Below are 144179 nucleotides of genomic sequence, written 5' to 3' on the forward strand. Positions count from 1 at the left end.
GATTAATTGGTAATTGTTCAGGTGCGTGATTAAGTAACAATGTAATTAAAAATGTTTGTGCACCTTGGGCAGAGAAGGCTATAACTGACGGTGGGGAGCAACGGAACTTGGCGGGGATCTGCTTTAGTGGAAGAAAAGAGTTGCATTACTTGGGAGGGGGGCCGGCAGCCCTGGGAGAAGGGGAGGTTGGAGGGGTGGGACCGGGTCTAGGGGACTCCTGGCTGCATCGGTTGGCCTGCTGCCTAGACGTTTTGCAACTCACCAAATGGGGTGGGTGGTAACTGAAATTGGCATTCTATTAATAGCCCTGCACTTCGTAAGATGTACTGGGGATATAACATACGTATATAATATATATTCACTATACAGGCTGAAGTACACACTTGTGTTGCTATGTGTATCTATTTTTCACTGCACGTAAGGGAATATCTGCACTGTCCACACTTGGTAACACATTAAAGGACGTAAAGAATGAACTAAAATGTCCACATGTTTTTAGAGATGTCTGTTAGCCTTGTGAAGTTGTCGGATAAGCACAATAAGTAAAACATAAAACCTGTTAATAGTTTCCCGGGAGACATTTGGCTTTGTGAACTAGCTTTCATGGGTTGGTACAGAGAGGAAACTGTATTCTTCCAGGTCTGAAGTAAATCTTGAGTTCCTTTTATTGAGCTCTGCTTTGATGTAGTGGAGGGGCACCAAGAAATAAAAAGCTGTGGTACTTAGTCTTTTTATATCTTGGAATCAGGGTTCTTGGACTCTTGCTGAAATAGAGAACATGATAGGAGTTCCAAGGCATGTGAACAATCCGGACAGAGTAAAGATACCTTAAATATTCCCTGATAAGGGCAGGGTGGGGGCTGACTGTATATAGTTTAGTTTTCCCACAAATTGTAGTATATTCGTTTGAGCTTTTAGAGAAAAGTCAATATAGAACATTTATCTTACACCCATACGGTTATACAGACAAAATCCACTGCAACTTCAGTTCTGAAGTCCAAAGCTAGTACTAAGAAGATTTATTCATGCCTCTAGGTCAGCCACTGTGGCTTCTTGTTGCCTTGAGTCTCAGTTTTCTCATATAAAACAGGAGGCATAGACTAGATAAAATACTAGAACTTTGCCATCTCTTACAGTTTTAACTGATTCTATTGTAGCAGAATCTGCTATCTGCCCCTCCAAAACCCTTAGTTCCTTCTTTTCCTGGATGAAAAACCTCTTAGATAATTAGCACTGTTATGGACTGAGTTGTGTCCTTCAAATGCCTATGTTGAAGCCTTGATCCCCAATATGACTGTATTTGGAGAGGTGCCTTTAAGGAGGTAATTAAGGTTAAAAGAGGCCATAAGGGTGGGGCCCTAATGCAATAGGACTGGTGTCCTTATAAGAAGAGGAAGAGATGCCAGACAGGCTCAGAGAAAAAAGGCAGTATGAGGACACAGTGAGAAGACATCCATCTAAAAGCCAAGGAGAGAGGTCTCAGCAGAAACCAACCCAGCTGGCACCTTGATCTTGGACTTCTAGCCTCTAGAACTGTGAGAAATAAATTTCTGTTGTTTAAGTCCCCCAGTCTATGGTTTCTATTATGGCAGCCCTAGCAAACTAATAATACAGGGGTAAGGGGAAGGGTGTAGGAGGGGTAGTGGTGGTGGTGGTGGCAGTGTGTCTAGTGGACAACATTTTTCATTGGCCCTTGCAAACAGAGGTAGCCAGTGAGCTATCTGTAGAGCTCTTCGGGTGCGTCTCTTGGTAAAGCTTATTAAAGGTGGCTGACCCAGCTGAGGTGTAGGTCCTCTGCCATTGTTTCCTCCCCCTTCCCATGGCCTATTATGTGAATCTAATGGCGGGAGCTACAGTGGCCATCTTGTGACCACGAGGTGACCTTGAAGACAGAAGCCTACTAGTAAGGATGGTAGAGCAGAAAGGATGGTACCACCTGGGCGCAAGGTGGATGTGGGGCACTGTGCTAGGCCAGCATTACCTATTTCCACACTTGTATTGCATTAAAGAAAACAATCTGCCTTGTTTAAGCCTCAATTGTTGGTGGGGGGGGCGTTTATTACATGCAGCCAAACCTAATTCTAATTGATACATCTGTGAAGAAGCTTATTTGAACCAGTGGTCAAATAGTAGATGTTAACGTTTATCTTTCGTATCCCTGTTTCTACTCTGAGTCAGGGTTCTATTTCTTAGCACCTGCCAAAATTAGGGATGATTTTTCGTTCTGATCCAGGTCTCGCTCTGATTCTTTTCATTGCAGTAAGCCAGACATTTTAGGACCCCAAGAGTCACCCCTGGCTCCAGGCTGGTTTGTGTTTTTTTATTTTGGATTTTTAAGCCCTCCATTTATTTCCTCAGCAGTACTCAGATATCACTGGCACAGATTTTAACGGTCTGGATGGATTCTCTGTTGTCCAGGTAGTCCAGGCCCCCCAAACTGGCATGGCTGTCTTGCTCATGGACTTGACCCAAGGGAGTTGGCCTGTGGCCAATAGTCAGGCTCTGGGGGGGGCGGGTGGTGGAAGGGGAGGGAGGAAGAGTAGCTGTTTCACATGGGGGTGGGGGAGGGGAGGAGATGTCGAGACCCTCTTGTTAACTTCTTCTGAGGAAAACACTGTGCGCCCAGTGCTTGAGCAGGTCATAATTACTGGTCTCATTTGGACCATTAAGGGCCAGGTGTTTTGCTTTTCATTAGAAACATTATAAAGCAAGCCTAATTTGCAAATGTTACCCGTTTTGCTTCCTCGTAGCATTACAGGTAGTCCATCTTGGCGTTGAGCAGATTCTCGCTGAAGAACAATATACAGGAGTGCTAATTCCATCTTTCCAAATATAAAGGAAAAATGATGGTGGGTATCAGGGGCTTATCAGACCTCTTATTGGTTGAGAGTCTCTCTTAATGTCACATTTCAACCGTCTGATCACTAAGCTCCCCCCAAAGAAAACAGATTCAGCGTAGGTGCTGATTTGAACTACTAGAACGTGTTAATAACTTTAATAGTATTAAAAGGAAGAGCTGTACTCACAGTTTCTTCATCTATTCCGAAAGTGTCGAGTACTGTCTACTATGTGTCAAGCCCTGGGGTTGACAGGGCAGGAAGGAGACCCATTTAGTCTGTCCCTACCCTCGTAGAGCTCTCAGTCTTGAAGGGGACCTTGAACACGAACTGCACCAGGAGTAGAATTGCAGCCTGCCCGGTGCTGCGGTGACGGTGTCCAGGGCTCTGTGCTAAGTGTTGCGGGGATGGTTGTGGCTTTTTACCTGGAGTCTGGAGCAGTGGTTCCCAACGGGGGGGGGGGGGGGGGGGCCATCTTGCTCCCCAGGGAGCGCTTGTAGATGGCTGTCACAGGGGCTGGTTTGGCAGGAGTGCTGGTGAGTGGCCAGCTCCCACCGCAAAAGAGTCGATTATCCGGTCAAATCATCAACAGTGCTGGGCTGAGAAACCTTGGAGTTGCCTGTTTTCTTTTCTTTTTTCTTTTTTTTTTTTTTTTTGCCACATCGTGCGGCTTGTGGGAACTGAGATCCCGGACCAGGGATGGAACCCAGAGGGCCCAACATTGAAAGCCCGGACTTGTAACCACTAGGCCACCAGGGAACTCTGGAGTTTCTCAGGGAAGGGCATCAGAGCTCAGACCCAAAGGGGAAGCAGAGATCAGGTACCTGGAGGGAGGGAGGAAGGAGGAGGAGCACGCCCACAGGGGCAGAGCTGTGCTGGAGGAAGCTGGTGGAGAAAGACAGGACTGGAGAGGGGAGGGGCTGGGTGGTCAGTCGGGGCTGCTTATGCAGGGCTGTGAAGGCTAGGGGAGGAATTCTGGGCTTTGTCCTTAGAGTGGGAGTGGGTACTGCGCGGTTGTCTTAGTAGAGTGACAGTGATTTGACTTCGAGTTTAAGAAGCTCATGCTCGTTAGAACAGGGATGGGAGGGGCCCGTGTGGACGTGAGGGACCAGTGAGGAGGCCACGTGAGAGCTGATTAAGAGTCTGAGGCGTGGTGGTTGACTGGTCCAGTGGGCTGAGAGGAGGGTCAGGGATGTCATAGGTTCTTGCTCTGAGCTGTAGGTGCAGAGTGCCTCTGTTTACTGATACAGGCACTGATGGAGAGGGACCAGATTTAATCCAAAGAAGAAATTTTTTTATTGTAGTTAAATATATACAACATAAAATGAATCATTTGAACCATTTTTAAGTGTACAGTTCTGTGGCATTAAGTACCCAGATGGTTTTCTAAAATTTACTTTTAGTTTTAAGGGGAGCTGAGGATGATGAGTTGCATTTGGTCAAGTTGAGTTTGGGGGTGCATGTGAGATGCTTAGGTACCACGTCTGGTGGGTAGTTAGTGCTGCGGGTCTGGAACTCAGAGGAGAGGTCAGCTCAGGAGAGATTTGGGGGAAATTTGAGTTGTTTGTTATTTTTCTTTCTTTCTTTTTTTTTTTTGCGGTACACAGGCCTCTTACTGTTATGGCCTCTCCCGTTGCGGAGCACAGGCTCTGGACGCACAGTCCCAGTGGCTATGGCTCACGGGCCCAGCCGCTCCGCGGCACGTGGGATCTTCCCGGACCAGGGCACGAACCCGTGTCCCCTGCATCGGCAGGCGGACTGTCAACCACTGCGCCACCAGGGAAGCCCTGTTATTTTTCTTTTTTAAAGAAGAGAGCACTGATTGACAACATAAATTTAAACGTTTACTCAAAATGTATGTGTACTGAAGATTTGGAAGAAGTTGGAGAAGCAAACAGTCTATCTGTAAAGCTGATATGATGTAAAGCTGTAGGTTTAGACAAAACAAATGAGTTAAAGTACCATCAAATAAGATTTGAATGCATCTCAAGTATAGCAATGCTGGTCTCTCTGAGGGATACGACTTGCTTCCACTCATAAAGGAATATTTTATGATCTGAAAAGGTGATATGTTTTGGTTTACATCATTGCTTCCCATAAGAAGCTCAGGGCCCTTTGCACATCACGCTGCATTTATCTTCTCTGGATCCTCGAGGGTGGATATGCAGGAGCTTGCATTTCATTTATGGAATGAAGGAAGTAAAGGAAGATAAATGGCCAAAGCCTGTTGGGAGAAAAGCCTTGTTCCGTCCCCTTGAGTGCCACTTTCCCTGTCCATCCCAGTGCCTGTCAGACTCCAGCACATACGGGAACACCTCAGGGTCTTAAAGAGTCCCCTTTGTTAAGGTCCCCTTTGTTAAAATGCAGATTTCTGGGTCCCAGCCCGAGAATTTTTGGATTCAAGAGAGCCAAAATGAGGCCCCATGGATCTGCATCTTTAATAAGGGGCCAGGTGAGTTGTGTGTGCTGGCAGGTGCAGAACCCTTCTCAGGCCCCCCTGGCCCAGGTGTAAACTGGGACTGTTACTGGGTGATTTTCCTGCAAGTCTGTAGAATGTAAAGGTGATTGCTGGTTGCTTTGTCTTTAAGCTGAAGTCAGGAGCTGTTATGGAGAAAGCCAAGTGTGGAACTGAGGCCTGATATTTGGCAGTCAGGTGTTCTGTCTCTTTGGAAAGGGAACTAGAAACCCCAGAACTCGAACTAAGAAGTCTTCCTCTGGTTCCGGCCTCATTTGGCAGATTTATAGATGCTGCTGGAGGGACTGTAGTGCGTGGAGCATGAGTCTCAAAAACAGGAGCAGTACGTTGTTGGAGCAGAGATTTTTGGATAATAGACAGGTGAGTTCCCAGAGGCGCTAGAACATCTCAGGCTGCGGGTGCCGCGGATTCAGTGGCACCAGCGGGCGTGCTTTTTGGGACCGACTTTTTATGTTACAAAATTAAGATACCAGAAGTCAGGCGTAAATGAGCCTGACAGTTAACTGCTGAGGATACTCTAGCAGTGTAGAGGAACTGCACGGAGTGCCGACTTCCTTGTGTTTGTATATTTGCTCTCCCGGAGCCCTTGTGTGTGTTCTGGAATGGGCTGTGTGATCAGGATTCTTCTGCCCCTCACCCATGACTCCGCCTATGGAACGTGCTTTATGAATCTCTCTCCAAACTCTGTTTGAGTCAGAATTTTCTTGTTTTCAGATCCTGAGCGGCATATGGGTTTTCATATCATCTGTTTAAATGAGATACGAATCAAAGAAGCCAAAGATCTTTTCCTTCCTAAAATATACGGTTATTTCCTTTTTCTTTTTTTCCCTCCCATTTACTGTCCTCCCTGTGCATATGCTTACCCTCTGGCACATAGAATATATTGGTCCTGGCAAACGTCGTTTCCAAGTGAGGAAAAATCTGTATTCCAAGCTCCACTTTCCCACTGACTTCTATGAGGAAACGGGGGACGTGTTTCAGACGGAGCGAGTGCAAGCGCGGGCAGCCGTGGGCTGAGTGTCGGGGCTGTGTGCTCCCTGCCACGCCTCTCGTTACTTCTCCCAACTGGCTGCATCCTTTGTAAGTGAACCCCTGGAACACCGCAGAGGGGTTCCCGACACGAAGTGCCATCCACCTCTCCACCTGCTGTGGTGGCAGAATTGTGCTGGCGTTGTCCCCAGAGCGGCAGATCCCTGAGAGTTTGCTGTTGGTACCTGGCACCTGAGCAAACGGCTCAGCTCCAGCTCTCCCCGTAGGCCAGCCGTGGCCCGGGACGTGTGCAAGCATTGCCTTAGACCTCCCCGGTTTAAATTCCCCCTGTACAGGGAGGGGGGCAGAAGCTCCCAGAGGCCTCGTTGCCGAGCTGCTCAGCGGTGGGTTGGATGGCACGTGGTGTGGGAGTTAGACTCCAGGTGTGAGCAGGGTGCTGCCCTCGTCCTCGGGGTCACGCGGGGCCCCTGCGATGCGGCGCCTTCCCTCGTTCTGTGGAGCTCTCACGAGAGGGCTCCTTCAAAGGACACCTTGAAAACGCCTCACACGCCTGACTCCTCCTCTCTGCCTGGCCGTGCCTTTTTGTCTCCTTTGCAGTTCTGCCCCTGAGATGTCGGGGCTCCCCCGCCCCTGCCTTCCCCGTCCAGCCTTGCACCCTCAGTTCCCTGGCTCGTGGACACACTGAGCGCGGAGGCTCCCCTCACGCCTCTGCGCCGAGCGGCCCCCTGGGGACCAGGCTGCCATGCGGTGTGTCCACTTGAATGCCCGGCAGCACCTCGGGAGACTGGGAACCAGACCGAGTTTTCCCACAATCCGCTCACCGCTCGTTATACTCCAGCGTGTGACGGGCACCCCAGTCTACCCGCCCCTCGGATCTGAAACCCGGAATCACCTACACTCGTCTCTCTGCCCGCTCCTTCCCTGCCCTCGTCCACCTGTAGGGTCCGTCTCAAGGCCTGGAAATTCTGCCTCTTCGGTATCTCCAGCTCCACTCTCGCTCCCCACGCCGCTCTGCCCAGGTGCTGCCTCGTCTTAATTCAGTCCCTGACCTCTCATTGCCTGGCTCCGTTACCCTCCCAGCTGGCATGCGTGTGTGTCTTTCTTTGTCCCTCCACAGCCCACCCCACACGCTGCCTCTGGAAACTTGTCTAGGGCACACATTTCCACATGGCACTCCCCTCCTTAAAAGCCTCTCAAAGCTTTTAATGGCACTCAGAACAAAACCAGACTCCCTAGCGCTAACCCCTTTCCCGCTGGCCCTGTCATCCCCAGCCTCACCTCTGGCCCCAGTCACACCCTCCCCCCCAGCTGTCCACGCCCGGGTCGCTCCCCTCCCCCCGGCTGTCCATGGTCTGGGCACACTGGGCTGTTTAATGTGCTTGGTGTGCAGGAGCCCGTTTCCAGGCCTCCTCCTCTGTACTGAAGTCTCTGCTGTCTGGAGTTTACTTGCTCAAGCCCCGCGTTGAGCTTGCTGCCCTGCTTGGTGCTTTGCCCTCCCTCTTCAGGGGCTCCCTTGGCGGTGCCATTAGAACAGCTGCCATCAGAGGGTGCCCATCTGCAGTTGGTCGTTGGTCGAGGGACTCGTCTGTCACGTGAGACCATCAGCTCCTTGGGGAGCTGCTCATTCATCTTCGCCCGGCTGCTGGCATGACACGTGGCTGTGACACATGCAGCCACTCTTTGATTTTCTGTTGAACAAACAATAGCATAGATGAATAATGATAGTGACAGTAGCTGCTAACACCCAGAGCCTCAGCGTGTGCCAGGCCCCGTTCTGGGCCCGCTACATGGGCTGCACCACTGGATCCTGAGCCTCTAGCAGCTGGTTCTGCCCTCTGTCCTCGGCCCTGCATAGTGATGGGCCCTCCATCCTGTGGTTGGGTGCCCCCTCCTCCCCCCGACATGTCCACAACCCTGGAGACAGTGGATTTGTCAGGAGGACGATGAGGAAAGCAGGTCCTGCCCCCCAGTTCCTGGACCAAGCGCGTTTGTTTCTGTTCCCTCTGCTGCCAGGGATTATCTTCAAAGCAGGTAGTTGGAGCAAAGTAAATTGGCTGCAGACCTTGCATCCTGGAGCTTCAGGCCCCTTCAGAGGAGCTGCGATTAAACCTGGAAGCCCTAGGGAGCCCGAGTCGCCGGGGGCAAGGCTGTGCCGCTGAAACCTGTTCAGTGAAGTAGGTCGCAGCAAAGAACGGACCAGGGGGAGCCCTGAGCCAGGGGAGGCTCCAGCCGCGGGCTCCCAGGGGTGTGGTGGGCTCCGACCTGTCCGGCCTGGCTCAGATCCCTCCCTCCCGGCTTGTGTGGAGGACCCACGACCACCCGGCCCCACCGCGGTCGATCGTTTGTTTCCTCTTCCAGCAGGGCCACCGCCAGCACCTCCTGAGCCTTTAGTCTATACTGAGCCCTCGCTGGACGCTTTCCGCCTCGTCTCACTTCATCCCGGCAGCTCTCCTCCGAGGGGGTCATTTAACGTCTTACTGCTTTCGGTTTTTGGTGTTTAATTTGGTTTCTCTGATAAATGTTACCGGGAGAGCGTGGGAGGATAAGTCCGGCACAGGAAGGAAACGGGAGTTAGGAGGCGCAGTCGCCTTCCTGCCTGGGCTGGTCCTGCTCCCTCCCTTCTTCCCTCCCAGGAACAGAAGACCGTAGGTTAGTGTTGCTTAAGTCATTGCAATTAATTCCTCTCCCTCTCGCACTCGAGGGCTAGGCTGGCCTATAAATCTTAGGCCCAGGTTAGCTGTACAGTTTGATTTATCTCTCGGGATAGGTGTGCTAAAGCACATTAGCTGGCTTGAATCCTTTAAAGTTATCCTGAGAAAGGTCTTATTTCTGTTGCCTGCCCTGATTTGCACTTTAAATATAGTTCCCTGGAGCGACTCACAGGAATTCATGTTGAAAATAGAAAAGGGAAAATGACTTTTAAACAGCAGTTTGGCATAGAAGAGCACGATTTACCTTTGAGTATTTCTCCAACTGTGCATTAAGGCCAAGCTTTCAGGAATAATTTTTCCCCCCACTGAACCTGGAAATTATGAAGCCAGACAGCAAACACGGAGCCTCAGCCCCCCCCCACACCGGCCCCCGCCACGCTCTGTGAGATACCTACTCTGTGCTCTTGTTAGCCTTGTTGAAGGTGACAGGTCTTTTCTTACCTCACTTGCTAATTTTTCTCACTTTCCTCCTCTGTCAGCACCATTTCTCCTTCATTTCCACGAACTGCAAAAGCTGGCATTCTGTTGGTAGGAATTCTGTAAATGATTCATTATTTTCAATTTGGATTTGTTAATGGTGTAGCGTATTCAGTGCCTTCAAAATGCATTTGGTTCCTTGATGATTTCTTTTGTTTTATTTAGATTATGGAAATGCAAAGATAAAACCAGCTAGTATTTTTTTTTAATATTCATCTAATGGGGATTATCTTGCCATATTATGATTTGCTCTTCTGCCTGAAAGTAACGGCATTTCTTACGTTACTGCTTTAAATATTGTATAATTTATTTCTATCGTGGGAAAAAGGAGTTCTTAATTTCACAGCAGAGTGATAGGGAGAAATGTGTTTTGTTTCCTTTTTTTTAGAAAGATATTTTACCGTTAGGCCGGTATATTTTTGGAGAGAACTAAAATCTAGTTTACCCTTCCCTCAGTGCAGCCTTGTCTGAATAAAAGTATGGTGTCTTTATTCCATAGAGACAGGGAGGATTTGTGGAATTCACTTGATTTCAGGGGAACATCTTTCTTCTCTGTAATTTCTACTTTAAACAGTAACAATGTCAACTAATATTAGTTGCTTATTTATGAAAGGTTATGTGTTGGTAATATTTAGAACCAACACCAACTAAAGACAGTTTTTCTTCAGTACAGAATCTGTGTTCTGAAGGGCAGGGGCTTTTGTGTTAACATACTCTTCTTTTTCACATAGCTACCTGGCTTGGCAAAAAAGTGAGGTAAGACTAACCCTGGTTATTAGCTGAGGCGTCACTGAACTTGTTAAATTGGGAAGGTTATTTTTCTTGATAAAACAGGAAATTCTAACCCAGAGAGCTTTGACTGTCCATGTTTGGAATAAGGCATCGATGGGTTTGGGGAAGATGGATATTTGAGTATCAGGTCCTGCATTAGATTGACCTCAGTTTTTATATCCCGCAAGGTGCTACAGTGTTCTGTTTTCTGGAATTCTGTGATGTTGAGTGGTGTTGATGTGTTGCAACCTCCCTGTATGATGTTTATTAATAATTCTATTTTTGGGGCTTCCCTGGTGGCGCAGCGGTTGAGAGTCCGCCTGCCGATGCAGGGGACACGGGTTCGTGCCCCGGTCCGGAAAGATCCCACATGCCGCGGAGCGGCTGGGCCCGTGAGCCATGGCCGCTGAGCCTGCATGTCCGGACGGAGCCTGTGCTCCGCAACGGAAGGGACCACAACAGTGAGAGGCCCGCGTACCGCAAAAAAAAAAAAAAAATTCTATTTTTGAGACCTTCTTGAGGGTTTTTTGTTTTTTTTTTTTTTTTTTATGCGTTACGCGGGCCTCTCACTGTTGTGGCCTCTCCCGTTGCGGAGGACAGGCTCCGGACGCGCAGGCTCAGCGGCCATGGCTCACGGGCCCAGCCGCTCCGCGGCATGTGGGATCTTCCCAGCCCGGGGCACGAACCCGTGTCCCCTGCATCGGCAGGTGGACTCTCAACCACTGCGCCACCAGGGAAGCCCTTCTTGAGGGTTTTAAATGTGCATGCTAGTTTAGAGATAAACAAAAACAGAATATTAAATACCCAGAAGCAGAATTTAAATGGTGTTTGAGGTTAAATCTCTCCTCTCTTCTTAGAACTTAATGAATGATTTGGGCTCTGCATTTGCCTTGGCATGTGTGTGTGCGTGTGTGTATAAAAAGTGAGAAAGCAGATCATACCCTAGTGAACATAAATTAAATGGGGGCACTAAGCTCCTTTGTTCTGCTGGGTTGGCCATGTTCGCTGTAAGGAGGAGACAGCCCTGAAGTGACGGATTGGGAAGACTTGCATTCATTCGTTCAGTCACTCATGTGGGTAAATATTTATTGACCTTCTGTGTGCTGGCTGTGTTCTAGATTTGGGGGCAAACAGTACATAAAACCACATATTCCTGCCTTCATGGGGCTTACATTAAACTAATATATAAGACAAGCAGTAAACAAATAAGTATATATTATGTCAGTGGTGGTAAGTGCTCTGGAGGAGAATAAAGCAGAGGCAAGGGCGGGGGCAGTGGTGGGCTTTTCTCTCGGGAGCCACATACAACACCTGCTGGCATCTCAGCTCCCACAGAGAGGTTCATTTGTATTTCACCGTGCCTTCTGAAACGTCATCCTGGAGGTGGGAATGATTAAACCACGTTAGTCGTTTGCCTCTTAGCGTGAATATGTGTCAGATTATCTCCTTTGAACAAATGTTAGTTGAGAGAGAATTTGAGGTAGTGGATGTCTGGGGATAGGGTGGGAGGGATCAGAGGTATCGGGATGGGTGGCGTTGTCTCCTGCTTCTGAGTAGGACCTCCTGCTACTCAGGGACTACCCCCAACCCCCATGGGGCTTGCACTGCATTACTGTTCCTTGGAATTGCCTGGCCAGCCCTTCAGTACCTTCCTGCTCCATGGCATTGCTCGTTTTTTCCCTGGGAATGCTAATTGGAGAAAGCAAACTCTACGAAATGCTTTCCTCTTAGCTTTTCAGGAGAAGTGCATTGTAAAATTAAGGCATTATTCTTTGCCTGGTTAACCTTCCTGACCGTTGGGTTTATCATTTTGCTTTCTATTTTCCACATGTTATTGTCAGGTTACTATTATTACGATTTTTAATGTGGAGCCTGGATGTGTCTCTAGGGATGTCTTTGTCTGTTTACACGCTCCGACTTGAAACATTAAATCATTCTAAATGGGGAATGATTCTAATTCCTCCCGCTCCCCTGGCCCTGTGGCTTCAGCAGGGTTCTGGTAACGCTCCCCTGCGTGCGTGGAGCAGTATATGCGGCGTGCTGCTGACCCGAAACCGCTGAGACGGAAAGCTTGCCCCAGATTTAGCTCTGCAGCCCGCCAGGCTCCGGCAGGGATGTGAGAGTAGGAATTTGTACTTCTTCCTGCTCGATTCTCAGCAATTCCCCTTTGCTTCAGAAGGCACCAGAATCCAGGTTTCTAAGAAGTTGTATTCCATATGCATCTATCTTGTGGTTTGTAGCTACAGACACGAATGGTATACTCAGATCCTATCTCCGTTGATGTAGTATTTCCTTAGCTGGTAGCCTAAGCATGTTGCCTTCACACCGATGGATAATCTTAGGTCTGGAGAAAGGCAGCCTGCGGTACTAGTTTGTAGCAATTGCAGGTGCTTTTAAAAATGAGCAAAATTGATCATGTTAAACTATGATTTTTTCCCCCATTTGAAGTAAAACTGTTGACTATGAGAATGAACCCTTATTGCTGATTTTAATGTAAAAATGTTTCTCTCTTTTTCCAGCTTTTGCTTTGGTTTCTAAAGATGTGAAGAAGGAGGTCAAACAGTCTAAGGTACGAATTGTAAAGTCAAGTCTATTCCTCCTGAGATTTGTCTGTATTTTCTTTAATAGGAGCTGTAATGATTTCATCTTTCAATGAATTAATGAAATGTTGGTTAACACAGATTTTTGAACCCAAGCAGCAACTTACAGATAGGTTTGCTTTAAAAAAAAAAAAAATCCTTTATAGTTAAGGCAGATCCACTTGGTTTTAAATTTCATTTTAAGAAAAAAGGTGCTTGGTTATGAAGCTAGACATTTTAGAAGTCTTCCTTGGATACTGTAGTTTTCTCCAGTCTTACCGCGTCTTAACCTTGGCCTTGATTTTCCCAGCCTGTGAAAGGATTCTGCTGTGTCAGGGTCACCTGAGCATCCCTCACCTTGAAGGTGGCACCGTCTGAGAGGGCATCCTGGGGACTGGTCAAGAGACCCCAAAGGTGACTGCCAGGCTCCTTGCACAGTCAGAACCCGAAACCAAGACGTGGGGGACCCATGGAGAGGGGATAGCACTTTTCCAAATCTCAGAGCTACTCCTTTGCCATCATTGGTCGCATTCAAGAACTGCATCTAAATTTTACCATTTGGGGTTGCGTTAGATCAGTTTAGCATATGAGAGAGAGAATATTTTAAAAATATGAGTTTTTTGGGTTTTTTTTGCGGTACGCGGGCCTCTCACTGTTGTGGCCTCTCCCGTTGCAGAGCACAGGCTCCGGACACGCAGGCCCAGCGGCCATGGCCCACGGGCCCAGCCGCCACGTGGCCTGTGGGATCTTCCCGGACCGGGGCACGAACCCACGTCCCCTGCATCAGCAGGCGGACTCTCAACCGCTGCGCCACCAGGGAAGCCCATGAGTTGTTTTTGTCACATTAATTAAGGCTCAGTTGACTCTATTTTTTTACCTCGCAATTTAGTATAAAAGCATTTTTAAATAGAACGTTTCTTTTACCATCAGAGTATGACTGTGCTAACTATGCCATGGGATCCCTAAATGCGAATAATAATTCCTTACGGTTTTAAGATTCTTTGTGATTAATAAAGCGTTTTCAGGCATTTCATTTCATTTGATTTTCTCAGTGATCATGTTTTTGCTAAGCAAAGCGGACATTCGCATGGAGAGCAGAGAAAATTTACCCTTGGAGAAGTTAAGTGATTTGATCGAGGTCACGTGACTGTTAAAAGGTGAAGTTAGAATCCAAATTTTCAGACTCCTTGAATTTTTCACACTGCAGTTTTGTATTACATTGTCACGTGCATTGCCACGTGTGTGTTTGGCAGTAATGAGGCTCATTTATAATGAACTTAAGGGTTATTAATAGGGAATTAAAATTTTGTGTAATAAATTTAGAAATTATAGCCCATTCTTTCAAATGGAGGTTTTTACTAATCTTTTCAAAAGAGGAAATATATATATATATTTGGCCTTAAATACATATATAAATAGAATAGAGATAAGGTGAGTCCTATATCTTAGTGTCATGTCTCATGCAAAAGTATTAAAGCCCTTGAAAAATGCCATCAACCCCATCTGTGCTTAGGTCCGCAGAGCCGAAAAGCCATTAATCCAATGAGGAGCGGCAGTGATAAAATGTCCACTGTAGCCCATACCCAAGGCTGGGAGATGGAGGAGAATCAATTTGTCCAAGGTCATCTGTAGATGAACCTGAGATAGGAGTTAAGGCTCTTTCCAATAACCGCATGCATCCTGGATTATCATTAGTTTATCACTCTCAGCAGAACCGATCGGGATCTGACACTGCTGCCCAGAAGGCCGCCTTCCGTCCTGCTCACTGCACTGCTCGCTTTGGTCAAGGGCTCTGGTTCCCTAGAACTAGGCCAGCCCTGCTCAGGGCTGGGGTCCTTCCCCAGACCGATCAGATTCGCTGGTTGGCATCTGGTGGCTTCGTACCAGAATCCCGAGGCTGCCAGTGCCCTGTCATCCTGCCCGGGGCTTGCCCTCTGGCCCAGGCTCCCCTCCTGGGCTCCTGGCCCCTGGCTCTGTCAGATTCTGACCCACCCCAGCTTTCCGTGGAGCCTGCCTACCCAGGTTGGGGCTCAAGCTGCTACCTCAGCCAAGCCACCAAACTGTCTTCCAGTTGCACGTTTGCCCGGCCTTACATTCTGTGCTGGCTTGTGATCCTGGACCCTGTGGGACGTAGGCTTAGAGCTGGGCTCTGGAGCCAAACTGCTGTGGTTCACGGCCCTTCTACAACCCTGACCCCCTGTGGGACTCACCAAACCTCACTGAGCTCATCGTCCTCGTCTGTATGACGGGGTAACAGGACTGCCCTCAAAAAGCTGTTTTGAAGATGAAGTGGGTGTGTGTGTCCACCACTTAGAGCAGTGCCAGTTCCTGTTTAAATGTTGACCTGCTATCATAGCAAGAAATGTCTTACGCAACCTTTCAAGAGGTACCCACACAGATCAAAGTAACGGAGGAACCATAGACCTTCCTGCTTTTATCAGTTAAATGTCTTTTCTGGCGGTTGTTGACTTCATATGAAGCGGATGAGGAGGAGGATAAAAAGGGTAGGAGTTAATAATTACTGAGCGTTTTCTTTGGGCAGACATTATGCCATCTAACGAAACCCTCACAACAACCCTGGCAAGTAGGTCTTGTAGTTGTGATTCCTATTTTACTGAAACCGAGCCCTGAACTAGTGCATGGTAGAGGCAGAATTAGAGCACGGGCCCAGCTTACAACAAATGACCACATCTGATTCATTCATTCTATTCGAGATCTAGGGGGTGGTGACTGTTTGCGACCAAGTAGAAGATGCCAGTTTACGTCTCTTTCTTCTTAAAAGATGTCATAACAAATTTTTTGAGGTTGTTTTATCTTCTTTTAATGAAGGATTTATAAACTGAGCATCGCATATATGGATTGCAAATGTTGAAATCTATCGTGCCTTAAAAATAAAACCTGCACGGAAGGGTGACTTGGATTTGTCTTTTCCTGGCCAGGGTAGGAGCTGTCTGGGGAGTAGATGCCCTGGTAGCAAATGTCATTCCTGTCTGAGTAGCAATCCCGTTGACTTAGAAAACTTTGACAGTGAGCACATTTTGATGGGTATTGATAGTCAGTGTCAGAAACAGAGATAATGAAACAAACCGTGTGTTTCTTCTTGGGAAGAGCTAAGCCTTTTCATGAGGGAAGCTGGAGACAGAATTGTAAATGTTCTGTCAATTCGTTCATTTAGTCTCATTTTCTTTCTCAAAGGGGAAATTACTGCAGACCATTCTGGTTCCGTTTCAGTTCACCTCATGCAAGTATTTCTTGGATATTTTATTTTTACAGTTTACACGTCCTAGCTATTGTGTCAGGCAGTCGGAGCCGCAGTGCTTAATAACAGATAGAAAGCTGTGGAATTTTGGTTGATTTTCTTTGATTTTACCAGGGCATCTGGTAGAAAGTCCAGTTCCTGTTCCAGCTTGTTTAGTCTGGAATCGCTGAGTTCAGGATAGTTTTTGTGTTCTACTTGTGGATAAAGGTGACTTTTATTGTAGGTATTGCTCTTAGTGTACTCTCAAAATAGATTTCCATCTAATGACACGTATTTTCTGAAGAATGCCTCTGGAGGAGGACCGGGCACGCGTTACCAGTGGGTGTAAGGAAGGAACGCCGGAAAGGAGACAGAGACCTGGATTTTAATCCTGGCTCTGTGGCTGGAATGGCTGTTGGAGGTTGGGCAAATCCTGTATCTTTCTGAGCCTCCCTTGCTTCCAAAAGGGGAGTGTTGGATTGGATCATCTCCCGTGCTATTTTTTAAAAATTGTGGTAAAATACACAACATAAAATTTACCATTTTAACCTTTTTTTTTTTTTTTCGGTACGCGGGCCTCTCACTGCTGTGGCCTCTCCCGTTGCGGAGCACAGGCTCAGCGGCCATGGCTCACGGGCCCAGCCGCTCTGCGGCATGTGGGATCTTCCCGGACCGGGGCACGAACCCGTGTCCCCTGCATCGGCAGGCGGACTCCCAACCACTGTGCCACCAGGGAAGCCATTTTAACCATTTTTAAGTGTACAGTTCAGTAGTGTTAAGTATTTTCATACTGTTGCACAAGCAGTCTCCAGGACTCTTTTCATCCTGCAAAACTGAACCCCTGCACCCAGTAAGCCACAATTCTCCATCCCCCTCCCCCAGCCCCCCACCACCCTGCCTTCCATCTCTGTGAATTCAGTGGTCCTAGGTACCTGATGTAAATGGAGTCATACCGTCTCTGTCTCCTTATAACTGGCCTATTTCACTTAGCATAATGTCCTCGAGGTTCGTCCATATTGTAGCAGATGTCAGAATTCCCTTCCTTTCTAAGGCCGTTGTATGGAGGGACCAAATTTTCTTCATCCATTCTAGTGCTATTTTTAAATCGAAAATCTCCAATTTTCCGTTATCCTCATCTGGCAGCCAAAGCTGTGGCCTGGCAAGGAGAAGGCAGCCTGGCCCCAGGGGAAGCCGAGGGTTCCCTCCCTGAGCGCAGGCCATGCTCCTGGCCAGAGGGGCAGTGAGTTCACACGCGCTAACCTAGGACGATAGCCTGGCTCTGCTTCAGCACATGTAGGGAAGTGGCTTGAGCTTTCCAGTCTTCTTTTTTTTTTTTTGCAATACGCGGGCCTCTCACTGTGGTGGCCCCTCCTGTTGCGGAGCGCAGGCTCAGCGGCCATGGCTCATGGGCCCAGCCGCTCCGCAGCATGTGGGATCCTCCCGGACCGGGGCACGAACCCATGTCCCCTGCATCGGCAGGTGGACTCTCAACCACTGCGCCACCAGGGAAGCCCTCCAGTCTTCTTTAGTGGCTCTTCTGAAAAGAGTTTTATCAGGATTAGGTAAAGTGTCACTTGATCCCGAGGTACAGCAAATCAGTACGTAACTCTGAGGTTCTTCTCGACTCGGTGGTATTTCTGTTCTTGAGACAAAGATAATTTCAGAAAATGCTACCGAAGGTGGCCGCTCCCCTGTGTTCCTCCCCCTCTCCCCATCTGCTGTCACGGTCCCTCCTGCATCCTAAGAGGACACTTCTCTGTGGCAGTGTCTTGGCTTTTAAGCTGTTCCAGTTTTGGTGATAAAGGCTCACAACTGCACTTCTTGTTGCGGTCTGTGAAGAAGATGGAGGGGTATTTGCCACCGTCCATTTATCATAATTATAGCATGTACCGTTGCAAATGGAAAGGGGCAGTTAGAGAGAAAATTCCTTCTTCCAGAGAAGACAATGAAAGTGGCAGATTTAGCTGCTGACACTCTGTGCTTTGTCAGAGAAGTCTTTGAAGAGCTCCTCCCTGATTTAATCAGGATCAGGATCAGGTACTTCTGTGCTCATGTGCCCACGTCCATATTTCTGCGTCTGAAGCTCTGCAGCTCTGAGATGTCCCTTCTGTGCTCATGAAAGCTCATGAGCCCGAGGCTGACCCTCTCCACGGTCCTACTCAGGCCCTCAGGGCTGCTTCTCAGGTAGGAGAGAACACGGTGGTGTCATTCTTTTTTTTTTTTTAGATGTACCACGCAAGCACAATATTTATTTATTTATTTTCTGGCTGCGCTGAATCTTCGTTGCGGCGCGTGGGCTTCTCTAGTTGTGACGCACGGGCTCAGTAGTTGAGGTGCGCAGGCTTAGTTGCCCCGCGGCGTGTGGGATCTTAGTTCCCCAACCAGGGATCGAACCCACGTCCCCTGCATTGGTAGGAGGATTCTTAACCACTGGACCACCAGGGAAGTCCTGGTGGTGTCATTCTTGACGGCAGTACGTCTGAGCCCCCAAAATGTTAAATATGATAATTAGCAGAGCCCGTTTACCTGAGGAACACACAACTAGAATTGGTACTGTCGCTGATGTATTTGTAACGCTTAGCGTTTACAAGTTTTTAAAATTAACCCTCCCAAGAGCACCATGAACCATCTTACTCGGGAAGAGCGAGCCTCACCTCAATTCAGTGACGTGCTCAGGGTCACATCAGAGAGGAACGGCCCCATAGGAATCTTCTGCTGTGATGCAGAAGTATTGATACGTTGTTGCTGCCCCCCCCCCCCCCCCCCGCTTATTTTGGTCTCTTTCTTTAGGGAAGCATTCTAAGCTCTCATTTTCAATGTCTACCCCCAAATGTTAATATGTACCATACATATGTATTTGGTGTATTGCTAGTTTTGTTATGTGACGAGATTTATCTTTTTCTCTTTTATTTAAAATACAGAATTTGGAGAAAAGTGGTATATCAGAGAAAAATGACGTAGGTGAGTAATGATTTCATTTTTAACTTAAGAGTATGTATCCAGGTGTACTCCTTGTAAATTATGTTTCAGTGAAGTGAATTTTCCTTTCTGATTTTATTTATGGGATAAATATTGTTGTCCAAATAGGCCGTCTTTGGCCCAGCCCGGTGTTTGCCCTCATGAAGACACAGGGAGAACACTTTTCAGATTGACATATTGGAAGTAACAGCTAATATGTTGGATTAAATTCCCTCGGCCACAGTTTACTGAGTTGCCAGTAAGGACAGATTCCCATGCCAGGGGGGCCGCTGTGAGGGTGCGGAGACAAATGAGACAGAGGCTGTTCTTAGGGTGGCACACTTCGCGGGATGAAGGGTCAGCTGTGGCCTTTGCTCACGTGCCCTCCGCTTGGAGCCGGGTCGCCACTGCTGACCTGCAGGCAGCATGCCCGTCCCCTTCGGGTCAGCTTGGCAGCCGCGTCTTCTTTTAAAACATGGGGCGAGGCCGCTCCTGGCTGCCTTGCAGACACACTGTACCCGCCTCACAGCCCATCAGCCCTCATGTCTGCACTCCCTTTTACACACATCTTTCTCCCCATGTATAGTGAGCATCTTCAGGGGTGTGACCATGAGTTCGGATTTGGATTCCGTGGGCAGCGGGCCCCAGGGTGTTGATGGGAGGGGCAGGGCCACGCCTCTGTGTGTTGGGTCTCTTCCTAGAGGGTGTGAACTTGATCATTGTCAGTCATCCCAGGGTGGGCCATGGAGACCTGGGAGGTGGGCCTTTGGACGGGGGAAAGGGACGCTTTCCTTCCTAGGCCCTCCTTGCCTGGGCCTGGGTTCTGAGGCGTCTAGAAGGCAGGAGAGGGCCCCCCTCCGGGTGGCAGGGTAGGATGGCCTGTGCTGGACCTGGGTGTGCGGGGACCACAGGGGGTGGGCTGGAGTCTTCGGATCAGAGAGCAGCAGTGTTTAAGGAGCCACGGGGGTTCATTGCTCTGCCTTTCCTGCATTACAACACCCTGTGTGGCTGAGCCTCTCACGGGAGGAGACTTAAAATCCTCAGAGATTTTACCTCTGCGGCCGAGCCTTAGGCATTTGGGCATTTGGCTGTGTGTTGATTCTGTGGGAGCTGGTGGGCCTCCTCGTAGTAAGTGGTTCTTAAATGAACAATGGCCCTGATCTGGAATGTGGTCTTGAACGTACCTGGGGAGCTGCCTGAGCAAGTGAATCTACAGTCTCCAAGTTGCAAATGGCAAATCCAGTGATAACTGAACTTGAAAAACGACTCAGGGAGCTTATTTGCTACACTCTTAACGTCAGTCTGCAGGACCGGGATGGCGGTGGGGCTACGAAAGCAGCCATCCCAGCAGAATCGGTGCCTGGATCCTGGTCTCACAGTGCTCAGGGCTGGGTGACCGACTCCAAGCGTGGGGCGGTCTTTTTTCCTCTTTTGACTCATTGCCTAATCAGGACATTCACTGGTGACCATGGTTCTCACCAAGTACGACATCCCTCCGGTGGCTCTTCCGTGTGTGTGTGTGTCCATCCCCCAGCCTGAAGTCCCAGGCACTTGTTATGCAGCTTTTGTCAGAAGACCATCACATTGATTTCACATCGGAAAAACACCAGCGTGAGATAATTTTTGACCGGGAGAGATTAGTACTTAGTGGAATGGTTGGTGCATGGTATATACTCAGAAATGGGAGAATTAGAGAACCTTTGATTGCTTTTTCTTTTTGTGAATTTTTGAATTGTATTTTATTTACTTTTTTGTACAGGAGGTTCTTATTAGTTATCCATTTTAAACAAATTAGTGTATATACGTCAATCCCAATCTACAATTCATCCCACCGCCCCCCCCCCCAACTGCTTTCCCCCCTTGGTGTCCATACGTTTCTTCTCTACATCTGTGTCTCAATTTCTGCCCTGCAAACCAGTTCATCTGTACCATTTTTCTAGGTTCCACATACATGTGTTAATATACGATATTTGTTTTCCTCTTTCTGACTTACTTCACTCTATGACAGTCTCTAGATCCATCTACGTCTCTACAAATGACTCAATTTCGTCCCTTTTTATGGCTGAGTAATATTCCATTGTATATATGTACCACATCTTCTTTATCCATTCATCTGTCGATGGGCATTTAGGTTGCTTCCATGACCTGGCTATTGTAAATAGTGCTGCAATGAACATTAGGGTGCATGTGTCTTGTTTTTTTTTTAGTGGTACGTGGGCCTCTGACTGCTGTGGCCTCTCCCGCTGTGGAGCACAGGCTCTGGAATGGGCAGGCTCAGCGGCCATGGCTCATGGCCCAGCCACTCTGCGGCATGTGGGATCCTTCCGGACCGGGGCATGAACCCGTGTCCCCTGCATCGGCAGGCAGACTCTCAACCACTGCGCCACCAGGGAAGCCCGCATGTGTCTTTTTGAATTATGGTTTTCTCAGGGTATATGCCCAGTAGTGGGATTGCTGGGTCATATGGTAGTTCTATTTTTAGTTTTCTAAGGAAGCTCCGTACTGTTCTCCATAGTGGCTGCACAACAGTGCAAGAGGGTTCCCTTTTCTCCACCCTCTCCAGCATTTGTTGTTTGTAGATTTTCTGATGATGCCCATTCTAACTGGTGTGAGGTGGTTCCTCACTGTAGTTTTGATTTGCATTTCTCTAATAATTAGTGATGTTGAGTAGCTTTTCATGTGCTTCTTGGCCATCTGTATGTCTTCTTTAGAGAAATGTCTATTTAAGTCTTCTGCCCATTTTTGAATTGGGTTATTAGTTTTTTTAATATTGAGCTGCATGAGCTGTTTATATATTTTGGAGATTAATCCTTTGTCCGTGATTCGTTTGCAAATATTTTCTTCAATTCTGAGGGTTGTCTTTTTGTCTTGTTGTAGTTTCCTTTGCTGTGCAAAACCTTTTAAGTTTCATTAGGTCCCATTTGTTTATTTTTGTTTTTATTTCCATTACTCTAGGAGGTGGATCAAAAAAGATCTTGCTGTGATTTATGTCAAAGAATGTCTTCCTGTGTTTTCCTCTAAGAGTTTTATAGTATCGGTCTTACATTTAGGTCTCTAATCCATTTGGAGTTTATTTTTTGTGTATGGTGTTAGGGAGTGTTCTAATTTCATTCTTCTACATGTAGGTGTCCAGTTTCCCCCGCACCACTTATTGAAGAGACTGTCTTTTCTCCATTGTATATCCTTGCCTCCTTTGTCATGGATTAGTTGACCATAGATGTGTGAGTTTATCTCTGGGCTTTCTATCCTGTGCCATTGATCTATATTTCTGTTTTTGTGCCAGTACCATATTGTCTTGATTACTGTAGCTTTGTAGTATAGTCTGAAGTCAGGGAATCTGATTCCTCCAGCTCCGTTTTTTTCCCTCAAGATCGCTTTGGCTATTTGGGGTCTTTTGTGTCTCCATACAAATTTTAAGATTTTTTTTCTAGTTCTGTAAAAATGCCATTGGTAATTTGATAGGGATTGCATTGAACCTGTAGATTGCATTGGGTAGTATAGTCATTTCAGTGTTTATTCTTCCAATCGAACATGGTATATCTCTCCGACTGTTTGTATCATCTTTAATTTCTTTCATCAGTGTCTTATAGTTTTCTGAGTACAGGTCTTTTGTCTCCCTAGGTAGGTTTAGTCCTAGGTATTTTATTCTTTTTGTTGCTGTGGTAAATAGGAGTGTTTCCTTAATTTCTCTTTCAGATTTTCATCATTAGTGTATAGGAATGCAAGAGATTTCTGTGCATTGATGTTGTATCCTGCAACTTTACCAAATTCATTGATTAGCTCTAGTGGTTTTCTGGTGGCATCTTTAGAATTCTTTATGTATAGTATCATGTCATCTGCAAACACTGACAGCTTTACTTCTTCTTTTCCGATTTGTATTCCTTTTATTTCCTTTTTTTCTCTGATTGCCATGACTAGGACTTCCAAAACTCTGTTGAATAATAGTGGTGAGAGTGGACATCCTTGTCTTGTTCCTGATCTTAGTGGAAATGCTTTCAGTTTTTCACCATTGAGAATGATGCCTGCTGTGGGTTTGTCATATATGGCCTTTATTATGTTGAGGTAGGTTCACTCTATGCCCACTTTATGGAGAGTTTTTATCATAAATATGTGTTGAATTTTGTCAAAAGCTTTCTCTGCATCTATTGTGATGATCATATGGTTTTTCTTCTTCAATTTGTTAATATGGTGTATCACATTGATTTGCATATATTGAAGAATCCTTGCATCCCTGGGATAAATCCCACTTGATCATGGTGTATGATCCTTTTAATGTGTTGTTGGGTTCAGTTTGCTAGTATTTTGTTGAGGATTTTTGTATCTATATTCATCAGTGATAGTGGTCTGTAATTTTCTTTTTCTGTAGTATCTTTGTCTGGTTTTGGTATCAGGGTGATGGTGGCCTCATAGAATGAGTTTGGGGTGTTCCTTCCTCTGCAATTTTTTGGAAGAGTTTGAGAAGGTTGGGTGTTAGCTCTTCTGTGAATGTTTGATAGAATTCACCTGTGAAGCCCTCTGGTCCTGGACTTTTGTTGGAAGATTTTTAATCACAGTTTCAATTTCATTACTTGTGATTGGTCTGTTCATATTTTCTGTTTCTTCCTGGTTCAGTCTTGGAAGTTATACCTTTCTAAGAATTTGTCCATTTCTTCCAGGTTGTCCATTTTATTGGCATAGAGTTGCTTGTAGTAGTCTCTTAGGATGCTTTGTATTTCTGAGTGTCCGTTGTAACTTCTCCTTTTTCATTTCTAATTTTATTGATTTGTGTCCTCTCCCTCGTTTTCTTGATGAGTCTGGTTAATGGTTTATCAATTTAGTTTATCTTCTCAAAGAACCAGCTTTTAGTTTTATTGATCTTTGCTATTGTTTTCTTTGTTTCTGTTTCATTTATTTCTGCTCTGATCTTTATGATTTCTTTCCTTCTGCTAACTTCAGGTTTTGTTTGTTCTTCTTTCTCTAGTTCCTCTAGGTGTAAGGTTAGATTGTTTATTTGAGATGTTTGTTGTTTCTTGAAGTAGGATTGTATTGCTATAAACTTCCCTCTTAGAACTGCTTTTGCTGCATCCGTAGGTTTTGGATTGTCGTGTTTTCATTGTCATTTGTCTCTAGGTATGTTTTGATTTCCTCTTTGATTTCTTCAGTGATCTCTTAGTTGTTTAGTAATGTATTGTTTAGCCCCCATGTGTTTGTCTTTTTTACATTTTTTTCCCCCGTAATTGATTTCTGATCTCATAGTGTTGCGGTCAGAAAAGATGCTTGATATGATTTCAATTTTCTTAAATTTACTGAGGTTTGATTTGTGTCGCAAGATGTGATCTATCCTAGAGAATGTTCCGTGCGCCCTGAGAAGAAAGTGTAATCTGCTGTTTTTGGATGGAATGTCCTATAAATATCAATTAAATCTATCTGGTCCATTGTGTCATTTAAAGCTTGTGTTTCCTTATTAATTTTCTGTTTGGATGATCTGTCCATTGGTGTAAGTGAGGTGTGAAAGTCCCCCACTATTATTGCGTTACTGTCGGTTTCCTCTTTAGAGATGTTAGCAGTTGCCTTATGTATTGAGGTGCTCCTGTGTTGGGTGCATATATATTTATAATTGTTATATCTTCTTCTTGGATTGATCCCTTGATCATTACGTAATGTCCTTCCTTGTCTCTTGTAACATTCTTTATTTTAAAGTCTATTTTGTCTAATATGAGTATTGTTATTCCAGCTTTCTTTTGATTTCCTTTTGCGTGGAATATCTTTTTCCATCCCCTCATTTTCAGTCTGTATGTGTCCCTAGGTCTGAAGTGGGTCTCTTGTAGACAGCATATAGATGGATCTTTTTATTGTATCCATTCAGCCAGTCTGTGTCTTTTGGTTGGAGCATTTAATCCATTCACGTTTAAGGTAGTTATCAATATGTATGTTCGTATTTCCATTTTCTTAATTGTTTTGGGTTTGTTTTTGTAGGTCCCTTTCTTCTCTTGTGTTTCCCACTTGGAGAAGTTCCTTTACAATTTGTTGTAGAGCTGGTTTGGTGGTGCTGAATTCTCTTAGCTTTTGCTCGTCAGTAAAGCTTTTGATTTCTCCATCGAATCTGAATGAAATCCTTGCTGGGTAGAGTAATCTTGGTTGGTTCTTCCCTTTCATCACCTTAAGTATATCATGCCACTCCCTTCTGGCTTGTAGAGTTTCTGCTCAGAAATCAGCTGTTAACCTTACTGGAGTTCCCTTGTATGCTATTTGTCATTTTGCCCTTGCTGCTTTCAATAATTTTTCTTTGTCTTTAATTTTTGCCAACTTGATTACCGTGTGTCTCGGTGTGTTTCTCCTTGGCTTTATCCTGCCTGGGATTCTCTTCACTTCCTGGACTTGGGTGGCTATTTCCTTTCCCATGTTAGGGAAGTTTTCAACTGTAATCTCTTCAAATATTTTCTTGGGTTCTTTCTCTCTCTCTTCTCCTTCTGGGACCCCTATAATCTGAAAGTTGTTGCATTTAATGTTTCCCAGAGGTCTCTTAGGCTGTCTTCATTTCTTTTCATTCTTTTTTCTTTATTCTGTTCTGCAGCAGCAAATTCCACCATTCTGTCTTCCAGGTCACTTATCTGTTCTTCTGCCTCAGTTATTCTGCTATTGATTCCTTCTAGTGTAGTTTTCATTTCAGTTATTGTATTGTTCATCTCTGTTTGTTCATTCTTTAATTCTTTTAGGTCTTTGTTAAACATTTCTTGCATCTTCTCGATCTTTGCCTCCATTCTTTCCCTGAGGTCCTGGATCATCTTCACTATCATTATTCTGAATTCTTTTTCTGGAAGGTTGCCTATCTCCACTTCATTTAGTTGTTTTTTTGGGGTTTTATCTTGTTCCTTCATCTGGTACATAGCCCTCTGCCTTTTCATCTTGTCTGTCATCCTGTGAATGTGCTTTTTCCACAGGCTGCAGGATTGTAGCTCTTCTTGCTTCTGCTGCCTGCCCTCTGGTGGATGAGTCTGTCTAAGGGGCTTGATGGGAGGGACTGGTGGTGGATAGAGCTGGCTGTTGCTCTGGTGGGCAGAGCTCAGTAAAACTTTAATCTCATTGTCTGCTGATGGGTGGGGCTCGGTTCCCTCCCTGTTGGTTGTTTGGCCTGAGGCGAACCAACACTGGAGCCTACCCAGGCTCTTTGGTGGGGTAATGGTGGACTCTGGGAGGGCTCATGCCAAGGAGTACTTCCCAGAACTTCTGCTGCCCGTGTCCTTGTCCTCACGGTGAGCCACAGCCACCCGCTGCCTTGTCAGGAGACCATCCAACACTAGCAGGTAGGTCTGGTTCAGTCTCCTATGGGGTCACTGCTCCTTCCCCTGAGTCCTGATGTGCACAGTACTTTGTGTGTGCCCTCCAAGAGTGGAGTCTCTGTTTCCCCCAGTCCTGTCGAAGTCCTGCAATCAAATCCCACTAGCCTTCAAAGTCTGATTCTCTAGGAATTCCTCCTCCTGTTGCTGGACCCCCAGGTTGAGAAGCCTGACATGGGGCTCAGAACCTTCAGTCCAGTGGGTGGACTTCTGTGGTATAAGTGTTCTCCAGTTTGTGAGTCACCCACCCAGCGGTTATGGGATTTGATTTTACTGTGATTGCGCCCCTCCTGCCGTCTCACTGCGGCTTCTCTTTTGTCTTTGGATGTGGGGTATCTTTTCTGAGTTCCAGTGTCTTCCTGTCGATGATTGTTCAGCTGTTAGTTGTGATTCCGTTGCTCTCACAGGAGGGAGTGAGCGCACGTCCTTCTACTCCAGCATCTTGAACCAATGACTGGTGGGTGGCGCAGTGGTTAAGAATCTGCCTGCCAATGCAGGGCACACGGGTTCGAGCCCTGGCCCTGGAAGATCCCACATGCCATGGAGCAGCTAAGCCTGTGTGCCACAACTACTGAGCCCGTGTGCCACAACTACTGAAGCCTGTGTGCTCAGAGCCCACGCTGCACAACAAAAGCCACCACAATGAGAAGCCCGCACACGGCAATGAAGAGTAGCCCCCGCTCGCCGCTACCAGAGATAGCCTGTGCACAGCAACGAAGACCTAACACAGCTAAAAATAAATGATTTATAAAAAAGAAAAAAAAAAAAGAAAAGGATAGCTTTATTGCTTTGCTAGCAAAGGGAGACACACTGGGCTTCTGCCTCAAAGAACTGTGTGTCCCCACCTTTGATTGCTTTCCTCTTCACAGAAGAGTTAATCCTCCTACAGGGCTCCCTCTGTAGCCATCTCTGGTCCTGTTTCCTGAAAGTTCTACAGCTACCGTCGGCTTTAACACCGAGTGGGTCCTCGCTGTATCCTTGACTATCTTCCCTTCTCGCCCGTCACACTCATCATTATTGTCAGGCACTTAGTGTGTGACCCATTTATCACTCATTCCTGGAGGAGATACAGTGACAATCTGTCTTGAGTTGTGACTGTGTTTGCTCAAGGCACATTGCAGGGTTTAGGGAAGTATCAGCAAAGGGATGGGGAAATAGTGGAATCATCTTATTTGGTTCCACTGACCAGGCAGTGAGAGCTTAAGAGTCAAGTGGTTGAACGGCATGAACAGAGAAGACAACCCGGAGATCTAGACTCAGCCAGAATGCGATGCAGTCCAGGAGGGCTTAGGATGTATGTCAGGAAATATTTCCTGGTGCCGATATATAAAGAACAGCAGGAATTTAAGAACCAAACTGTACTATGCTGGTTCTTTCCTGGATTGGGGGTAGGGCTGAACGTGGTCATCGTTCATTGTGTCAGGGTTGTAGGACCTGGGTACACCTTTCCGCTTTTGCCTCATACAGGTAACTCCAGCACACGCACGCCGTTCCTTACCTCACCGTACAGCCTCCCCTAACTGTAATACTTTCAGGGCCCAACACTCCATTTGCTGTCCCGAACCTTCACTGCTCTCTCTGTTGGAAAAGTCGTCCCTGGGTGTCCCCAGGACTTGGTGTCCTCACCACATCCTCTGGGGAGGCTCTGCTATCTGGGGTCCCAGAGCGCTCTGGAGCTCTTCCCCAGTTTGAAAGCTGTTAGTCTGTAGACCCGGCCTCGTTGCGTGGCACATAGATCCTTCCTGATCTGATCTGGCTGACGCAGCCTTCCTCTCTAACTTTATCACTGACTGTTCCCTTCATCCTTTTCTCAGAAATGCCCGATAAACTCCCTGGTCACTTCTCAGGGCTGCTACCAAGATAAGGTGGGCTGTGGGCTCTGTATAACTCTCTTCTTTCTGCCACTGATCTGCTACCTTGTGCCTGAGTCTGTAGGAAACTGTGTCTTATTTTTTTTTACTTTTTAAATGTTTATTTCATTTCAATTTTTTATGTTAATTTTAATATTTTATTTTTTTGGCCACACTGTGCACATGTGAGATCTTAGTTCCCCGACTAGGGATTGAACCCGTGCCCCCTGCAGTGGAAGTGCGGAGTCTTAACCCCTGGACCACTAGGGAAGTCCCACTGCTGCATTTTAGAGGAAACTCAGGAAACACCCCTCCCCAGAAGCTCTCCCTGCACTGGCTCTCCTCCTCTGTGCCCCCAGGGTCCCCGCTTGGCTCTGCAGTGACACCCACGGCCTCGTGCTGTGATGGCATCTTCTGAGCTAGACTCCTGTGCTGGGGTCACGCTTGCTCCTTTGTGTATCCTGGATCCTCCTGCTTAGGAGAGGCTTGGAGATGTTTGCTGAATGAGTGCACACAGCATGCGAGATCCAAGCACTTGATAAAGGAAGGGGATGATCTCTCAGGAGCAGAGGAAATAGCACAGGACCCAGATATGAAAAGGGGAAGAATTCGCTTTTTTTCTTCTCCCCAAGCCTCTTCCCCACACCAAAGAGCTGCTTCTGTGCCAACAGTGGGAACTTTGCTGATCTGGTAGAGGAGGTGGTGGGAGTTGATTCCTGCAGGGTTAACCTTTTGACAGATGGAGCTGCTCTTTTTTTTTAACTTTAAAAAATTTTTTTTTAATTTATTTAATTTATTTTTTGGCTGCGCTGGGTCTTCATGACTGCGTGTGGGCCTTCTCTAGTTGTGGCGAGGCGGGGCTACTCTTCGCTGTGGTGCACGGGCTGTAGGTGCGCAGGCTTGAGTAGTTGTGGCTCTCAGGCTCTAGAGCGCAGGCTCAGTAGTTGTGGCACATGGGCTGAGTTGCTCCGTGGCATGTGGGATCTTCCCGGACCGGGGCTTGAACCTGTGTCCCCTGCATTGGCAGGAGGATTCTTAACCACTGCGCCACCAGGGAAGTCCGAGCTGCTCTTTCAAAAAAATTTATTATGAATTATTTATTTATTTTTTTTTTTTGAGGTACGCGGCCCTCTCACCATTGTGGCCTCTCCGGCTGCGGAGCACAGGCTCCGGACGCGCAGGCTCAGCGGCCATGGCTCACGGGCCCAGCCGCTCCGCGGCATGTGGGATCTTCCCGGACCGGGGCACGAACCCGTGTCCCCTGCATCGGCAGGCGGACTCCCAACCACTGCGCCACCAGGGAAGCCCTATTATGAATTATTTTGAACATACAGGAAGCTACAAAGAGTAACACGGTGTATCTACCACTCAGATTAAGAGATAAAGTATTCCTAACACAGCTGTAGCGTTTAAACCATTATCTTGATTTGGTGTCGATCATTCTCATTTCACACCATATTTGATACGTATACATGCATATATATGGTATATATCCATTTTTATATACTTGTGTTTATATTTTTGTAAACCATTGATTTATACTGTATGGTTATTCCCCTGTGCCTTGCTTTTTTCAGCATTCTGTCTGTAGGGTTCATCTCCAGGATCCATCTGGCTTGATCCACGTAGTGTCAGTTAATCCTTATTGCTGTGTAGTAGTCCAGTTTGTGTATCCTGTTAGGGGGCATCTGCTTTGCTTCCAATTCTTTCTTTTTACACAGTGCTGCTGTGAGCACTCTTGTTACATTCCCTTGTACACGCATCGAGAGTTTCTCAAGGATGACTAATAAGGCTGGAGTTTCTGGGTCATTGCACAGGTGCATCTTCCACTTTATTAAATTTTGCAAAAGTTATTCTCTGAGGCTTAATGACTCCAGTCTTAAAAAAAATAAATACTTCTCATTTTGATAAGTCAGTTATGTTAGTGTTTCAGATGTAGTGGATTGAAGGTTACATTTCAGTTGAAGTAGAAGATACCCGTTTGAACCTTATCTGTGTGTCTGATTTATACTGATTTAAAACAGAGATCGGTATGTGGAGGGTTCATGTTTATATAAACTCCTACAAAGAAAGAATGAGGTCATATTCAGCAGGTTGTTCGGCATTTCCTTTTAAATTTTTTGTTGAGTTTTAACCAGAGAGTATTTTGGATTATTTTTAGGATCTGGACTGCTCACCGTGGAGCTATTTGTTGTATGAATATTTGAGTGAATAAATGAATGGAACTATAGAACTGAACATGAGAACGATAAAATATAATGGAATAAATTAAAACCAAGTTAGCGGCCCTGAGTCGAGGGGTTAAAGTGAAAAGCTCCTGGTGGGGGGAGGGTCCTCACATTGATTTACTGTCAGCCTGCTGGAGGCTACAGTTTTTTAAATTTAAATTTTTAAAAAAATTTTATTTTATATTGGAGTATAGTTGATTAACAGTGTTGTGTTAGTTTCAGGTGTGTGTACAGCAAAGTGATTTAGTTTTACGTATACATATGTCTATTCTTTTTCAAATTCTTTTCCCGTTTAAGTTATTGCAGAGTACTGGAACAGAGTTCCCTGTGCTGTACGGTGCTCCTTGTTGGGTATCCGTTTTAAATATAGCAGCGTGTACATGTCAACCCTGAACTCCTAGTCTATCCCTCCCCCCACCCCATAACCAGGGTTTCATTCTCTAAGTCTGCGTCTATTTCCGTTTTGTAAATAAGTTCAGTTGTATTTTTTTATTAGATTCCACATATAAGTGATATCACATATTTGTCTTTCTCTGTCTGACTTACTTCACTTAGTATGATCATCTCCAGGTCCATCCGTGTTGCTTGGAGGCTAAAAGTTTGTGACATCTGCCTTCGGCCAGCACCCCTGTCTGGTGGCAGCGTCCTGACACAACGGCAGTCTCTTTTCTTTATCACGAGCTCAGAACCTGGGCAGGCCTGATGTGCTTCCCTGGTGCGGGGCCTGAGCAGCCCCGTCTGCGGCGAGACGTCTGTGTTCTCCCCTGGCCTGGACGCTGTCAAGACACCGGCTGCCCTGAAGCCAGTCTCAGCTGGCAGCAGCTATGGCCAGTGTTGCCGACAGGCTTTTACGCAGCCCTTCCCGCCACAGCCCTGCTGTGTGGAATCGTGGCTGTTTTCCTGGAGGTAACACTGCATCCTGGCCAGGTGCCTTGTGAGGTCATTGCTGAGCGTCACCTTGAAGGGCTGTCCAGAATGTGCTTGAGGTAGAGTGTTAGTTTGCTAGGGCTGCTGAAACTAAGTGCCACAAACCACGTGGCTTCAGCAGAAGTTTGTCTCCCGGTTCTGGAGGCTGGGTTGGTTTCCTCAGAGGCCCCCCTCCTTGGCTTGCAGGTGGCCGTCCTCTCCCTGTGTCTTCACAGCATCCTCCCTCTGTGTGTCTCTTGCCCGGATTTCCTCTTTTTATAAAGACGCCAAGTACCGTATATCGGATTAGGACCTATACTAATAACCTCACTTTAACTCGATCACCTCTGTAAAGACCCAATTCCAAATTAGGTCCCATTGTGAGGTGCTGGGGGTGAGGACTTCAACACGTGAAGTTTGGGGGACACAATGCAGCCCCTAACAGGTAGACACACTGTAGAGTTATGTGTGAATTGTTAAACGGCTTCTTGCAGACATTGGATTTTCAGTGACGAGGGAAGTGAGTGTTCTTTCCCACATTAACATTTGCGTACTTTCTGACAGATGCAGGAGCAATGTCACAGTTTGTTACCACAGACTTGGTCTAGTACAGCGAGCTTATTTACTTACTAACTTCTAGGAAGGAAGTTGCAGAGATCAGTTTAAAAAGGGAGATTGTGTTATTAGAATTACATATAAATTGATTCTTTTTCCCTAAGGGTTTATTGCCTGAAGGCTTGCCTTGTGGTTGTTTTTTTTTTTTTGACTTGTTTTCAAGTTTATTTCAGTCTTGTTAAAAAAATACCTGAAAACTTTTTGTTGTTGTCGTTCTAGATTTAAAAGGAATTGCATTTGTCATCCAGAGTCAAAGTAATTCTTTTCATGCAAAGAAAGCAGAACAGTTAAAACAAAGCATCTTAAAGCAAGCTGCAGATCTTACCCAGGTATGTAGAGGTGACTTGGAATGTCAGATACTTATTTCTTGATTCATTTATGTTTTCCAAAGCTCTTGGTCCATAGATGATCAATTTTATTGAGATAAACTACCTCGTTTTTGTTTTGCTGGCTTAATATGTACTATATTGTTTAAAATGCTCTAGTTAATTTCTAATGCTCAAAGCATCGTATTCTAAATTATTATATATATATTTAAAGAGAATTATATAAATGTATAGGACTATCATGGTTTCATCATAAAGTATGATAGAAAAAAGTGGAAGAAATAACTTTTTAAAGGCAGAGCTTAAAATAGCAAAGATAATTAATGTTCAAAATTTTGGTAACAAGTTCTATGGCAATTTCTATGTTGAAATAACATTTTCATTAACCTTAGTGCGGTGCTTCTTCTGTGAGTTTCTTAATCCGTTTTTAAATTGGATCTTATTAATTGAACTTTTGATTTGATTTATAATGTAATATCCAAGAAGGATTATGGAGAGAAAGATTGACACGTCCAGGTACACTTTAATGATGTTTGAAATAGGCGTGAGCTGAGTTTAAATCTGTTCTGAATGATGCTGGAGGTTTGGGGCAAAGGAAGATCTACCTTCTTGTGCTGCCATATAGGAGCTTTCTTTTTTAGCCAAGCAAAGAAATTCCTCCCAGCCCGCTCCACTATATGGCTGTGGCCTTCAAGACAGAAGTGCTGTCTGGAGGTAAAAGCCATCAAGAGCTCTCTGACAAGAGACCTGTGTGTTTGACAGACAGCTTCTTTCTGTTGGTGGGAGCCGGGAAATAAAGGGTTGGAGATATCGATGGAAAAATGAACAGCTGTAAATGGTATTCAAGGTTAAGGCACTGCTGACAGTAAAGCTTACTGTGCTTAATCTTTAAATGCTTTACGTATGAAATTCATCCACCCTCCCCACGTCCCCGCAAGGACAGACCGTCGGTTCCTCATACCTTCTCAAGGGAGAGGAAAGTGTTGCAGGCTATAGACAGGTGGTTGGTTTTTTTGGTTTTTTTCGGGGGAGGAACTTGGAGATAGGAGCAGCTTGATGAGTTTTAAGTTCCCCTTTGTCTGGAAACCCAACTTTGGAGATTTTCTTCTACTAAACCTTTTCAGATTCCATCAGAGAGGAAGTCCTGCAGCAACCTTGACAGGCTGGGGTTCCTCCGTGGGCTCTGGTAGAGGCCTGTGCGGGGGTCGGGGAGCAGGGCCCCACATAGTCCCTCAGTGGGGTCTGGGTGAGCATTCATGCAATTTAGCTCAGTTGGGCCTTGGCTGTTACCCCAAACTGTGAATCAGTGATGATGTCAGGACAGAGTTATGTATCGTTTGAATTCATATATGAATTAAGGGCACATATATCTCTGTACCTTGTTCCCAGAAGTACCTTCCCTTTTGTAGAGGCAGATTCATGTGTGTTTTATGAATTTTTTAAAAATAAATTTATTTATTTATTTTTTGGCTGCGTTGGGTCTTCGTTGCTGTGCGCAGGCTTTCTCTAGTTGTGGCAAGAGGGGGCTACTCTTCGTTGCAGTGCATGGGCTTCTCATCGCGGTGGCTTCTCCTGTTGCGGAGCACAGGCTCCAGGTGCGTGGGCTTCAGTAGTTGTGTCACGAGGGCTCAGCAGTTGTGGCTCGCGGGCTCTAGAGCGCAGGCTCAGTAGTTGTGGTGCATGGGCTTAGTTGCTCCGCGGCATGTGGGATCTTCCCAGACCAGGGCTCGAACCCATGTCCCCTGCATTGGCAGGCGGATTCTTAACCACTGTGCCACCAGGGAAGCCCTTGTGTCTCTCTTTTCTAAAGTTCTCTGAGGTCAGTATAAAACATAAGAACGTAACATCCTGGTTACACGCTGTAATATGGCTCAACCATGTTCAGTGTTCTGCTTGTGGTAACCTTTCCTAGAAAGGTTAGGAAACATTTCTATTTCTCTAAAGTGTTGAACTTTTCTAGCAGTTTATTCTGTGCTTCTGTTTAGTTTCAGTATGCTTCTACTTAATTTGTATTGTCCTTTGCATTTACAGTTTGCCATTTAGACCACCTGTTTGGCTGGTGACTTAGATTGCCACTAGGTGGCAGTATTGGTTTTACATTTAAAGGCACCTAATAAAGCAGTATCGTCAAGCAAACCCCTCTCCCCCAGCATCTAATTTCTGTGATAATAAATGGAGTCTAGAGTAAAGCAATTGGAAACCTCCCTTTAATTATCAGATAGTCTGTTTTTCTTATTCAGTTCTTTCCTAGCATGGAGGCCAGCTATGAGTACTGAAGTAGTTATGACAGGATTTCGTTTTAGCGCTTGGATTTAATTTGCTCACAAGATCCAGGGTGTGCGGTTACAACTTAGGTAATTTCATATTTGGGTTAACAAGTCTTTTGGTAGTTGAAATGGCTGGAAAGATTTTACAGTTTGCATCTGTACATGATACTGGTTCATTTTTTTTCTCTTTGTAGAGTTCTTTATGTTACGTATGTGATTTAAAGTTGAATTTATTCCATGAATAGCATCTTGGAGATCCACAGATTGTCGAAAGCTCACACCGGGTCTGTAGACAATACCTGGGGCAATGATGAGCTACCCTGACCTAGAACTACATGAAAACAGAGAAAGAAGATTAACTGCAGAGAATTAAGTGCTGAGATGCAGAGACTATAGGGCAGCAAAGTCACTTGGAGAGGCAGGTCATGGCTCCCTAGTTGCAATTTGACTGGACCTTGGTTTAAGGAACTGACATATTCTTGAAAAAGAACTGACAGCCTAGTCGTCAGCTGGGGAAGACAAGGACAGCCGAATCCGGGGCAGAGTCGTCAGGGCTTCCCCAGTGCTGCGGCAGAAGCAGGCTGGCTCCTCGGAGGGGTCAGCCCCATGGTTTGCCAGGTATGTGCTGTGCCTCTAACGGGACAGGATGTCACCTGTGACCTGAATCATTAGGTCTTGAGGTTGCAGTTTTGGTTTTCTCCATCGATTTGCCCACCACGAGCATTCACCACAGTTGCTTAGTGAGGGAGGAATCAGCTACAAGTTTTACCATCTGAATATTTATCTGAGAGTCCAAAATATCGCTTCCACGCCACCAGATGTCTAGAACTGCTGTTTATTTATTCGTTACTCCTGTCGGGTTGCACTTGACTACGAAATCTGCCAAAAATTAAGGTGCAAAAATGTAATGGTTTCTGCAGTTAGGCATCTGCTTCCAGCTGTTCTCTTTTGCTTTGGCAAGTCATTGCCTACGCCTGTTTCGCCTCAAGGTGCTAAAATGTGGTCTTATTGAAAACACAAACGTTTTTCATTCTTCTCATTTGAGTATAAAAACAGGAGCCTAAGCGAACTTTCTATCTGAAACATGACACTGTCCTCGGAGTTGTTACCAGAGTGGTGAAGCTGTTTCCCTTGTTTTCTGCAACAGTCTGGGTCATTGTGAGTTGTCACTCCCATTTCCAGGTTTGATGCTTATCAGGCAGTTCATAATGGTTTTGAAGTCTATAATGATATAGTTCTTCTAGTCAGGAAGCTAGCAGACTTTACCAAGTGCTTCCTGTGTACAGAGAACCATTCTGGATTGTGGTGGAGCAGAGTTAGAGAGGATTTAGAAAAGATACTCTCGTTCTTTGAATTACTTGTAAGATAGATGGTAACGATCTCATAATAGAAATGACTGTATCATTAAGTAGAAATTAGAAATCCGAAATAAGTCTATTAAAATATCTATTCAGCAATATTCATTGCACATCTGTAGCTACATTAGGTACTTTTGAACGTAACAGGACATCTCTAGACAGTCCATGGGGCCCTTGAGAAAGACGGTGGTCATGAAGCTGTTTAGGAAATAGAGCGATAGGTAAACAGCACATGAAGGAAGACTTTTATCAGATCCGATAGGAGAGACAGGAAATTAGCTGGAGGGATGTTGGTTTGGAACACGGAACCAGATCTGGAAGACGAAGACATGAGTCATCAGGAAGGTTTGCTTTTAGGATGCCAGGGGACCTAGGATTTCTTCGGGGGGATGAGTAAAGCGTGTTTTAGCAGGAATAGTGATCTTTCTAGATCAAAATGGATGGAAAGTAGAGCTGGTGATATGGTTGACCAGTCCAGGGTTCCTAAATGTACATCTACAGATAGAAGAATGCAGATTTGGAAGAAGTGCTACCGTTTTCCCTGAGTGCTTTCTCCCTGCATTACAGATGGAAGGGTAATGTGAACTTATAAAGATTGACTATACCAAGAGGTGGATGAACAAAAGCCAGGTGGAGGTAAGGCTAACAGAAACCCATAAGGAGAGTTTGTGCAACAATCTCTGAATTAATCAGGCCCTTGAGTGTATTTTGTTTTAAATACCTGTTATGTGCGTGGCAGATATCTGTGTGTCAATTGTGATTTGACTTCTGCTTTTTGAACTTGAAAAAAATTCCTTCTTGAGTCAGTGTTTGTGTGAAAAGTCTTATTTTTTTTGTTAGGCGAAGTGGGCGCAGTCAGCTCGGTCTCTGGCGAAGACTCTGTTGGAGAAGCTTGAGTTTATGTTGTGATGGAGAGGCTGTCAAATGAGAGTATTGTTTTCCTTCTGGGACCTGGGATCCGGTAACCAAGGCTGATCCTAGATTGACATAGTTTTTACTGCACCTTCAGAAATGTATCAACACTTGCTTAAAATTATAGAAGCCATTAATGTTCGCCAAAGGAATTTCAAAATAAGATTAAATTGGAGGCAATAAAGGAGAGAGGAGAAAGCATCATTGTGTTTTTTTAAAACTAGGTTCTAGTGAAATAAAGACTCATGTACATTTTGAAGACTCTGAAGTATGATCTTAGCACAAGGCACAGGTCACGTGTGGTTGGGGAATCACTTTGAATGGGAGACAGGGAATAAGCCCCTGTAGGAGTGACTACTCAGAGAGAGGGGACAGGCTGGATTTAGAATGAAGGCAGGACCTGAGGGAGGGGCAGAACCACGGATAAGTTATGGACCCTTTTTTTTTTTTTTAACATCTTTATTGGAGTATAATTGCTTTGCAATCGTGTGTTAGCTTCTGCTGTATAACAAAGTGAATCAGCTCTACATATACATTTATCCCCGTATCCCTTCCCTCTTGCGTCTCCCTCCCACCCTCCCTATCCCACCCCTCTAGGTGGTCACAAAGCACGAGCTGATCTCCTGGTGCCACGTGGCTGCTTCCCACTAGCTATCTATTTTACATTTGGTAGTGTGTATATGTCCATGCCACTCTGTCACTTTGTCCCAGCTTACCCTTCCCCCTTCCCGTGTCCTCAAGTCCATTCTCTACATCTATGTTTGGACGCATTTTTAAGGCATCCTCCAAATACAGAAAAGAAAATTCAGAAGTGGGTTAGACTTATAAGGTTTTCTTTTTAGGGGGGTTATGGTGCCCCTGTAAATTTCATTTTATGGCAATAATGGATTACATTTTCCGTTTTAGGCCCAAAGGGGCCAGACTAGCTGCTTAGAAACCTCCATACTCTCCCTTCCCACAGCTAAATAGCTTCTGTAGAGAGCAGACAGTTCCAATTTTGTTGCCTTCTTTTGTGGTACGAACTTTATTTAAAAGCTGGCAGAACCACAACCTTACAAATAAATGATGCTGCTTATTCACAGAAAGTTTTGGGAATCACTGTTTTCTCAAGAAGAGTTAGGTCTGGGCTCATTAGTTGAAAAAACCTCATTTCCATGCGATAAGGCAGGAAAGCTGGAAGCAAAGCCTTTCACAGATGAGCGAGAAGAAGCTTGAGAAAGTGGCCTTGTATTTTCTAGTTTTAGACGTTATCATATTGGCAAGGAGACAGCGTGAGGTGCTTCATTGAAAGGTTAGCTGTGAGAATCAAGTCGCTTTCACAAAACTTTCCTTTTTAGGTGAGAGCAACTGGATGCTAAATTACTTAGTGAAAGTTTGTTTTCTGTCGTAATCGGTAGGTGTTAAGTAATCACGTTGAGTTATTTATTAAAGTGGAGTTCTTACTACCTAGCTGTTGAGTAAGAATTTATGCATCCACTTACCAAATCTTTGTGGAGTATTTACTTAGGCAAGGGCCTGGGCGAGATGCTGCAGGAGAAAACAGAGCAGTGAGACCGAGTGCACTTCCTCTGGGGCTTGCTCAGCTGTAATGAATTCTTCACACCATGTCGTGAATGTGGGTCTCTGTTTGGCGCCCAGCATTTGGACACCTTCCCTTACTGGAGATTTCTACCTGGTGTGAATCTGGTGGGAGTGGGCTCGGCCCACTCAGGACCTCAGAGGCCAGACTCGGGGTCTCCCCAGCTCATGGAGGGTGGCCAGCTGGCGTTGCCACGCAGGATTCTGAGTCTGGAGCTAGGGACCCATACAAGTGGTTTATTTATTTACTTACTTTATTTATATTTGGTTGTGCTGGGTCTTAGTTGTGGCAGGTGGGCTCCTTAGTTGCAGCTTGCCAGCTCCTTAGTTGTGGCATGCAAACTCTTAGTTGCGGCATGCATGTGGGATCATAGTTCTGTGACCAGGGATCGAACCCGGGCCCCCTGCATGGGGGGGGGGGCACAGAGTCTTAACCACTGTGCCACCAGGGAAGTCCCGAGTGGTCACTTTAGATCTCACTCTCCTGGTGGTGACATCGGTGCCCAGGGGACCAAGTGAGGTGGCAATGCATGCATGCACGTGTTGGAGGAGGCCAGTGCTCTGGGGCGGGTGATGCCCTCCAGGGCGACCTTTTCCCGGTGAGTCACTGTGGAGGGGGGCCCTGCCTGTGCCACCCTCTGGGAGGCTCGTGATGGGGGGCGGGGCACTGCATGTCGCTTCCTGCAGCCGCAGCAGCAGCCACCATGAGAACACAGGCCAGGCAGCAGCCCGCCCGCCCTGCCGGGGGAGGGCAGCGGAGGCTTTGTCATGACATTTGAACTGAGCCTTGAAGAAACAGGAAGAGTTTGCCGGGGCGACTGTGAGGACCCCCACTGATGGAGAGAGGAAATCTCGGGTCTCGCGGGATGTTGGCAAAGGGCTCAGCTACTCTGTGAGCTACTACCATGAGTTCACATTTGGGGAGGTGGGCTTGGAGGGACTAGTGAGACACCTAACACGTGGCGCCGGGGTCTGCAGTAGAGACCCTGGACGAGGGTTGGAAGCCATAGTAGTGCCCGCAGCGGACGTTCACCGAGTGCTCACCATAGCCGTTACTTTACCTCGCGCTCATGTCAGTACACTATACCGCCTTCAAGCGTCAGCTCCTCTACGTCTATGAAGTGGTGTCTGTAATTCTCCCCATTTGCAGAGAGGAAACGGGCTTAGAGGGATTGAGCGACTTGCCCACGCTCACATCACTAACGAGCAGTGCGGCCAGGCTTGCGTCTCAGTTCTGAGCTGCCTGCTGACACACAGGTGGGGCCTTAATCACGGGGCCCGGCGGCAGATCGCTGCCGCTGCTCTGTGCAGGGAATTCCACGCCAGTTCGTAAACAGTGGTCTGTGCCCTCTCTCACCTTACCCGGCTTTTTTTTTTTTTTTTAATACCATTTATCCTTGGCATTATATTCTAGATATATTTGCTTACGGCCCGTATCCTGCATTAGAACCTGAGATCCGAGAGGCCAGATCCAAGACTCTGCCCGGTCTTTTCACAGATGTTTCCTGTGTTCCTAGAACAGCACCTGGCCCATAGTAGTTGCTCAACAAATATTGTACCATCATAATAATATTAATAACCATCACATGCAAGCTTGTGCCAAGTGCTTGGCATGTATTAACTCACTTGACCCCAGCACTGTTGTGACCCCCATGTTAGAGATAGATAACAGACCACAGGCAGGTCTGGGAACTTGCTCAAGGCTGAAGAGCTGGAGCGAGGATTCTGATGCAAGCACTTTGCCTCCAGAAATCAGGTCCCTACATGCTAAGCTTTATTGCCTTTCATGAGTGAGTGAATGATTCGTTAAAACAGAGTTATATGAGCTATAAAAATGTACATAGTAATGCATTTCAAAGTAAATATTTAATAAAGAAATTATATCAATGACGAGGTAATATTTTTCTCTTGTTAGGAAATGACAGGTTTCTGGGGAAAAAAATATATTTTAACATAGGCTCAGATTCCTGGAATGTTTGTCATTATAGCATTACTGTAGTCTCCCGGTCCACATGTGAATCCTGGGTTTTTAAAGGCTAGTAAATCTGTCTGATGTATGTTCCAAACAGGATATTATATCCTCATAAGATAGACCTACTTCTTATGGAAGAAATAACAATAAACAGATGTTAAATTTTGTCATGATTTATTTGTTGGTCTAAAAGTTCAGTGCCTAAGAACTATGTAATAGTTGGAATTTGGAAATACAGTTGAACTGGAATCAGTCTTAAAAGCAGGATTCAGGCCTTTAGAACTTTTGCCTAATACTGAACAAATATCTTGGTTTTTGCTTTCTAATTTAGTACTTGGTCTGAATAATGAGGCCGAATTAGACCGTAAACTCATGAACTTAAATTAAGGTATGGACAAGTAACGAATATTGGGAAATAGTCTGTTGACAAGGGAAGAGGCCAGCATCATGGAGTTAAATTAGTTGAACTTTTTCCAGACAGAGGCAGAAAGACTAAAGTGGTTCAAAACCAAATTTGCCTAATAAAGTCATTTATGACATTTAAAATATTAATCTACTTTGATCCATGTTCAGATGTTGGCTTTTTCATTCATACTAGTTCTAGATATAAATTTTTAATGATTTCTGCCTCCATATCAAGAATAATGGGCCTTCTCCATTCTCAAAGCATTTTTAGAAGGCGCAGCTATGCGATCAAAACCCTCTCCCAAATGAAGACGATGAATATGTATGAGAAACAGGTAATGAAGTAGAGTGTTGGCTTTGAATTTGTTGGTTCTCAGTAATTATTAATGGCATTAAATGTGAACATGCCATGATAAAAAATGTTCAAAGGAGGTACTGCCTGAAGGTCCAGTAGGCCTTCTGACTTCAAAATGCTTATTAGGATAGCAGTAGATGTCAGTGATGGAAATAAAGGTAGATTTTGGTTCAGCAAGACAAATAGTGTTAACGTAAGATGTTTAAATTACTGTGATCAACTTTTTCTTTTTTTTTTTCCTTTTCTGTCATTTACCCATATTTGATTATTTGCATTTTTAGTCCCTTTATGCTTGCCTCTGTTATGGTGTTATCTCATTTGTGATAGAATTTTACCTTCAACTTTTAGGTTTGAAATAGAATCATGGTTTGGTGAATAGGCATCATTTAGATTGCCGACAGGCATGACTGCCTTTGTTATAGCTTTTAGCTTTTATTCCAAAGGGCTCTGTTGATAGAACATTTTCTTACTTTTTCCTTGATTTTTCGTTTGAAAACTCATTCATCCCTGCAATTACATACTAAAAAACTCTATTTTCATCTAAAAGTGCTGTCAGGTGGTGATGTGGCATCTTTAAGGAGGTTTAATTCTTGTGGATAGAACAGACAGTAGATATAAAGAACATAAATTACTACAATCCCGAGTGGTAAGAACTGAGATAAGATCATTTGATGGAAAATTTTATTGTGACCTTTTAAATTATTTTATCTTAGAGGTGCTAATACATATGAGTATGTGTGTATCTAAGTCTGGGTCTGTGTGCATTCGCACACAGAATATATACACACAGACAAACATACATGCATATATATATGCACACACATATATAAAACAAGACTAAAAGCTCTTGGTCCTTTTTGAGAATTAGTAGACAAAAGTTTATAAGTAGAATGGCTTTGGCTTAATCAAGAGTTAATCAAGACCAGGTTTCTGAGTATCAAGGGAGGACCTATTTTATATTTTTAAGACAAAGGTATTCACACATATTTGGAGATAGTTATCAACATAGCATACTAGTTTTTGAAATGTTTCTATTTGGAGATACAGGGGTACAGAAAACTTGATTGCCATTTTTGTGTTCACCAACTGAAGCAAATTACAAAATCCAGGCATGTGATTTAGTAAACAGAAAGTAATGGAGATAGGAAAGATTGTAACCCACTAGTAATCCAGAGAGTTTATTTTAGTCGAGAATATAACTCCTCCTTTGCGCTGACTGAACCTTTGCCTGCTGCAAATTGTCGTGACAGAAGGTATTCGTAGGCCTGCCTCTGCACCGCTGCCAGGAAAGCGCCCTCACAGCCTTTCTGCAGAGGTTACCTGTCTGGGTGTAATACTTGTTGACATCACTTGTATAGTTCCTAAAACTCGGAAGGGTGGTTCTTGTTTGGTAACCACATTTTCGTATTTATTTTTGCTCAAAACAGTTTTTTAGTTAAAATATATTTTAAAGCATATATGTAATAATTTCATCCTTCTGATTCTGGCTCCTTTCCAGTCTCTATTCATCTGTGATTTTGTTTTACATGGTTGGAATTATGTGTTTTAACATTTGACATTCCCATTGTCATAATGTCTTCATTATTATAATTTCAGTTGCTATATAACAGCTCATTTGCCGCTTATTTTCTTGTAAGACTTCTTTTAGTGTTTGCTGTGTTTCTTTTCTAGCTCGTTCATATTAGCACACTCCCATAATTATTTGAAAGTTTTATGCAAATATTAATGTTACTAGTTTTCTTCACACGATTTTTGCTCTTATGTAATCCTCATGAATATGTATGTGTGTGATATATATGTATGTGTATATATGTATGCCATATGTATGTATAAGCATATAGCTACATATGCATGTATATGTATAGATATGGCATATATATGTATGTGTATGGCGTATACATGTATACAGCATATAGCTAATATATGTGTATATATATACACATACATATAGCAGTTTTTGAAAAGACAACGAAAATCACTTCATTATTCAGAATCAACAGTAGGAAAGCCCAGATTACATTGGGGTGCTGCTAATTCAACCTTTAGGAGTTTGCTTTTTCTCTCTGACGTGCCGTATTGTTAGTGTGATTTAACCTTTGGTTACTGTTTTTACGTTTCATATTTGTCCACGGCAGTTAAAAAAAATACTGCATGCGACGAAGAAATGAGGCTTATTTGATTGCCCGAAGATTTATATTGGAAGGCATTCTTTTCTTCTTAAATAATAAACTTATGTGAACTTAAAGAATGGTATGGCGTCTACTTTAGTGTGGTAATATTTCATATAGTTAAGCATGTATTCTTAAAGTCTTTTGTAACAATTACCGGGGCTGTAGGCACTACAGAACACAGAATAGCCTACAGTTTGTTGGGGGGCATCCAGGCATATTAGGTGTCTGGGTTTTGACTTGTCTCAACTTGAAGTAGATTAAATAGTGCTTAACTTCAAAGCTCATATTGATAGCTTTAAAGATATGACTCTCTCTCTCTCTCTGTAGTAGAGCAGGTATGTATATGTAACCGTAGTTGTGTCTATTTCTGGATCTTAGTTCCTCCTAAGTTTATAAATTTTGATATCACATCATTATGCTATTACTGTTGTTGCCTGAATACTTGAGGATTCTATTTCTAGTGTTTAGACCCAAAGCTCTTCATTATGATGGTGTTTTAGTGTTTTAGTGTTTTTAGGGGCACTCTAAAATTTTTTCTTCACTTGAGGTAAATTGGCTATTATATCCTCTTGTTTAGCCTGAAGTGTTTTATTTTCCACGTGCTTTCCTCTGTTGTGTACACAGAGAAAGCTGTCTTTATGCCTCTGAGTTTGCCCTGACTGCCCCTGGGCTCTTGCCTTCCAGTCGCCTTTGCACGCCTGCAAATTCCAGGTCTGCTCCGGGTGTCACTGAAGACCCTTCCTGGAGGGCCTCTGAGACATGCGGAGCCTGGGGGCTGAGGAGGCTGTGTGGCTTCAGCGAAAATCCTTCACTTCTAGTAGCTCCAAAGGGAAGAGAAAAGAGACGAGTAGGAAGAGCAAAGCGTCAGATCTTTAAAAATACCTGGTTTTAAATTTGAGTCTTTTGAAGAAATTGCTGCGGTCATATTGTGTTTTTTATTTGTTTCACTGCTTTGACGATTGTTTCTTCAGGAAGTCCCCAGAGTCCTCCTCCTTCACCAGCTGGCTCAGCAGGAAGGCGCGTGGACCATTCTTCCGTTGTTACCGCAGTACGTTTCACGTGACACGTGCTCATTATTGGCATCTCTACCTGACGCTCGTAGGCTCCCTAGTTTTCTTACTCAGAGGGTGTTTTTTCCTCAGTCAGGAAGTAAAGTCCATTTGGACTCCATGACCACTACTGTAATCGGATTTCTTGATGATTGATTCTTTTTTTTTTTCCTGTTTCACTAGGCAGTGGGTTTTATTTGAATTAATCTACAGTGACCGTAATTCCCCAGCTCCTTACTGTTTGTCTCGTATCTAAAACAGTTCTTCCCAAGTTATACATCATAAGTACTACTTCAAACTAATTAAGTATTTCTTGGATTTTTTACAAAAATGATTCAGTTCTCTGAGTCTCCTGTTTTTATATCTAGTGTACCATGTGTCTTTAGAACTACTTTAACTTACTATTAGAGAAATTAGATATATTTATAGTCAAACTGCATTATTCATACAGTTTAAGCATTGATGATTGATTCTTAATCATGAATAGCTTTTATTTTTAAATATGTTTCTTTCTTAAAGGATATAATGTCAATATATTTGATATTTTATTTGAGAATTATGTCTCTTCTGAATTGGGGTTTGTCATAGAAAGAATTAACTTTAAGAAGTCTAGCTGTTTCATAAACCAATAGTATCTGGCTTTCCTCTACGCTTAAACTATACACGGAAGAAAAATATTATGGGAAAAAAATCCAGATTTCTTGCCATTTTGTATGTCCTTCATCCATTTCCTGTTGATCAGTTTTAAACCTTATTATAAACTCACTTTATAAAGGTGATTACTATAACCTATTTGTTTTTGTCAGCTTTTCTGTAACATATAGCAGAAATTCATCATGGATTTTCTTCTGTGAAGAAGAGACAAGAATACAAATTCCACAACTCTTACAAGCACTCAGAAGATATGATCCATCAAAGGTAAATACAATTTCAATACGAGTATTTTTATTTTGCAGAAAATGCTTAAAAGAAGTTTAATGTTGATTAAGAGGTTTTTCAGTCTAACAAAAACACTTAATTTAAGATTAAGAAGAATGAAATAGGCTGCTCTTGCCTTGTGAAACGGAGCACATTCTGTCTATGCAATGTGTATCTCAAAAAAACCTGCTTTCACTTAAAAAAAGAAGCATGAAATAACAGTTGAATATCTGGAAGCAATGTCAAATACTTCTCTTTGACGTTTGGAGCTTTCAGAAGGATGGAACTTAAAATGAGCCATTTTTAAATGAAAAAAATATATGGGTTATCAATTTTGAAGAATTAAAAAACTATTGATATAACCTAGAGTTAAGAAATAAATTTAAATTGGTTATTTCTCTTTATCAACAATGACCACATTATTTTAGACAAGAAATATTTTTTGAGTACCAACTGTGTATCAAGCACTATGATAGCAGAGGCTAGACAGACAGGGGTCCTGACTGCCTGGATGGTACAGAGTAGCAGGGAGAGGAGGGACCATTAAGAAAGCAATTACCGAGGGAGAGGACTGGGGTTGGCGGCCTGAACACAGCCTGAAGCGGTTAGTGCACCACGGCTAGCCTAGCCGGGAGGGAGTCCCGGAAAACGTCTGGAACTGCCGAAGAGGCAAGACACTTTTTCTTCCCTCTTTGTTTCCTGGTACACGAGGAGAGGGGATTAAGAGCGCTGCTTAAAGGAGCTCCAGAGATGGGCACGAGCCGCGGCTATCAGCGCGGACCCCAGAGACGGGCGGGAGACGCTAAGGCTGCTGCAGCCACCAAGAAGCCTGTGTGCGAGCACAGGTCACTCTCCACACCTCCCTTCCGGGGAGCCTGTGCCGCCTGCCACTGCCAGGGTCCTAGGATCCAGGGAGAACTTCCCCGGAAGAATGCACAGCACACCTCAGGCTGGTGCAATGTCACGCCGGCCTCTGCCGCCGCAGGCCCGCCCCACACCCATACCCCTCCCTCCCCCCGGCCTGAGTGAGCCAGAGCCCCCGAATCAGCGGCTCCTTTAACCCCGTCCTGTCTAAGCGAAGAACAGACGCCCTCAGCGACCTACACGCAGAGGCGGGGCCAAATCCAAAGTTGAACCCCAGGAGCTGTGCGAACAAAGAAGAGAAAGCGAAATCTCTCCCAGCAGCCTCGGGAGCAGCGGATTAAATCTCCACAATCAACTTGATGTACCCTGCATCTGTGGAATACCTGAATAGACAATGAATCATCCCAAATTGAGGAGGTGGACTTTGAGAGCAAGATTTATTATTTTTTCCCCTTTTCCTCTTTTTGTCAGTGTGTATGTGTATGCTTCTGTGTGAGATTTTGTCTATATGGCTTTGCTGTCACCATTTGTCCTAGGGTTCTGTCCGTCCGTTTTTTTTTCCACTTAAAAAAATTTTTTTTTCTTAATATATTTTATTTTAATAACTTTATTTTATCTTATTTTATCCTCTCCCTCCCTCCCTCCCTTCCTCCCTTCTTTCCTTCCTCTTTTTCTCCCTTTTATTTTGAGCTGTGTGGATGAAAAGCTCTTGGTGCTCCAGCCAGGCGTCACGGCTGTACCTCTGAGGTGGGAGAGCCAAGCTCAGGACACTGGTCCACAAGAGACCTCCCAGCTCCAGGTAATATCAAATGGTGAAAATCTCCCAGAGATCTCCATCTCAACACCAGAACCCAGCTTCACTCAACGACCAGCAAGCTACAGTGCTGGACACCCTATGCCAAACAGCTAGCAGGACAGGAACACAACCCCACCCATTAGCAGAGAGGCTGCCTAAAATCATAATAAGGCCACAGACACTCCAAAACACACCACCAGACGTGGACCTGCCCACCAGAAAGACAAGATCCAGCCTCATCCACCAGAACACAGGCACTAGTCCCCTCCACCAGGAAGCCTACACAACCCACTGAACCAGCCTTAGCCACTGGGGACAGACACCAAAAACAACAGGAACTATGAACCTGCAGCCTGCAAAAAGGAGACCCCAAACACAGTAAGATAAGCAAAATGAGAAGACAGAAAAACACACAGCAGATGAAGGAGCAAGGTAAAAACCCATCAGACCTAACAAATGAAGAGGAAATAGGCAGTCTACCTGAAAAAGAGTTCAGAATAATGATAGTAAAGATGATCCAAAATCTTGGAAATAGAATAGAGAAAATGCAAGAAACATTTAACAAGGACCTAGAAGAACTAAAGAGCAAACAAGCAACAATGAACAGCACAATAAATGAAATTAAAAATACTCCAGAAGGGATCAATAGCAGAATAACTGAGGCAGAAGAATGGATAATGGACCTGGAAGATAAAACAGTGGAAATAACTACTGCAGAGCAGAATAAAGAAAAAAGAATGAAAAGAACTGAGGACAGTCTCAGAGACCTCTGAGACAACATTAAATGCACCAACATTCGAATTATAGGGGTTCCAGAAGAAGAGAGGAAAAAGAAAGGGACTGAGAAAATATTTGAAGAGATTATAGTTGAAAACTTCCCTAATATGGGAAAAGAAATAGTTAATCAAGTCCATATAGCACAGATAGTCTCATACAGGATAAATCCAAGGAAAAACACGTGAAGACACATATTAATCACACTATCAAAAATTAAATACAGGGGCTTCCCTGGTGGCTCAGTGGTTGAGAGTCCACCTGCCGAGGCAGGGGACACGGTTTCGTGCCCCTGTCCGGGAAGATCCCACATGCCGAGGAGCGGCTGGGCCCGTGAGCCATGGCCGCTGGGCCTGCGCATCGGGAGCCTGTGCTCCGCAACGGGAGAGGCCACAACAGTGAGAGGCCCACGTACCGCAAAAAAAAAAAAAAAAAATTAAATACAAAGAAAACATATTAAAAGCAGCAAGGGAAAAACAACAAATAACACACAAGGGAATCCCAATAAGGTTAACAGCTGCTCTTTCAGCAGAAACTCTGCAAGCCAGAAGGGAGTGGCAGGACATATTTAAAGTGATGAAGGAGAAAAACCTACAACCAAGATTACTCTACCTAGCAAGCATTGCATACAGATTTGATGGAGAAATTAAAACCTTTAAAGACAAGCAAAAGCTGAGAGAGTTCAGCACTACCAAACGAGCTTTACAACAAATGCTAAAGGCACTTCTATAGGCAAGAAACACAAGAGAAGGAAAAGACCTACAATAACGAACCAAAAACAATTAAGAAAATGGGAATAGGAACATACATATTGATAATTACCTTAAATGTAAATGGATTAAATGCTCCCATCAAAAGACACAGACTGGCTGAATGGATACAAAAACAAGACCCTTATTTATGCTGTCTACAAGAGACCCACTTCACACCTAGGGACACATACAGACTGAAAGTGAGGGGATGGAAAAAGATATTCCATGCAAATGGAAATCAAAAGAAAGCTGGAGTAGCAATTCTTACATCAGACAAAATAGACTTTAAAATAAAGACTAGTACAAGAGACAAAGAAGGCCACTACATAATGATCGAGGGATCAATCCAAGAAGAAGATATAACAACTGTAAATATTTATGCACCCAACATAGGATCACCTCAATACATAAGGCAAGTACTAACAGCCATAAAAGGGGAAATTGACAGTAACAATAATAGTAGGGGACGTTAACAGCACACTTTCACCAAAAGACATATCATCCAAAATGAAAATAAATAAGGAAACACAAGCTTTGAATGATACATTAAACAAGATGGACTTAATTGATATTTATAGGACATTCCATCCAAAAACAACAGAATACACATTTTTCTCAAGTGCTCATGCAACATTCTCCAGGATAGATCATATCTTGAGTCACAAATCAAGCTTTGGTAAATTTAAGAAAACTGAAATCGTATCAAGTATCTTTCCTGACCACAACGCTATGAGACTAGATATTAATTACAGGAAAAGACCTGTAAAAAATACAAACACATGGAGGCTAAACAATACACTACTTAATAACGAAGTGATCACTGAAGAAATCAAAGAGGAAATAAAAAAATACCTAGAAACAAATGACAATGGAGACACAAAGACCCAAAATCTATGGGATGCAGCAAAAGCAGTTCTAAGAGGGAAGTTTATAGCAATACAGTCCTACCTTAAGGAACAGGAAACATCTCAAATAAACAACCTAACCTTGCACCTAAAGCAATTAGAGAAGAACAAAAAAACCCCAAAGTTAGCAGAAGGATAGAAGTCATAAAGATCAGATCAGAAATAAATGAAAAAGAAATGAAGGAAACAGTAGCAAAGATCAATAAAATTAAAAGCTGATTCTTTGAGAAGATAAACAAAATTGATAAACCATTAGCCAGACTCATCAACAGAAAAAGGGAGAAGACTCAAATCAATAGAATTAGAAATGAAAAAGGAGAAGTAACAACTGACACTGCAGAAATACAAAGATCATGAGAGATTACTGCAAGCAACTCTATGCCAATAAAATGGACAACCTGGAAGAAATGGACAAATTCTTAGAAATGCACAACATGCCGAGACTGAACCAGGAAGAAAAAGAAAATACGAACAGATCAGTCACAAGCACTGAAATTGAAACTGTGATTAAAAATCTTCCAACAAACAAAAGCCCAGGACCAGATGGCTTCACAGGCGAATTCTATCAAACATTTAGAGAAGAGCTGACACCTATCCTTCTCAAACTCTTCCAAACTATAGCAGAAGGAGGAACACTCCCAAATTCATTCTGCAAGGCCACCATCACCCTGAAACCAAAACCAGACAGAGATGTCACAAAGAAAGAAAACTACAGGCCAATATCACTGATGAACATAGATGCAAAAATCCTCAACAAAATACTAGCAAACAGAATCCAACAGCACATTAAAAGGATCATACACCATGATCAAGTGGGGTTTATTCCAGGAATGCAAGGATTTTTCAATATATGCAAATCAATCAATGTGATACACCATTTTAACAAATTGAAGGAGAAAAACCATATGATCATCACAATAGATGCAGAAAAAGCTTTCGACAAAATTCAACCCTCATTTATGATAAAACGCTGCAGAAAGTAGGCAGAGAGGGAACTTTCCTCAACATCATAAAGGCCATATATGACAAACCGACAGCCAACGTCGTCCTCAATTGTGAAAAACTGAAACCATTTCCAGTAAGATCAGGAAGAAGACAAGGCTGCCCACTCTCACCACAGTTATTCAACATAGTTTTGGAAGTTTTAGCCACAGCAATCAGAGAAGAAAAAGAAATGAAAGGAATCCAAATTGGAAAAGAAGAAGTAAAGCTTTCACTGTTTGCAGATGACATGATACTATACATAGAGAATCCTAAAGATGCTACCAGAAAAGTGCTAGAGCTAATCAATGAATTTGGTAAAGTAGCAGGATACAAAAGTAATGCACAGAAATCTCTGGCATTCCTATGCATTAATGATGAAAAATCTGAAAGTGAAATTAAGGAAACACTCCCATTTACTGTTCCAACAAAAAGAATAAAATACCTAGGAATAAACCTACCTAAGTAGACAAAAGACCTGTACTCAGAAAACTATAAGACACTGATGAAAGAAATTAAAGATTATACAAATAGATGGAGAGATATACCATGTTCTTCGATTGGAAGAATCAACATTGTGAAAATGACTCTACTACCCAAAGCAATCTACAGATTCAATGCAATCCCTATCAAACTACACTGGCATTTTTCACAGAACTAGAACAAAAAATTTCACAAATTTTATGGAAACACAAAAGACCCCGAATAGCCATAGCAACCTTGAGAATGAAAAATGGAGCTGGAGGAATCAGGCTGCTTGACTTCTGACTATACTACAATGCTACAGTAATCAAGACAGTATGGTACTGGCACAAAAACAGAAATATAGCTTGATGGAACAGGATAGAAAGCCCAGAGATAAAGCCACGCACATATGGTCACCTTATCTTTGATAAAGGAGGCAAGAATATACAGTGGAGAAAAGACAGCCTCTTCAATAAGTGGTGCTGGGAAAACTGGCCAGGTACATGTAAAAGTATGAGATTAGAACACTCCCTAACATCATACACAAAAGTAAGCTCAAAATGGATTAAAGACGTAAATGTAAGGCCAGAAACTATCAAACTCTTAGAGGAAAACATAGGAGAACACTCTATGACATAAATCACAGCAAGATCCTTTTTGACTCACCTCCTAGAGAAATGGAAATAAAAACAAAAATAAACAAATGGGACCTAATGAAACTTCAAAGCTTTTGCACAGCAAAGGAAACCATAAACAAGACCAAAAGACAACCCTCAGAATGGGAGAAAATATTTGCAAATGAAGCAACTGACAAAGGATTAATCTCCAAAATATACAAGCAGCTCATGCCGCTCAATAACAAAAAAACAAACAACCCAATTCAAAAATGGGCAGAAGAGCTCAATAGACATTTCTCCAAAGAAGATATACAGACTGCCAACAAGCACATGATAGAATGCTCAACATAATTAATCATTAGAGAAATGCAAATCAAAACTACAATGAGATATCATCTCACACCTGTCAGAATGGCCATCATCAAAAAATCTAGAAATAAATGCTGGAGAAGGTGTGGAGAAGAGAGAACCCTCTTGCACTGCTGGTGGGAATGTATATTGATACAGCCACTATGGAGAACAGTATGGAGGTTCCTTAAAAAACTACAAATAGAACTACCATACGACCCAGCCATCCCACTCCTGGGCATATACCCTGAGAAAACCGTAATTCAAAAAGAGTCATGTACCAAAATGTTCATTGCAGCTCTATTTACAATAGCCAGGACATGGAAGCAACGTTAAGTGTCCATCATCAGATGAATGGATAAAGGAGATGTGGCACATATATACAATGGAATATTACTCAGCCATAAAAAGAAACGAAATTGAGTTATTTGTAGTGAGTTGGATGGACCTAGAGTCTGTCCTACAGAGTGAAGTTAGTCAGAAAGAGAAAAACAAATACCGTATGCTAACACATATATATGGAATCTAAGGAAAAAAAAAAGGTCATGAAGAACCTAGGGGCAAGACGGGAATAAAGACGCAGACCTACTAGAGAATGGACTTGAGGATATGGGGAGGGGGAAGGGTAAGCTGTGGCAAAGTGAGAGAGTGGCATGGACTTATATATACTACCAAACGTAAAATAGGTAGCTAGTGGGAAGCAGCCGCATAGCACAGGGAGATCAGCTTGGTGCTTTGTGACCGCCTGGAGGGGTGGGATAGGGAGGGTGGGAGGGAGGGAGATGCAAGAGGGAAGAAATATGGGAACATATGTATATGTATAACTGATTCACTTTGTTATAAAGCAGAAACTAACACACCATTGTAAAGCGATTATACTCCAATAAAGATGTTAAGGGAAAAAAAAGCAATTACCATTAAAAGGGAGAGGTTTAAGGGAAACATTGGGCGCTGTTAGAAACACACCAGGGTATCAGACCGAATCTGGGAAGGTCATAACAGGAAGTGACATTTAATCTGAGCCCATGGGATGAGTAGGAGTTAATAGGAGAGAGTGCTCTAACCAGAGGGAACAATATTTGAGAAGGTCGGGGTGAGACAGTATGCATCTTGGGTGAGAAGTTCACTGCTCCTTTCATATTTTAACATTTTTATCTTGTGCAGATATGATGTTGCAGCTGGATCTTGTTTACCTTTAAGTTCTGTCTGAGCACTGAGCACAGTGTTTAACACTTAGTAGGTGGTCAATAAATATTTGCATACGACTGAATAAGTCTGTAAGTCAGCTGTCCTGCTGGGCTACATTCAATGTCTCTGGAGGTTTAGAGGCAGCCCTGGAGTTTTGTGGAGAGGAAATCAGGCCGTTCAGTTCTCTTCGAGCAGCCCAGGCTGCACCCTGATCAACTTAACAGAATTCTTTAAACATGGAATAAGCAGAACTGGGTCCTTTCTGGGATCACTGGACACCTGCCCCACCCCTGTTCTGACACCCACTCCAGAAGTGAGTCAGATTTGAGGAGGATGTGGAAAAGGAGCCGTGGCTTCTGGGTGCCCACTTGGTCTGTTGATGGGGACACACAGAGTTGGGCAACATTGATCATTAGGTTGATTTCTCAAATGCTGGAAAGTTTGTCACTATGATAAAACCACTGGTCTTGATGCTTTTTAAATGCTGGAAGGACCCATTCTGATTCCTCTTCATGCATTTGATTTCTGGGAACGTACAGATATAATTGAATGAGAAGGTTGTTAGGTTAAAAGAATAATTCCTTCAAAGGAGAAAAGAATTATGAACGTGTCTCATCTAGTCTTTTCAGATGACAGCTGAGCAGCAGCTGTGTACTCGGTGCCGTATTTTATGTAAAACATTTTTTAGGCTTTTATGTTTGCCTTTGACTTGAGAAAAACTCCCAGATCTTTTTTAGGATGTAGGAGTTTTAATCTCCTCCTAGTGTTCGTTTCACCTGGAGATTATTTTTTCCATTATCCATAGCTCTAATTCTGTACAGAAGATGGTGACTCATGGTACTTTTTAATGAAAATTGGAATGATAAATAAGTTCAAAGCAAGTTCATGCAAAGCAAGTACAGAGCCAGAGGTAAAATGAGATGCTTTCTTCTTCTTTTGTGAGCAGTACCACGTGAAAAAAAAATCTAAGATGCTTTGTTTCTTTTGAAACTAGCATTTGGGAATAAAAATTACATAAGGTTGAAGTTAGCTCAAACCAGTGTGTTTTTTTCCCCCACCATGTGAAATTTTAGGAAAAACGTATAAGACAAACCTGGTTTTGATACTGACAGAGATAAATGACATTAAACTCATAATAATGTGTTAGAGTATCGGTTACTTTGTTGGATTCTGACATTTTTTCCCTTCAATATCATTTTGTCATTCTTACTAATGCAAATTTATGCTGTTACATAATATTTTAAATGAAAAACTTTAATCTTTATTAAAGTAATTAATCTTTGTTAAATTGCCTTTCTAGGTGATTTCTGTAAATTTCTATATCTTATTGAAGTCTTTGTTTTTTCCCCACAGTATGCTTTTAACATGTGTATGTTTGCTGAAATGTCTTTAATTTTTAACTTTTAATAGAGGTGAGACAGTGCTGGCAAAGAGTAATTCTGACACACTAATAGAACGCTGAGTTATTCTTTTACCATCTGTCTTGATTGTAATTGTCTTTATTAAGAAGGCATTAAGAAAATTATTAAGAAAGATGGGGCAGTGTCTCTTCACAGAATCTGTATTAATTTCTCCCTTAGAGTAGTTGACAGTATAATCCCCCCCAAATATTGAAAAACAATCTTAAATACTAGATAATAGCTGAACACTGCTATTAGTTGTTGAAACATAAAAACATGTTCTGCATAAATTTATGTTTGGAACAGGAGATTATAATAGTGAAAGATTATTGAGAAAGGTGCTAAAATATACTGAAGTGTTTATTTTCTTTAAACAAGCTATATTTACATGGTGTGTTAAATGTGATGATTTTCATATTGGTTAATGTTTAGTAGTTTGATTGTTTAAAAAGATGTTGAATATTCTATCTCAAGCCAAGGCTATTTGCCTTATAATCACTTCTCTTGCCCAGTGGTGACTTAATATATCCATAAAATGTCAGGAAGAAATCCTCGGGCGGAACTATGGACCTAGACACACAGTTGTGTTACTGGCTTTCACGTATGTTCATTTATGACTTGTTGCTGAATTGACCCAAACTAAGACTCTGGGAGGTATTTGGAACACAGCCATGAGCAGAAGAGGGCCCTGGGAAGACAGGACTGTATCCCTCCTGCTTTTATTTTCTGATAAGGGATAGGGAGTGAGGGGGTGATGGTTGGGTAAGAGAGAAAATATACAAAACTTTTAGAACTTAGGGTACTTGACTTAAATCATCTGCTGACATTTCTTTCATAGTTGCCTTTGAAAGCTCTCCTGGGCTTGCTGCATCATTTAACACAAAACTAGGGGCACCTGGGACATTTAGGTATCCTGGGATACAGCAGTGAGCAAAATAGACAACATCCCTGGTCACAAGGAGGGGATAGTCTTTTGCAGGGCAGATAGGCAAATGTGAAACGATGTGTCAGATGGTAATAAGTGTTATGGAGAAAAATAAAGCAAAATAAGAGGGATGAAGGATAGATTGGGATGGGCTTACTTTTCCGTAGAGGGTGTTCAGGAAAAATCTCACAGATCAGGTCACATTTGAGCCAAGCATGAAGGAACCAAGGGAGGGAGTTATGTGCTCCCTACTCCTATGTCCAGCTGCCTACTTGTCTACCAGGAGCCTCAAACTCAGCTTGTTCAGAACTGAACTCTTCATGCCCCTTTTTAACCTCTTCCATCTTCAGTCTCCTGCATCTCAGAAATGGCATCACTGTCTATTGAGTTGCTCATATGAAAACACCTGGGGCTGGTGATTGATTCCTCTTTCCCCTCAACCTCATGCTGGCACATTTAGTGGAGTCTCCCTCCAGGATACACCTCTCATCTGTCTTCCCGCTGTGTTGAATACTATTACTGTGGTCCAGGCTACCGTCATCTCTTTCCTGGACCATGATTTAAGCATCCTAGCTGCCCTCCTGGTTTCTGTTCTTGCCATCCCAATAATCCAGTATCTGTAATTCACATCTTCTCGTTCACCTGCTCAAAAACCTCCTGTGGTTTCCCACTGCACCTAAGATAGTTCCATGAGGTGTCACACTCCAGGTCAGCAGTAATTTTCTGTCACTGTAAAGATGCTCCGTTCTTTCACTTCTCTTGTTTTTGTTGAAAAGTTAACTGTATGTCTTATTTTTGCTCCTTTGAAAGAAATGTGTACACCTCTCCCCCAAAATTACTTTTAAGATTTTCTCTATCTTAGGTTTTTCACCCAGCATTTGCCTATGTGGTTTTCTTTGTATGTCTCTTGATTAGAGTTTATAGAGCTTCTTGAATCTATGGCTTGATGACTTGTGTCCGTTTTTAAGAAGATTCTAAGCCTGTGTTTCTTCAAATGTTGATTGAGTTCCATTGTCTGTCTCTTCCTGTTCTGGGTTTTGAACATCATGTATTTAATTTATTTTTTTATTGAAGTATAGTTGATTTACAGTGTTGTACCAATCTCTGCTGTACAGCAAAGTGACTCAGTTTTACACATACATACATTCTTTTTTTAAGTTTTCTTTTCCATTATGGTATGCCAGGAGATTGGATATAGTTCCGGTGCTCTACAGTAAGACCTTGTTGTTTATCCATTCCAAATGTAATAGTTTGCATCTACCAACCCCAAATTCCCAGTCCATCCCTCTCCCTCCCCGCCTCCCGCTTGGCAACCACACGTCTGTTCTCTATGTCTGTGAGTCTGTTTCTGTTTTGTAGATAGGTTCATTTGTGCCATACTTTAGATTCCACATACAAGTGATATCATATGGTATTTGTCTTTCTCTTTCTGACTTACTTCGCTTAGTTTGAGCATCATGTATTTTAGACCTTTCACTGTGTCCCGTGTTGCCCTTAAGCTCTTTTCTGCATGTTCCTCTTTTTCTTTTTTGTGCATAAATGTGGAAATTTTTTACTGACTTACCTTCCAGGTCACTATTCTCTCTTCTGTTATGTCTAATATTCTCTTGAATTCCTAACTTGAGTTATTGCATTATTCGGTTTTAGGATTTCCATTTGACTCTTGTTTATAGATTCTAGTTCTTTGGTAAAAATCATCATCTTTTCGTCTGTTTTCATATTAATTATATATTTTTTAAACTGCAAAACCTGGTTTATCTGCGAATCTCTGTTTCTCAGTTTTCTCTGTTATTGGTCTGGTCTCGTGCATTTAATATTCTTCTGGGTTGTAGACCTTGTCTGGGTAGGTGTAGCTACAGACTGCCCTTACTTCTAGACCCTTTCCCCCGGCAGACCCTGCCCTCCAGCCTTGGGCTCCCAGAACCACTGCTGAAGTCTGCTCAGGTTAACCACTTCACTGCCGTTTCCCACTTGGTTCTTGTGTTTTCCCTTGATTTTTGTGTAGCCTAGGAGTTGAGGGAAGATTGCAGGCAGAATTTGGGGCTCATTCCTCTGGGATCCCCTTAAATCTCTACCAGCTCGGCAGCTTGCAGCTCCAGCCTCTGTCTCTGCAGTGCAGCCAGATTGCACGAGTCCCCAGCTGCTGCCCTTGGTTGTGTGCTGTCCTCTGCTCGGGTAATCAGCAGATTCCTGGAGGGTAAAAGGAGGTGAATATGGGGCTCCCATGGATGGGCTCCCCTTCTCTCTCAGGTGTTAGCCCTCACATCCTTTTTGCCTTCGTTGTTTTTTGATGCCCTCAGTCATTTGCTCTAAGAATTCCTCCAGCTTTTATACTTGTTCTTGGTGGGAGAGTCGGTCTGATCCAGGCTGTTCTGTTGTGCCATCTGAACCCTGGTCTATCTCCTGCTTCTCTTTCGTACCATGTTTCCCATACCCAGTATATTCCAGCCATACTGCACTCATTTTTTGTTAGAATATATCAAGCTTTTTCCCACCTCAGGGACTTCGTATTAACTGCCTCACCTCTTCTTCCCCAGATGTGTGCTTAGCTGGTTCCTTGATGTTATTTAATCTCCGTTCAACTGTTAACTTCCTAAGAGGTTTCTCTCTCTTTCCAGGGTCACCCGTCCCTCTTTTATTTTCATCATAGCACTATCTGAACTTACTTTATTTACTTGCTTACTTTCTGTCTCCCCACTATTGTGTAAGCTCTGTTCCCACCTGGCGTGGGATAAATGTTAACAGATAACAAATGATAATAAATGTTCATTGAATGACTGAATAAATGAATAAAATAGGCACTGATTCTGGAAGGAATTTTTCAAATTCTTCTTTGCAGACCTCAGTGGGACATAAAGGAACACTGTTTTCTTCACATTAGTGGTATTTTGATAAGGAATATTCTGTAAAATACCACTTTTATGTGTTTATAGTATAACGATGACTAGCATTTTGTTCATCCTGGCGATCTGATCTTAAATTACTTTCTTTATAGACCAAGATTATGCTATATTCAGTATCACATGAGTAATAATTATATTTTTGTTAAAATTCTTTAGAAATATATAATCTGTGCTTATTCTCTATTACCCAGGATCTTTAACTAATGATACCAATTTGTTTTTGGTCATGCATGAAATGGCTTTTAAAAAAAATTTTATATCTTTATTTAACAGGAATGGTTTTTAGGAAAAGCATTACATGACGAAGAATCTACGATAATTCACCATTATGCCTTTTCCGAAAATCCTACAGTTTTTAAATACCCAGACTTCGCTGCTGGCTGGGCCCTCAGTATCCCACTGGTAAACAAGTAAGAATTTATGAGACTTGCTTTTTGTTGCGTCTCGTGTACGAATCAGCTTTAATTTCGCCGAGTCTTGCAGTTGATGGAGCTGAGTGAACTTCTCAGCAGAGGCAGCGGGTGGTAGTGCAGGGAGACCCGCGGCAGGAGCCGGACACAGGCTCCATCACTTACTCATCCCCTCAGACTCACGCTCAGCCGCTCTGCCCTTCCTCTTACCCGCACAATGAGGCGAATGATCAACTGTGAGGCTGAGGGAGGGCCCACGAGTGCTCAGGACTCCGTACCCGGAGGAGTGACCACTGTTGTGAGCTCTAGGCCTGACTCTGATTGTCAGTAAAGAAATGAATCAGCAGCACGCCTCGGGTTGGGGTGATGACTGGTTATGTGCGTGGAGGTGTAGACGCGTTTAAACGTGGGCTGGGCAGGAGGCGTACCTAGCTCTTGGTGTGAGAATCACAGTAATGCAGTTTTTGATGTGAAAGGGGAAGATAAGTTGTAATTCAGGAGAAGCATGGCTGTTGACAGTCCTCTTAACCTAAGTAGTTCAGATTAATTGTGAGTTTTTGTTCTTTAGGGAATGGAAAGTTGATAGTGCAGTTGTGGTTTTTATATCTGCAAAGATGAAAATGTTTCTCTTATTTCTTACAGTAAGTGCCCTGTTTCTAGGGTTTGGAGTCCTGAAAAGCTTTTTAGCCCATTGTAGGAATATAAGGTAGTAGATACGTTGTCATTTGTGGTTGCTGAAACTTCTGGACTGCTCCCTTGACATTTGAAAGTTCCTTACAATGTAACATGCTCCTTTCCAATGTAGATGCAAGTAGCAGAAAAGTATGCAGAGTGGATGAAGGGAATATTGTTGCTGGAATTGGAAGCGGAGGTGGGTGGTTGTTTGGTGCAGGAGTCCAGCAATGTCATTGAGGGGAGGCTGGATCTCTCTGTCTCTCCGGCTTAGTGCACAGCATCATTTCACCCTAAATCTGGTTTGCTTTGTGCTTTCAAGGCAGTAAGGGCTATGAACTTCTTATTTATGTACAGCAGGAGAGAGCCTCTAACCATGGAATGAAAGTACTTATCCCCAGTCTCTAGGTGGATCCTGTCCAATTAAAGTCAGTTGGGACAGCTTCAGGCCTATACCATCCTCTGCACCGTTAACAGCTGCCGGAACTTCAGTGCATCGGTTGGGATCAAACTAACTCTGACCCTGGAGCCCCTGTTTTGGCCTGAATAATTGATCAAAATCAGAATTCTCTTAGAGGAAGGAAGGAGAGGCTCTGGTTCATGTGGGTACCCAACAGTGCCCACTACGGGAGCGTCGATTCACTGTGTCTCCTTTCCTTGACTTACGGCTGACTTTGTAGGTAGGGCAATGATTTATAGTTACTCAAGTATTTCTTCTGCTCAAGTCACCAGAAAAACTGGTTACTTAAAGACACTTCATGACACTCACTTTCTTAGACTTTCTCACCGAAAATATTTTTGGGGCTAGCAATCCCGCATCAGTGAGTGTTGAATTAACACTGCCCAACATTTCCCAGTGCTCTAGCTACGTGATGTCCTCACGATAGCATCAGTAAAAAAAAAAAAAAAAAAAAAAAAAAACTTGCATCTTTGGAGAAACGCTCATCGATTTTCAGTAAGATGGTTTCTTCAAATAGGTGTTACTACAGAACACCGTTACTGGTTTCCCCTGTTGTTTTTCCATCAGAAAACCTTATCTAGATGTCCTGCAACATCTTGCTCTGTTGACTGTCTCGCACGTGGGACTAGAAGAGTCAGGTAGGGAGTTTTCCTGGTATGGAGTTGAAGGAGCCCTATATTTGTTGCAGGTTTCCGGTCTAGCTGTTTGTGTCATTAGAACTGTGTTATCGGGACATAACTTAGTGCCTTCTAAAAACAGGAAAGCTGAATGTCAAATTCTCTTTTGCCAGGAACTGAATATTTAATGAAGAAGTATTTTCACAAAGTAGTTGGGATTTCTGGCCTTGTTTTTTTTGGCATTGTTGGTTCCTGAAATTAGCGTTTGAAAAGCCCTTGGGTATAGCCCTTGCTTGGTGTATAGAAAAATGAAACCTAGTTCCCACCACTAGGACTGGCCTTTTAAGTCGGGTGAATGCCCCCCTGCACACTTTTAGAACTGGGACTTGTTTGCAAGGTGACTGGGTTAGGCCCCAAGTGTCCCATGAGGCTGACTCATCCATGCGACGTTCGTAATATTGAGGTAACCATCACTGGTTCTGGCAGATTCCACAGGCTGCTAAACATAGCCACTTACAGATGTCAGTGTACATAGTGATTTGTTTCCAGTCAGTCAGTGTTCATCTCAAAGAGATTCTTTCCTCTTAAAGAGTTTCTATCAGTGGCTGTCACATTTTTCTCTAGTTTCCCTCAGAGAAAAATGTACAAGAATTGAATGCGAAAGAAACTTAAAAAGTCAGGAAGAGTAGAGAGCATGTTTAAGGTAACAGTTCAGAGGTGTGTATTGTCTCTTAAGAACGGGTGTGGGCAGCGTGGCCATCTGACAGTGGGTGTCACGTGCCATTGGATGCTGATCGCAATTCTGTGTTCCTTGTCCGTGGCGATAAGCCCAGGTATGACTTTTCTTTTTGTGTGTGTGTTTGGTGTCTGAATGTGGTTGGCTCAGATTTTGAAGGCACTTGGCATGAGTCCAAATCCCCTTAAAAGAGTTTATTCATGAAAACCGGCTCCAGCCAAGCAGAGTTCGAGTTGGACAAGATTCCACACCAGGGCAGAGTTTTCTCTTAATATATGTCAGGAATGTTCTGAGAATGCAGTCTCTCTACGCAGTGCCCTCACCCACTCCTGCCGCTGAGCCGGTGGGCAGGTACTGAGCAGGAATGGAGTAGAGGTTCCATGGGGCTTCTTTCCGAGCTGTGTGCCATCAAGCCACACTCCTACCAACCGTGAGGCCGGTGCTTCATGACTACACGTAAATGATAACCTGTGTCCTCCTTCATCTTTCCTCCGATTAGAGATAAATTTTTGTCTGTGGCTCAACCAGGCTAAAAACTCAGCGAGGACTTTTGAAACTGATGACTAGTTTTCCTTTTCAAATTACCATTATTTCTTTGTAGTTAAAATATTTATTAGGTTCGTCATTGAAACGAGGGTCCCGTCTGTAGCCCTGTAGTAAACGTAAAGCCTGTGGCAGTTCCGTGGTCTTGGTAAGCATGTCGTTCTACCTCCCTCAGCCTGAAATGGAGGAATGTATTGCGATTTGCCCTCATCCCTTCAGATGGCTCACCGAGTGCTCGTTTGGGCCCGGGCGGTGGGTGCTGTTTGGGGTGCAGAGCAGGAGAGGGGCGCAGGGGGCTCGCCGTGTGTGATGAATGGGGCTGTGCTTCCCACTCTGGGGGCAAAGGAAGTTTCCATTTATTCTCGTGGGCAGGTCTGGACACCCTTGAATTCGGTCTTGGAGAAAAGGTTGCCAGGTAGAGGTTGGGTCGGGGCGAACTGGCCGCCGTGTGGCCAGGAGCGCGCTTCAGGGGAGGCTGGTGCATGCTGGGGAGCGGGGGCTCTAGAGCCGGGGCCCAGGGGTCTGGGCCTCTCTTCTGTGTTGAAAAGAGCCATTAGGGCTTTTCTGAAGCAAGAAAATGACTTGAAACTGTTATTCTTTCCCGAAGCCACATGCTTTCTCCCCCAGGAAACTCCACAAACTGTAATTCATAGGGTCCTTAAAAGTAGGAGACTGAAAAGTAGCAACTTCTGTTTCTCTATCAGGCAGGCTTTTCTCTTTTCCTTTTCTTTCTCTGTCATTATTTAGTCAAGGATTATCAGGAGTCAGCACACTCCGTGGCTTTTTAAAAGACATGTATTGTATCGTATTGTGTTTTATGTTATTTTCCAGATGTTGAATAATGAACACTACGTTTGCAACAAGCCTTGCATTCGTGTCCTGGTCCGCAAATAATTGTGTTTTCATCGTCCTTTGCCTCAAGGAAATTAAACTCTTATTTTTGTCTTAACATTTATATTTTTATTTGTTTTCAAACATTAGAAAGTCTCAAGAATGTGTTCTTCTTGTTGGATGCTTTTTTGGTTTTTTTCAAAAAACTCAAATTGTCTCTATTTTCTAGGCTTACCAAGAGATTGAAGAGCGAGTCCCTGAAATCCGACTTTACAATAGATTTAAAATATGAGGTAGGTCATTATTTGTTTGGTTAAAGGTCTTTGTAATCAAGAATTTGTGTCTTTTGATACAAAAGGTGTCTTGTGTTCCCTGAAAGGTGCATCCCCTTCGCCACTCACATCCATATTTCCCCAACGAGGAAATTGCACTTGCTACAGTCTGTGAGGGCCTTCTTCTTTAAGCCCATTTTGGTCATGTAGGTGGAGAAGGAACAGTGGAGAAAACAGTTGTGTCTGTGATTCTTTATCCTTTGTTTCTAAGCTAGGTGGATGGGTCCAGAGATGGATTTTTAAAAACATGTCAAAATGTTAGTAAAATACCTCTGGTCTTTTTTTGTGCTTTGGTTGCACGTATGTCTTCAACATGTCTCTTGTGCTGGACCCTGTGGAGCAGAATTGGGCCAGCTGGTCCCCCAGCACCCTGGCATTTAGTGGACATCTGTGACCAGTCGTCCTGGAGGCAGGTGGCGGGCGTCCCGTCCTTAATCCATTAATCTCTCCTGAATCATCATCAAGAAGGTCTCTTCATGCGTACATCTGACTGCCTGAAACAGACCTGCCTTTCCCTCTGTAGGAATCTGTATTTTAGGACATTGGGGCCAATCATGACTCAGTCCAGCAGTGCTGGTAGCCTGCCAGGAGTGAAAAGGGCACTCACAAGATTTTAATTTGGGGAGTATTTCTAAATGATGAAATAGGTTATTTGAGGAGAAATATTCATGTTAAAAATCATTCTTTTCCACAGAAGGGAAAGAATGACTAGTTGAAAGCCAGGGTCTGTCTAGATTTTTTTTTTTTTTTGCGGTATGCGGGCCTCTCACTGTTGTGGCCTCCCCTGTGGCGGAGCACAGCCTCCGGACACGCAGGCTCAGCGGCCATGGCTCACGGGCCCAGCCGCTCCGCGGCATGTGGGATCCTCCTGCACCGGGGCACGAACCTGCGTACCCTGCATCGGCAGGCGGACTCTCAACCACTGCGCCACCAGGGAAGCCCTGTCTAGATATTTTTAATGAAAAGTCAGCTCAGGTATAGATACCCAGGTTTGGGAGTCTATGAAACATTGAATAACATACCAAAAAACCCTCTAACATACATGAAAGGTATAAAGATCAGTCAGAATATCTATGCTTAAGAGATTGAACTTGATCAGTTGCTTGGAGGCTACCTGTAAGTATCTCCCCAGGAGGGTCCCCCTTCATTCTAACGAGAGTCAACAACTTTCTTGAATTCTCTCCCTCGCCCCCTTTTCTTCATATTTGATCACATATGCATGTATCTCTGAATAATATGTAGTTTTGCATCCTTCTGGCCTTTATATAAACAGAACTGTACCCTGAATAATGTTCTAATTTGAAAGTCATCCGTGTTGATGCGTGTGGCTTTCATGAACTATTGTCACTTTGTATAACTGCCTCTCCCAGGACCACACCACAGTGTGTTTGCCCAGTCTGCTGGTCGTGGGCCTCCGGGTTGCGACTGGGTTTTGCTGTCGCAGTCACCAGCTCTGTGACTATTTTTGACATGTGTCACGATGATCCTCTACAAGAATTTCTCTAGGACAGAAGCTTTTAAACTGTTTTTTGACTGTGACCGACTTTAAAAAATACATTTTCCATTGTGGCTCAGTATATTTGTGTGTTGTTATTGATTTCTAACTTAGTATGATGGGTCTATATAACAGTCATTTGAAATATTTTTAGGTTTGCTTAATGGCCTAGTTCCTGTTCACTTTTCATAAATGGAGAAAAGGATGTGTGTGCTCTGATTTGGGGGTGGTATAATATTCTCTTTCTGTCTGCTAAAGAACAAATAGATTAATCAGTTAATCTGTTGTGCTTTTCACATATTTTATTTCCTCCCTCTCTGCCTTTTCCTACTTCCGTTTTGTCTGCTTGACCCGTCATTTGCTAAGGGAGGAATGTGAAAGTCTTCCACAATAGTGGTGACAGTGTCTCCTTGTGGAGCTGCCAGCTCTTTCTGTTTATACTCTGAGGCTATGTTAATTAGATGCATTCAAGTTTAGAATTGTTACCTCCTCCCGGTAAATGTATCTTTATCTCTAGTAATGCTCTTTGCCTTAGCATTTACTTTGTTGATAGAACACTTCTATACTAGCTTTCTTTCGGTGTTTGCTTCATCATTGTTTTCCACTTTTTTCTTTCAATTCTTTTGTGTCCTCTTTTGACGCATCTCTCTTAAAGAGGACGTGTTTGTTTTTTTCTCCCAGTTTGACAATCTTTATCTTCAAACCATGTAGCAAATTTACATTTTTCATGCTTACTAACACTTTTATTTTATCCTTTGTCTCCCATTTTTTTCTTTTGAAAATTTCCTTGCTTTCTTTTAGATTTTTTAAATTTTGATTCCATTTTTTTCCCCTCCTCTGTTATTTTTGAAGTTCATTCTCAATGTCTGTTCCTTAATGGTTGTTTTAAATGCAGTAAGTCCCCTACATACGAACCTTCAAGCTGCGAACTCTCAAAGATGCAAACGTATTATAAACCTGTTACAGTGCAGTACTATATGGCCGATTGCGTTAGTTGGGTACCTAGGCTAACTTTGTTGGCCTTACGAACAAATTGGACTTACAAACTCGCTCTTGGAACGGAGCTTGTTCGTATGCAGGGGACTTACCGTACTTTAACATGTACAGTAAGTGGCTAATTAATCAATAGCCTAAAAATCTAAGGGCCTGAGCATAACAACTCTGATTATCCCTCTCCCAGTTTTTATGCTCTTTTGTCCAGTATTTTTGTTCTTTCTTTTTTTTCAACCCTGCAACTCAGATATTGTCCTTCCTTACTTTATACAGTTAAATGATTTGTATTAGCTTAACCCTGTATTTGCCGTGTCTGTGCTCACTATTCTGTTTTGCTTCTTGGACCTGCCAATGGGGATCATTTTTATTCTTCCTGAAGTATATCCTTCAGAATTTCCTTTTTCGTGACGTGGCAAATTCTCCGTTTTTTGTAATTTTTTTTACCTTAAAAATTCTCTGGTGGCGCAGTAGTTGAGAATCTGCCTGCCAATGCAGGGGACATGGGTTCGAGCCCTGGTCTTGGAACATCCCACATGCTGTGGAGCAACTGGGCCCGTGAGCCACAATTACTGAGCCTGCGCGTCTGGAGCCTGTGCTCCGCAACAAGAGAGGCCGCGATAGTGAGAGGCCCGCGCACTGCGATGAAGAGCGGCCCCCGCTTGCCACAACTAGAGAAAGCCCTCGCACAGAAACGAAGATCCAACACAGCCATAAATAAATAAATATATAGGGACTATAAATAACTAAAAAAATAATAATTTATTTCAGCTTTGTTCTTGAGACATAGTTGCATTGTGTGTACAATTCTAGGTTGTGAGACATTTTCTCTCATCACAATACTGTTCCCTTGTGCTCTGGCTTCTGTTACTGCTGTTGTGTTAGGAAATCAACCGCCACTCTTACATGGTTCCATTGTCAGTAATCTGCCGTTTCTCTGGCTGCTTTTAAGATTGTTCTTTGTCTTTGGTGTTCTGCAGTTTCACTGTGGTATATATATGTCTAGGTGCAGACTTTTTTTTTTCTAACCCTGCTTAGAATTCATTGGGCCTTTTCTATAATAGGATTGTTAAGCAATCCTATTTTTCTTAAATTACATTTAAAAAAATTTCTCAGCCATTGTCTTTTCAGCTGTTTTCTCATCCCCTCTGTTATCTCCTTCTGGAACTTTAGATATATGCTAGAAGTTTGAACTTCTCTTCTACATTCCCCATCTCTGTTTCTAGCTGGGCTACATTTCAAATAACTTGGAGGACTTTATCTTTTAGTTCCCTAGTTTTTATTCAGCTGTGTCTAATATGCTGTTTATCCCCACCATTAAAATGTTCATTTTAAGCATTGTATTTTTCTTCTTCTTCTTCTTTATTTTTTTTTGGCGGTACGCAGGCCTCTCACTGCTGTGGCCTCTCCTGTTGCGGAGCACAGGCTCCGGACGCACAGGCTCAGCGGCCATGGCTCACGGGTCCAGCCACTCCGCGGCATGTGGGATCTTCCCGGACCGGGGCACGAACCCGTGTCCCCTGCATCGGCAGGCGGACTCTCAACCACTGCGCCACCAGGGAAGCCCTAAGCATTGTATTTTTCACATCTACAAGTTCTAGACATTTCTTTTTCAAATTTGGTCTCTTGTACAATCTTTCAGAAATTTTGCTCATGTTTTTTTTTGGTACGCAGGCCCCTCACTGCTGTGGCCTCTCCCGTTGCGGAGCACAGTCTCTGGACGCGCAGGCTCAGCGGCCACGGCTCACGGGCCCAGCCTCTCTGCGGCATGTGGGATCCTCCCGGACCGGGGCACGAACCCGTGTCCCCTGCACTGGCAGGCGGACTCTCAACCACTGCACCACCAGGGAAGCCCCCTTGCTCATGTTTTAAAGTTTTTCTTTTCTTTATAAAAATATATGAAACAGTCATTTTCTATTCTGCGCTTGATCATTCCAATCCCCAAAGTCTTCTGGGCCTGAGCAAGCTGTGTCTGCTGGCTCTTGCCCATCATCTCGTCTCTTTATACTACTTTTTGTGATTGTTCCGAGTACTTTAGCTCCTTGGGAACTGTGGCTGTTCCCCGTCCTATATTAAGGTTGTGGGCTCCTCAGTAAGGATTTGTATTAGTTTTTGCCGGCTGCTAGAGGCTCAGGCTGACTTAGGGCCACTTTAAATTACTCCGAGGTGTTTCTGGAACACGTAGGTGACAAATGAGGGAGGCCTGCCTTTGGTTACAGAATCTCAGGATATCTGGAGATGATTTTTCCCTCCATCTAGTGCCAGTTTTGGGGCTTTGCTGTTAGACACGCCCCACCTTGGGCAGGTCATGGGCTTTATTCTCTTAACATGCATCAGAACCTTGGCATCCTCAGAGCCCCGCTGATACCTACTGGGGAAAACTACCCTCAGTGGCCTTTTTCCTCAGGTTCTCACTTTCCATTTTTGTCCTCATAAGCTCCACATTTTTGTGCCAAGTTAGCAATACATTTAAAATGCTTTGAAAAATATTTTATCTCGATATTTTTAGATATTTTCAGCCAGTCGGTTTTTCAGGGTATGTAATTACCATCCTGCAGGAAACCAGAGTCATGATATTTCCTTTTATCTTTCTCTGTGATGTTTTAGAATCCCTGAAATAGCTTCCCTAAAATTGCTTATGACAATGTGGAATTTTTTGGAGGTCAGAATACTGATTCTTAATTAATTGTTTACGGTTAATAAAAGATTAGATTGCTCCACATGGAATTACTCTTTTTGTAAGTAAAAAAACCCCAAAGGGCTTCCCTGGTGGCGCAGTGGTTGGGAGTTCGCCTGCCGAAGCGGGGGACGCAGGTTCATGCCCCGGTCTGGGAGGATCCCACATGCCATGGAGCGCCTGGGCCCGTGCGCGTCTGGAGCCTGTGCTCCACACGGGAGGGGCCACAACAGTGAGAGGCCCGCGTATTGCAAAAAAATAACCAAAAAAAAACACACAAAAAACTGTTGAATGCTGACGTATTGATGTGGTTCAATTTAATATTCTCTAGAGAAGGTAAGGTCTGCTTGCCCTTGAGATGTTTCATACCTTCGTGGACCTGTGGTGCTGGTTGAGAGCTTTCATTCACGCCGGTTTCCTGTGTGACAGATCGCTCTCTACATCTGGGACAGAGGTGATGGACCGCCCCTCACTCCTGTGCCTGAGTTTTGTACAGACGGGGTGGACTCTTCCTGTGCCACCGCATTTCATTCTTTTCTACCGCTTTGCGTAAGTAATGAAAGGACAGCTTCCTCGTGTGTCAAAGGAAAACATACATGCTGTGCACAATGTTGTCCTAGCACTTTCCATCCTAAAAAACCCCAACATCTGCCATGTGCCACGTGAGAACTATGTATCATGTTTCTGGGGATACTGGCCCTATAAGGTGAGCACTGTCGTTACCCTGTTTTGCACAAGAGAAGAGAGCAGGGTGGCACTGAGAGCTGCGGAGGTGTAGCCTGGAGTCATTTCTTTTGTTGAAGATGTAGCATGTAGCTGTTGGAATTCCTATTCTATTTCCTAGCAAGGCAATCTCAGACATTTCCCGTTATTCCTAAGCCTTCTCCTTGAGCCCACCCCCTTTACTTTCTCAGCCAGTGACCTCACTTTGATCTCACCTGAGACTGTGTAGAACTTTTAGAATTAACCTACTTGTTAGGGTAGACCCTTGGACCAGTCCCCAGGATGGGCCTGAAGACCCCGGGACTCAACTGGGTAGTTAACAATCCTTCCTCATAATGAAAAATATATTCACTACCTCAAACGTTGTCTGTTATTTTCAGGTCATTGATACAGAAGTCTGTGTGTTGCATTTTCAAAGAGGAGTACATGTACACACAGACACACACACACACACTGCAACAGTGGGAGAGAATCTGTACTGTTGGCACAGTTCCTGAGAGGGAGATGTCTTTTTAGACATTATGCTTGCTTGTTCTTTAATGTCCTCCTGGACAATCTGGAGGGGTTGACCTCCTAGTGCCTTGAGTGACATGACAAAACTGCAGTTACGTGTCGCTATAAACCAGCCCCAAATGATGCAGAATTAGGATTGAGTATCACTGCAGGGCTAAGATAGCGATAAAGGGGCCAGAACACACCGCCCAACCCAGCTCCCTCCGTGAAGTGCCCATGGCCTGAGTGTGGATTGTCCGCAAGCCCCTCCGTGAGCCCCTTCATCTGAGTGATCGGCTTGGGCTGGAACCAGGGCAGGGCTCCAGGCTCCTCCAAAGCGTTGGAAGTTATCCTGCCTTTGGCAGAGGACAGAACATCGCTGTTGCCTAGATTTGGGTAGACGATAAAGGGCCATAAAAATACTTTAACATCAAAGTAAGGCTGGGCCCCCAGAAGGGAGTCATCTCTTATTTTACACTAAAACACCCCCCTACTTCTCTCTCCCTTTGACAAAAATCTTCACCAGCTGGAAAAAGGAAAGGGAAGGTAGCCAACATTTACTGGGTACCTGTGATGCGCTTAATAAATAGTAGTAATAAAGCAGCCGTACGGGTGGTTGGTTATTATCCTAATTTCCTAAATGAGCAGATGGAAGTTTAGAGAGCTGAGGACACTCGTCCAGGTGACATAGTGGAAATGCTGACCCGGGATCCTGGTGCCGGTCTTGCTGAGCAAATGCTTTGTGGTCAGCAGAGCTACAGTTCCTTTTTTCCCCTAAAACTTAATCCTGGAGACAAGTGTGATGTCCCTGACTTTGGTGAATTTGAACTTGAGAGCATGTGAGACCTAATGTGGACATGCAGTTAAGACACGTTGACTCACGTATGCATATATTTTTCTTTTTTTTTCTTTTTTTAGGGAAATCCAGTGAAGAAGAAGGATATTTTTGTTGCAGTAAAGACATGCAAGAAATTTCATGGTGACAGAAGTATGTTTTGGGTTATTCATTTTTATTGAACTTTAAAAATGCAAACTGCCTTTAAAAAAACAGTACAAACCAGATATAAACTCAACCTAAATAAAAGGGACAATGACAAATGTGCCATTGAAGTAGAAGCAGTTATTTAATCAGTATTCTTCATCATACCACTTCAGTCACCAAGATCAATTAGAAAAGACAATTTTGTATTGCAACATGAGTGGTCATAGCCCTTCTAAGGACTGATTAGAGCAGTATTTTAAATTGGAAATGGAAAAGCTCAGCTGTGGCAATCTAGGAGACAGTTAGTGAATAACAATCCATTTTGCAAAACAATGTCCTGTTATGTCCAAGTGCAGTCTCTGAGCTGTATGAGTACGAGAGGGGATTTCAGGGTAACAGAATGCCAAAAAGAATGTTTTTCTAACACTGTTCCTTCTTTTTATATTTATTTCAAATGCACACATCAGAACTTTTAAGTAAGGATATGTATTTGCTCACATGTAGATATATAGAGAAAAGAAAAATGTGCCTTACAAGCAATGGTTCCTTCTTAAAGAAATCCTGCATGTATTGATAGATGAATGTTGTTTTTATTCAAATTGTTGGTTTCATTTCAGAATTCTACTAAGTTATTATGATACTGTTTTTTAAAAAGCCTACCTTAAATATAAATACATAATTTATCTCTTTTTTCACCTTATTTCAAGCAGCACTTTTCTGAAATTGAAGATTAGACAGTCTTTTGCATTTTCTAATTTTAGCACATATTTTAATTTTTTCCATGAACAAACTCAGTTTCACCAAGAGTGTGATATTTATAGAGGAGAGATTTCTAAACCAGCTGTCTTTTTTTGTGGGATTAGAGCTATGTGGGGAGTTCATTTATATAATTTATGTGATAATATATTTACAAATTATATTTTAAAGGGGATCATATTTTCCAAATAAAAGAAAATTATAATTTGGGATTAAAGTGTTTAAGACACTGACATAAATTCAAATCTTGTTATAGTCAACACTATCTTTAAAGTACATTTACTATAAACCTTCATGGTTACCTAAAATAGTCATGATAAATTCTAAGTCCTATTAAATCAGCCTAAATAAACATATACATTCATTATATGAGTCCTAAAATACTATCAAAAATCAATATAGCACTTAAAAATTTCATTTATCATAAATTTAACCAAGATTTAATATTCTTTTGTCTTTTTCATAATCTGTAAGGGCTCTGAAGGATGATTTTTTTTTAAAGTTTCTTTTATTTATTTATATATATATTTTTGGCTGCATTTTGGGTCTTTGTTGCTGTGTGTGGGCTTTCTCTAGTTGCTGCGAGGGGGGGCTACTCTTTGTTGCGGCGTGCGGGCTACTCATTACAGTGGCTTCTCTTGTGGAGCACGGGCTCTAGTCACGCAGACTTCAGTAGTTGCAGCATGTGGGCTCAGCAGTTGCAGCACAGGGGCCCTAGAGCATGCAGGCTCCAGCAGTTGTGGCATGTGGGCTCAGTAGTAGCAGCGTGCAGGCTGATTAGTTGTGGCTCGTGGGCTCTAGAGCACAGGCTCAGTAATTGTGCATGGGCTTAGTTGCTCCACATTGTGTGGGATCTTCCCGGACCAGGGGTTGAACCCGTGCCCCCTGCATTGGCAGTGTAGGATGGTTTTTGACAAACACCTTTCATTAAAAAAGTATGAAGGCACTGCAGAAATACAAAGGATCATGAGAGATTACTACAAGCAACTCTATGCCAATAAAATGGACAACCTGGAAGAAATGGACAAATTCTTAGAAATGCAAACCTGCCAAAACTGAATCAGGAAGAAATAGGAAGTATGAACAGACCAATCATGAGCACTGAAATTGAAACTGTGATTAAAAATCTTCCAACAAACAAAAGCCCAGGACCAGATGGCTTCACAGGCGAGTTCTATCAAACATTTAGAGAAGAGCTAACACCTATCCTTCTCAAACTCTTCCAAAATAGAGCAGAGGGAGGAACACTCTCAAACTCGTTCTATGAGGCGACCATCAACCTGATACCAAAACCAGACAAAGATGTCACAAAAAAAGAAAACTACAGGCCAGTAGCACTAACAAACATAGATACAAAAATCCTCAACAAAATACTAGCAAACAGAATCCCAACAGCACATTAAAAGGATCACACACCACGATCAAGTGGGGTTTGTCCCAGGAATGCAAGGATTCTTCAGTATATGCAAATCAGTCAATGTGATAAACCATATTAACAAATTGAAGGAGAAAAACCATATGATCATCTCAGTAGATGCAGAGAAAGCTTTTGACAAAATTCAACACTCATTTATAATAAAAACCTTCCAGAAAGTAGGCATAGAGGGAACTTACCTCAACATAATAAAGGCCATTTATGACAAGCCCACAGCAAGCATCATTCTCAATGGTGAAAAACTGAAAGCATTTCCACTAAGATCAGGAACAAGACAAGGTTGCCCCTCTCACCACTATTATTCAACATAGTTTTGGAAGTTTTAGCCACAGCAATCAGAGAAGAAAAAGAAGTTAAAGGAATCCAAATCAGAAAAGAAGAAGTAAAACTGTCACTGTTTGCAGATGACATGATATTATACGTAGAGAATCCTAAAGATGCTAGCAGAAAACTATTAGAGCTAATCAATGAATTTGGTAAAGTAGCAGGATACAAAATTAATACACAGAAATCTCTTGCATTCCTATACACTAATGATGAAAAATCTGAAAGAGAAATTAAGGAAACACTCCCATTTACCATTGCAACAAAAATAATAAAATTCCTAGGAATAAACCTACCTAAGGAGACAAAAGACCTGTATGCAGAAAACTGTAAGACACTGATGAAAGAAATTAAAGACGATACAAACAGATGGAGAGATATACCATGTTCTTGGATTGGAAGAATCAACATTGTGAAAATGACTCTACTACCCAAAGCAATCTACAGATTCAATGCAATCCCTATCAAACTACCACTGGCATTTTTCACAGAACTAGAACAAAAATTTCACAAATTCTATGGAAACACAAAAGACCCCACATAGCCAAAGCAATCTTGAGAAAGAAAAACAGAGCTGCAGGAATCAGGTTCCTGGACTTCAGACTATACTGCAAAGCTACAGTAATCAAGACAGTATGGTACTGGCACAAAAACAGAAATATAGGTCAATGGAACAGGATAGAAAGCCCAGAGATAAACCCACGCACATATGGTCACCTTATCTTTGATAAAGGAGGCAAGCATATACAATGGAGGAAAAACAGCCTCTTCAGTAAGTGGTGTTGGGATAACTGGAGAGCTACATGTAAAAGAATGAAATTAGAACACTCCCTAACACCATACACAAAAATAAACTCAAAATGGATTAAAGACCTAAATGTAAGGCCAGACACTATAAAACTCTTAGAGAAAAACATAGGCAGAACACTCTATGACATCAATCACGTCAAGATCCTTTTTGACCCACCTCCTAGAGAAATGGGAATAAAAACAAAAATAAACAAATGGGACCTAATGAAACTTAAAAGCTTTTGCACAGCAAAAGAAACCATAAACAATACGAAAAGAGAACCCTCAGAATGGGAGAATATATTTGCAAATGAAGCAGCTGACAAAGGAGTAATCTCCACAAGCAGCTCATGCAGCTCAATACCAAAAAAACAACCCAATCCAAAAATGGGCAGAAGGTCTAAACAGACATTTCTCCAAAGAAGATATACAGATTGCCAACAAACACATGAAAGGATGCTCAACATCACTAATCATTAGAGAAATGCAAATCAAAACTACAATGAGGTATCACCTCACACCAGTCAGAATGGGCATCATTAAAAAATCTACGAACAATAAATGCTGGAGCGGGTGTGGAGAAAAGGGAACCCTCTTGCACTGTTGGTGGGAAGGTAAATTGATACCACTATGGAGAACAGTATGAAAGTTCCTTAAAAAACTAAAAATAGAACTACCATACAACCCAGTAATCCCACTACCTGGCATATTCCCAGAGAAAACCATAATTTAAAAAGTCATGTACCACAATATTCATTGCAGCTCTATTTACAATAGTCAGGACATGGAAGCAACCTAAGTGTCCATCAACAGGTGAATGGATAAAGAAGATGTGGCACATATATACAATGGAATATTACTCAGCCATAAAAAGAAACGAAATTGAGTTATTTGTAGTGAGGTGGATGGACCTATAGACTGTCATATAGAGTGAAGTAAGTCAGAAAGAGAAAAACAAATACCATATGTTAACATATATATGGAATCTAAAAAAAAAAAAAAAGACGTCTGAAGAACCTAGGGGCAGGACAGGAATAAAGACTCAGATGTAGAGAATGGACTTGACATGGGGAGGGGGAAGGTAAGCTGGGACGAAGTGAGAGAGTGGCATGGACGTATATACACTACCAAACGTAAAATAGATAGCTAGTGGGAAGCAGCCGCATAGCACAGGGAGATCAGCTCGGTGCTTTGTGTCCACCTAGAGGGGTGGGATAGGGAGGGTGGGAGGAAGGGAGACGCAAGAGGGAAGAGATATGGGAACACATGTATATGTATAACTGATTCACTTTGTTATAAAGCAGAAACTAACACACCACTGTAAAGCAATTATACTTCAATAAAGACGTTAAAATAAAAAAAAAGTGTCAAGGGAAATGAACTAGCTACTTTCTTTTTTTTTTTTTTTAAACAGCAAGCAGAAGTGCTCAAATTGATTTACTTGATCTTGAAGCTGCATTTGGAGTACAGTATCAATGTTAGGAATGGGGGTGGTAGTATTTTCTCTTTAGGAACACATTTTTCAAGTTGACAGTAAAGCCCTAAAATTAGGGACCATCCCTGTTGTAGTTTTCATGTTCTACAGAAATGAAAAAAGAAAGTTTGCTAATTTTAATGTCATTTATAATAATCTAGTTTATTGCTTGCTTCACTGTGCATAAGGTTGTGATAATCCTTTCAGGTATCTATCAAATGCTTTTATATTTAAATTTTGAGTCGAAGGTCTTTAAAAATGATAAAATCTTCGAAGCCTGTTAGGAGCATTAAAACCAAGCCTCCCCAAACCAGCCCTTAATTTGCATCTGGGATCACTGCAGCCTGAGACCTAAGAGGTATTTTGCGGATGTCACAGCCGAGTTGCTGTGACAAGCCATTTTTAAACTTGGACCTGTTTGTTTGACAAGATAAGTCTAGGCAGCAGGATTTTAGGGGCTCTGAGGTCCATTTTGCTTGATGGAAGTGAAACCTGCCTGGGCCAGTGGGCTCTGCTCCTCGTTTTGGAAATCTAGTCCAGTCAACCAGCTGGCCCAGAGAATTATCCAGTAATCGTTTTAGTTTCAGTGAGAACGCCAGAGTAGCTGCTTCTGACGGCTAATCTTTTTTTTACATTTTCTGGTGTGTTTTTCACATATATTCTATCATCTGATTTCATGTTGACAGTCCTTGCGATGTGGTCATTATTTTTATTCGCTTGATATCATAGAGAAAGCTGCCTTTGGGTTGAGACACAAATAGCTTGGCATCTTGTAGACTGAGCAGGGGAGCTGGGGCTCAGGGTTTCTGGCTCCAAATCCCCAATTCTTTCTGCCACAGAGAGTTGTGCTGCACTGTCTGTGGATGTATTATAAATCTAATGCTTGATAAATAGTATTTGATAGCGGTGTTGATGCTCTGCTGTGCTCAGGGTCAGTGTTGACGCGGCCAGAAGCTGTGGCAGGAGGCTTTTTGTTTTCAGGAGCAGGAGGGGTCGCCAGGAATTCAAACCCACAGATGATTTCAAATATACACTGAGCTGGGAATTCAGATTCCCATCTTGTCCTCACATATTACTGCTTTATTCAAGCAGAATACACGGACTGGGGGGGTTGTTTTCTTTTTTCTTTCTGTATGCACTCTGGTAGAAACACTTGAAGTTACAAAAACCAAATGACAGTGAAGGAAAAAACAAACACAGACAAGACTGTATTTATCTGTGAGGAGTTGAGAGCTGGCTACACAGTGACTTCTCCGAGGCAGGCTCTCACTGTGTGTGCGCTGCCCTTGGTTCCGAGCGTAGGTGGACCCTAGCCATGGCCCCTACTCCTGGCTCCTCCAGGGACGAGGGTGAGGGATGAAACATTCTGTTTAAGGCTGTAGTCAAGGCAAGGGAACATATACAGTGAACTCATTTTTCATACTCCTTTGGAAAAATTGATAATAAAGCCAAGTTCCAAAATTAGAAAAAATGATTTTACATCTTGTAATTTTTTTTTTGCCCAACAGTGAAACAAGCGTTTCGATAACTGCTTGTGTCTTGATTCTGATTTAGATGAAATAAAGCAACTTAGGACACAGCAAAAATATACTCTATCTTTTGGCTTAAGAAAGAAATACACATCGACAGTATTGGAACAGCAGTGCTGGCTGACATGCAAGCAGTTGGTAGGGTTTTAAAGAAACTTTGAAGGTATTACATAAAGTGATGAACTGCCACAGCATGTGAAGTTATGTTTAAGCAAGGAAAAGATCTCTGGAGTTCAACGTTCCGCCTGGTCACTTCCTCCTGGGTTATGTGTTTTTCCTTGTGTGACATGAGCTGTCAGTGAATGTTACGGATTTTCTCTGTGTCCTCCTGCCACGCGGTTCCCACGCGGGTCTCAGATACCACGTGGCAGCCACCGTTTCTGTTCGCGGTGGGTTGAGGTGTTTCTCCTCCTGCGGTCTCCCTCTCATTAAAGAGGTTAAATTACCATTTGCTCAGCCTTTAGTTCCTTTTCACAGCTTCCTGAGCTCCTAAAAAGAAACACTTTACTCCTTTCAGAATTAAAAAAAAACCCTGTTTGCTATCTTCACTGTAGTGATCTTTCCTCTAGGTCTGAACACACTTACTCTGAAGAGTGTGTGGTAGCCGTGTTCCGTCTGGTAGGTACCATGGTGCAGTCTGCTCACTGAAAACATGAGGGTTTGAAGGAAAATGCGGCCAGCTAGCAGGCCACACCCCGTGTTAGATGAAGTGAGTGCATGAATTATTAAGGAGAGTTTGGTTCTCCCCTGGCTGCTGCGCAGATGAAGACGGGCCAGACTGCCCTGAACTGCTGTGTTAGGTCAGCCAGGAGGGGGGCTCTTCCGTCTTCCAGATGCCTCATCTCTAAACCTGGGAATCACAGCACACGCTTGGTGCTGTCGCTAAGTCTCTCCCTGAGAAGAGAAGAGAAACCAGGGCTTTACTTTGTGGTCATACTGAGACAAAAGGTGCGTTTGTTAATTGAAAACAGTAGACTCCTTAAATCAAAACCATCATGCACAATTGACTGGGTGGCAGATTTTGTACAGGGCTCAAGTGTCAGTTATTTTCACTTGTAGTCAGTTTCGCACGTCAGTTCACTGGGAGTAAAAGTGTGTTCTGTGCCTCTTAGGGAGATGCATCTCCTGCTTCCAGGCTTTAAAGCCATGTGGAAGACGTATGCCATCTGGGCAGAGGGTTTTTTAAAATAGTACAGTTTTTACTTTGCCCCAATTTTAAATTAACTTGTGGCAAACATTCTGGAAAGAGGCATTCACTATTGTTTTATTATGTGGGAGAAAGTATGCTTCTCTGTATTGAAAATGAGATAGTAGATCACATAACTATATTGAAGTATTTTCTCCAAGTTTAATATCTTTAGGAATCTAGTGCCTCAATACAATATGAAATATATTATAAATAATAGAATGAATTCAATTTAGGATTCAAACAGTCACAATAAAATAGACCAATATTGTTAAAGTTTTAAGTAGTTTTGAATCAACTCTGGTTGCAAATAGTCTTCACCTGCTGTTGTAGGAGACAGCCTTACTTTACAAATGCACAGGTGTTACAGTGATAAGGGGACAGATGATACACTGCTGGATGCTTTTGGTGTTAGAGTCTCAGAACACATTACTGTGTTGAAATGGTTTGTCTATTTTCAAATGATTGGTAATGGTGGTACCAGTCTTGTACCAAAGGATGAATCGTTGATAAGAATAAAACCTTCCTTTAAACTAATTCCAAAAAGAGCCCTTGGCCTTTTGTTGGAATTCTGACAAAACCCAGTCCTCAGTCTGCTATTTATTGAGCACCTACTATGTCCCTGGCCCTGTGCGGGGTGTTGGGCACTGAGTCTAACAGTAATTCTTACCTTTAGTGACATTTCTGTTTCATCTGTTTCAAACGAAAACTGGAAGCAAGTAGTTAGGTGTAGTGAAGAGCTAACTCACACTTGATTTTGATTTTAACTTCATTCAAATTAGAGAATTGAGAAGAAATGCCTGTCCTGTTTATTAAAGCTCTTAGAGCAAACAGAATCTGAAGGCTAAAGGCTGAGGAAAGTGCAAGCAGAATTTGCAGGACCCCGGTGCTGGGACCCAGGGAAATTCTTGGCCTTTCCTCACAGCTTCTTCCCGTTATGCAGTGGAGGACATTTTACCCAAGAGTGCGACCACTAGCGGCTGCAGGCTGCGGGGAGCCTTGTCTGGGTAAGTCCTGCTTATTATACGCAAAGCAAACTGCCACTGCAGGGCCAAGGTTGGTTTTTGTTGTGCTGGAATTTGGACAGAGTAAGGATTTTTCTTTTTTTTCCCCCTCAGCGACCTTATCTATTATTTACTGCATCTTTGTCCATTCTGGTATGGAGAAATCTTTATATCTGCCTTTTTATGATTGCAGAAGAATTGCATTTTAATGTATAAAAAGAATATTTAGTGGCTTAAAATACGCAATTTGGCGATGACTATAGCAAATGTCCAGAACTCATAGGTCTTTTTCTTTTTTAAAAGCTGGTCAATAGTGGCATATAAAATGGTGCACTTTTGTTTTTTCTGTGTAAGGGCTGTCTGAGTTTCTCTCCCAGTTTGCTGACTAACATAGGTAGACACTTAAATTTGGCATTGCATGGGTAGTTTTTGCATATCATTTATTTTTATTTAGATTGGGAAAAAGGGAAAGATAAGTGATCTGATAAAGTCTCAAAATATTAACTGAAGATGTGGTTCATCAGAGTTGAGATTCTTAAATCAACAGAAGATAAAATCTAGATATGATCTTTTCTATTAAAATAACAGTGGAAACCCCTTCTTAAAATTTAGAGATGCAGATAGTAACTTAAAAAAAGTACAGGGGCTTCCCTGGTGGCGCAGTGGTTGAGAGTCCGCCTGCCGATGCAGAGGACACGGGTTCGTGCCGCGGTCCGGGAAGATCCCACATGCCGCGGAGCGGCTGGGCCCGTGAGCCACGGCCGCTGAGCCTGTGTGTCCGGAGCCTGTGCTCCGCAACGGGAGAGGCCACAGCAGTGAGAGGCCCGCGTACCACAAAAAAAAAAAAAAAAAAAAAAAAAAGAACAGAAGAAAATAATTACTGGGATAAGTTGGTCAAGTTAATTAATATCAAACAGTGATCAAGCAGATTTCTGTGTCAGGTGTGGAGACACAGCTACCTTTGAGCATCTCACCCTAAAATACAGAAAACCAGGAGAGTTTTCTGCTGTTTGTGTTCACTGTATTAAAATAACTTATCTGTTGATGATAGAGTTTTAGAATCTGCAACGGTTCTCAGTCTTATTTTTCCACATCTTCCCAAAGTGCCGCTCAGTAACGTCAGCCATCATATGCAGTGATTCTCAGGGGTAGGGTCATGCCCTTTATAGGGTTGGGTGGTCCTGTAAGAATCTTCGGGCAGAGATATGTGTAGTTTGAAAAGGTCCCCCCTCCACCGCGAAGGAGGCAAGTTTACATCTCAGCTACAACCACATACAATATTCCAATCTTTAGGAGTAATTATATTTCCCCCCTCAAAAGCATTTAAGAAGTCCAGTTGTGAATTTTAAATAAAGCAGCCTATTGGGAAAAGAGAAAAATTAATTAAAGTTAAAATTAATGTAAACACAATAGTATAATCAGACTAGAAAATTTATCCTTATATGGAGGCAGTGTATTTATCACCAGCAATGAGAAGTGCTCGGCTCTAGAGTATATGTGAAAATGCCTCAAGAAGAGGATTTTATTCCTATGCTGTTGGCATTTCTCAGGGTAGAAAGCAAGCTCTTAGTCTTGAGACACCTGAAGAAGAACAAGTAATGCTTCCCTTCCTTTATAGGTGGTTATCCCGCCGCTTTGAGATTCCAGGCTTCCTAGATGCCCGTGCCAGTGACGGTCCCCTCTCTCATTTTTTCAGTCCCCATCGTAAAGCAGACTTGGGCGGGGCAGGCAGGTCACATCGAATACTACAGCGATTACGCAGACAGTTCTGTTCCGACGGTGGATCTGGGAATTCCTAATACAGAGAGAGGTGAGTCCTTAGTTCTGACGACTCTTATTCAAAATGTCCATTCTGGGGAATTCCCTGGCGGTCCACCAGAGTCCAGGTTTGGACTCTGTGCTTTCACTGCCGTGGCCTGGGTTCAATCCCTAGTTGGGGAACTAAGACCCGGCAAGCCATGCGGCGACCCACCATCCCACCACCAAAAAAAAAAAAAAGCAAAATGTCCACTCTGTAAATATAGTAAATTAAGATAAAAATGAAATATTTTATAAATAGTATAATTTTTGCCACTTGTAAGTTTCTTTCTTTCCTTCCCTCACATCGTTACCCATGGATGTGGGCGGATTCTTGCAGTTTAAGTGCTTTTAGTGCTAACAAAGTTTACAAGTTTTCAGTCAGTTTACAAGTTTCAGTCAGATATGATTGACGCACATGACAACTGTGCATATGACAGGGTTTAAGAATAGATTTCTTCGTACCTTCATACATCACTGTGGCCATGATGGGGTGTCCAGAGTTAATTTATCATCTTCCCATACAAAGCACCTCCTCATTTAATTTTAGCCATTTATCCAGCCAGGACTGTTACCCAACTGCTGCATGCCAGCCATTGGTAGATACTGAGGGAAGCAGGAATGAAGCTGACCGTTTCCATCCTCCTGAAGCTTATGGTCTGTTGTGGTCTAGGACGCATTTTGCTTGTACTTCTGAGAGCACTTAACCACATTCTATATGGGCTATACGTAGTATAAGCTCATATATGTATCCATATATATTAATATTTTAATTAGTAAATTGTTGGAAGTATACCTGCTTTTCTCTTCAGATTGCAGGCTTTCTAATTCAAAACATTTTTTATTTCAAAAAAAATGGAAGTAGAAATTTGGCCACCTCACGTTCAGATGCTCTTTGTTCATCTTAATTTTTTTTTTTTTTTTTTTTTTTTTTTGCGGTACGCGGGCCTCTCACTGCTGTGGCCTCTCCCGTTGCGGAGCACAGGCTCCGGACGTGCAGGCTCAGCGGCCGTGGCTCACGGGCCCAGCCGCTCCGCGGCACGTGGGATCCTCCCAGACCGGGGCACGAACCCGTGTCCCCTGCATCGGCAGGCGGACTCTCAACCGCTGCGCCACCAGGGAAGCCCTGTTCATCTTAATTTTTATCCAGTGTTCCTGCCATGTTTTTTCTTTAGTTTTCTGGTTTCTCCAAACCCTTTTATGAAAGAAAAAAAAAAAAGTGAGTTGCTTATCTTGTTCTATAATTTATCTTGATTATTTTATGGTAGTGTTGCTTATATGCCCTGATTGATAAAAGTACAGTGTAGACCAGATGTCATTCCTGTAGTTCTCAGTTATTCTGACAAGGTTAGTAAACATATCACTAAGTCTGGCTGTTTTGGAAAAATGATTTTTGTTTGAATTTTTTTGTTTGTTTGTTTTTGTAACCTTGCTGTTTAGACTTTGACTATAATAATCACGTATTTGTTGATGCACTCCTTACTTGATTTCTTTATTTTTAGTCTGACCTTATTATTGCTCACATTTATATTCTACTTTATCCAAAAGGAATTTGAGGTGGCTTTCAAAAATACATACTAAAATGGTTAAAAATACATAAAGAGATCAAGAATAAGGAAAATAAAGGTTAAATCAAGTGGTTTGTTCTCTATTGTGTCACCAAATACTTTGTTGAAAAGAGGGGCTTATTCTTTTTTATCGACTTGAGTTCTCTTCCCAAGCATTCCATTGCTACCCTGGCCCCAGCATTTTCCATTAAAGCTTTGATATCCGTTGGCATCTAAGGGACTGTGCCTCTGTCTTACTCAGTACCGTATCTTTAGTGACATCTGAGAACTGGCCACCATGTCTGGCATATTAGAAACTTAATAGCAAATATTTACAAAATAAATAACTGAAGGTGTAATCCTGTACTTTTGCACCATTGTTTCCCTAAGGTTGTGATGCTCGAGCTTCTAATATTTCCCTTCAGAATAAGCAGATCTAAGGAAAGATGGCCAGGCTCCCGTAGTTTCTTCGAGGCTTACAACTTTCTTGTATGTCTGACGTGAAGATACTAGTCCTACCTGTACTTGACCTTGTGTAATTCCCCTCACCTCTCTAGGTCTTCAGTCCCTCATGCGCGAAATGAATGCCTTTGATTTCATGATCTCTAATGTTCTTCCTGGTTCACTATGTCTACGGAAATCAGAGAAGGATAATTTTTAAAATTTCAAATTCTTAAGGTGCATGTCAGTGTTTACACTTTTACTTACAACACTTTAAAACTAAAATAATGTTTCCAAATGAATTATATATGTTTTAAGGAAAATAATGCATTGTTAAGTTTTCTTCTCACCTTTCCTAGGTCATTGTGGAAAGACATTTGCCATTTTGGAAAGATTTTTGAATCACAGCTATGACAAAATAGCATGGTTAGTCATTGTGGATGATGACACATTAATAAGGTAAGGAGTCATCCCTGTCCTAGGGTGGCTTTAAATTCTACATATACTCATAGTCAGAAATGGTGATGGGTGCTTCTGCTGCCAGCCAAGATGGAGTAACAGGGACTGGATTTACCCTCCCATCTGAAATAACCCCCCAAAAAGGACACAATATATGAAATAAGTGTTTTTAAGACACTGATATTAGGCAACAAACGACAGTCATCAATGAGACACATGAAGCAAATGAGGTGAGTCCTATGACTGCCCCAGCTAACTGTCGTAGGGAGTTTCCACGTCCCTGCTCAGGGAGGGGAACCCAGGTGGAATCCAGCTGAGCCCTTGAGTTGAAGTGATGATGCTGAGAGTCTGGGGAGACCAAGGCCGTTAGAGTTAGCAGGACAGAGCACTGGAAAGGAGAGAGCTGCACAGGAAGAGAACACTGCAGATCTGTGGAGGGGCGCCTTAAGTATTCAGTAGAGTTTAGTCAGTGCATATGTATGAGGAAACTCCTGGAGGCTGGAGAAAGAACCAACCAGAGTGATTAGAGGGGGTGGTGCCCACCACTCTCAGAGGGCTGAGTATGGTACCTCTTCCCACCAGCCAGACTGGAAAACCCTTGATTCACAGGTATTGGGTAGAGTTTGTAGAAGGGTCTTGCTTTAATAGTGGGAAATAGCTAACCCTAGACTAAGCAGTGCTTTGGTCAGGCCTAACAAATACTAAAGCAAGACCCCCAAGGACCAAACTGTTTCTAAGTAACTGGCTTGCATCCAAGAACAAACCTCAAGAATATTTATAGAAACACAAAACATCTAGCACCCAACAAAGTAAAATTCACAATGTCTGTGTTTGAAATGGAGGAAGCAGTGAAATCTAACACATGTATAATTGGAGTCCCTGATGGACGAAAATCAAAAGAACAGAAATAATATGTAAATTACCAGAAATAAAAGAAGACCTTAATTTATATCTTGAAAGGGCCTAGTAGGTCCCAGGGAAAACTGACCTGGGATCATCAGCTTCTTCACATCTCCTAGTAAAACTGTTAGATTTTGATCATAAAGTCCTCTGAGTCTCTAGGCAAAATGATGAAATAATCTAAAGACCAAGAAGATTAGACTGGTGTCAGACTTCTCAAAATAACATAAGAAATATGGTAACAGTGGAGGAACATTTTCAACAAAGAAATTGTGACTCACGGATTTTATACGCAGTTAAGATGTTCTTCAGTATTGAGGCTACAGAAAAGGTTCTCAGTACATAAACTCAGGGAATAGTGTACACACGTGCCCTTCCTAAGGAATATATTGATATTAGGGAAAGAAGTTCATGCAACTAAGATGAAATTTGGGTAAAACGACTGATGGTGAGCATTTCATGTATTTAACTTGTAGCACTAAAAGCACAACAGGGGTGGGGACATGGGTAAATAACAGTATGTGAATGTTATATGTCCTGACAAAGTATTCAACTTAAAAAAAAAAGGAAGGAAAAAGGACAATAGGATAAGATCATGGCCTATTGTACAGGTAATGGATGGAATTCAAAGGATACCGATGTAAAACTGACAGACCAAGTAAGAAAAAAAGCATGGTAAGACATGAAAAGTTAAATAGAACATAAATACCAGGAAAAGAAAACTTTCTAATATCCAGAATGTTAGTAGATAAAGAAACACAGTACATACAGTATAATATGTATAATAATTCAAACCTAAAATAATTTTAGTGTTGAAATCAAACATCAGTCATATCACAAAATGTGCGTGGGTTTAAATCCCCTAATAAAAGAACAAACTTTTCACATTGGCTCATAAAACAAACCCTAACCCTATGCTTTATATGAAAGATACATAATCATTTAAGAAGTCTAACAGTAAAGGGATGGATAAGGTTTGCCAAGCCAGTGGGAACAAAAAAGACAAAAAAATTCAATTCCCAACTCAACAAGTTAAGAAAAGAATCACAAAGTCAACCCCCCCAAAACAAAATAATAATGAAGATAAATGCAGAAATTATGAGGTAGAGGTCAAAAAAGCAGAGGATCAAACTAATGAACCAAAATTTTGGTTCCTTTAAAAAAAAAAAAGAAATCAAATTGTATTGAGTGATTTCCAGAAGATACCATTACATGGAAAAAGCCAAGTGCACAAGAATGTATTCAGTTTGCTTCCCTGTATGGAAGAAAGAGGGGGAAATAAAACATACCCATGTAGACTTACCTGTACAAAAGACAGATGGACAGATAAGCCAGAAAACCATGAAGTAGTTTCCAAACGGGTGGATGGGAGGATCGGGTAGATGGAGTGGGGGGTGTGTGTGTGTGACCCTTTGCTGAGTTTATCTCTTAGTTTAGTTTTGACTTTGGGAAGCATGCTAATGTTTTACCTATTGAAAAATAAAATAAATCTGTAAGGATGAGAAAAATCAACAAGGATGAGGAGAAGGCTGAAACAAATGAACCCAACTGCATTTCAAATGAAAACATATCACACTACAGGGAAAGTATAACTAAGGCAAATACGGCTGAAGACAGGATTTAGAGACACACCTTCAGTCGGGTGGGAAGGAGGGGGGCATGTCAGACAACTCCTGAGTTTTCAGTCACCGTGTGGGTGAAGCAACTCTGAAGGCATTTTAGGTACACTATAGGGCGGAGTAGGTGAGTAAGTGTTGGTTGGGAACCGTGGTGCTCACTGTGGGAGGATATGGGACGGGCCAGGTCAAGGAAGAGGCCTAAGGTAGAGCTGGAAGATTGGAAGTGGAGAAATCTGCAAGAATTCATCATTTCTGTGAGACTCATGATTGCCAAAGTGTGTGTGTGTGTGTCACGCACGCACACACACACACACACACACACACACCTTCCTAGTCCTTCCCACCAAAGAAGACCAGAAGCAAAGATACCCCCGTAGCCCTGAGCAACTAATGACTGGAACTGATACTGCTACTTTCCTACTAAAAGGCACCAGTCTCAGAGAAATCACTGATTTAAAGGTTGAGGCAAGGAAGATACAAGAAGATATTTGGAACATTCTTTTTTATACCAGAGAGTAAGGAAGTGCTTAGAAAAAAAAAGAAAAGTGCATGTCAAGAGGACCCGGAAGTGAGCTTAGAAAGGTTCTCTTTGGCAGCATCTGCGACGAGAGCGTCAGTATGATTAAGGACGGTAATGGATTATCAACCATTAAAATTAGGAATCAGGGAGTCCATGCTTATGATAAAGAAAGAAATAAGTAAATGAGGCAGATCATAACCTCATTGAGGAGGTTATGAGGCACTCATAAATGAGGCACCATAACAAAATATCACAGACTGCGTGGCTTAAACAACACACATTTATTTCTCACAGTTTTGGAGGCTGGAAAAGCCCAAGATCAAGGTGCTGACATGGGAGGTTTCTGAGGCATCTTCTGGTGTGAAGGTGGCCTCTGGCCTGCTGTGTGCTCACGTGACCTCTTCTTTGCGTGCCATGGGGAGGGCGCCCTCTGGTGTCTCTTCTTATAAAGACACTAATTCTGTCACGGCAGGGTCCTACCGTTAGGACCTCTTTTAACCTTAATTACCTCCTTATAGACTCCATCTCCAAATACGGCCACATCCCCGATTAAGGCTTCAATATGTGAATATTTTGGTTGGGGGCATAATTCAGTCCGTAACAGGCGGGCTCTAGCTAGCAGGTTAACGAGGGGTTCTGACTGATAAATGTGGAGTGATGATGGAGCTGGAAAAGTCATCTCTTTGTAACCAGCACAGTAAAGATGGATTCAGGCAAGAATCATTAACGGATGCTAAACTCGGGGTGAATTTTGATGAGGACCAGTATATTTGCTGGCTGTTAAAGTGTCTGCCTGGAGCCTGAGAAATGGCGAAGGGAAAACTAAGTGTCCAGGGGAGACACCAGACAGCACCGTGTGATCAAAATAGATGCTCCCACTGGAGGACAGGTGGACACCACATGCCAGACAACATCACTTATGTAATACTGCACCTGGGAATGCGCAACCTTGCCTTTATTACGAGGAGACATCAGACGAACCCAAGATGAAGATCAGTCTATTAAAAAGGGGGGTGTGGGGGCATTTATTATTTTAAAATATCAATGTCATGAAAGACAAAAAGCTGAGGAACTGTTCCAGGTTAAAGGAGAATAAAGTGAATAATAAATAAATGCAGTAAAGGATCCTGGGCTCCATCCTGCATTGGAGGGAAAAATTGCTATAAAGAATGTTATTGGGTCAGTCGATAAAATTGGAACATGGGTGTTAGCTTAGATACAAGCACTGTGTCACTGTTCATAGTTCTGGATTATAATTAAGGCTGCTGTGAACCTTTGTGTACGTCTTTGTATAGTCATCTGCTTTCATTTATCTCGGCGAAATACTGAGGAGCAGAATGGTTGGGACGTATAACAGGTGTGTTAACTTTTTAAGAAACTTGTGTCAGTGGTAGTTTCTGAGGTGGCTGACTTTCACTGTTCTTAGAATATATACATTGGTGTGTTTGGAGGGAAGGGGCATAATACAGATATGTGTATGTGTATACTTGTGTGTGTGTGTGTGTGTGTAGATATATATAGAGAGAAATTGAGTGAGAATGATAAAACACTAAAATGTATTAATACCATTTTGATTGCACTTGAACATTTCCATACTGTTTCTGTTCATTTCTGTGCCTCAGGTTGCCTGAAGTGGTAACAGGTTGTTAAATGAAGTTCTTTGCCTGGTTCGGTAGCCAGTTCCCTTGGATTGAACTGGAGGTCTGCCTGCTTTAGCCACATTTCCAGTTTTTACCAAATATGAAGTGTGTAATAGTTGTCAGGCTCAGTATGCTTCTTCAGCTTTAATATGATCTTGCAAATATGGAAACGGTTAATGTTACTAGGAAAAGAAACCCAGATGAGATGTTAAATCCTAGTTATTTTAACCTCAGAAATTGAGGGTTTATGGTTTAATTGATAATTTTACAATATGCAGGAAGAAGGGAAATACTTCTCATTTCTTCACGCATTTGCTAGAAGGGGCTTTGAGCTTTCAGGGAGCTTTTCACCAAGCAAAGGCTGCGATTTCCTTAGAGATCTTTGTCTCTCCATGACCGAATGGTGATTTACTAGGTGTCCACACCCTTCCTTGCTTTCCCCTGCAGAGGTATTTATTAGATGACTTCCTGAATACTGATTCCAAACTAGGAGCCTAGAATGTTTAACTTCTGTGTCAAAAATTGGGTAGTTTTCAAACACTTTCTGGCCACTTAGAAACTGTCACCATTATCAGAGCCCTTGACCTTTAGGCAGATATAAACCTGATCAGTCAACTTGGAGACTCTGAGCACCACACTTGTAAGAGATTATTTTCGTACATCAAATGTGTTTTCTTCTCTTTCAGCATCAGCTTTATTAGCTGGGTGTAAGATGCATAAGCACAGATGGAAAAGACGGCCCTTCCTGTACATCCCAAAGACAGGAAAAATGAAACTCCAGAGCAGCAGTGTTCTGGACGTTAATGTTGCTCTTGAGAAAAGAATCCACGATTAGTAATTGAGAGAAATGCTTGATGTATCGAGCTCTTAGAGATGCGTGGTGCTCATGAATCACAGGCTTGAGAAACACTGAAATTTACTTCACGCATAAAAAATATTTAATCCAAGGTCGGCCATGGAAAAGCTTTTTTCAAGGCACGCTGATTAATATCATGAGGGAAGCTAGGATTTGGTGTGTATGACCTGAGAAGCTCTAAATTAGAAGAAACAGTAGAAGGACTTTACAGGGCATTTGTAAGTGACAGAAGTTCTTAAAACATGGGAAAACTAGCCTTTCTTAACGTCAACCTTTGTCTCCACTTAAAATATTTATAGATTTTATTTTCCTAAGAAATCTTTTTTTCTCATCCTTACAGCAGCCATAGTTGCTGGCATTCTTCTGAGCAGCTCATGGATATTCTCAAGGCCCTTTGCAAGACACACGACAAAGAAGCATAGGGGCCAGAGGTATAAACAAATAGACACAAAAGAGCGTAGATTAGGGAAGCCTCATTTGAGAGCATAAGCACCGTGGTGCATCATAGTCTGGACGTTTCCTGGAAAGCTTGGCTGCTCACACATTCTCTTCCCTACCTGCTGGCTCCCTGCCTGACATGGACCTCATCTCTACTTCAAAAGTTCCTTTTTTAGCCATGAAGAAGTTTGTAAAATACCAAGTGCACCTGAAAAGGTGTGATGATTAGTTCACGCTCAGTGGTGAGCAGGACTGGTGGAAGTGAGCCAGGACACCTGCCGCCCTGCCCACCCACACGAGGCAGCCACGCCCGGCAGGGGCTTGGTAACACTGGAGAGGAGGATCTTGTTTCTCAGTTCCTCTCCTGTTTCCAGGAATGCACAGTGTTCAATTTTTTTTCTTTTTTAAAAAAATCTTTCTTCTGTAAATCTCTTGAATTTCATCTCTAAATGACTTCCATATTGTATTGCATAATATAACCAGTGGGCTGTAAGAACCATGAAATACTTACTCTGAAAATGCATTTGAATTAAGTGATTATCGCTTCTATTCCCTTGGGAACCTTAGCATCTCCAGGCTCCAGCACCTGCTAAGCTGTTACGATGCCAGTGAACCCGTGTTTCTGGGAGAGCGTTACGGCTACGGCCTGGGCACCGGCGGCTACAGCTACGTCACAGGAGGAGGAGGGTAACTATGAGCATGGCTTTCTGCAGATACTCACGACATTACACTTCCGCTTCCAGGATGCAGAGATGGGTCTGTAGCCATGGGATCTATACTGGTACGCAGGTGTTCTGTCAGTGGGAGCTGCTACTATAATAGGAAAGTGAACATTAAACAGAACCCACAGTGAAGAATATTTTACTCCTTGAAGAGACAGTATACAAATGTATGTCAGGGAACTTGGTAGAAATGTCCCTTTAGTCGTGAGTGCTTCTAGGCAGCCAGTTAGTTTTGATAGTCTAAATGCAAAAAGTTTTGGATATTAATTTCAGAAAATAAGTCATTAGACTTTTTAATTACCCGGTGCTTATAAATCACATGTGGGAAAAGAGTGGTATAGAAGTTTAGACTTAAGCAATTAAATGATATTTGTGTGGGATTTATAGGGTTTAAATAACAGTTAGAAGTCGGTGCTTTTAAATAAGCATCTGCCTAATCTCTTATGGGGAAAGGTTTTTGATTTGATTTATGTAAGTAAATCAATTGAGCAGTCAGTCTGTTCTATTTTCTCTATAGCCCTTGCTATTGGGGTAGTTAGGAAGAGTCTTGTTATCCACTATAGTAATTTAAATTTATTCAGCAGGTTTTTGTTGAATGTCCACTATGTGCTGAGCAACATTCTGGGCACTGGATTGTAGACTTCTGAAGGCTAGGACTTTATATTCTTACCTTGCGATCTCCTAGATTAGAACCATTCCTGCTGCAGGACTACTACTTACTGCGGGGTCGTGTTCCAGGAGTTATGGTTTGCTCTGGCCCGTTCAGTGGTGACTGCAGCCTTGTTACTGAGGTGACCCTTTCCTAGTGATGACCAGGCCTGGGCAGGAGTACTGATCTTTGTTGATCCAGTGCTAAGGTTGATCCTCCATTAGCAATAGGAGACAGAGGTCCACAGAGGCCTTTGAGAAGACACTAAAGTGGAAAGCCAAGGCGTACTGAGCTCGTCCTCGTTAAAAAAAGAAAAGGTTCCAGCTCTTGGCAGGCTTATGGTGATGCATTAGTTTCCTGGGTGAGGTGCCGGTGCCCGTTAAGCCAGAGCTTTCCCCTTTTGTAAAGGGCCCTCCCTGTTCTTTGTACCGGGGGTTGTACGTTTTGTAGCAGGAAGGTGTTAATCCTTTGAACCCGGAGGGAACAGCCACAGCCGCCTGGTCTCCCTGCTCGTCGTCGTCCTCCGCGCCGCGGTCACACAGCTTCTCTGAAAGCACCTGGTCCTCTCGCTCCCCTGCTCGGGGGCCTGTGCTGCCTTCCTGTGGATTTGAGTGCGAACTCTTTCCTACTTCTGTCATCTGACTGGGAGATAATCGTTTAGATTTCAACCGGAGTCACGTTGATCTGGGTCAGGCCTCAATTTTAACCACCTCTTGTTGGCCTAATTCCCAGCGTCCTGGGTGCTCCTGAGGCCGTGGAGCTGGAGTCTCTAGCGGGTCTTCCCTTCCGCCTTCCCGCCCCCAGACCCACTTTACCCGCTTGCTGCTGCCCCGGGGAAGGGCTCCCCCGGGAAGGGCTCCTCCCTGGAAGCACCTAGGCTTCATGTCATCCATCTCTTCAACAGTTCCATAGGTTAATGTGATTTTTATTTTATTTGGATTTTTCTTTGCGTCACCAGGGGAGTGAAAGTCTTTCACATCCTTTTATAACCTCTCGTTGCCGTCAGAGCGTAAGTCCACATTCCTCGCTGAGGCTGCCAGGCCTCTTGTGATCTTGGCAGATGCCGTTTTAGCTTCTTAGCCTCATTTATCTGCACCCTCATCTTAAAAGAATTTGTGCTGAACCTGTTTCAGTTCCTCAGAGGCACTATTTTTTTAACTCCTCCACTCAGATATGGCGTCTGCTGGTCTGTACACAGCACTGTACCTCACCCCAGCCTTCTGCCTGTCACCTGGCCAATCCTCCTTCATTTGGACTTGATAGCGCTATCAGTTACTTATTCCTGGAAGCCTTCGGCCTAGTCCAGCCCCTGAAATCTGGGTTTGATGCCTTTCTAATATACCTTCATAGCATATTACACAAACCATTATCATCTAATTGCCTATTGACTTTTCTGCTTTCCACCCAGATTATGAACTATTTGAAGGCAGCACCTGAGTCTCCTTTCCCATTCCATTCCCCCTTCCTAGCATGAGGACTCATTTTTTACAGAATACAAGGGATAAATGAATAAATAGATGCATGAACACTGGTACTAATCTTTACATAACTAACATTGACCAGTGTAATACTCTGTTCTTAGTAGCACTTTACAAAGATGCAGAAACATTCTTCATGAGATTGTCTTATATCTACCATTGATAAAAACTGCAGACATAAGAGTTTCTCTGATATTACAAGAGACTTTTGTGGTCATCTAGCTTAAGAATCAGCTCTTTTTTTATCAGCAAGTCAGGATCAACTAAGGGATGGTAAAACCAGTTAATGGATCATACCATCATTTAAAAATAATGAAAGCCCCACGTATCAGAGCTAACCCAGGAGCGTGGACTCCAGGGATTTATGCGTAGGTACTCTGTATTGTTTGGAAAATGAGACCTTTGTACTATTTGAATCCAAGTGTCCGTTTTCCGCTTTGTTGCTTACTTCTTGAAAGTTTGGGTATTTGGAGGATTAGTTCAATAAGTATTAGTTCAATAACTATTTTCTTTTTTGAAAATACTTCCTTACATACTTTTGGGTAGGAAGCTGTGGTCAGGATGAAGAGGCCCTGGCAGTGTTGCCCAAAGAGACGGCCGTGACCCGTGTTCATCTGCTAGGAGTCCAGGGGGGCAGGCCCGTTTCTGACGATGCAGTTTATCTTCTGTACGTGGTGTGTGTGTGTTTGTTGCTACGCTGCATGGCTGTTGTTGATTTGCGGGTATTCCCTTGGGCAAATCCCTGCCTCTCATTTCAGTTTTTCTTATTTTTAAAATTAGTATATTGTATATTAAAGGAAGTCATATTATTAGTCTTACAGCCTTTCAACATGTTTTTTATTAACATTCTTTTAATTTTTTTAAATTGATGTATAGTTGATTTACAGTGTTGTGCTAATTTCTGCTGTACAGCAAAGTGACTCAGCTATACACATAATATACATTCTTTTTTTATATTCTTTTCCATTATGGTTTATCCCAGGAGACTGGATATAGTTCCTGTGCTATACAGGAGGACCTTGTTGTTTAGCCATTCTAAATATAAGAGTTTGCATCTGCTAATCCCAAACTCCCAGTCCATCCCTCTCCTTCCCCCCGCCCCCTTGGCAAACACAAGTCTATTCTCTATGTCTGTGAGTCTGTTTCTGTTTTGTAGATAGGTTCATTTGTTCCATATTTTAGATTCCACGTATAAGTGATATCATACGGTATTTGTCTTTCTTTTTCTGACTTCACTTAGTATGATAATCTCTAGTTGCATTCTTGTTTTTACAAATGGCATTATTTTGGGTTTTTTTTATGGCGGAGTAGTATTCCATTGTATATATGTACCACATCTTCTTTATCCATTCATCTGTCGATGGACATTTTAGTTGTTTCCATGTCTTGGCTATTGAGAATAGTGCTGCTGTGAACATAGGGGTGCATGTATCTTTTTGAATTATAGTTTTGTCTGGGTATATGCCCAGGAGTAGGACTGCTGGGTCATATGGTAACTCTATTTTTAAGTTTCTGAGGAACCTCCATAACTGTTTTCATGGTGTGAATTTACATTCACACCAACAGTGTAAGAGGGTTCCCTTTTCTCCACACCCTCTCCAGCATTTGTTATTTGTAGACTTTTTAATGATGGCCATTCCGACCAGTGTGAGGTGGTACCTCATTGTAGTTTTGATTTGCATTTCTCTAATAATTAGTGACGTTGAGCATCTTCTCCTGTGCCTACTGGCCATCTATATGTCTTCTTTGGAGGAATGTCTATTAAGGTCTTCTGTCCATTTTTCGATTGGGTTGTTTTTTTGTTGTTGAGTTGTGTGAGCTGTTTGTGTATTTTGGAGATTAAGCCCTTATCGGTTGCGTCATTTGCAGATATTTTCTCCCATTCTGTAGGTTGTCTTTTCATTTTTTTTTAAGGTTTCCTTTGTTGTGCAAAAGCTTGTAAGTTTGACTAGGTCTCATTTGTTTATTTTTGCTTTTATTTCTATTGCCTTGGGAGACTGACCTAAGAAAACACTGGTGCGATTTATGTTAGAGAATATTTTGCCTATGTTTTCTTCTAGGAGTTTTATGGTGTCATGTCTTGTGTTTTAAGTCTTTAAGCCATTTTGAGGTTTGTTTTTTGTGTGTGTGCATGGTGTGAGGGTGTGTTCTAATAACTTCAGTGATTTACATGCAGCTGTCTAACTTTCCCAGCATCACTTGCTGAAGAGACTGGGAAAGACATTTTCATATGTTTTTCCCATTTTATATTCTTGTCTCTTTTGTTGAATATTAATTGACTGTAGGTGTGTGGGTTTATTTCTGGGCTCGCTATTCTGTTCCATTGATCCGTATGTCTGTTTTTGTACCAATACCACACTGTTTTGATTACTGTAGCTTTGTAGTATTGTCTGAAGCCTGGGAGAGTTATACCTCCTGGTTTGCTTTTCCCCCCCTCAGGATTGCTTTGGCAATTCTGGTTTTTTCTTTTTCTTTTTGGTTTTATGTAAATTTTTGGATTATTTGTTCTAGTTCTGTGAAAAATGTCATGGGTAATTTGATAGGGATTACATTAAATCTGTTGATTGCTTTGAGTAGTATTGCCATTTTAACAATACTAATTCTTCCAATCCAAGAGCATGGGATATCTTTCCATTTCTTTGAATCCTCTTTAATTTCCTTTATTAATGTTTTATAATTCTCAGCATATAAGTCTTTCACCTTCTTGGTCAGGTTTATTCCCAGGTATTTTATTTTTTTGGTGTGATTTTAAAAGGTATTTTTTTTTTTTACATTCCCTTCCTGATATTTCATTGTTAGTGTAAAGAAATGCAACCAATTTCTGAATGTTAATCTTGTATCCTGCTACTTTGCTGAATTCATTTATTAGATCTAGCTGTATTTGTGTGGAGTCCTTAGGGTTTTCTATATATGGTATGATGTCCTTTGCATATAGTGACAATTTTACCTCTTCCCTTCCAATTTGGATACCTTTTATTTCTTTTTCTTGTCTGATAGCTGTGGCTGGGACTTCCAATACTACATTGAATAGAAGTGGTGAGAGTGGACATCCTTGTCTTGTTCCAGATTTTAGCAGGAAGGCTTTCAGCTTTTCACTGTTGAGTATTATATTGGCTGTGGGTTTGTCATAAATGGCTTTTATTATGTTGAGATATGTTCCCTTTATACACACTTTGCTAAGAGCTTTTATCATGAATGGATGTTGAATTCTGTCAAAAGCTTTTTCTGCATCTAGTGAGATGATTGTGTGGTTTTTTACTTTTCTTTTGTTTATGTGGTGTATTACACTGATTAATTTGCATATGTTGAACCATCCTTGTGAACTTGGGATGAATCCCACTTGGTCATGGTGTATGATCTTTTTTACGTGTTGTTGGATTCAGTTTGCTAACATTTTGTTGAGAATTTTTGCATCTATATTCATCAGAGATACTGGCCTGTAATTTTCTTTTCTGGTGGTGTCTGTCTGCTTTTGGTATCAGGGTGATGGTGGCTTCATAGAATGTCTTTGGGAGTGTTCTCGCCTCTGCAATCTTTTGGAAGAGTTTGAGAAGGATCAGTATAAGTTATTTGCGTGTTTGGTAGAATTTGCCCGTGACGCTATCTTGTCCTGGACTTTTGGTTGTAGGGAGTTTTTTTTTTTTTTTTAATTACAGATTCTATTTCACTTCTAGTGATAGGTCTGTTCGAATTATCTGTTTCTTCTTGATTCAGTTTTGGTGGGCTGTGTGTTTCTAGAAAGTTGTCCATTTCTTCTAGGTTGTCAAATTTTTTGGCATATAATTGTTCACAGTATTCCCTTATGGTTATTTGTATTTCTGTGGTATCGGTTGAGATTTCTCCTTTTTCATTTCTTTTTATTTGGTTTCTGTCTCTTTTCTTCTTGGTGAGGCTGACCAGAGGTTTGTCAATTTTGTTTACCCTTTCAAAGAACCAGCTCTTGGTTTTATTGATCAACATCTTTTTAATATTTAAAAGTTGGCAGAACAGACATACTGCGCTGTAATTGGTAATTTTTCTTTTTGGGGGTGGGGGGGTGGGTAGAGCAGGCCAAAATGAAAGGCTTTCCTTTTCTTTTTTGTTCTACTGGATACTGGCAGAAGAGAAGCATTTTTATTCAAATAGGGTTTGAGAGGACGAGATGCCCGCTGTGATTGGGACAATTAGTTACCTATGAAACTTTCCTTGACAGGGCATCAGGCAGACACTTTAAGGGAAATGTCTGTTTATGGTGAACACATGTCCCCTCACACAGGCTCTTTCCTGGGATTGGTCAGTAGAGCAGGAATTTGGCTCGGCACGTAGGTGTGAGGCCCTGAGTCACTGATGGACACTAGATTTTTAAGAGAGAGGCATTTTACGGTGAGTTTTCACCCTTGCAGTTTTCCCTGTTGTATAGGTCATAAGCACTTTTTTTTTTCTTCTTGTACGGTCATATTTCCTTGTATCACCTTAAACAAAGAGCTTCTTTTTCCTCCTGTTTGGTCATATTCCATCCCGTCTTCTGACATCTCAGCACGGGCAGGGAGTGACTTCCGTGTCACTGCATCACCAGCCGTGGTCGCTGGTGTTGGTTATATGGCACTGAACTGTGAGCCCAGCTGAGCAGGCATCGACATGTTTGCGTCAGGGATCGTGCTCACGTGCTCTGTCCTCTTTCCTTCCCGACTAGACTGATTCATAGAACTCTCCCTCCCTGGGGAAGAGCTTTGCAGAGGCAGCTTTGTTCTCACTTGTTGGATCATTAGACTTTTACTAAGGGCTTACTGTATGTGAGACCCTGTATTTGGCTATGGGAATAGATGGATAAATTCTAGATAGTTTTGCCGTCAGGAAAGTTGTTGCTTATTGGGAATGAACTTGTGAACCATATCAGCCCTATGAGCTATTGGGTTATTCATGATATGAGAAGATCCATTACTACTCTAGGACCAGAAGGGAAAGCAGAAACCAATCTATATGTTTTAAAAGAGGAGAATTTATTGCAGGAACTTGGTACAAATGTATTGGAGAGGGCCAGAGGAATAAGAGGGAACAGGTGGCTTTACCCAGAGCTCAGTAACTATAGGAAGCACTGTTGCCTCTGAGGCTGAAGGAGCAAAGGGTGCTGGTTTCTGGGGCCTATTGGTGTGGGTTGCTGTGGCCGCTGCTACTGTCGGGTTAACAGCACTGCATCTGGGGCAGACCTGGGATGGGCTCCAGGTCGCTGCTGCTTTGGGACCATCACCGACGCTCTGCCATCCCATGCCGGCTGTGCTAGAGCCTGTTGCTACCCACGCCCCATCACCTGCCTCTGCCACAGAGACCACCAAAGCCAGAAGCAGATGGCCTCCCCCAGTATTGGGCCCTTTGTCGTCAGGATGAAGCCAGGACCCATCTGGCCAGGGAGTCTGGAAAATATTGTAGAGTTTCTAGCCTCCTGCAATGCTGAGGAGAGCACAGAAAGGTGGGGATGGCTGTGAGTTCCACCAGAAAGTACCCAACGTATCTGGTCAAGCAGCGTCTTAGCACTCTTTGAGGCAAATCAATCTCTGTCTCCCTCCCTCTCTCTTTTTTCCCCTCTTTCTCGAAATTACCTAAAGGAAGCTTCTGTGGACTGGAATCACTCGGACCATGCGTGGTTTTTTTCAATTAGATTTGCCCTCATTGTCAGTCTTCACCTGTATAACTGAGGTACCTAGTATTTCTGGGCCCATCTACCTGCTGGGAATGTTGGCGGATTTTGTTACTGAACTCATCGAGAGTGTGTAAACTTAAGAACTATTCTGATTTTCCAGTGACATACTAGAAAAAGAACACTGCCAAGTGTTAGTGTATAGGATATATATAAAGAAATAAAATTGCCTATTAGATAAGGCAAACATATTTAAAAGTGCTTTTCCTTTCATAGAAACACAGAAACATTTCCCTCAGAATAACAAATATAAAACACTGCTGATGTCAACATCTTCATCAGAAATGTGGCTCTGAACTCTGTCTCCTTATTGAGATTACCGGTTGTGAGGAGCTAACCGCCTTCCCTGTCTGCTCTGGCTTCCCCCAGGATGGTCTTCAGCAGAGAGGCAATCAGGAGACTTCTCGCCAGCAAGTGTCGCTGCTACAGCAATGACGCTCCAGATGATATGGTCCTGGGGATGTGCTTTAGTGGGTTAGGAGTCCCTGTGACACACAGCCCTCTCTTCCATCAGGTGAGAAAAATGTTTTTATTCCTACCTCAGAGGGAGAGAGGGGGGTTTTCGTCTCACTTGAAGGTACTACTACTTTCCCCTCACCTGTTCTTCTGGAAGCAGTCTTAAGAACTGTGTGGACAGGCTCCAGGGGGAAGTCCTTAACAGACCTCTTCGTGCAGAGGGTTGATGCTGTACCAGGTACAGCATGAAGATGGAACGCAGAAACATCTAAAAAATGAAATGGTGTTTGGCCAGCATCCTTGCATGTAGGCTCAGGTAAAAGCTGTTTTTTTTTTTTTCTTTGAGTTAAAAAAAAATTGGTGGTATTTAAAAATTATCAGATGCTATTTAAAAATATACAGGACTGACCTAACGTTGTCCTGCTAGCCACCAAGTGTTTGCAGTTCTACACTGTCCTCAGTCCTTACACTGTCTGTTGGGCTTTCTCCCCTTTGGTTGCTATTAAACTGACAGGCTAAACTTAATTAAATTTCAGTATAATATCTCAATAAGCGTATACTCTGGGGGTTATAGAAGAGATGATGTTTACCAGAGGTGGTTGGTGCTAATAGTTTCACCATCCTGCAGTGTGGGGTAAGAAGGGAATCCTTTTGCAACCTTTTTAGTGTTTCTTTTTTGAAGAATTGGGTTAGTGAGTATTCTGATCAGTGACTATTCTGATGCTGTAAGAATAATAGCAGATAGATGCATCTGCACTAAATAACCAGAGCCCACATTCGCTTCATGCTCTCCTTTAAGAAATCAAAGCTTTTTGAAATTCGAATGCATAGGTATTTTAAGTGCTCTCGCTTACACTGAAAATATAGTCTTCATGCTTTATTTAGTAACCAGTAGCAAGCGCTATTATAGCCCTATAGAGAATTGGGCGTGACAGAAATAGCACTATAGGAGATCACTTGAACGAGGCAAAGAAAGTGCTTGCATTACCAAGAAAGGCAGAATCCATTTCTGCATTCTTGAGGACTGCAAGGAAAGATAAAGATAGACCTTTATAATAAGAAATGTATGAGAAACCTCCCTCCTGGTACTAGTCAGAAGGTACTTTGCCATGTTTTAAAACCTTGAGCCTATGTGTGGTATTATAGGACTTAGAAAAGCAAGTTGTTCTCTCTTACCCTCTCTCTCACTCTATCTCATAATGTTTCACTCACAGAAAGGAAGGGTAATTAAAACTGTTGGTGTATAAGGGAAATAATTTATCACTGTTACTATCATAATTTTATTATTTATTTATTTCTGGCTGAGTTGGGTCTTCGTTGCTGCATGCAGGCTTTCTGTGGTTGTGGCGAGCGGGGGCTACTCTTCATTGCAGTGCATGGGCTTCTCATCGTGGTGGCTTTTCTTGTTGAGGAGCACGGGCTCTAGGCCCGTGGGCTTCAGCAGTTGTGGTGCATGGGCTTAGTTGCTCCGCGGCATGTGGGATCTTTCCGGGCCAGGGCTCCAACCCGTGTCCCCTGTGTTGGCAGGTGGATTCTTAACCACTGCACCACCAGGGAAGACCCGGTCTTAGGTTTTCATAGCAGCCTTTTTCACTTAGGGAAGAATACGTTACTAAATGAAATGATAAGGATTATTTTCCTTCTTTCTTTTCTCCTTATGTAAAAGTCCTTTGAAGATAATTTAAACCATTTTTTTAAATTGTTGTTTCCCATACTTTAGAACTCTTGATTTCTCTAATTCACGTAGTAAATTTTAAACCTTTCCAAAGTCATAAAGTATGCTCAAAATGTATCCTCCCCAACAGACACTGCTTTATCTTCTAATTCTTAAGCCTCTTTTAAGAGAGTTTGCTCTGATTTGGACATTACTTTCCATTTGTAATGTTTGAACACTGGTCCAAACAGTGTATTTGTTCAAATTGAGAAAGATAAAATCTAGGATTCCTGGTAAGTTAGAGCAGGCATTTGGAAACAAGCTCAGATACAAAGTTGCCTGGGCCACATTTCTTCTCCTTTTAGTCAGGGAAGGTTATCGTGAGATCACAGGTTCAGAAGGAAGCCTCAAGGAGGGTCTAGTATATCCCTCTGTTAAAAACAAAGTATCTAGAGCATGTGGTTTTCTGCTCTTCCAAAATTATATGCTACTAATGGGTACGGCAGTGTGCAGCGGTCAGTGAATCCTCTGCACAATTGTCACAGTAACTATTTCAGGATCTGGAAGTCAACCAAAAAGCACTGAGAAGCATTAATTCCTGAAAAACTACTGTAGTTCTGGGTAAGAGCAACAGAGTCTGAGGCCTTTCTGCCTGAAACCCCCCCCGCACCCTACCCACCTTCCATCCAAGCTTGGTTGGAGAGAGCAGCAGTAGTTTCAGTGGTATGGGCCTGGCTGGAAAAAAAAACAACAGGTTTGCTGTCAGAGGGGGTGGACTTGATTTGTGGGAGATATGAAAACCCACAGGTATGTCAGCTAAAATTGTCAAATTTGGGTAGGAAACAAACAAGAAAAACCTGCATCTTCACTGGCCTGAGGTTGCAGTCTCAGTTATGGTGAAGGGACTATTGGTCAGAAGTTTAATACCTAATACCCTGGAAATAAGAAAGCATAGTAGGGCTAGAGAAGCTGGCCACAATTCTGTGGCCTACTGGGAAAAACTATGTGCATGCACGTGGGACAGTGGATGAAAGTAATTAACAAGCTAAGGCATGTTTGAAAACCCACTGCAGCTTTGAACGTCCTTTCCAGTCCACACACAGATTGAAGCTTTACGGGCCTGAGACGTTTGAGCACAATCTCTGCCTATATTACAAACTAACTACTGAGCTATTCAGGCACAGGACTGACTTCTAGAAAGTCATCCTAAAGAATAAACATAAGAACTAAAACTTGAGAAACTAGCCGCCACACGCTCTACGGAGAAAGATTCCACAGTGTAAGTTCAGGCAAATTAGTTTTTAAAAAAGAGTAGTAAACAGATTTTTGAGTTGCTATAATACATTATTTAAAAATAACCAGTTTCCAATCAATTATAGTGAAACATGCAAAGAAACATTGAACTCAGGGGAAAAAATGTAGTCAACAGAAATGGACTCTGATCAACAGCAACGGATTCTGAATGGGACCAGATGTTGGGTTTGACAGACAAAGACTTCAAAGCAGCTAATAAAAAAAAAACTATATTCACAGAATTAAAGGAAACTGTAGTCAAAGGAAAATATGATTACGTTAACTCAACAAATGGCAAGTCTTAATAGAACAATAGAAACTATGATAAAGAACCAAATGAAAATTCTATAGTTGTAAAACCCAATAAAAGAAATGAGAAATTATCTAAATGGACATAACAGTAGATTTGAGATGGCAAAAGAAACAATCAGTAAATTTGAAGGCCGATCAATAGAAATTACCTAATCCAAAGAACAGAAAAAAGACTGAAGAAAAATGAACACAGCCTCAAAGACAAGTGGTAAAACAAAGTATACTAACATACATTTAATGGGGGTCCTTTTTAAAAAGAGAAGGGAGAAAGAAAGGGACAAAAACAATTTTTTTGAAGAAATACATTTTCTCAAAAATGTAATGAGAAACAATCTATTGATCTGAGAAACTCAACAAGGCCCAAGTAGGATAATCAGGAAAAGAATCACACATGAACATGTTATAGTCAAATCACTGAAAAACAATGACAAAGGGAAAATCTTAAAAGCAACAAAAAACCTAATGAAAATGGAAATTAAAATGTTACTGGCTGATTTCTCATTAGAAATAAGAGGCCTGAAGGCAGAAAGAAAAAAAGTTAACCAGAAATTCTATATCCAGTAAAACTATCCTTCCCAAATGGAAATGGAATAAAGACTTTCCCAGATAAACAAAAAGTGAGAGAATTCTTTGCTAACAGACCTTCCCTTAAAAAAACTAAAGAAAATTCTCTGGGCTGAAAGAAAATGGCACTGTGTGGTACCTGGAATATATAGGAAGGAATTAAGTACACTGGAAAGACTATGTATATACATGTTTGTGTGTATATATACAGATATGTGTGTATATGAGAGGAAAAAATGTCTGTGTATGAACATAAAACATATGGATGTGTATATATACATACAGATATTTTTCTCAGTTTCACAAGATTGTTTAAAACAATATAACTATATTGTTGACTTTATAACATAGATAAATGCAATATATATGATGAAAATAGAACAAAGGCAGGGGAAAGAAGTGGAGCTTTATTGGGGCAAGGTTAATTTTGTTGGAGTTAAGTCAGTATTAACCTGATAAGTTAAAGATACATGTTATCCCTAGAGAAACCTTTAAGAAAGTAACTTCTTTGATGTTTTAGCTATATTTTTAAAGACTTAAATGTACACTGAAAGATTTTAATAAAAAAGGGCAATAAAGGAGGAATAGATGGACAAAAAAAGTATAAAAAAATGGCATATACACTACAGAAAAACTGTAGAGGTTGCTCAAAAAATTAAATATAGGACTATATGCTGCAGCAATACCACATCCTGGTGTATAGCAAAAGGAAATAAAAACAAGGTATCAAAAAAACAAAAACAATGGCATATAACATGGCAAATGGCTAATGAAAATACAGCTATATCAAGTATTACATTAAATATGAATGGACTAAATACCCCAGTCAAAGGGCAGAGATTGTCAGACTGGATAAAAAGCATGATTTGTCTATATGTTGTGTAGAAGAGTCAAGTATACTTTAGATTTGTAGACACAAACAGGTTGAGTATAAAAGGAAAAGATATACCATGCAAACAGTTGATCACAGAGAGGAATGTAAATTGGTGCAGCCACTATGGAGGACAATATGGAGGTTCCTTAAAAAACTAAATATAGAGTTACCATATGATCCTGCAATCCCACTCCTGGGCATATATCCAGAGAAAACCATGATTTGAAAAGGTATATGCACCCAAACGTTCACTGCAGCACTATTTACAATAGCCAAGACAGGGAAGCAAACTAAATGTCCATCAACAGAGGAATGGATAAAGAAGATGTGATATGTATACACAATGGAATATTACTCAGCCACAGAAAAGAATGAAATAATGCCATCTGCAGCAACATGGATGGACCTTAGAGGTTATCATATTAAGTAAGTCCGATAAAGACAAAAATCATATGACACTACTTGTATGTGGAATCTAAAAAAATGATATAAATGAACTTATTTACAAAACAGAAATAGACTCTCAGACATAGTTACCAAAAGAGATAGTGGGGTTTGGGGGATAAATTAGGAGTTTGGTGTTTATCTATTTTATATGTAGTAGCATGTATATGTAAACAACAAGGACCTACTGTATGTAGCTCAGGGAACTATATTCAATATCTTGTAATCTATAATGGAAAGAATATATATAATATATATATATGTTATATATATATTTTATATACATATTCAGATTTTATATATATAAAATCTGAATCACTTGGCTGTACACCTGAAACTAACACAACATTGTAAATTAACTATGCCTCAACTTAAAAATTTAAATAAAAAAGATATACTGTGCAAACAGTTGATCACAGAGAGCTTGAGTGGCTATAGTAATATTAAAAACAAAAGATTTTAAGAACAGAAATATTACTAGACAGGAAGTGGGCCATTTCATGACAAAGGTCAATACATCAAGAGAATAAAACAATTATAAATGTATATATACAGCTAACAACAGATCTTCAAATTACATGAAACATAAAGGGACAGAATTGAGAAATAGACAAGTATTAACTACGTGACCTGTCACATATAAAGTATTTCACCGACAACAACAGAATGAACATTCTTTTCAAATGTATATAGAACATTCTCCAGGATAGGCTATATGCTAAGTCATAAAACAAGACTCACCTCCCAGAACAATGGAATGAAATTAGAAATCGAGAAAAAAAATTGGGGAAATTCACCCAATATTTGGAAATTAAACAACACACTTTAAAATAACCCATGGGTCAAAAAATAAACCATAAGGAAAATTAGAAAACACCTTCAATGGAATGAAAATGAAAACACAACATATCAAAAACTTTGAGTGCAGCTATATAGTGGTTAGAAGGAAATTTACAGTTTTAAACATGTTAGAAAGGAATAAAGGTATTAAATCAATAATCTATCAAATCTGAACTAAGTGGAATAAAAGAAATACTAAAGATCAGAGCACAAATCAATGAAATAGAAAACAGAAAAACAGGAAATCAATTAAGCCAACAATTAACTCTAATTTGGTAAACCTTTAGCTAGCTTGACCAAGAGAAAGAGAGAGAAGACAAAAATTGCCAAAATCAGAAATGAAGGAGGGGCATCATTATATACCCTACCACAATTATGCCAACAAATTAGACAATTTAAATGAAATGGACATAGACGTTTCTCCAAAAGACATACACATTGCCAACAAACACATGAAAAGAGGCTCAACATCACTAATCATTAGAGAAATGCAAATCAAAACCACAGTGAGGTATCGCCTCACACCCGTCAGAATGGCCATCATCAAAAAATTTATAAACAATAAATGCTGGAGAGTGTGTGGAGAAAAGGGAACCCTCTTGCACACTGTTGGTGGGAATGTAAATAGATACAGCCACTATTGAGGACAGTATGGAGGTTCCTTAAAAAACTGAAAATAGAACTACCATATGACCCAGCAATCCCACTACTGGGCATATACCCTGAGAAAACCATAATTCAAAAAGAGACGTGTACCACAATGTTCACTGCAGCACTAGTTACAATAGCCAGGATGTGGAAACAACCTAAATGTCCATCAACAGACGAATGGATAAAGAAGATGTGGCACATATATACAATGGAATATTACTCAGCCATAAAAAGAAACGAAATTGAGTTATTTGTAGTGAGGTGGATGGACCTAGAGTCTGTCATACAGAGTGAAGTAAGTCAGAAAGAGAAAACAAATACTGTATGCTAATGCACATATATGGAATCTAAAAAAACGGTACTGATGAACCTAGCAGCAGGGCAGGAATAAAGACGCAGATGTAGAGAATGGACTTGAGGACACAGGAGGGTAAGGGGAAGCTGGGACGAAGTGAGAGAGTAGCATTGACATATACACACTACCAAATGTAAAGTGCATGGCTAGTAGGAAGCTGCTGCATAGCACAGGGAGATCAGCTCCGTGCTTTGTGTCCACCTAGAGGGGTGGGATAGGGATGGTGGGAGGGAGGCTCAAAAGGGAGGGGGTATGGGGATATATGTATACATATAGCTGATTCACTTTGTTATACAGCAGAAACTAACACAGCATTATAAAGCAATTATACTCCAATAAAGCTACTAAAAATTTTTTTTAATGATGAAAAAAAATAAATGGAGAAATTTCTAGATTACACTTTTTAAGCAAGGCTATTTCTCAAGAAGAAATAGAAAATGTATTTAAACTTATATACATTGATGAAGTTGAATTAGAGAAGCAAGAATGCTTCCTAACTCAGTTTATGAGGCCAACATTAACCTAAAATGTCAGAGATGTACATTGTATCCCTAGAGCAAGCACTAAGAAAATCACTAAAAAAAAAAAAAGCTAAAAAGTTAACGAATTAAAATGGTACATTACAGAAGTAAAGGACAGGCCAGTGTTACTCTTGAACATAGATGCAGAAGTCCATAATAAAATATTAGCAAACTGAGTCCAGCAATATATTAAAATTGTTGCTTGTTTTTCACACTTAAAAATGAACTGTTGGAGATACAAATAGATGGAACACAGGAAAAAATAAATCCATAATATTTTTGCCTTTATTAATGCAGATTCCAGAAGTGATTAATTGCCTCTCAGGAGTCACCTCTGCAAGTGACAAGCTGGATTATTAAGCATTAGAATGTGCTAATCATTTCTGATAAATGAGGTCATGGAAAAGAACAAGACAAAACTAGAAGAGTAAAATGCATACAAAGAGGCACCTGTGATGCTGAGAAGTCTATAATCAACCTCTGTGCCCAAAATGCTAAAAGGAAATCCCAGACAGGCGGGGTCAGTGTGAGGAACGAGGACTTGGGAGCAGAGGCGGAGCAGGGTGGGAAGCTGTACACACGGAAAGAGCGCTGGCTTAAACTGCATGAGAGGAACAGAAATTGGGCAAAATATAAACCTTCTTATCTGTAAAGATCACAGCACACTGAACAGTGTAACATGGAGATTGTATTTTAGACACACTTTTTTTTTTTTTTTACAGCTGTACCTGAGGTATGATTTACATACCATACACAATTCACACACAGTAATGGTGTGAATGGTTACGTTGAAAATTTTTAGCAAATTTCCAGAGCTAGGCAACCACAAACCCGGTTTTAAAACACTAGGATCATGCCCCCCAAATTCCCTTGTGTGAATCTGCACTCATTCCCCACCCCCATTCGCAGACCCAGAACACCACTGATTTGCTTTGTCTCCAAAGTGTTTCCTTTTCTAGGCTTTCCCTACTCTGAAAGACATATGCCTAATTCCAAGTTAGAGCAGCGGACAGGCGGTGGGAACGCCCAAAATTCCTTGCCTCACCTCGCCACACAACCATGTATGGCCAAAGTTTCTTTAGACCTGGGAAATAAGTTTTTCTGCCTCTTTGCAGAAGTCATAATAGTAACTTAAATGACTTACCAAGGAAAACTTTTCACACTTATTACCACGGTTGAGGAATATCCCAGAGGCATGACTGTGGAACCTAGAAGCAAAAAGCGATGCATTGGGGATACAAAAGTAATTGGAGATGCAGAAACAAAGAGCCTACACTTAGAGGGAAGATTTTAGTGGAAAAGATTTTCCTTCTTGCTTTTAGATTCCCATAACCAACATCAGATATTGAAGGAGAGCAATCGTTTCATGCATTTAAGTGCTATTCTGAAGCACAATTGTTTTCGATGAGTGAGAGAGCAGGATTCTCTGTTCTTCCTGCAGGCTCGGCCTGTGGATTACCCTAAGGACTACCTATCTCACCAAGTTCCCATATCGTTCCACAAGCACTGGAACATCGATCCCGTGAAGGTCTATTTCACATGGTTGGCACCCAGTGAGGAAGACAGAGCCAGGCAGGAGACACGAAAAGGCTTTAAAGAAGAGTTATAAAGCATGGTGGCCTGTGGGCACAGGCAGGACACAGAAGCAGAGACTGGCATTGTCCTGCTGTGCTGGATCACGCTGCTTACGTGCGACATGCAGCATCGGAAGCTTCCTGACTTTGGGTGGACGTTATTATACGGTAATTTTTGAGTTGAGTGTGGGGAAGGAGTCATAGGGAAAACAGATTTTTGTTTTCTGGGGAAGATCACCTGCTTTAGCATTATGCAGTTATTGCGATACACAGTGATTACGGTGTATCTTTCAAGCTGTGAAACAGCTTTATTTCTGTCATAGAAAAATAAATGGTACCAGAATTTTCCTTCCTGTCCTGTCTCTTCATTATAATGAAAGTTTCAGTTGGGCATGAGTCTGGAGAGACGTGATTGTGTTATTATATACATAAAAGAAAGAAGAGGGAAGGTCTCTTGATCTGGATATTACAGTGGGGTGAACTTTTTAACCGTATTATTTTTTTTGCGGTACGCGGGCCTCTCACTGTTGTGGCCTCTCCCGCTGCGGAGCACAGGCTCCGGACGCGCAGGCTCAGCGGCCATGGCTCACGGGCCCAGCCGCTCCGCGGCATGTAGGATCTTCCCGGACCGGGGCACGAACCCGCGTCCCCTGCATCGGCGGGTGGACTCTCAACCACTGCACCACCAGGGAAGCCCTTAACCGTATTATTGATGATCGAAATTACTTCCTGGTAACTCAGTAGGAAGACTGCTGTGTTAAGGATCATTCATAAAACGTCATAAAAGTCTAGTGATGAAAAATCCCCTGTAGTCTATAATCCGGGTTGTTATGTTTTATCTGGTTTTCTGTTTGTACCTCATAAAAAGAGAATAATAAGCCTTCTGCAAGAGCTTTCTCCTTCTTTAGAGGTTCATCTGTGTTCTATTTCTCCCTGAAGCCCTATCTTTATGACCTACTTGTAACACAAAAGTGTAGTGGCTGCTGCCAGAAGATAATGTTCTCAATATCTTAAAAAAAAAAAAAAAAGTTGTCATATTTTATTCAAGTCACTGAGCTCAGAGTCTCAGGAAGTGAATTAAATTAATTGTACCTGGTGTTTTACTCTTATTTTTATTTGTATGTTATATAATGACTCTCTCCAGACTCAGAAGAGACCCCCATTGTAAGGGAGGACCACATGGTGATTTGGCAACTTCCCAGGTTTCTTAAATAATGAAATTTGCAGACAGTATTTTGAAACAGCTCTAATTTCCAAATCATACCTTTAATATACAGTAACTTAATACATTATTAATTTTAAAGCATATTCTGTATTTAACATTTTAACTATATAATTCAGTTTTCTAGAGGTATTTGCATAAAATTTGATATGTCTTAAACTAGTTTTGGTATAGTAAAATACTTTCCTCTTTTTTTAATAAAAATTGTTATTAATTTTGCCTGTAATGTTTTTATAGCCAAGCACAGGGTTTTAAAGCCATGCCACCAAAAGTATCCATGCGTGTGTTTTTTAACAATACATTTTTCTTGCAGCTTATATGTAACTGATTTCCAAAATGATGCAGTAGTATTTACCATTTTTCCAAACTAGCAAATACCAGGACTGTTGTGTTTTCAGTGATAACTGAATACACTGGATTCATTGCTGTGAGGGTGGATTTTGTGGTCCGTCCAAGGAACGGATCCGGGATGATCAGCCGGATAAGAAGCACCCGCAGGACGTGTAGATCTGGCCAAGCTATTGCTGGTGACGTCAGTACTGCTGTCATAGCTGGGATTACTGTCACTGGTAGTCACCTTCATGTCATCTGTAATCATGCTCCTGGTGGGCCTGGCTGCCTAACCCAGTGGAGAAGAGCCTCCAGTTCCCACTCTTGCCTAACACTGTCACACTCAGAAAAAAGTGTACTCATTTGATAGGAGTATACTGGCAGCCGGACAGGAAGATCCACGTCATCACGCTTTCCCTGTGTTACGATGATCAGTGCCTTCTACTGATACCGGAGCACCTTCTCTGGTACTTTGAGGTGTTAGTTATGTTTACTTTTTGGAAGGATGTAAGCCTAACCACAAGTAAAAGACCTTTGCCTAAATTTCTGATTTCTCAGATGTATTTATTAGTCCAAGTGGAGTGGGAGTTGGGAGGGCTGTGAGGAAGAGGAATGAATGAAATCAGAGAAAAAAGTTGGCAGCTCAGTAAACACAGTTTTTAAAAAGAAAAATAAAAACCTATCCTTTTAAGAGAAAACCATCAGACACTGAAGATATATTTATACAAAGTCTACAAAACCATTATCTATTTTATTATATAATGAACTGGAGATATTTTGGAACTGATTCTCATAGAATTCATAACTTAAGAACCAGTTTTGAATCTGTACTTTCCTGGACAGATACTTTCCTATTCGTATTTTCTTTGCCTTTTAAATAGAAGTTTGCTTCAAATGGCTGTTTTTATACCGGGATATCAACATCAAGGAGGTACAGGTGGAACCACCGGAATGCCGTTTTTGCTTTTAAGCCACTTCTGCTGATACAGCCAAAGCAATTTGTCGGACAGTGTAGGATTTTTACGTCTTTCCGCCAAATTGGAAATCCAGACACAAACACGGCCTTTATAGGCTGTTTGGGAACACAGAACAATAGCATGCTGGGCTGCAAGTGATGCTGTGCATGGGTATTTAAATATCAGTGCTCCTGGGTTTCCTGATTTACTGAATACCTTCAGTGCTTCCACATCCATATCATTATAATTGTTTATGTATTTTCCTCAAAAATTAATAATAGAGTAGACATTTGTAAGAATGTTTCCGTTGTCTTCCATTCATAATCAGAGACGGAACTTCCGTGGACTAAAATGAATCAATGATTCATCCAGCAACTGTTTATTAAACCCCTACTATGTGTCAGACCTTCCAGGATGCCCCTTGTCTCTTCTACTCACCACTCCATCCCTGGCATCTTTGAATGCCTTGCACACAGTAGGTGCTACTGTTTTATGTTCCCAAGCTTTCTAAAAGCATGTCACCTGCAAAATGTGCTTTCCCTTGTCTATAGAAAGTGAAGACTTCGTTTCTGGCATCAAGTCTTTGAGCACATGTCTTCACTTTAAAGACACATATTTCTGGAGGGGGTTGGGGTAGGTACAAGGGAAAAGGACATAAACCGGTAACAAATGAACAAGATGATTTCTAATAATACCTAAAGACACTAAGAACAGGGAGGCAGAACTGGATGGGGGCTGGGGACTAGCTTGGATAGAGTGGTCAGAGAGGGCTGCTAAGAAAGTGATGGTCGAGTGAAGACCCCACTGAATAGACAGAGTCAGGAATGCAGAGATATGTGCGCAGTAACTGCAAACGTGAAGGCTTTAAGGCGGGGACAAATCTGGCATGTCTGAAAAAGCAAGCCTGTGGCCGCTTAGCTGTCATCACTGCTATTAGTAAACATCCAGGTGATGTCAAACAGTTGCTACGGAAGTCTGGAGCTCATTGGAGCAGTCGGGCTGGAGTGATAATTCTGGAACTCATCAGCATTTTTAACGGTTTTGAAAGCCACAAGACTGGACAAGATCGTGCAGGGAGAGAAGGAAGTAGAGTCAGCCTGAGCAGTCAGTGAGGTGGAAGGGACACCGGGGTAGGCAGGGGAGCTGTGTAAGGGAAGCCAAGGAAGGAGTGTTCTGAGAAGCAAATGATCAAGCGTGTCACGTGTTGCCGAGAGGACGGAGAAGTGACAGTGTGACTGGGCAGCGTGGAAGTGACCTTGACAAGACCACTCCCAGTGAGTGGGGCAGGAGGCGGGCAGGATGGGAGCTGCGATTGTGGAGAGCGATAATAAACATTTGGGCCGGGGGGGCGGATCTACAGTTAATCCTTTTTATGATTTAAAGACAAGGAAACAGGGGGTCTTGGGAGTTTATATTTTAAGATGGAAGATTCTAGGAAACGTCTGTATGAGATGCGAATGGCCTCGTAGAGAGGGAGGATGACGAGTGACTGCATCGACGGTCCTGGCAACATGGGATGGACCCCAGAGCCCAGTGGGGGAATCTGACAGGAGGGTCTACTGTCAAATGTGGGGACAGTGTAGGCACAGAGAAAGGTTTTTAGATTCGCTGATATGAAGATATGGGTGTTTACATCTGATCATTTCTATTAAGTGTGAGACAGTGTTATTTGCTGGGAGTGTTTGACTTTTTACATGGGTTTGCTTTATGGAAACCGCAACATTAATAATAATAACCACAATGACAACCACTTACATAATGCTTACTATACTTGGCACAATTCCAAGTGTTTCACACATTACGTTAGTTAATCCTCACAATAACCCTCAAAAGTGAGTACTAGTGCTTTCTCCAATTTATATTGGAGGTAACTGATTAAGTAACCAGCTCAAGGTCACAGAGCTAGTAAGTTTTGAACCCAGACATTTTGGCTCTAGAGTTTGTTCATGTGAATCTCTGTGCTCCTTCACCTCTATCAAGAACAATGTTGCCTCTTCCCCGACTGAATGTATATCTAGTTCTGAAACACTATCATAGGTAAAGATCACCAAGAATCCAAGAGTTAATCATGAAGTAACCCTAAAAGGCAAATATTATATATCAAATAAATTATAGAAGCAGTATGTGCTGGGAGGTTAAAAAAGGAAGAAACTAATTGAAACTGAATTTTGAACTTTTCTTCTAGAACTTTGGAAAACAATACCTCTGGTAAGGGTTAAGATCCTCATACACCGTTACACTGTGACCCAGAAGTTCTACTCTGAGGCATATACCCTAGTGAGACACTCACATCCTTGCACTAAGAAGCATAAACAAGAATGTTCACAGCAGCATACACAGTTCAGGAGAGCTGAAAGTTGCAAACAGGCTCCATGTCCATTGCTTGAAGGATTCATAAGTTCTGGAATGTCTTTACAATCTCACATTATGCTGCGGTTAGTACGAATGAAATACAGCTACGTGACACATCTCAATGTTAAGCAAATTTTAAGGTCACAGGACAAAACTTATAATAGGATCTCCTTTATATAACTTAAAACCATGCAGAATTTAAAAATAAACATGTAAAGATACACATCTAAAAAATTAAGAAAAGAGAAGGATAAACACAAAATTCAAGACAGTAGTTACCTTTGCAGGAGAGACAGAGGAATATGCTCTCATAGAGACACAGGGGACTCAAAGCTAATGGTTAGTTCTATTTCTTAAACAGGTTGGTAGGTACATGGGTGTTTGTTTTATAGGTATTCTTTATGCCTGATAAATATGTTATGAATATTCCCTGTTCAACATTTAATTTTGATGTAATTAATGTTAATAATGACTTGCTTTAATTAAAGAACAAAAATGTCTTGTTTAGCACCGGATGTGTGAGTATTAATTTCCTGTGAGTATTAACTGTTGTTCCTGCAACAACTTATCACACTGGCTGGCTTTCAAAAAACAGAAATAATTATCCTGTGTCCTGCCTGTAGAATTTGGGGAGTCTATCAGCCTTCTTTCATCTTGTCCTGTTTTTGTCCCTTCTGATTCAATCTGGCAACATTCCTGCTTATATAACAAGCTCAAAAACCTTTTGAATCTCCTGTGTATGTTAAGGGGATTCAGGCTATTAGACAAAGGCTCCTCCACAGATCTTTTCTGATGATGTCATCCCTATTCCCGGCTCCTGCTGAGATGATTGAGGGGCTCCACTGGTCATCAGGGAACCCTCTGTGTGATGGGAAACTCTAACCTTTCCATCCTTTCAAGGCACTAGCCAATCACTGTCCAGCTACACCTGTGGCTTTCTTTTCGGAATGTGCTTTTCTAATGGTGAATCTCCTAATTTTAGCATCTCTTACCATGTGGATTTGCTGAAATTTTCCCAAATCATCAAGTCCAGGTTCATTTTTCCTTAACAGTTACCTCAATTTATCTCTTTCCTCTCAAATTTTCCCATAAACTACAAGAAGAAACCAGGTTGCATATCCAGTACGGTGCTTGGAAATCTCAGCAAAACATCCAAGTTCACTGCTTATATGTTCTGCTTTCCGTATAACTATAGGACATAATTCAGACTTCCTGCTAGAAGAATTACTTCCTAGACTTCCTGCTACTGCATAACAAAGGATCCCCTTTCCTCCAGTTTCCAAAAATATTTTCCTCATTTCTTTCTGGGCCCTCACTGGCAGGGCCTTTAAGGTTCAAATACCTACCAGCATTCTGTTTCTAATGATACGTGTGTTCTCTAAGGCTTTCTCTCCTTGCTCCTTACCTCCTCCTGAGTCCTCACCAGAAGCACCTTTAACATCCACTTCTACCAAAAGTCTGTTTAAGGCAGTGTAGGCTTTTCCTATGATGCATATCAAAAATTCTTCCGGCTTCTCCCCACCACCCAGTTCCAAAGCCACTTCCACATTCCTAGACATCTGTTACAGAAGCATCTCACTTCCCAGGACCAAAATCTGTCCCTGTGGCTGATGTAACAAGTTACCACAAACTTAGTGGCTTTAAACAACCAAAATTTATTACAGCATCACTGGGCCAAAGCCAGGGTGTTGGCAGGACAGCGTTCCCTCCAGGGGCTCTCGGGGAGAATCCATTCTTTGCCTCTTCCTGCTTCTAGCGGCTGCTGCACCCCTTGGCTGTGGTCGCATAACTCCAATTTCCACCCCCGTGGTCACTCTGACTTCTCATCTCATGCCTGTGTATCAAATACCCCTCTGCTAGCCTCTCGTAAGGATACACGTGACTGCATTAGAGCCCACCTGGATAACCTCCCCATCTCTAGACCCTTTAGTTAATCACATCTGCAAAATTCTTTTTTTTTTTTTTCCATATAAAATGACATCGACAGGCTCCAGGGATTAGGACGTGGATATCTGGATATCTTTTGGGGAGGGAGCACCGTTCAGCCTACCACAGTACGAGTGATTCCTCCCATTGGCAGACAAGTGGGTGAATCAGGGGAGTCTGAGCATGGCCTGCCTGTTCTTTCTTTCATTCACTCGACATACATGGGTTTTTTTTTTTTTTTTTTGCGGTACGCGGGCCTCTCACCGCTGTGGCCTCTCCCGTTGCGGAGCACAGGCTCCGGACGCGCAGGCTCAGTGGCCATGGCTCACGGGCCCAGCCGCTCCGCGGCATGTGGGATCTTCCCAGACCGGGGCACGAACCCGTGTCCCCTGCATCGGCAGGCGGACTCTCAACCACTGCGCCGCCAGGGGAGCTTGACATACATGTTTTGAGCAACCACCTTGTGCCAGGCATTGTGCTAAACACTGGGCACTCAGTGGTGCCACCTAGATCATCTCATCAGCAGACACACACACACACACACACAAATATCAATTTCTTATTTTAAAAAGCTAGTCATTGTTAGGCAGAGAAGAAATGAGGCTAAAGACCTGCCTGGTATTATTCTGGGCTTCTCTGCCCACCAGTCTACTGGATATTTTCAGACATTGCTAAATCTAGAATTTCTTTTCACTATTTTACCTTCCTGTTTTATCCCTCCTCCGGGTTTTTACTGATTCCACAACTGGAATTGGGAGCTTATTCTGCTCTTTTATATCGAGGTGTGTGGGATGAGCACTGCGTTAAAAGGTCCTGAGCTGTGGCCTCACTGTGCAACCTTGGGCAGGTCGCGTCATGTCTCTGGGCTTCAGTTTTGTAACGAAATGCAGTTTGAACTTTAAAATGCTATGATTTTACTGTCTAAATATAGGACCTGCATCACTAAATATTCCTGGTGGGTGCTGTTTCCACATCTGTGCTCCATCCTGAAAAGACCTTAATCTCAAGCCTTCAAGGTTCTCTCATTACAATGAATTATCTGCTCAATCAGTCTGGAAAATTTTGTCATATTGAGTTTAATCAATTTGAAATAAATCTGACTTTCATTCATGGATTCAGAAACATAGGACACCGCTGTAATAAAGGTTTTGAGGTTATATCATTTTACGGATACAGAAGTTAACTTTGGCTCATTCAGTAAATATTAAGTTCTCTCTTATGTTTTAAGGTTCTGGAGATGCTATGGTAAGTGAAAGCACACCATTCATTGTTCTTGCAGAATTTATCATCTAGGGCACAGAGTAATCAAAAACAAGTACTACTACTAATAAAGCATATAACTCATAAACTTAAATGCTGACAGAGAGTTGGGCTTTGATTTGAGATACAGAAATAAAAAACAGTTAACCAGGTAAAGGGGTCAGAAGGAGAGAATATTAGGAAGAAGAAACAGCAGATGCAAAGGCTCTGTGGCGGAGAGATTACAGCTGCTTTGAGAAACTGAAAAAAGCTAGTGAGACTGGAATGCTTTAGGATGGCATTTCATGCCCCTCTGCAACTGGCTTTCCTCACTTAATACATCATGGACATCTCACATGCTGTCAATATTCTACAACAACCCCCCCCCCAGAGTATTCACTGTATGTTTATACCGTAATGCATCTAAGGATTTCTCTATTATTGGTTATTTTGATCATTTGCCATTGCCGTGCTTTTAATTTTTGTAAGAGATTAAATTGAAGCAAGAGAAGTAGGATGACCTGGCTTAGACTTAAGGTGGTGATTTTGAGTTAGACTGGTTATGTTGGTCCTATCAGGTAGGTGGATTGTGGAACTTTAACTGTTTTTCTTATTGTTTGTTTGAAGAAAGTGAAAGGAAAATAATAAAAACTGTGTCTCCTGCAACTCCCAACTCTCTTCCTATCTCTCCCTCCCTTTTCCCTTCATTCTCCTCTCTCTCTCTCTCTCTCTCTCTCTCTCTCTATATATATATATATATACACACACACACACACACATTTATACATATATATATTGACAGGTTCCAGGGAGAACCTGTCAATATATTTTATATATATAAAATTTTATAAGCTGTAATGCACATCCTAATAGCTAAACCTTGGTACGTGTTCAAGAGTTTAAGATTACTTCTTTAGGCTAAATTCCTACTTACGTAAATGTCTGAAGGCGTCTACTGCATGTTATCAAGGAGGAGCGCTCGAGCAAAATGTACCAAGTTAGACTTCTACCAGCCCATACGGCTCTTCATATTTCATAATATTTTTGTTCTTTAGGGGAGCCTTCCTTTTTTGGTATGTTTCTTTTCATTTTGATTTAAATCCACCTTATTCCTCTATTACCCTGGAGGAGCCTCAGGTGAAGGACGTCGGCATACTTGTTCTTGTGTCCTTTGCAAAAGAGCCCAGCACAGAGCCCATGCTCAATAAATACGTGTGGAATCGCATTAACCAGCAGGTCAGTCAGCAAAGGTTAATAAGGACTGACCATCCTGGACCTTCTGCTCACATGAAACAGATCCTTCTCCACCATCTTGAGCCCACATTTCTGAATGTCTTTAAAGCACAAACGTCCTTGTGTGGTCAGGAACCTTCCACGCAGTTCCCCTACCTAGATTATAAATCTCTGGACATTCTCTTGGAGTTTGAGAATTCTCTTTGACAAGCTTTTAATTCTGAGCTTACTTTTAGATAACATGATAATCAATTGAAGCGTTCTGATCACCAGTTATAGCTGTAATCTTTGTGTTTCTCTGTGTCGACACCAAGCAATCACTGTTGTCAAAATGACAACAGCACATTCTCTTATCAATTACAGAAGTAAACCTTTCCTTTTTCAGATAATGAATCAATGACAGTCTTTTTCACAAAGAGCTACTTAATAAAGGCCTTGACTTGATGTGAAAACAACAGTTTGGGGTGAGTAATATGATACTTTGTCATTGTTTAGTTGGAAAAGAACAGGGGCAAACCCGGTTCACAAATGGTGAGTCTGTAGACCACAAAGGCCAGATGATGATGTCATGGCACCTACGAAAATAGACTTTGCATGTGTGGATATAATTGGCATCGAAGGCAAAGTGGAAGCAACAGCAACAAACCTTGATTTATTGTTGAAAATGGAGTGAATAAACCATTTCCCTTATTACTGGTTTAAGAGTTTGAATTTTTTTCATTATTCGCATGCAAATGAACTTTAGATAGTTTTCAGATCCCAAGTCCAGCAATAACTGGATTAAATATTCATTTAAATTAGATTTCAATAATGCCACAATAGTAATCTTGTTTTCAAAAGACCAATTTGTTCTAAGAATGTTGCTATTACAACTGTCAGCATTGCTTTTGTTACCTGTTTAATTATCATGAACCAGCAAACCAAGTGTCTGTGGACAAATGAGATTGTCTGCAGAATGACCCCAGAGGCTCTCTCCAGGTGGCCGGGTGTGCTGGATGTTTTGTTTGCCCCTTGGATCTATCTCCATCCTTCTTCGTGTCCCGGGAGGCTCACTGGCCCTCTGGCTTCCAGTTTGGGTTAGCCAGTGGGAGACACCTGCAGGAGGCTGGGAGGCGGTGCAGAGAGACGTCTTTTGCCTCTGGCTCCCTCCAGGCTGGGCACCGTGGGGTGGCGCTGCCCATCTGTTCCTGTTGGACAGCCTCTCCCACGTAGCTCCTCTGCACGTGGTCCAGTAACAGCCCCTCCCGTTGCCCCTTCGGGCCCCTCCAAATTGCTAGGGTTGAGGTACTGCAAGATTCCTGCTGGTGTCCCGCACACACTGCCCACGCCTTTGCCAACAGTCCCTTTCTCAAACTCTTCTCAATTACCCAATTAGAGTGTGAGATCTGCTTCCTGCCAGGGCTCTGACACCCCTGGCAGGGCTGCCAGTGAGTTAGCTGGGACCAGGTGCTCCCTCCCCTCCACAGGAGACGCCGCAAGTGTGCTCAAGCTTTAACAAGATGCTCTGGGTGCTGTTCCCAGCGTGCAACTCCCCTGAGCAGCAGGCGCTCCAGCCCAGGCAGCTCCCCGGCTTGTAAGGCAGCTCTCCTGCCTAAAAGGGAGAGCACCTGCTGGGGGAGGAGGGGAGGGGCAGGCTCCCTGTCCTGGAGCACAGCCTCGAGGTGCTGATGTCCCCAGCTGTGTCCCGGTCAAGCTGAGGTCCCATGCATGGGTGTGTGCCAGAAACCAGGGGAAGACTCACGGGTCTGCGACTCCGTGACTTCCAGCTAGCATCAGTCATTGGTGTCTGGCTGAGCTCTTTTGATACGCCTTGAGGTTATTAATAATATTTTGCACTATATGGTTACTAAAGTCAGAATGCAGGTAGCGTCATAATAGAACCAGACCCGAGGTTCCATTTTTCTGCTATTAAACATAATACCAGATATTTACTTTTAGGGAAAAAAGAATTCATCACACTAAATTAATGTGATTATGAAAAGATGTTCGTCACCACTAATTTTTTAAGAAATGCAAATCAAAACTACAATGAGGTATCACCTCACACCGGTCGGAATGGCCATCATTAAAAAGTCTACAAATAATAAATGCTGGAGAGGGTGTGGAGAAAACGGAACTCTCTTACACTGCTGGTGGGAATGTAAACTGGTGCAGCCGTTATGGAGAACAGTATGGAGTTTCCTCAAAAAACTAAAAATAGAACTGCCATGTGACCCAGCAATCCCACTCCCGGACATATGCCCAGACAAAACTATCAATATAATTCGAAAAGACACATGCACCCCGATGTTCATAGCAGCACTATTCACAATAGCCAAGACATGGAAGCAACCTAAATGTCCATCGACAGATGAATGGATAGAGATGTAGTACATATACACAATGGACTATTACTCAGCCATAAAAAAGAGAATAAAATAATGCCATTTGCAGCAACATGGATGGACCTAGAGATTATCATACTAAGTCAGTCAGAAAGAGAAAGACAAATACCATATGATACCATTTATATGTGGAATCTAAAATACGACACAAATGAACATATCTATAAAACAGAAACGGACCCCACAGACATGGAGAAGAGACTTGTTTCTAAGAGGAAGGGGGGTGGGGGAGGGAAGGATTGGAAGTTTGGGGTTAGCAGATGCAAACTAGTATATATAGGATGGATAAACAACAAGGTCCTACTGTATAAACTCTGTTCAATATCCTGTGATAAACCATAGTGGAAAAGAATATGAAAAAGAATATATATATATGTATCATTCAGTCACTTTGCTGTACAGCAGAAATTAATACAACACTGTAAATCAACTATACTTAAAAAAATAATGTGATTAGTTTTATCGGTTTGGGAATGCTGTTTGTATTTACTTTATCAATTAGTTGTCCTTTCATAGTTGTATAAGAGCTATAACATAAGAAACTGTCATGGACTGAACTGTATCCCCACCAAATTCATAGGTTGAAGCCCTAACCCCTAATATGACTGAATTTGGAGGAAGGATTTTTAGGGAGGTAATGAAGGTTAAATGAGGTCCTAAGGGGCTTCCCTGGTGGTGCAGTGGTTGGGAGTCTGCCTGCCGATGCAGGGGACGTGGGTTCGTGCCCCGGTCTGGGAGGATCCCACATGCCGCGGAGCGGCTGGGCCCGTGAGCCATGGCCGCTGGGCCTGCACGTCCAGAGCCTGTGCTTCGCAACGGGAGAAGCCACAACAGTGAGGCCACAGCAGTGAGAGGCCCGCGTACCGCAAAAAAAAAAAAAAAAGACTTATGAATACATTTTTCTGGGAGGAAAACCTCGGGGTTCAGAAGAAGCAGATAATGTAATTGTTCTCAAATTATCCCATTTAAGTTCTATTATTCACACTTTGAGGGACCAGAGAATCAAATACATCATTGAAGAAACTGACGCATCTGTGGGCAATATGGTATCTAACATCAAACAGGCCCACAGAGACGTAGGAAGGCCTGATTCATAACAACCAACAGTTAGTGGGGGAGTACAGATCAGAAAAACATTGTAACAACTCAGAATGGTTCCCTGAAGGTAGCACTTCCATATAAGACTGAGGAGCTGGAATCTCACAATGACTATGCAGAGAGTCAGAGGTGGATCAGAGTGGCCAGAGCACACAAAATCACCCCTGGATGAGAACTCCATAACAAGTAGGGAAATACTAAGGCCAGGCCTGTGGCCTGGTCTATCTAAGTACTGAGTGCTGAGGAATAAAAAAATATGCCGGTATTTTTACTGGGATCATGTTAAGTATTTTCCACCTTTGGAAAGTGTCACCTCTTGGTCTCTGCCACCCTGGGACCCCATAATCCACACTGCACTTAGAGATCCCAGTTGTGTCGTAGTGGTTCCCACTGTAATTTCTGACCTACAGAGAAGAGCAACCACAGACCCCGCAAGGATGCTGGGGGTCCCCTACCAAATCTGTCCACAGTCGTGGTGGGTGAGCAGGGTTTCTATGATATATCCACGTTAACATTCCAACATCCCTACATCTTGGATACCTTCAACTGCAGTACACCAAGCCAGTGCTGGCATTTCCCACCTTCAGTCCATATTTCAGACACTCGACGGAACGGAGCTCTTCCTCCTACTCCTGCTAAAATCCTGAATCCAGAATTGTGCTTAGCAAGCCCATCTCAGCCTCATCCAACTTTATACTCCTCCGCCTTGATCGCCTGCCCTTGAGATCCATCCCCACAAAGATTCTCGTTTCCTAACTACACAAACGGGAAAGATCGGAGAGTTCTTTTGGTACGTATCACAGCGCCTCAAGTACTGGACCTCAGAGAGGGGAAGACAGCTATAAAGGACTTGATTGGGATAAATGATGCCATCTGTGGATTTGTGGATTCGCTCCTAGAATCCTATCTATGTTAAATTTTCTGAGTTTGATCCTTGTGCTGTTAATTCTGTTTTTGTTCTTAGAAAATACGTACAACCCTGGGCAAAAATAGCCTACTAATCCTCTAAATCATAGCTAAGCGTGAACTGCATACTCACACTTACAGCATTATTGTTCGTGTAGCCCTCAGAAGGATTTTGAAAAATTATGTTACTCTTCTTACCTTTTTGAAGTTAACATTTAAAGTGTTTCATCATAGATTTTACTGAGAATTATCCAAAACTTGTAAATAAGATAAAAAGATGATTCTGTGAACTTCTCATGTTTTGCTAAGAGCATTTTCTAACAAGCCAGTTTTAAAACAGTCTGCCTCTTTGAGGGAATGGAAGTTTGACTTAGTTTTATACTTGATTGGAGCCCAGTCATTTTATAATTTTACATTTCTGTAAAGTTAGAGGTTAGCTTGTAGAAAAATAATGTGTCTTGATCTTTCTTCTGTTTGCTAGAGCAGATGACCTTTAAGGATTATGAGTTTATTGCCCTGTAGGAATTAGCCAGTTTTGCTTCTAATTTAGCAGTCTTCTTTCAGCATTTCTTCTCTCACTAACTACACAAAACCCCAGTTTCTCACATCCTTTTTGAAATGGCTTTGTCTCACGCTGGTCCCTTCTTTAGTGGGTTAAATAAAATGTTCATTCATCTATCTGTATGATAATTATGTTTTCAACATTTTGTGAGTTATGCTTTGACAGTTCAAGTAGTCATAAAACATGTAACTGTAGTATACTGTAAAAACTTTAAAACCGCTAAATCATCTTTTGATCTAGCCAGATGAATCCAAATACAATGGTGACTTAATACCTACTATCATTCTCTAAAAAATACAGGAATGAGCTCATCTTTAACAAGCAGAAGCTTAAATCATTGTTTTTCCTCCTTAAACTCATGCCCACAATTCTCAAAAGCCATTTATTAATAATCCTATCATACTTCTTGGCAAAAGATATATATATATATATGAATTATTGTTTTAAAAAATTTCCTCTGAGGATTTAAATGTTAAAAAATTCTCAGTTGATTTATCATAATTACTATGAAAACACAATTGATTAAAACAACAGTTATGTATTAGATTTTTTGGATAGTTACTAAATATAAGAAAGTATTTTATTGGAAATGCAACTCAGTGAGATTAGTGGAGCTTTATAGTTTTTATATATTCATGGATGAATATTATTTATTGCTATTTTAATTTTTGTTGATGTAAGCACATCAATAAGTAGATGGGAAATGGAAATAATATTATTATAGTATTGCCATTTAATTCTTTGAAATCCTGAGTTATAATGCCAACAATTACAGTGCAATTCAGTCCTCCAAAACGATGTTTAGTGATCTACCAGCTAATAACTCCATTACATCATCCTTCAATTTTGTTGACAGCAAAGGATTGGAAACCACCTGATTTACATAAGGATTTTCACCTGGTCATTTCCCATCACTGATTCCAAGGTTTTGAATGGATCCTTTGTTTTGCACCTAGGGGTCTGTCTACCCAGAGCAATATATCATAGTGAGGTTAGGGGTGGAAGACCAGTAGGCCTTTCTTTTACAGAGTGAGAAGGGAGACCGTGAAAGGGGAGGTGGGGAAGGAGAACCCGTACCCGCAGTACACAGTTCACAGCATGGATGCAAGCGTGGGTCTGGAAATGCATTCTGTTAAACATCCAAAACCACTTATAGTTTGAATGCTGCTACTCTAGAGAATTTAGCCCATGATTTTGTGATGATGCAAAACAGGATTCCCTTGGCCACCAGTGCTGACCTTTCAATGGATTTAAATGACTCTCCAGCACAGGTGCACCGAACGCATCATACCAGCTGCGCAATTAGCCCAGACATACCTGCCAATATAATTCCAAAGAGAAACTCACAAAATGAAGAAAATACAACCTAGAAATTTATATCAGCATTTAACAACAATTTTTTGAGGTAAGCACTTTAAGAAAGATGAGAAATATCCTCTATCATTGGAAGCTAATGGTGACGTTTTATTCTGACATATTATCACGTAAAGTTGTATTGACTCACTTGCCTGGAATTAAGATGCAGAAATGTCCTATCATGTCCCCAGTGATACGAAGAAAGGCAGTCCACCCAAGAAAGTTAGCAGAACACACCAATGCTTGAAGAGTCTAATCAGAGCTATCATCATTTGCTGGATAATCAGTTCAAACCACACAAAAGGGGAAAGATATATAGTCCCCTCCATTTCTTCTCTTCCAGCAAACTCTCAAGGAGCTTATGCTTAAATTTCAATAAGTGATCTTCAAAATGTGAAAGAAACAGGCTTTTATATTCTCTTGTTGCAATCCACTTCCAAATCATTTCATTCGAGAACCTCACATGGAAGTCAGGGCTAACTTAATTGGGGGAAAAAGCAAACATACAAAAAACATAACAAGCTCTCTAAACTCATCCTAAGGCATGCTATATTAACTTGTAAGCTAGTCCTTGCTAATGAGGTAATATACATTTTCCAATATTCCAGATGAGAATATTTATCTGCCCTCTGGCTTTATGAAGGTAATTCTAAGGCCAGAAGATTAAGATGTTTCCCCAGCACAGAACAGGGGTCACTGCCAGTGTCCATCTGTGAGGGTGAGTGGTCAGCACACTCTCACTCATCTCCTCTCTCCCCATGACTCCCTCGCCATCACATGGGCCCAGCAGAGAGAAATGAGATTGTTACCCTGCTGCCTCTGGGACGGGACCGGCCAGCAGGGGCCTCACGGTGGCCTCCTGTGCCCTGTGGCAGAGGGGGAGGCAGAGCCGTCGTCCTGGCGGGGAGTCCACAGCCAAACACCCTACTCACCCTCACCGCTGACCCAAGGGGCAAGGGAAGGGGAGGGACACAAGTCTGGGTGACTGGGCCCAGGGGCAGGAGGCACCTTGTTCCCCTAGTTCTTGGCTCCACAGTTTCCAGATGGAACTATGAAGGGAAGTGATCCACTACATGCAGCTTTTCATCCTCCCAACTAAGCAAATGGCTTTTGGCCTGGGAAGAGGATGGAGGATAAAAAAAGAAAGCCACAACCAAAGAGTTCACCCCAAACATTTTCCCACACGCTTTGGAAATTCAAAATCAAAGTTTAAAATGTTTCTAGTGAGAAAAGGGAAGGTTTCTCTTTTCCTCAAATTAATTTTTTTTTGTTTTCTCTCATGCTCTGCATTACTCGACTGCAGAATCAAAGCACGCCTTCCTCTATTTAGTTAACAGGTTCATTGTTCATGTTTCTTCAGTTTAGAGCTTTAAGTCCTCAACTCTCAAGGATCACTAGGATTTCCTGAGCGGCTCTGAACAAGTGCAGATGCTCAGGCTCCAACCCTGGAGACTCTAAGACAATAGGTGTGGCATGGGGGATTATCTGTAGCACAGCAAGGACTGAACTCTAGAACTACATTAAGTCCCTTTGGTACTTTTCCTCACATGACTTGGATGGTAGGTGGGGTACCTGCTGTCCACTCCTGGAAGTTGGGCCCATGGCCTGACATTATGTAGCATGTCCAATTTGTTATAAGGATTCTTGTCAAACTTGAATGTAAGAACATCTTTCTCCTCCTCTTCTGGAGTAGCTTCCAGTCATGCTAGGAATAGCAAATTTTGCTCCTAAGTTTATAACTTAGGAAATACTTTGCTTTTTGTTTTATAAATAAGAAACATTTTGTGTTTTTTTCTGATTAAAAGGCATATGTTCATTATTAAAAATTCACAGAATGCAGAATATATAAAGAAGAAAAAATATCTGAATAAGATTGTCACATGTAATACCTGTACCTGGAAAAACTACAATTCATATACATTGTGCAAGGCATTATTTTACGTCTAATCACAAAATTGGGATCATACAGTATGAACTGGTTTGTTACTTGATGCTTTCACCTAATAAAATGTCAGGAAGATGCTTAAGGTCAACAAATACATACAAAAACACGTGTGTGTGTGTCTGTGTGTGTATTTGCTCTAATGACTGCATAATATTCCACCATAGACATACACTGTAATTTATTCAAAGAACCACCTTTCGATTTCACTGATTTTCTCTATTTTCTCTTTATTTTCTATTTCTAGCTTCCCCAGACATGATTTCATTTCCCTCTAGACAGTACCTAGACTAGGGGCAAAAAACTGATCCAATCAGGATTTGAGATGATTCAAGGGGAATTTCAGGCTATCTGAGGGCTGGTCTTCCATTCTGTCCTTACATCTAGGGCTTGGCACTTTAGGGATCTCTGCTAAAAACCTGAAATATTCACAAGGGTCCTTCTTCCTTGTCTCATGCTGATCTGCAGTTTTACTTCCTCAGCTCTGTGAGACCGTGTAAATTCTGTTTCATCAGGTAGCCACTTAGCAACTATTTTCTGCGCCATTTCTTGGCCTCTCGACCCAGAGCAGTTTACCATGCGGCAAATTCCTTGAGGACAGACGCAATACGGAATAATACAGAATGTTCTCTGTAGTTCCCTTGACTTTAGGATCTTGGCACCTCAAGCCCTGGCTGCCTTATTAACCCTGCGTTCACTTCTGCCTCCCAACTGCAAAAACCTCCAGGCAGCTATTTTCTGCTCAGTCGCAACCTTTTGCACTGAAAATGAGCCATTTATTTCTTGAGGGAAAGGGGGATAAAGAAGGTTCAGCTCACCTCAGTATATTGCCCTTAACTTTGGGCTTAGCTCTTTGTATTAATTTTCTTTTGCTGTGTAACAAATTATCATGAACTTAGAGGCCTAAAACAACACACATTTATTATTTCACAGGTTCTTAGGGTCGGGAATCCAGACCTGGCTTAGCTGGGTCCTCTGCTTCCAGATCTTTCATGAGGTTGCAGTCAAGGTGTCAGCTGGAGCTAGGATCTCATCTCAAGGTTAGACCAGGGAAGGACCCACTTCCAAGCTCACTCAGGGTTGCTGGAAGGATTCAAATCCTTGTGGGCTGCAGGGCTGAGAGCTCACTTCCCACCATCTTTTGGCTGTAGCCCCTCAGTTCCCTCCACATGGCCTACTCCAACATGGCTGCTGCTTCATCTACACAAATGTCTACATGCTGAGAAGGCTACAGAGAGAGTTTGCTAGCAAGGGGGACATTACAGTCTCACGTAATGGAATCACAGAAGTGACAGCCCGTCACTTTTATGATACACTGGTTAGAGGCAAGTTAGAAGTCACACCTACACTCAAGAGGAAGGGATTACACAAAGGCATGGATACCATGAGGCAAGGATCACTGGGGACCATGTGGGAGTCCACCATCCCTCATGTCCTGCCTGCCTTGGCCAATCTTTGATGACCATCCTTAAAACCTTTGTTGTTGTTGTTGTTTTCTAAATTTTACTCTGTTTTTAGAGGTCTTGGTGGAAAGTTTGGTCTAATACAAGCTACTCTATCAGTGCCGCAAGCAGAAAAGTATACATGTACTTTGTTGTGGGAAAATACACATAACATAAAATGTACCATTTTAACCATGTTAAAGTGTACAATTTAGTGGCGTTTAGTTTACTCACAGTGTTGTGCAACCATCATCACGACCTAATTCTAGAACATTTTCATCACCCCACACAAAAACCCTACACCCATTCATCAGTCACTCCCATTCCTTTCTCCCCCAGGCCCTAGAAACCACAAGTCTGCTTCCTGTCTCTATAAATATGCCTATTCTGAATACTTCATATAAATTGAATCCCACAATATGTGGCCTTTTGTGTCTGGCTTCTTTCATTCAGCATCACTGAGAACAAGGATCACCCATGCTGTAGCATGTGTCCATACTTCTTTTCTATTTATGGCTGAAATATTTAATTGTATGGATTACGCTGTGGTTACTTTTAATTTACACAAATATAAATTCTGCTATAGATCTCATTATACCTTTTACTCTGTTTTGACTCAGGAACTTAAAAAAAAAGAGTTATTTTCTTTGAGGTATAATGTACCCCATGGTTAAGTGTTACAAGTGGATGAGCTTTGATAAAAGTATGAATTTATGAAACTACCACCAAAATCATCATCATATAGAACATTTTCATCTCTCTAAATGTCCCCTTGGAGACAATCCCATTTGCCCACCAGGGCCCTGGGGCAGCCACTCATCTGCTTTCTGTCATGACAGTTTTGCTTTTCCCAGAATTTCATATATATGAAACCATTCAGTACAATATCCAGTGATTGGGGTTTCCATGGATAATATAGAAACTGTGGAGGAGAAATTATCACAGAAATAATTTTCTAAAATTTCCCAGGGAGGTAGAGAGACTTCAATTTTCCAATTAAGAGGTCCTAGTCTATGTCTAGCACGATAAATAAAAAAACATAAAGCGAAACATAAGCACCTCTGATGCTTAGATAGCAATGTGAAGTTTGACAGAACCAAGGATAGAGGGACTATCTAAAATGTCCATGAAGAAAACCACAGGACTCCTATAGAAGGGAGAATAAGATGGGCCTTAAGCAATACTGTTAATAGAGAAGAAGTGATCTTGAACTCGGAATGCTATACAAGCCATACTGTCGATCAAGTGCGAAGAGCCAGTAAATACATTATTAAATACGCCAAGATGCAGAAATTTCATTTCTCATGCACTGTGCACTGCTTCTTAGGAAGCTGCTCATGTTCCAGCCAAATGAGACAGTAGACAAAGGAAAGGATCCAGAAAACAAAGGCCCAGTTGAACAGTAAGAGTCCAGAGTGACAGAATGCAGCAGGTCTAGAGAAAAATCCGTCCAGCTTGCAGCAGGAAGACGGACAACTCCAGGAGGGAGATCTCCTGGGGAAAAGGAGATCCATAAGGCCTTGGAGTACTGTTGAGATGCTGGATGAACTTAAGAATATGACAAAGGGAGGAAATGTTAGAAAGGCAGTTAGATATTTCAGAAAATAAAAGCTGTAAAGGAATTGACACATGATCATAACACACTAGCTCTGCGGTGAACAGTATTTACACAGATATAATAATGTCAGTACATTATTGATATTTAAAACCTTAAAAATCCACCTACAAAGAACAGAAGAATTAATTATCGTTCCAAATAGCATATAAAGATTGTAAAAGTGCATATGACAAAGGGGCAAGGAGTGGGCAAGAGTGGGGAGAGGAGGTGATGGAGGGGTAGGAAGGCTATGTGCTCGTATTATGGATACAATCTGAAGTGTTGAAAGATAATATCTAGAGTTGATGCTGTAAGAGATAAAAATTTAACTATATTATTTGAAGTTAAGAAAGGTAATTAGTAGAGAGATAAATAGGTGCTATAACTATATTGGGGGAAGGTGGAGAATGCAGGTAAGTGGGTCCCCTAAACTTGCTAAGTGAATAGTGATAGTAGAAGTATATCATGTAGAAATACACTGGTAAACACCAGAAGAGTTAGAAACGAGTGATGAAAAGTGCCTGCCCTGGAGATCTGAACTGGGGAGGAAAGGACTAGAAAAAGAACTTGTGCTTTTCACCACCTTCCCTCTGTATTACTTGATTTTTAAGACTATGTATATGTATTATTTTTATAAAATGTGAAAAGACAAACATCTCAAAAGCAATGAAATTTAAAAGATGGTGTTGATTTGAGAACTAAGGTCCAGATTTACGAAGAACTTGGTGGTCTGTAAAAAGGAGTAGATTTTGTCCTAGGTTAGGGTAAGATCTTGAAGAATTTTTACCAAGGGAAAGGCTTAGTACAATTTGCGTAGCGCAGAAAGATTTTGACGGATTGATTTGATGTGGTTTAAGACTACGGACAGGTCACAGTAAGGAGGCTACTGCACTACAACAAGGAGGAAGAGTTGAGGGCCTGAGCCAGAGCAGGCATCGGACGTGAGGACGGGTGGCTTGGGCAGTGAGGGTGTGTACAGCCCATCCTACAGGTGAAGAATAAAGGGAGGCGGGCTGACCTAGGGGGGAAGACAAAAGCTTACATTTGGTCACACTGCATTTGAAGTCCCTGACGTGGCCTTTGGAAGGTCCCTGGGCCAGTTGGAAACACGGGGGTATGGCTCTGGAGGGATGTTTGGGGGCAAGCACACACACCTGCCTAGGGTCCACTGAGGCCATGACTGTGGGTTACATCACTCAGAGAGAGGCCACAGGAGGAGCCACGGGCCAGAAGAGCATCTCCAAAAACATCCCGGAGGAACGGCAGCGTCCTGGGGGCTGGATGCCTCAGAGGACGCCTGGCCGCTGATTTGCACACACCTCTCTTTATTTCAGAACTCCTGGCACAGACACTGTTTGAAACTCACTTTATTTTCATATTCTCTATCGCAATTGTCTAGTTACGTGGCATGAAATTAGCAGTTATTTAGTGGGAAACGGAATACATAGGCTGTGAAAAATAACCAGAAAAACCAAATGAATTTTTCACTTTTCACTTGTTAGGTAGTAACAGGTAGAATTTTAGTTGGATAAGTTAAGGTAGCTGGCTCTCAGTCAGTACATTTACTGGTACTTATTTTCCATGAAGTGCTGGGTCATGCTGTCTTGGTTATTGATTTCAAACCAGCCAAGGTATCTTCTTACCTCTCACAGAGTAACTTTAGAGGCAACTAGACATTTGGAAAAAGTAACAACAGTGAACATGGAATCCACCCAGGGAAAAGATAATCTGAACAATTTATTAATACACTTAAAGGTGAAAACGAGTGGAATTCAAATGTTCACCATGCAAGGAGTGATAATATCTCCATGGTAACCAATTACGGCTTGACTTTCTTGTGACCACAAAGATAGGGAACACTAGGAACATAAAAACCAAGGGAAACTTTGAGTTGACAGATGGGTCATAAATATCAAGTGCGTTCTCTCAGTGGAGGCAGGAAGTCTCCTGCAAGATAATCTATACCACAAACACCTGGGCACGCGGCTTCCATATGTGACAAACGTTTTGAGATGGCTTTACTCCCCTCCACGCCAGCCCAGCGTCCAGCCTCATTCCTGCAGACTAACAGTTTGAAGCGTGATGTTGCCTTCATTATTTCATAGCACTTGATTTCTGTGTTTTCATCTTAAATGGGTCCACAGAGATAGTGGTTTAAATCATTTTGTTGACCTGAGGTTGAATGGTATGTCATTCGAGTCAACACACACATACACAAACGTAAACGGATAAGAAAACAATGGTAACCTGACAATCCATAGCCAGCACTACCATCAACAAAGAAAGAAGCCTGGGAGAAGTTCATTTGGCATTACGTAGGCCAAGTTTTCCTAGACAGGAACAACCACTTTTCAAATCGACATATACAGGAGGAAAGAAACATTGTGACTTTGTGGTTTTAAGCGGCCAAACCAGATGAGAAAGTCCACAGAGGAGGCAACGGGAGGTACAGTCCTGCTGTAGAGCACTGACGTTCTTTAGTGTTCGTTCAGGAGTCCCTCTTGGGCTGGCTGGGTCGGCCGATGAATTTGGAAGAATATAGAATTAGGTGGCATGAGGATGCTGCAAGACTGAATTTAAACACTATAATTTTGCAGTTACGAGGGGCCACTGATCTGTGTCACGGTCTGCAATAATAGTCACAACTTTGTTTAGATGGTAGATCAACTAGAAATCAAAGAATTCATTTTAGAAACCCACAAATATTGAGTTTATTTCCTCATGAAGCCAGGAACAATTCTGTACACATAAAATGATAGATATATGTGGAAAAAATGCCATCGGATTTATCAGGACCATCCAGCTAGGATTCCCTGTTAATATCTGCTGCTGTCGAGTCATTAGACTTGGCTGTCTTCTTTTGCTAACAGACAAGCAGCAGTAGCTTGCGTGGGTGTGGGCACCACCGTGGGGTGGGGTGGGGATCTTAAAATCCAGAAAGCATTTCAATTCATCTAGTTTTCCCCAGGCAATTGGGAAAGAACTGTTGTTAAAACCTGAGCACTTGAGCACGATAACCCATCTCCTTGGGAAACTATTCTGTAGGAGTACCTTTCTGAGAATCACTGTTTTAGCCAAAATAGAAAGCAATGCCAAGGTATCAGAAGTGTGGGATTCACATTTGCTCTTCTTTACTGAAGTAAACATTTGCTTAGCTCACTTCAAAAAAGTTACTGAGTCTTCGATTTGCCATGTTGACTCAAAAGCCAGCAAATTCTTCTGTATTAAATGGCTGAATTAATAGAACAATCCATTGCCTTAATCTAGAAATTCAAAACCTTTTGAACTACTGCTGCCAATTTAAAGTAAATTAGTAAAAGTTACTGTCATTCTCCCCAAGCCTATTTACAATATCTACGATTCAGATAAGAAAAGACATATTGAGGGACCTCCCTGGTGGCCCAGTGGTTAAGACTTTGCCTTCCAATGCAGGGGCTGTGGGTTCCATCCCTGGTTGGGGAGCTAAGATCCCATGTGCCTCATGGCCAAAAAACCAAAACATAAAACAGAAGCAGTATTGTAACAAATTCAATAAAGACTTTAAAAATGGTCCACATCAAAAAAATCTAAAAAAAAAAAAAAAGACATATTGAAAATATCAACATATACAGGGTAATGAAGTGGATTTCAGGTGAAATCCCAAAGAGAGCTGGCAATGTGGAGAGCAGAAGGCATAAGAGGAGGGGAAGAATACTAAGAGGACAGGAGGGACAAAAAATTAACAGGAGATGCTGAGTTAATGGCAAGTTAGAAAAAATTTAAAAAATTTTTTTATTGAAGTATAGTTGACTTATATTAGTTTTAGTTGTACATCATAGTGATTTGATATTTTTATACATTATGTACCACATGAAGTTATTATAACATTGACTATATTCCCTGGGCCGTACATTACATCCCTGTGACTTACGTATTCCATTATATAACTGGTAGCTTGTACCTCTTAAGCCCCTTCACCTATTTTTCCATTCTCCACCCCCTCCCCTCTGGCAACAACTAGTTTGTTCTCTGTATTTGAGTCTTTAGTTTAATAGCACACTAAACACATGAAAAGACACAATTAGTGAACTAAAAATTGGATCAACAGATATCATCCAAACCTAAGCACCCAGAGACAAAGGAATTTAAAATAAAAACCAATGTATAAAAAATGTGAAGAACACTGTCAAATCATGTAACATATGTGGCTGAAGCCCTAAAGGAGACAGAAAATGGGGCAAAAGCAGGTTATGAATTTTCTAAACCTGAAGAAAGATCTCAATCCACAGACTAAGAATCTCAGTGCATCCCAAGCAAGAAAAATACAAGAAGTCAAAATTTAGATACATCACAGGCCAAATAATCCTTAAAACTAATGATACAGGGGGAAAAAATCTTTAAAGCAGCCAGAGGAATTAAACGACACATTAACTTCAAAGGAAAAACAGATTGATAAACTTTCCAATAGAAACTCTGGAATCCGGATGACAATGGAATATCTTTAAGGTGCTAAAGGACCTAGTATTCCCAATTCTGTGAAATTATCAACTGGAAATGAAGGTAAAATAGATATCTGAAAACAAATAAAAATCTAGATAAATAATTTCCAGCAGACCTACGATTAAGAAGTACTAAAGAAAATTTTTCTAGCTGAAAGGAATAATCTGTGAAAGGCTAGATACATGGCTGAATATAAAAGAGTACTGACCATTTAAACGAACAACAATAACAACTTATGAGATTTAGAGTCTACATAGAAATACAATATATGACAACCTAAGTACAAAGGGCTGAAGAGAGTAAACGGAGTTGTGCTCTTGTTTATTGTACTACTCATGAAGAGGCAAAGTACAAATTTATGACAGGTGCAGATAAATCAAGAATGTATACTGTAATTGCTAGTCACTAAAAATAAAATAAAAACTAAAAATCTAGTAGAAGAGATAAAATGGAATGTTAATAATTAACCCAAAATAATTCAGAAAAAGGAAGAAAATATGAACAAAGAACAGATGTGACCAACAGAAACTAAGTAAAAACACTTAAATCCAACAATATCAGTAATTACCTTAAAAAATATAAATTGACTAAAAACTTTCATTAAAAGACAAAGGTTTTATACTGGGTTAAAAATTAACACTCAACTTTGTACTGTTTAAAAGAAACACACTTTAAATATAAAAAACCCTTATAACTTTAAAATAAAAGGATGGAAAAAATAGGCAAGGCACACACCGACCAAGAAAACAATGGGAATTACCTGGTGGCCCAGTGGTTAGGATGCTGCACTTCCACTGCAGAGGGCATGGATCCCTGTTTGGGGAGCTAAGATCCCACAAGCTGCGTGGAGGCCAAAAGAAAACAAAAACAAAAACAAAACCTTGTTTGCTATGTTAATAGCAACAAGGTAAATTTTGAGGCAAAAACATTACTAGAGTAAAGGAAAACATTTCATAACCATAAAAGGGTACATTTAACAGGAAGATACAACCATTTAAAATTTTTAGTGCATCTAATAATATAGCTTCAAAATATTTATATAAAGCAAAAACTGAATGACCTAAAAGGAGAAATAGACAAATCCATCCTCATAGCTGCAATGTTTTAATAAACGCTTAGTGTTTTATAGTACTAGCAGACAAAAAAAAAAAAAAAAATCAGTAAAAACTCTCAGAAAACTAGAAATAGAAGGCAAATTCCTCAGAATAATAAAGGGTATCTACAGTTATCAGAATATTTGATGTCACCATATTGAATTATTCCCCCCCCCCTAAGTTTGGGGAAAAGACTAGAATTTTAACTATCACTACTTCCTATTCAACCTCGTTTAGGAGATCGTATACAGGGCAAGAAGACAAGGAAAACGGCACTGTAATAGTGAGGAAATAGAGGAAATAGAGAAGTAGAATTATATTTGCAGCTGAAATGACTGAATACAGAGAAAATCCAAACAAATTTAATAAGTACCACTTCTAATGACTTTACCAAGGTCACCAGACATAAGTTTGATGTAAAAATTAAATGTATTTCTACATACTAGCAACATTTAGGAAATAAAATTAGAAAAATAATGTTCTTTACAATCATATAAAAAATATCAAATACCTAGAAACAAATTTAATGAAATAGTTGCAAGACCTCCACCTTGAAAGCCATAGAATTTTGCTGAGAGATATTTAAAAGGAACTAAATACATGAGAGAGTTATCATTTCACGTACTGAACTATTCAACATTGCTAGGACCATGATGATCTCAAACTGATCTACAGCTTCAGTTCCAATCAAAATCTCAGTAGATTTTTTTGTGTGTTAAAGTTGACGGACGTGCTGATTCAAAATATATATGCAAATGCAACGAACCTAGCACAGCTGGACCAATCTTGATGACAAGCTTTGAAGATTTACATGACCAGATTTCAAGACTTAGCAAAAAACTACTAAAAAGTGTTTTATGGCAGAAGGATATAAATTAGACAGACTGAACAGAACAGAGTTCAAAAATAGATGCGTACATATATGGGCACTTTAAGACAAAAGCAGTAAGTGCAGTTCATGAGGGAAATTGTGGAGAGAAATTAGATATGTCTATGGAACAATAGAAAGCAGCCACATAAACTTTGATGGATAGTAACATACTATTCAAATTTTAAACTAACAGCATATAGAACAGTGGTTCTCAGAGGGGGCTTTGTGGCTCCAGGAGACATTTGGCCAGGTTTCTGGCTGTCACAATGGGGAGGACGTGCTACGGAAATCTCGATGCTGTTAAATATGTCACAAGGCCGACGTGCTACAGAAATCTTGAGGCCAGGGATGCTGTTAAATATGTCACAAGGCACAGGAGAGCCCCCACCACCAAGAACTATCCAGCCCCAAGCGTCAGTACTGCCAAGGCTGACAACCCCTCGTCTAGAAGAAACAACAGGAGAACAGCCTCATGATCCTACGTAGCAACGAAGTGTTGAACAGATCAGAAGAAACACTACCCATGAAATAAAAGATGGATACGTTTGATTTCGTTCGAAATAAAACCATTTTTTCTATCAAAGAAAAGGAAAAGGTAAGTTACAGACTTGAAGAAGGTACATATGATCCATATGTCTGACAAGGACTCTGGCAGGCAGACTCCAAAATGGGCCCTCTAACCCCTGACGCCTGGTACCCATACCCTTGTGTAACCCTCTCCCCTGGAGCTGTAGGGGGACCTGCGGCTTATCTGTAACCAACAAAATATGGCAAAGGTGACGGGATGTGTGTGATTATGGTCCATAAGCCTGTGAGGAGACACCCTCCCTCGCCGGCTCTAGGAAACGAGTTGTCGTGCTGGGGAAGCCCACGTGGCGAGGAAGTAAGGGCAGCCTCCAGGCAACAGTCAACAAGAAGCTGAGGCCCACGAACTGACAGCCCACAAGGAACCGGATGCTGCCGACAACCACGAGCCCGGAAGCAGATCATACCCGCTGGAGCCCAGAAGACCGCAGCCCTGACCCACACCTTGACTGCAGCCTCGCGCTCAGCCTCTCCATCCACAGAAACTGTCAGATGATGAACGAATGCTGTTCTGTGTCACCGGGTTTGGGTTAACACTGCTGTGCGATACATGATGCAGACTCATAGGCAGAATATCTCCTACAAATCTGAGACAAACACAACCCGATCGAAAACGTCCAAAATACTTGAACAAACACTTCACAGAAATTCAACTGACTAATAAATATACATTTTAAGTGCTCAGCGGCATCATTAATATCACGGAATCACAGTGAGATATGCTACACAACTACAACATGGCTAAAACAAAAAAGACTGACAATTCTGAGTGTTGGCGAGGATGTGAAGCAACTACCGAATTCTTGTGAAGTACTGCTTAGAGTTTTAAAAGAGCAGCCACTTTGGAAAACCATTCAGCAGTTTCTACTAAAGCAAACCAAACATCTGCCTCAGGATTCAGCAAAATTTTGTTTCACAGGAATTATTTGCTCAGGGGTCATCTATGGCCGAGTTGACTAGCTATGACAGAATATATGGCTTGCAAAACCCAAAGTATTTATTATCTGTCCCTTTACAGAAAAGGTGTGCCGATCCCTGGTCTACACTATGTCTCAGCAATTCCTTTCCTAAGTGCATAGTTCTACAAAATGAAATGTTCAAGGGAGTTCATCAAAGTTTTACTTTAATAGCCCCAAACTGGAAAAAAAAACCTAAATTCCCACCAAAAAAAGAACGGATAAATTCCCATATATTCATACAGTGGAGTACTTTACAGCAATTAAAAGGAGCAAAGCATTGGTAGATATAACATGAATGATTCTCTCATAGGTATATTGAGCGAAAGACACCAGACACAAAAGAGAACGTACTGTGTGGCTCCATTTACATGAAATTCAAGAACTGTTAAAAATAGTTGATAGAAATGGAACAATGGAAAATTCTGGCGGGAGGGCTGGGTATGGGCAAGGAAACCACCTGAGGGAAACTTCTATGGTGTTGGAAAGTCAACGTCATGACCGTATGTACACACTAGAAGTCAAGTCAGACAATAAAGTTTGTTCTTTATTATATCCCTCAATTAGAAAAGGCATGTCTACTGTAGAATATCTGAAAAGTACACCAAAATTTAACAAAACATTTAAAACGCAGGCCTTCAGGGGGCAACTACTCTTAGCATTTTGCTTTATTTTCTTCCCGTCTTTTCTTTTTAATGGTTTCAAACCTACTGGAAAGTTGCAAGAACAAAACAAAGAACTCCCTCATCCCTTTCATCCAGATTCCCCGTTACCACTAACTATACTTCCCCAGACAAGAGCGCTCTCCTATGCTGCCACCACACAACTCTCTGCAAGTCAGGACATCGATGTTGCACCACATTTCCATCCAGTCCACAGACCCTGATCCAGTTTCATCACCTGTCCCACCACGGTCTTGTTTTCCTTTCTGGCGCAGCACCCCATCCAGGGATGTGTGTTGTGTTTAGTGGGGACATCACAGTCACATAAGTTTCCTTCAGTCTTTTCCTGTCCTCATGTCCCTGCAAATCTTAAAGAATACAGGTGATCTGTAACGTGACTACCGATCTAGTTTCACGTCAGGGGACACATGACGCTGTTGCACTGGTTCCACTAAGATGTTCTTCGTGATCACCTGGGCAAGTTAGCAACTGTCAGCCGCCTTCTCCCCCTTTGTATTTGATCAGTGTTTTGTGGAGAGATGCTGTGAAATCATCCTATCCTCAAACCTCTATCCACCAAACCTCACATGCACTGAAAACTCCTGCCTGTGTCAACTGCTGCTGTGATGGTGGCCAAGCGGTGATTATTTTTATCATGCCTTCAACACATGTTGCTTGGCATTCTCTTTTAAAGAAGAGCTTTCCCTTCTCCACTTTATATTATTTTTATTAACATGGACTCATGGGTTATTATTTTATTCAATGGGCTATAATCCCACATTGTGTGCATATTTCAAAACAGGGAAGTAATTACGAACTCAAGCTACTTGGATTATTTCAAAAGATGCAATAATTTTCTTCATTCAACAATGAAATAAGTTAGAAAATAACTTCATAAGCAGCAAACAAATTTCCCTGAAAGTCACAGTCACATACATGGTACATCCTAGAAAAGATGAGGGGCATGAAATTTTCATTCACTCTCACACGTTTCATTAAATATTGGATCCAGTCAAGGGTGGAGAAAAAAAGGCAACTTTCAAAAAGGAGCATATGGCTTATAGAAGACATTTACTCTTACTTCCTAATTGCACCAGATGGGGAATGTGTCTTCCCAGTAGATCTAGGAGGTGGAGTGGGCACTCAATCCATCCTCCTCTGCTCAAGGACTTTCCACGGTCCCCTGGTTAATTAATTAAAAAACAAGACCAAATAAAAAAATTAAAATCTCCTCAAAGGACAAAAAACTAACAAACAAAAAAGAAAAAAACAAAAAGAAAGCCCACTAAGACGTCCCAAGTTACTCTCCAGAGTGTCACCAGGAAGCAATTCCAACAGTTTGAGCCAAGAATTTATCTATCACAGTCATCACAAGCATGCCTTCCATCTAAATAAGCAAAACTTTTTGAAATAAACAGAAGCAAAAACGGTACTGATCACTTTTCTTGCGATGCACAGTTACTCAACATGAACTAGTATTTAAACTGAGTTAGGAGGGGAAGGAGGCCACACCTCCAGGCCTCGTCTCACAAGAGTGAGACGCGGGTGGAGGCAGGGCATCTGTCATTACTGAGAAGCCAAATGTTAAGTTTTAATCTTTGGTTTGGTTTCAACGTTGCTCTTGGTAGCATGCCAGCACCACTGGTGCAGAAAGGGCTCTGGAGATGTTCACAGCAGCACACACCTGTGGCCCTTCTGTTCTGGAAGCTGCAGGGAGGCTAATAAGTAGTGTTTTGTCAGACACACTCTTTAGGTCCTTCTGTGTGAGTACAAAATAATCCCCACACGCCACAGCCTTCAGGCTGCATCTGCTTTTCAGGGTGTCTCCAGGGTGACAGACTTTTGTTTGTCCTTAGCTAATGTCTCAGTATTAGGGGGACCATCTGAGGTCAGTGTTGGTCCCCACAGGCAAGAAAGGAGTCTTTGGACAGTGGTGTTTCAAGTATCCACTTTTCTTTCCGATTTTCAAATGAAGACAGAGGGCACTGAAAAACAGACGAGAGATGCACCTATTTGTGGACTGGTGAGAGGTCGTAATTTGTTATAACTGTCTTGCCCTGTAGTATCAAAATGTCCAAGAGCAAATGGCTCTCTACCAACCCGAGCAGCGCCTGCACAGAGGTCAGGGAAGGCCGGGACACACTTGGGAAGGGGATTTGCTTGTTGGAGAGACTGTCAGGTGACCTTCCCGACCAATGGCTCTTTCACTGACAGCACAATCGGTTGTGTTGCTAAAGTACTTCTGTGCCCACTTTACATACTTCAAATTCAACGCTGGCCTCAAATTCTCCACCAGGGCGCTGGCAGCACTGTGTAGGGTCTCACGGCTGCTAGATAGTGGCTGCCCATTTTATACTCAGATGCTCAAATATTTCTAGATTTGGCCAGTGGGGCAGCGGGGGCCCCTTCAAGCTGTCCCTTGTGTTTTCTGTCCTTACAATTCTTTGAGCCTTTTTGTATTTTCTGGCAAAAAAAAGTTGTACTCTTCCTAACCCAGTGATGGAATCAGCTATTTCTCTGAGGAGCTCTGGTTCCTTGTAGTGAAGGAGGACGTTTAGAAACCACATTTGATTTGGGCACTCAGAATGCTCATTGCTACTGGGCTGCCACCGCTTCTAGGCCCCTTCAGCAGATGGAGATGAGAATACATGTATGTATACAGATACAGACACAGATATTAACATCCATATATACACAACATCTGTAACTGTTTCTGTACCTATCTGTGCATGTATGTATTAACAATTCCCGAGTTAATACCAATATGTCTAATTCCAATTCAATACTAGAGTTATTTCTAGCCTTTTCCCTTTCCATGTTGGTAAATCCCTTCTCAGACCCGATCAGAAGATTTTATTTTTCAACTGGGGTTTAAGCTGTTGGGAGAAAAGTCAAAATTGCAAGCCTGGGTATCATAGGTGCAATAAATACCCCATGGGAATAGATCATTCCTGGCTTTCTGTAACTAGTTTATGCACAGGCCACCTTCTCTAAGTATAACACTTGCTGAGACCGTAAAGGCCCAGTCGCACTGTTGCACAGAGTAAAGTGGGGTGTGCTAGAACCCGGCTGTGGGCAGAGTTTGGCAACAGCATGCCAGGACCCAGGAGGTAATGAGAGGTAGAGGTTCCCCGCCCCGCCCAAGGGCCGGATTCTTCACACTCAATCTCCAGCCTAACCCTGGAAGGCTCTAGACTGCACTAACCGAGAAGGGGCATCCTGCTTATGGCACTTCTGGGGGCCTCATCCAGCATCCGGCAGCTTGTCTCAAGGTCAGCTTTATCAGAGGTACCCTCGCCCCTTATGATGCTTGTTTTTCAGGCTGCACCAGAGCTTGGGGCTCCTCTGGTCTCTGTGAGGAACCTCATGGTGAAGGAGGCTGCAGCCCCCAGAGTCACATTACAGAATCTAAGCCAGAAACAGAAATGATTAGCCTGTTGTGAGAGTTTGGCCACAGACACTTTGTTTGAGCCAATTTTTTAAAATTCTGAGTTTTCAAATAAAAATCAGATTTCTGACTTTTCTAGAAAAATGTGAAGATCTGGCCACAAGGGGCCCACATTCTTATGCACTGCTACGCAGCTCCAAGTTAAGCAGGGGCTTAACTTCTCCACGGGTCCCGCGTTCCCCGCCTGTCCGCCTCACCACCCTTCACTATGTGAGAGCCTTCCCCGAACCGTCAGCACAGGAAGCCTGGGCAGAGGGCATGGGATTTTTCTGTTGCTTTGATCGCATAACCATTTAGTTCAGGGCCAGCTTGGGGCCACCAGCCTGTGGGAAGCAGAAGTCCAGCACCGCAGGTAGAGGCCAGCTCTGGGCCAGCTGGGGGAGATGAAGCAGGCAAGAATGCTGGCCTACACCAAGACTGGACTTCAAGTTCATTTCTGAGACATAAGGGGAAAAGAAACCAGGATCTCTAAGCATCCAAACCGGTCCACTCTCCCACGTACCTAGAGAGCACAGGAAGAACGAAGAGTCACAGCAGAGGGGCTCAGAGAGAGAGGGTCACGTGTTGCTTGCTTTTCTGGGCACACACCTGAACCCCACTTCCCAGACAGCCTTCTGGTCGGAGTCGGGTCATGTGAGCATGTGAGAGCCAGACATGTGTGGATGGCGGTGATGGACGAGGGTGATGGACGAGGGTGATGGACGAGGCTCCTAGCCTCGCCCTAACTCCTCCCTCTTCCCATCGGCCACTTACAATCCCTTTCTTTGCCTAAGGAGTCACCGATTCAGGAGAAGACTCTGAGGCCTCAGGACAGATGAGCCAGCTGCTGGAGGAGCCCAGGGCCCTGCATGACCACATGGAGCAGAGTACTCCTCCTTCACGTCCACACTGGACTCGAATGAGCGCAAGCAATACACTTCGATGGTTTTAAGCCACTGAGATTTGGGGGTTGTTAAAACAACTAGTGTGTCCTGACTAGTACACGGCCTTGCCTAGTACGCAGATTAAGGGTTTATTAAGGTACTTCCTTTGGGGTCAAGTTCCTCAAATCAACATTACATATCCAAATACTTCTAATTGTTTTCAGTCTAATCACTGCCTTATTACCAATAATCTGGTTCGCGTTTCTGCGGCTCTACTTGCAGCGGGCTTGCCAAAACTTTTAACTGCCAAATCCAAAATGCTTCCCAGCTCTCATTTTACTTGCGTTCCTGTGGTATTTGACACTTAACTCTTCTTCCCGAAGCTCTTCCCGCGATTCTCCATGTCCCCAACTCCACCACCACTTACTAGCTGTGTGACCTTGGGCAATTCCTGGACCTCACCAGGCTCCCTGAGGGGCTCCTGTGAGGATGCCATAGGATATTGTGAAGCTCACTGAATGAATGCAATGAATAAACGTAAGCGCTCACTGAATGTTAGCTGCTGTTACTATTGTTACTAATACAGCGTCTTGATTTTCTTCTTTCTTCTCTGGCTCCTCCTCTGTAAAATGTTGTGGCTCTTCTTTGTCTCTCTGCTGATTGCTGGCTTTTCCAAAGGTTATTGTCTCAGATCTTTTCACGCCTCATTTCTCCTCTGTGACTGACAGACTTCTACGTCAGATTCTGAATGTTCTATTATCAAGCTTTATTTCCAATTTGTGTCCTCTACACCTCTTCCCTCATGTGTCATCAAAGCAATCACAAGTACACAGAACAGACCGACGGAGCACTTTCCTCTCGGGCTCTGGGGCAGACCCAGAGACTGGATCAAAAAGGAAGGACTCCTCATGGACATGAATTGTGTCATGTGTCCTGTTCACTAGAGCTAAGTGACTCAGCCACAGCCCAGCCCAGTGAATTGGAGAGACTTCCTGAAGGGATTGCGACTGCTCACTAACTTCCAAGACCTTCATCCAGTTCAGAGTCAGGAAGCATATGGTCCCTGACTCCTGGTCCTTCCTAGTCTTCTCTCCTAAACACAGCCCATTCGAGGATTATTTCAGTTGGCTTAGTTTTCTTTAGAATGGGTTTCCCAGGGTATGATCCACAAAATATTTGACTTAAAGATACTTCTCGAAAGGAGACTTCCAGAATTAATTAAAAAAAAAAAAAAAAAAACTCTGTTGGAAATTCCCAGAGCACATTAGTAAACCACAGGCCCTGGGAAGCCCTGCTGTGGAAAGACATGGGACTTGAGTCAGCTCAGTGTCTTTCAAGCTTATGTGGACACAGAACCCTTTTGGGTCGAGCCCAGTGTGCGGAGATCCTTCAGTTGCCATAGCAGCTCCACAGGCACAGACAGGGAAGAGCCCCAACTGCCTGGGAGCTCCCTAAGGGGCAGCTGAGAACAATCAGGCCACAGAGGGAGGGCCCGGCACCGTGAGATGCAAGGAGGCATGTGCAGTGTCCCAGGAGTCGAGGCGTCAGAGAGACTTCGCAAGGATGGGATGGTCAACTACATAAAGTGATAAAATGTCAAAGAGAATTTGCTCATTCCTACAGCGAGTCATTCTAAAAGAGTTTTCTGGATTACTGGCACCTACCTAGGGGTTTGTGTTGGACACCTGGCCAAGGTTAGTCAGTAGCAGTGAACAAGACAGACATGGTTCCAGCTCCTGTGCCCGAGGGGACTGCAGGGACTGTGGGTTCCCACAGCAAACTGAGACCCAGGTGGGACAGCCAGGACTGGCATGTGCCCCCAGACTGAGCTACCCTTGGAGCTCCAGGCATGGAGCAGTGTGGAACAGGAGCTAGTGGGAAATGAGACTGTCCCAAGTTTCTTACGACAGTCCTCAAACAGCAGAAGAATGCCCGAGAAACTACTAAAGAAGGAGCCCCAGGCGCCTGAACTAATTAGAGAAACCTCAGAGTAATCCTGACTCTCAATTACAGGCTCACGGGGGGCCGGTGAAGGGGGCGGGTCTGGGAAAGAGTCATGGAGTGTGCTGTTTCCTCTCAGATTCCACAGGAATAAATAAAGTTGACGCCTTTAAAGAAGTGCTTTCAAAATGTTTTGAAAAGAAATGCCAGAGAGGGAAAGAAAAAATCTCTGTGCCCATTGCAGCTCAGCAGGAAGATGACTTGCACATGGGTTGGAGCCCTTGATGGGGCTCCAAGTGTCTTATAAGGATATTTCCCACATGGCCAGGGGCAAAGGCTGTAGAGCAGAGATTGCACAGTGGATGCCCAAGATCCCGGAGCGACGAGCAGACGTACTTTGTTTAACCTACACAGTGTTTTGAAAAATTAAATAAGTTGCTAACATGTAAAAATAGGGAGATTTAGCATAAAATATGGATTTTTATCTTCTCTTGAAAAAATGGAGGGTCTGAGCAAATTGGCTGGATCTGAGGAGTTGTTTCCCCCTTTACACGGGGCAGGCGCTGTGTTTCTACACCAGGGTAGATTCATTCACTTCTGGTACCCGCATGGCCCTTGCAGAGACCTGAGTTGGTGACCTTTGGCTATGAAGCATTGTTGGAACTGACACTAAGGTTATTTTTAATCATGTGTTCAGATGGTATGAAATCTGGGTTTCTTAAATCCCAACAATATAAATGAATGGGCCGATCTAGCCACTTAAAATTCTTCCCAAATATACTCAAGATCCCTTTGGAGGTATGTCTCATGGTTGTATATACCAGCTGTATTCACTTTTTCTCCCAGTTTTGTTTTGACTTGTAGGGTCCAGTGCCACAGAAGCTTCTAATACCCAATGAAATGGATATTATGTAAAATAACTGAAGGTGCTCATCAGAAGTGGAGATTAAGATAATATTCACTTCATTGAGGCATTAAGGCAGTTAAATGAGTGAATATTTGCAAAGTGCTTCAAACAGGGCCTTGTAAATAGTAAATACTTCATTTGTACCTATTAACTAAAAAAATTTAAATGCTGTTAACATTTAATGATGTTGCCAACTCGTATTAACTTTTTCCTACTTTTCTCTCTCTAGTCCGGTTTCAGGCTGAAAAACGGCCTATTCCTCAGGTCACTGTGTCTATTCTTGGTCCTAGTTAAAAAAGGACCCATCATCCTTGCATGTTTTATTCTCTGTATTCATAAGCTGTATAAGACTACACTCCTGAGTCCTAAAGGCCTTAGAGAGATTTTTAGTGAAAGATATCTTTTAGTCTTTATTTGCTCTCAACTGTACCCTCCCTGTTTGCCCAGATGCGAGGACATGGTGTCTGGTCAGAAAAAATCTAAATCACAGAGACTGGGTGCCATTCAAATTCACATCTCTCCTCCCAAGGTATTAAGCTTCATGGCCCACTTTTCTCTTTCTACAGGAAGGTTTCTACGGCTTTGCAGCTAGAACCTGCAGCCCAGGTCCTCAGAATTCAGGGAGATGAGCAGAATTTAGGGTCCTGGGCTGGCTCTAGGCCATGGCACTTGTGGTTATCTTTCAAACCAGGAGTCACCTTCTCGTGGCTTCTGTGCCCTGGTCATCTTCACAGCCAAAGCTGCACATATTCTTGATTTTCAGGGCAGTAATTCTCTCCAGGGTAGTGCTAGCTCTACCCCTGAGCACCAGTAATCAGAGGTGGAAGAATCTTCGGCAAGGAAATTTAGTATAATCCCCATTTTCTGTCAAACTTCTCCTTGCAATCCCCACCCCTAAATCTCAACCAACTG

General features: G+C 42.3%; 1 protein-coding gene across 1 annotated transcript; it reads left to right on the forward strand.

Annotated features, from left to right (window-relative positions):
- Positions 1–20267: 20267 nt before the first annotated feature.
- Positions 20268–106951, forward strand: B3GLCT (beta 3-glucosyltransferase). The gene is made up of 13 exons (XM_065896331.1): positions 20268–20445; positions 32172–32281; positions 44268–44344; positions 45152–45263; positions 58455–58591; positions 62680–62743; positions 68374–68493; positions 70078–70147; positions 80335–80448; positions 82783–82882; positions 89423–89542; positions 97748–97892; positions 106784–106951. The coding sequence occupies exons 1-13, from the start codon at positions 20268–20270 to the stop codon at positions 106949–106951; spliced, it is 1515 nt and encodes a 504-aa protein (XP_065752403.1).
- The last annotated feature ends 37228 nt before the right edge of the window (positions 106952–144179 follow it).

The sequence above is a fragment of the Phocoena phocoena genome, chromosome 18 (assembly GCF_963924675.1).
Source record: "Phocoena phocoena chromosome 18, mPhoPho1.1, whole genome shotgun sequence".
Lineage (NCBI taxonomy): Eukaryota > Metazoa > Chordata > Mammalia > Artiodactyla > Phocoenidae > Phocoena > Phocoena phocoena.

Coding starts and splice junctions, on each gene's coding strand:
- B3GLCT (XM_065896331.1), top strand. CDS start 20,268: ATGGCAAATCCAGTGATAACTGAACTTGAAAAACGACTCAGGGAGCTT. Junction 58,592..62,679: donor AGTATCCCACTGGTAAACAA/GTAAGAATTTAT, acceptor TCTATTTTCTAG/GCTTACCAAGAGATTGAAGA. Junction 89,543..97,747: donor TACGTCACAGGAGGAGGAGG/GTAACTATGAGC, acceptor GGCTTCCCCCAG/GATGGTCTTCAGCAGAGAGG.